This window comes from Tenrec ecaudatus, chromosome 4 (assembly GCF_050624435.1).
Source record: "Tenrec ecaudatus isolate mTenEca1 chromosome 4, mTenEca1.hap1, whole genome shotgun sequence".
Lineage (NCBI taxonomy): Eukaryota > Metazoa > Chordata > Mammalia > Afrosoricida > Tenrecidae > Tenrec > Tenrec ecaudatus.
In genome coordinates, this window is record NC_134533.1 from 136,844,176 (window position 1) to 136,988,354 (window position 144,179).

At 40.6% G+C, this 144,179-nt stretch overlaps 2 protein-coding genes and 2 non-coding genes across 6 annotated transcripts; 2 read left to right on the forward strand and 2 right to left on the reverse strand.

Moving 5' to 3' along the window:
• The first annotated feature begins 30,040 nt into the window (after positions 1-30,040).
• Positions 30,041-30,143, forward strand: LOC142447501 (U6 spliceosomal RNA). The gene has a single exon (XR_012784199.1). It is a non-coding gene; the product is annotated as a U6 spliceosomal RNA (small nuclear RNA).
• Positions 30,144-49,459: 19,316 nt separating this feature from the next.
• On the reverse strand, positions 49,460-107,466 carry U2SURP (U2 snRNP associated SURP domain containing). Of its 2 annotated transcripts, none has more exons than XM_075546798.1 (28): positions 107,361-107,466; positions 101,038-101,082; positions 99,162-99,293; positions 97,900-97,998; positions 95,459-95,573; positions 94,901-95,034; positions 93,241-93,308; positions 92,605-92,699; positions 92,496-92,528; positions 92,319-92,401; positions 91,362-91,527; positions 90,959-91,170; positions 89,996-90,039; positions 86,936-87,040; positions 86,243-86,309; positions 86,001-86,164; positions 84,778-84,940; positions 83,107-83,186; positions 82,276-82,363; positions 80,759-80,881; positions 79,024-79,180; positions 78,178-78,273; positions 70,056-70,122; positions 65,347-65,506; positions 59,549-59,659; positions 53,445-53,563; positions 51,897-52,073; positions 49,460-50,706 (listed from the first exon to the last, which is right to left on the reverse strand). In XM_075546798.1, exons 1-28 carry the CDS (start codon positions 107,403-107,405, stop codon positions 50,568-50,570), a joined length of 3,087 nt encoding a protein of 1,028 aa, XP_075402913.1. In that variant the 5' UTR covers positions 107,406-107,466; the 3' UTR covers positions 49,460-50,567. The 2 variants fall into 2 exon arrangements, with proteins under 2 accessions (XP_075402913.1, XP_075402911.1); XM_075546796.1 differs by having other exon boundaries at positions 92,493-92,528.
• LOC142447772 (U4atac minor spliceosomal RNA) lies at positions 81,732-81,855 on the forward strand. Its single transcript, XR_012784424.1, has one exon. It is a non-coding gene; the product is annotated as a U4atac minor spliceosomal RNA (small nuclear RNA).
• An 18,891-nt stretch (positions 107,467-126,357) lies between the features above and the next one.
• LOC142447124 (ubiquitin-conjugating enzyme E2 C-like) lies at positions 126,358-126,978 on the reverse strand. 2 transcript variants are annotated; one of them, XM_075548822.1, is made up of 2 exons: positions 126,836-126,963; positions 126,358-126,748 (listed from the first exon to the last, which is right to left on the reverse strand). In XM_075548822.1, exons 1-2 carry the CDS (start codon positions 126,961-126,963, stop codon positions 126,424-126,426), a joined length of 453 nt encoding a protein of 150 aa, XP_075404937.1. In that variant the 3' UTR covers positions 126,358-126,423. The 2 variants fall into 2 exon arrangements, with proteins under 2 accessions (XP_075404937.1, XP_075404938.1); XM_075548823.1 differs by having other exon boundaries at positions 126,358-126,978.
• Between the last annotated feature and the right edge of the window lie 17,201 nt (positions 126,979-144,179).

A 144,179-nucleotide genomic window follows, 5' to 3' on the forward strand; every position in this document is an offset into this window, starting at 1 on the left:
TAAGGCCTGATTTGTTGCAGATGGGGAACTGGTTTTGCCACCACCACCACAACAATGCACTTGCTCACATCGCAGTGTGCCAGTTTTCGGCAAAAACAGAATGCCTCTCTTGCCCCACACACCTTATTCCCCCTTGTGCAACTTCTTTTTGTTTCCACACATGAAGAGGGGCATGAAAGATCAGCAATTTGAAGACATAGAAGAGATCAAGAAAAAATAAAGGAGGTGCTATCAGTAACCAGACAGATGAGTTTGAAAATGTTTCCAAGAATGGAATCGCAGATTTGATAAATGTATTAAGTGTAATGGAGAGTACTTTGAGAGTGATAAGGTTGTTTTGTAAAAGAAAAAAAAACTTAAATACATAGCTTTGAAAAAATCCGCTTTGGGAGGTATCCCCTCATATGACTTTACCATTTATTATGCATCTCTAGCAAAAATAGTTTAATTTCACCTTTCTTTGAACTTTGTATGAATAAAACGAGATTCCCTACTTAGTACTGCAGAAGATAGGCCTGGCAATCTACTTCCAATAAGATCACAGCCAAGAAAACCCTATAGAGTTGTTCTACCATGCACCTCTGGGGTCACCATGAGTCAGAATTGGATCAATGGCAAATGAAAGCAACAGGAATGAAATAATATTCTAGGTCTTACCACTTTTACGCAATACTGCCTCTACAATGTTCTTCTTTTTACCCCAGTTCATTTACCACTTCCATTGCTGTTTTGCATTTCTTTGTTTGATGATCAAGTTCTGTTTAATGCTTTTTGCTATGTGGGGTTTTATAGCCAACATTGCAATGCACACCTGTGTCTCCTGGTACCCTCTCCGCCAGTTCTCAAGTTAGTAAATCTTTGTGTGAAATTACTGTTGTGATAGGTTTGTGTCAAATTGGCTACATCTGTAAGAAGATATGGGTCTAGCATCTCAATCAGGTCACAACTGGATGTTGTCTCTTTGGGGATGTGATCTATTTGATATATCTTTAAGAGACACAGTGAAGAACTAACCCCCTCACTCTCCTTCCTGTTGGCCTAATCTCTCGTCTGGCTTCCTAGGACTTGGGCTAGTGACCACTATGTGACCTGGTGACCCTTGAGATGTCCTCAGCCTGTCCTGTTCCCTGACTTGGAGTCACTCTGTCTCCACCAGCCTATGGTCTTCCCACCTCCTGCTTCGTTTTCCTGGTTCTTTGGTCAGCAGCTGTGTGAGTCAGAAGCTAGGTTAGCATCTGACCCACAAACAGGAGTTGGACTAGGCTGGCTTGCTCTGGAGCTAGGTGGGTTGCTTTCTTGCTACAAATTTCTTTCTTGTATATATGAGTGTCCTGATTTTGTTTATTTCGAAACCCCAGCCATGGGATGTGCACACTTTCAATTTTACTAAATAAATATTTTTCGAAGAAGTAATAATTTAAATTTTTCATGGCAATGTATGAGATTTCCTTCCTCACCAACAATCAGTACTGCACACTTTTTAAAAAGTCTTAGGCAATTTGGTGGAGTGGAGTGATATTGTTTCACCTTTCACATTAAGGTTTATAATTTCAAACAAATCAATCTTTTTGTTTAGTATGAGACAAGTGTCCATATTAATTTCCTAAGCCTTCATATCAAAATATGACAAATTGGATGGTTTATGAGAAAAACCATTTATTGTCTCACAATTCTAGAGTCTAGAATTTGAATTAACATGTCAGCAGGGCCATCCTTCCTCCAAGTCTTCATCTTGCCTCTCTTAGCTTATGGTAATCACTATTGTTCATTGGCTTGTAGATGTATCTCCATATGGTTGCCCTTCCTATATCCATCTCTCCGTGTCTCTGCTCATTTATAAGGCACCATAGAGCTTGAATTAGAACACATCCTACTCCAGTAAGACTTTATATTAAGTAACATATTCTAAGACCCCATTTCCCCATTTCCAAGCAGAGTCACATTCACAAGTACTAGGGGATAGGACTTCAACTTATCTATCAGGAGAATATAATTCAACCCATAAAAGTATGTAATATTATCTTTCTCCATATGGACATACAATTGTCCAAGCATCATTTATCTTGGTCCCTCCCTTTTAGAACACCCATTTTCTCACTACTGAGTTCAGAAATGTGTGAGTCTATAAATGGGGTACCTGGTATGTTGTAGTCTGTGGTCTATTTGCCGCTGCACCAATATCATACCACCTTTATGCCATATCTAGAGACCTACAAGAGTAAGTCTTCCTACTTGTTCTACTTTAAGTTTCTCTTGGTTGTGTGCATTATGTATAGAGCGGCTTTGTAAGGCAGAGCACATGTTCATCTAAATAATGCACTTTGTCATTATTAGAACATTCTTAAGCATTTTGATAGGTCACAGCAAGTGTCCCTTGGGAAAGGTGATTGATACCAACATACACTCTCACAACCAGATTGTGACAAGATTTTCGATGGAAAAGGACTATAAATATGCTTTTTAGGCTTAATATGGAAAGAAATGTAAGTATAATGTCAACCTCCTACCTTTAGTTGATACTCAAAAGTATAAGCTGAACATGTGTCTTATTAGTTTGGGGGGCATTTGGGTGAATAAATGTGTCAAGCCCAATGGAAAACCAAATGCATTTTCCCTTATTATTGAACTTCATGTTTGATACCATGTGAATCTGGGTTTTTCAAATAATTGGCTATAAGTTATTTTGAAGAGAAGCTTCAGGTGCATTTATAAGTAAAAATCAAAACAAAACTTTTAAAATATTTTTTAGAGTTATAACAGTTAATCACAAAAGCAAATTGTATTGTAAAGGGGTGTGTTAGTCTGGGTACTTTAGAGAAACAAAACCACAGAAACGCATATGCATAAGAGAGAGTTTTGAATAAAGTGTAAGTGCACATCAAGAAAACATCCCAACCCGGTGCTGCACAAGCCCACAAATCCAACACTAGCCCATTTGGCCAACAACAATCCACAAAGTTCTCCTCCATCTCACAAAACACATGCATTGATGCCGACTGCAGAAGGAAAGCACAGTCAGTGAATGTGTAAACATCTCAGCGCTGGCAGGGGTCTCCACACGGCTGCTCCAGCACCCAGGGCTGCATCAGGGTAGGTCCATGCAGCTTCTCCTCAGCGATGTCTTGCAGGAAGTGAGCCTTGCCAGCTAAAGCAAGGAACTGGCTAAGGCAGCTACACCCTGGTCCAACCATCAGAAAGCAAGAGACCCAAGAGCTCGAAAGGCGAGGCTCACCGAGCCATTATCCCTCTGCCCTTCAATTGATACCACATGTATTTATAGGCCAGGTTGGCACAATCAACTAACTACCTCAGGGGTCAACACCAAAGTAAATTGGCATAATAGAGTCCACAAAGTTCTACATCCTACTTTGGTGAATAGCAAAACTGGAGTCTTAAAAGATCATGTGCAGCTATTGATCTCTCCCTGTTCAGAGCAAAAGAAAAAAAAATAGAATGAAGAAAATCAAAGACACCTGGAAACAATTCAATGTAGTACTGGACCATGCGAACATTAGCTTCCCCAGCCCTGAGACCAGAATGGCATGGGGGCTGGTAATGGCTACCGTTATCAACTGCTCTGAAAGAGATCACAATTGAAGGTCCTGAACAGAGTGGAAGACAAGGGTGGAACAAAACTCAAAATCATGAAAGAGGCCGGGTTTACTGCTCAGGTAGAGCCTGGTGAATCTCTGAGACAGTGGCCCTTTGTCACCTGCACGTCTAGAAGTGAACTCCTTCTGATCTTCCGCCAAAGGAAAGCCAAGCCGGTAAGGGTAACGGTAACACCAGTAAGTGTGCACACCTCTGAATAACTCACTATTTCAGATCTAAAGGGCAGCACTTACCCAAGAACAAAGTTCAGGGTTGTAAAAAGAGGATGAATGGAACAGGAAACACAGGGAAGAAGTGGAAAAAATTATGGTACATGCAGGGATTGCAATCAGTGATGTGAAGCAAAATGAATTGTTGAATGTAAACCTGATCATTTACTCTATAAGCCTTCACCTGGTTCATAATAAAATATTTTTAAAAGCAAATTGTATGTCTTTATAGTTTACACAAGTATTTCAAAGGCATTCTTGGGGTTCTTGGTGCATGGAGCTTGCTAGCATCGTTTGCAATGCTCATGAACCACAGTTGGGAATATTTACAGTGACGTTAATAAAAATAGCGTGAGAAAGCTGTTGAGTGGGCTGGAGCCAGAGCTTCCTGTTGAGAGACGCTGTTTTCAGTTGCACAGCGATAAACAGTTGGGAGGCTCGACTCTCAGGGTCAGTGAAACCTCCAGAGTCAGCCAAGCTAATATGACTGATGGACTCTTATTACGCATAAGTAATCCTAAGCCAAACCCGAGTTTGAAAACCAACCAGTGACTCCATAAACCATGTAGTTCATGACCAGCCATCACCAAAAAGAGTGATTCAGTCCACAAGATAAAAATGGTAATAATGTTTATTTACAAAAAATGCACTGCTGCTTCTACCCCATAGGGAACTCGCCCCACAGGACAGGAATTCACAGATAGAATTCATATTGTACTAAGGAGACCCTGAATGGAGCCACTAAAGGTTAATGAAGCGCAGAACCAACATTAGAGCCTAAATGTGCGTACACTCCTTCTTCACTCATTCATTCAATAAATATTTGTTCAGCACGGTCCCTAAGCAAAGCACTCCTGCTAACTTTGTGAGCAACGTGCACAAAGCTACAGAGAATGTTCAAACTGATTTCTTCCCTAGTAGTTACATTGCCCATGAAATCGGGTCTTTTTCTTTGAGAAGCCTTACCACTCATGGCATGTGGGGTGATTTTCAGTGGACTGAGAAATGAATTTCAATTTCAGCTTGGGTTAATATATCTTTAATACTTTCCAGCCCTTGCTAATCTTCCTCCTGTTCTTTTCTACTTTTCTAAACGATATTATCTAACTAGAATCTAACCACTTCTTTTTATTTTACTACATTAATTTTGGGAGCTCCTTCTGAACCTGATGATGTTTTCCATGTATAGTGGTGTCATGTAATTTTTATGTAAAATAAACATAGGCCAGGTCTTGACCAGTGTAGTAAGTGGTAGCCCCAGGTGGCAAAAAGAGTGGACACAGCAGAGGAAGGAGTGGGGTTTGGAAAGCCCAACCGATGGGAGCACTCACATAGCTCTGCAAGGGACTCTTATCTGCCTCTCAGCTCTCTCCATGGCTCAAGCATGACACACAAAAAGAGTGTGCTGCCTCTGCTAGTCGTCATGACAGAAACCTCCCCAGAGCCGTGTTTAACCTGGCTTTCTATGGGGAGAGACTGCCACTGGAATATGGGCATTCCAAAGGAAGGACATGACTGTGACTGCCCAAGGGTCAAGGTGTGTGCTGTAGGTGTCCTGCGTCTCTCCAAATAGAGTACGGATCACAATCAGTTGGAAGGCTGGTGTAGCCCACTGGGCTTTCAGCATCCACACTTGGAAGATGAGGGTTTGGTGCTCAGGTAAACTCACCGTCATTGAGTGGCATCTGACTCACAGCAACCCTCTAAGTACAGGCTAGAAGTGCCACTGTGGGTTTCCAAGACTAGCTCTTTACCAGAGTAGAAAGCCCTGACTTCCTCCCTCAGAAGGGGTGGTGGTTTTGAACGGCTGACCTTGAGGTTAGCAACCTGAGATAATTAAGGTTTATTGTGCCAACAAGGCCGGTATACACACTGGTATCAATTGAAGGGCGGAGAGATAAATGGCTCAGTGAGCCTCGCCTTTCTAGTTCTCAGGTCTCTTGTTTTGTGATGGCGTACCAGGGTGCAGTTGCCTTAGCCAGTTCCCTGCTTCAGCTAGCAAGGCTCACTTCCTGCAAAACATCCCTGAGAAGCTGTATGGACCTACCCCAATGCAGCCCTGTGTGCTGGAGCAGCCGTGTGGAGACCCGTGCCAGCGCTGAGATGCTTACACACTCACTGATTCACTTTCCTCTTGCAGTTGGCGTCATTACGTGTGCTTTGTGAGACAGAAGAGGATTTTGTAGATTGGTGTCAGACATATGGGTTAATGTTGGACTTGTGGTGTTGGACAACACTGGGTTGGGATGTTTTCTTGATGTGCACTTACCCTTTATATAAAATTCTCTCATACATGAGTTTCTGTGGATTTGTTTCCCTACTTTACCCCACACAGGCAACCAGTGAGTGTTCTAGCACCAGGGTAAGGGTGGTTAAACATCACTTTGAGAAGGTCCCTGAACTGATCTACTCTGCGAGTCTAGAGAATCACTGTAGAGCTGCAGGTCAGAAAGTCCCTCACAGAGTCAGCTTTCCTTTTATGAACTTGAAACACAACCAGACAGCTGCCAGCTTCCTCAACTCTGTTGCGGTTGGTGACCAAACTCAGATTCAGTACCTAACGCCCTTTCAGAATCCCGGGGTGGAGTTGACCATGGACACACTCAGCTGCTAATCAAAAGGCCTGATCATCTACTTCGGAAAAATCAACCATTGGAAAGTGGAATTGAGTTCCCCTTTGCAATACATCTGAGTACCAGGAATTGGACTCAGCACTGTGGTAACTGGTTGTTTGTTTGGTTTGCTTTATTTTTAATGTGTCGCTCTCATTTCTCATGAAGCTAACAAGCATCTTTGCTACCAATTAGGTCATTTTTATGGGACTATCTGGAAGGAGAATACTTGGATGTGGGCAGATGGAGAGATAAGAACTTTTCTGAGTTGTCTTTTGGGGTTTTCTATCCAAGCCTAATACAATACCCACGCCTCAGCAGGGCTCCTTCAACAGGAGTAGGAAACTGGGAAACTAGGGTACTAAAATTTGCTGGGCCTATTATGTATGGGTGAAATTAGCACCACATTTCCAGTCTTCCATCCTCTGTGGTGGGAGCGTATACGGACTAGCATCTGCCAATTACTTTGGTTGTGCAGGTGGAGTACGTTCTCTGCCTTCGGAAAGCAAAACTCAGTGGAGTGAGGGGCTGTGCAGGGAAATAAGGATGGTAGAACCCAAAAGAGCCATGGGAGCAGAGGAAATGTGAACCCCAATTGCATACAATGTGCATTCAGCGCTTCGCCTTTAACTTCCAGATGGATAGTATTCTGTTAGGGGACTCTTGTGTGGGCTTCTTAGAAGGATGTGGAAGACTGCTGACCCAGGCTGGGACTATGGGCAAACTGTGGACACATCTGCAGCACTAAGCACTTATTTCTCAGGGTTTCCACCAGAACATAAGTGGGCCATTGCCTACTTAAGTGACATGGGAGTCTCACAAGGACCATAAATACCTAAGTGAATCATCAACATGGCCTGCCAAGTCCAGCTGTTTGAAGCAACAATGTCATTCGGCCTAAACACACCAAATGGCACCAGCTCCCTTGGGTGCTTCTCCAACCTGGCATTCCAGGCCTTAGAGAGAGAGATTGGCACCCCAAGGCTCTGACCAGGTGACACCAGGGGAAAAAACTGCTCCAAATATGTGATGATGTTTTGGCCTCCATTATTGTGGTCAGAATTAAATCAGCCTGGGATCACAGCTTCCAAAGCAGTGCCTTGCATATTAATTGAGAGGAATTCATTTCAACTATAGAGCTGGGACTTGTTTCCATCCTTCCCAATGGCACTCCCACCTCACTGGCACCGCCATATTGTCAAGCACAGCACCGAGAGGCCATCGTTATGGTGATGCTCACCAGACCTGCCTTTTCTGGGCCCAGACTCAGTCATCTGACATGACTGGTGTAATGCCTGAACTGAAGTGGCAGGTCTGGAAACCCAGTCTCATGTGTTCCAGTCAGAGGAGATAATGGGGAAATCCAAGCAAACAAAATAGCAACCTCCTTGTCATTAAAATAACGGTGGGAAATAAGCCTGGATGAACCCAGAGAGTTTTCACAAAAATCAAAGCTGATACAATCTCAGTATGATAAATTCCTAATTTCTAAATTGGAAATTTCATCATCAGTTGAAAGCTGATGGTGCCCGGCTATCAAAAGCTGGGGTCTTAAAGGCTTGAAGGTAAACAAGTGGCCATCTTGCTCAGAAGCAACAAAGTCCACATGGAAGAAGTACACCAGCCTGTGTGATCAAGAGGTGTCAAAGGGATCAGGCATCAAGTATCAAAGAACAAAAATCATATCATTGTGAATGAGGGAAAGTGCAGATTTGGGACTCAAGACCCATCTGTAGGCAATTGGACATCCCCTTACAGAACGGTGGTAGGGAGGAGACGAGCCAGTCAGGGTGCTGTGTAACAATGATGAAACATATGACTCTCCTCTGGTTATTAAATGCTTCCTCCCCCCACTATCATGATCCCAATTCTACCTTACAAATCTGGCTAGACCACAGGATGTACACTGTTACAGATAGGAACTGGAAACACAGGGAATCCAGGGTGGATGATCCCTTCAGGACTAGTGGTCAGAGTAGCGATACCGGGAGGGTGGAGGGAAGGTGGGGTAGAAAGGGGGAACTGATTACAAGGATCTACATATAGCCTCCTCCCTGGGGGGTAGACAACAGAAAAGTGGGTGAAGGTAGACATTGAACAGTGTAAGATATGAAAAAATAATAATAATTTATAAATTATCAAGGGTTCATGAGGGAGGAGGTCACGTGGAGGGGGGAAAACTGAGGAGCTGATACCAAGGGCTCAAGTAGAAAGCAAATGTTTTGAGAACGATGATGGCAACAAATGTACAAATGTGCTTGACACAATGGATGGATTGTGATAAGAGTTGTATGAGCCCCCAATAAAATGATTTTTTAAATCAAAACTGATACAATCTCAGTATGATAAATTCCTAATTTCTTATGCTGTTTGGAAATTTCATCAAGTCAATTAGGTCGTGAAACAAGATGACAAGCAGGTCACTGGTTGAAGAGGAAGAAAACAACGTAGTTCTGTCAGAAGGCACAGGATTTAGAAACTTGCTGAATTGGAATTTGACCTGTGGCATTAAAATGAAGACTGTCTCCCCCCAATAAAGCTAAGTGAGGCACAGCTTTGCAGAGTAGATTTCTTGGTGCAATCAGCTGTGTCCTGACCATGAGATCTTGCGTAAAAGTAGAAAGTGAGCAAGGCAAAGAAAAAGAAGCAGTTCAACAAATCAACAAAACACTTTGGGTTCTGGAAATGGATGTGGCAGAAAGGGTGCCGGCACCCAACGGGTTGCTCCTTTGAAATACACAGCACCCCCACGTCTTACTTCAGGACTGAGAAAAGAGAAACCTGGTGAATGACAAGGAGACATCGTTGGAAAACTAATGAGACATTACACTGGGAGCCAAAATTGCACCCAACTTTTCAGCATGTCGCTAGGCAAGATCTGAGCCAGAGTATAAAGAGCTGACATAAAACCCCTGGGATTTAGAACTGAGGTTCTGAGACAGCAGCTGAAAGGGGCGGGGAGACAACCCGCAGCGGTCAGAAGTGCAGAATGAAATAGTCTAGGTTGTAAAGTTGCTCTCTTTCGCCCCCTACTGCCCCTGTTGGATTTTAAATCTTGTGGTTGTCAAAACAAGGTGTGTATGAAATTGTACATCCCACTCCATTCACCATAGAAATTAAACACACAGGCATGATGGCACCTGTGGAAAATCGCTGCCTGCACATAATAGCGTGCCTGTGAATAACAAGAATCAAGCTGCCCTGGAGGGAGTGGCTTTTGTGTGTGACAGCGTATCCCATGAGTCTCGAACATGCCCGGAGCGCTCCTCCTCCTTTCTTCTGAAAGAGCTGATGTCACACTGCGTTCTGTGCTACAACAGAAATTAAATTCTATTATAAATACACATATGTTCCCATTTCTATTCAATCAAGCACTGCTGCCATTTCTACGGTTTGGGGTAAATATGGAAATTAAGCGTGGTAGATTACTTTGGGGGAAATATATAAGCATTATTTTCTTTACCTTTGTGCTCAGAACAGGCCCTAGGAGAGTGTCCTGTGCAAGGCTCTGGTGCAGAGAGCGAGTGGCCTTAAGGACCCAGCCTGTGCCTGCTCAGCAGCCCAGAGCCTCCACTAGCCCCTGGGATGCTTTGTAACAGAATCAGAGGGAGAAGTAGGCCACCCATGGCCCCACTCTCCTGAGCACTTGGGATCTTGTTGCCATGCAGATTCTAATGCAAAAGGTCAGGAGAGGCCTGGGAATCTGCATCTTGACAAGCTCCAGGTGACTCTAAATCAGCCAATCCACTGACCACTCTGAGTAGCCAGGCCCAGTGGACATCAAGGCAAGGAAACACTCAGGAACTCTGACCGTGACAGGGGCCCCATCCTGGGAGAAAGCACAGGCCCACAAACTCTCCCAGCTGGTTGATTCCAGAAACTGCTGTGGTGTAACCAAGAGAGCTCGTCAACAGTGGGGCTTTCCAATGTGTGCCCCACCCCCAGCGGAGCAGCAACAGCATCTCCTCGGAGCTCGGAGCTCGTAAGAAGTACTCCTTCTGGGGTCCCAGTCCAGACCCAGCGACGCAGAAACGCTGGGTGTAGCGCCAGGAACCCGAGTTTGAACAAGTTCTCCAGGTGATTCAGACACACAGGACAAGCTGGGAAAGCACGTGCCTTCCAGCAGCGGCTCTCACCTTGGCTGCACATTAGGAGCTGGAAAACTTTAAACTACTGGTTTTTGAGGTTCTCCTTGAGTGAGACCACTGGTCTGCACAAATTATCAACCCTTCCTCCCATACAGCACAAGAACTGGGAGGCCATACTGTTTCTCAGTAGTATTTGTCTTGCAAACCACCTTGCCCAGGCACTTTCCCTTCCCCAACTCTCTCTATCTCTCCACCCCACCACAAGAAGTGTACCTGGTTGGTAATGAGGTGGGGGAGGATGGGAAGAAAGAGGTACTTAGGAGTGTTTCTCCTTAACCTTTTCAACAGAAGGGGTATCTGTGTATCGATTCACCTGTTTATTTAGGGTCCCAGGTAGACCCCATAGTTGTTAAGACTATAACAAAATTATCTTGGAAACCATATGAGGGTAAAAGCATAAAAGACTCACAGGAGGTCTGCAATGGGTTCCCCTGCCCGTTTACTAAACCAAAGATGTGGTTTTGCACCTAGACTGCCTCCTTGTGTCCTCCTCTCTGCTAACCAGCAAACCCTTCTCCATCTTCCTATCCTACAAGCCTGGACCCAAATCCTCCATTCTCTCAACCCATGCAAGAAAGCCCTCATACACCAACCTCCAAGTGGCGCCTACAGACAAAAGTGGTAAAGAAAAGTGGTAGAGCAGCTTTCTTTCTCGCAGGCCCTGGAATTTCCCTTTTATTTGTTTCATCTTCTCCTAAGGGGACCAAACACTAGACTCACTCCCACTGAGTCCATTCTCAGCCACCCTGTGGAGCAGATTAGAACTTCCCCCGGAGGGTTTCCAAAGCTATAAATCTTTAGATCTTAAAGTACAACTAGATCTTTAGATTTAGAAGTATTTGGAGGAGTCTAGAGCTTTAGACTCACATCTTTCTCCTGAGGTGCCAATAGTTCAAACCTCCAACCTTTCAGTTCACAGCCAAGTGCTTTAACCATTGATCCAACAGAGCTCACTTCCTAAACAGACAAACAAAACAAAACTAATCCCACTGCCATAGTTGAGAAGAGGCCTTGAATCCTGGGCTTCACCTGAGGAGAGGCAGAAATGACCATTTACAGAGCACTCACCCAGGGCCTAGCCCCGTGTATTTCCTCTATGCACTTCAAGGCTTGTCGTACCCGTGTTATTAGGTATCATTATTGTCCTTGTATTTCAGGTGGGACAAATGAAGCTCAAAGAGATCACATACTGTTGTAAGGGAGAAAAGAGATCCCAAATTCAAATATAAACTATCGGACATGTTTATTAAGTTTAAAACAGGATAAAGACGATTCATCTGGATGAGGGCACAAAGTCAAAATGGCATCCAAAGGTTTACAAGACAGAGCCACTTCACATGAGAGTACCAGGGGAGCTGTCACAAAGCATGACTGGTGCCACATCAATACGTCACAATCCCAGGGGATAATGACTGGGGCCTGGACATTATTCTAGCTAGAAATGCTTACAAGATTGGTTCCGGGGCTCTCTAATCAAGGCAGTCATGGAGTGGCTCATGACTATATGACCCTACTACCCCAATTTCCACCAAGGACCTATCTAAGGCAAGTCCCTGAGAAAAAGGCTGGCCTCCTAGGGCTAGCTAGGCAGGTGGTAACTATTTGTTTTTAAACACACTCTGCCAAGTGGTAAAGCTGATCTATGGTCAAAAAGAATTCAGTTCAGGCTGAACCTATGTGGGGGCTCAAAATTTTAAAAATGGATTTAGGGCTTCCACTGATAAGACATTGCCTTCTGCAAGCCTCGGGCCCAGATTGTAAACTCTAAGACAATAGCATGGCTGAGAACACAGAACTCAGTCCAGCTCCAAACTCTGTACATGATGCACATACCCTCTTTTTTTTAATTAATAAATCTTTTTACTGGGGCTCATACAACTCTTATCACAATCCATACATACATCAGTTGAGCAAAGCACCCTTATACATTCACTGCACTCGTCATTCTCAAAATTCACCTTCCACTTGGGTTCCTGGAATCAGCTATTTCCCTTTTTTTCCCCCTCACCCTCCCTCCCCATTCCCCCCTTCCCCCTGGTCCCTTAATAGTTTATAAATAATTATTATATCTTATCTTACACTGCCCGGTGTCTCCCCTCACCCGCCCTCCCATCGCCCATCTCCCAGAGAGGAGGTCACACATAGATCTCCAAGAGCGGTTCTCTTTCTACACCCCCTTCCCACCCGGTGTCGCCACTCCCACCGCTGGTGTTGAGACTCGTCCGCCCTAGATTCCCTGTCTCCAGATCCCTACTGCACCGCTGTATATCCTCTGGTCTAACCAGGTCCACAAGGTAGAATTGGGGTCATAATAATTGGGCGGGAGAAGGCGTTCAGGAACTAGAGGAAGGTTTTGAGTTTCATTGTTGCTATACTGAACCCTGAGTGACTCATCTCCTCCCCACTACCCCTCTGGAAGGGATGTCCAGCTGTCTACAGATGGGCATTGGGTCCCCATCACGCACTCCCCTTCATTCACGGTGATGTGATTCCCAACCCCCTCCACCCCACCCCCGTCATTGTTGAGACCTGGTCTCCTCTGCCCTTCAGGATTACCCATGTTGGTGTGCTGCTTCCGTGTGGGCTTTGTTGCTTCTGGGCTACATGGCCACTTGTTTGCTTTCAAGCCTTTAAGTCCCCAGACACTATATCTCTCAGTAGCTGGGCACCATTAGCCTTCTTCACCACACTTGCTTATGCGCACCTTCGTCTTCAGCGATTACGTGAGGAAGGTGATCACACAATGATTGTTTTTGTTCCTTGGTGTCTGCTACCTGGTCCATTCAACACCTTGTATTCGCTTAGGCCATGTGCTTCTTCTCTGTGGGCTATGTTGCTTCTGAGCTAGATGGCCGCTTGTTTGCCTTCAAGCCTGCACATACCCTATTTCTAAATTTCAAAGAACCTAGTTCTTTCTGTCAGTAAGGAGTGTTTTCCAACTGTCAGTCTTTTTTCCCAGATACTGTGATAACTGTGGTAGGGTCACACTGGGGACACTGGGGCTTCACAGTGGACATCCCTTCTGTACTTTAAACAGAATTCTATTACTGCAAGGCCGGATGGAGGTCTCATGGAGTTTCTAAGAAAATAATGTTACCTCTGCTTCCTTATGACACTTGATTTGGGTGACTGGTTGCTTATTTTAAAAGCATTTCAGGTTGTGAACTAAAACATGGGTGATAAGTTTTCTCCAACCTTTTAAAAAGTTGTATTGCAAAGGACACTAAGGTCCTCTATCCAGACTAATTAGGGCCAGATGGAAGAGGGTTCTCAAAAGTCTAGTGAGAGGAGGGCAGCTATCTTTGTGAGCTGACCCAATGAGAACTGTCCTCTAGTCACCCAGCTATAGGTGGTGATAGGGGATAGGACCCTTTTAGGGAGAACAGGTTTGCTCTGAGAAGAAATCCCTGCAAACTGGAGCTCCAGATTGGAGTAAGACACAGTGATCAGAGCAAGGCAAACCCAAACTTCAAACCCCATTAATTGTGTTCCTATCTCATTAATCATGGGAAGCTGGGAAAGAAAGTCAAAGGATAGTAAAATCATGTTCAAAACTCATAAAAACCATTTTTTACCCAAGGATACAAAATTACTTTTCACTTTTGTTAAGAGACATTTTGGCATGGAGAAGTAAAAAGAGATAACAGAGGCTAGGTCTCTTGTTTTGATCAGTTTTACTCCAAGGATTCCTTTCCTAGAAGCTATTCATCTCGATGTTCTTTGGCATGAGAAGCACAGCAAGTTGCAAGTCAGACCATCAGAAGGGTGGACATTTTGTTGTTTTTGCTGGCTGCTATCAAGTCAGCTCTGAATCATAGAGACCTAACTGAACAACTGAACAAAGTATTCCAAATCCTGCACCATCCTCACAATTGTGTTTGAGTCTACTGTTGCAGTCAATGTGATTCAAGGGTCTTTCTCTTTTTCTCTGACCTTCTACTTTAAAGGTATGATGTTTTCTTTTGGGTCAATTTATAGTTGGTTTGCCTACTTATGTAAGATAGGCATAGGAAGAAAGCCCAAGGAGAACACAGCAGGACCAATGGTCCCGGGGGACCTGGGGTTAATGATAAGGGTGGCAGGGAAAGGGTGCAGGAACAGGCAGCAGCGCTATAGACAGGGGAACAACTAAGGAATTAGAGTCAACAACAAGAAGAAGACAGAGATCCTGAGGGTGTCAGAACAACAGCAAACTAGCTAAGAGGAAGTTCTGAGGCAGAAATAAGGGAAACGTGATGATGGGGCAGGAGGAAGGTAAAAGGAAACAGAGGAAGAATGTAGGAAGCAAAGCAATGGCTAGAGGTATAAGCATAGGTGTGTACATATGTAAATACATTAATCCACAAAAATAGAGTATTGGCCTATGTACATACTGTGGTAGTAGATGGACTTCAGGTATCTGCTCATACCCTCCCTCAATACAGGAACACTTTGTTCTAACAAGTCAGCATTCTGAGATGCTCACCCTTCCGACACAGTCGCTGAAGACAAATAGGTGCATAAGAAAATGTGGTAAAGAATGCAGATGGTGCCCGGCTATTAAAAGATATAGCAACTGGGGTCTTAAAGGCTTGAAGTTAAACAAGTGGCCATTCAGCAGAGAAGCAACAGCCCACATGGAAGAAGCACACTGTTGGTGCGATCATGAAGAGTCATTGGGACCAGGTAATAGGCATCTGAAGACACATAACAAAAAAACAAACAAAAACATATTGTTGAGAACGAAGGGGGGTGGGGGGAGCAGTGACCCAAAGCCCATTTGTAGACAATGGAACAATTCCTCCACAGAGGGGCCACAGGGAAGGGGTGAGTCAACCACGGTGCAGTAAAACATTGATGAAAAATACAATATTCCTCTGGTTCCTTGAGACTTCCTCACCCCCCACTATCATGACCACAGTACTGCTTCTCAATTCAGAGTAGACTGGAACATGTACACAGGTATAAAAAAGAGATGGTGGTTCATGACACACAAAATCCAAGAATAGGAGTGGGAATAATGATACCAGAAGTGTAGGGAGAGAGAGGGAGAGATGAAGGAAGAAAGGGGGAACTGATTGCAATGATTTACACATAACCATACACCCCTCTCCAGGCGGAAGAACAACATGGGGGAAGGGAGACAGCAGTCAGTGTTGAAGATATGAAAATAATAATTTATAATCTACCAAGGGGGTATGAGAATGGGGTGGGGGGAATGAGGAGCTGATACCAAGGGCTCAATATAAAGGAAATGTCTAGAAATGAATGAAGGCAGCATATGTACAAACATGTCTGATGGAATCAATGTATGAATTGTAACAAGAGATGTAAGAGTCCCCAATAAATTTTTTTTAACATTTTATTAGGGGCTCATACAACTCTTATCATAGTCCATACATATACATACATCAATTGTATAAAGCACATCTGTACATTCTTTGCCCTAATCATTTTCCTTTTTTTTCTCTTCTTTTTTTACATTTTATTAGGGGCTCATACAACTCTTATCACAATCCATACATGTACATGCATCAGTTGTATAAAGCACATCCATACATTTCCTGCCCCAATCATTCTCAAAGCATTTGCTCTCCACTTTTTAAAGAGAGAGAAGCAGATACCAGGGGCTCAAGTAGAAAGAAAATGTTTTGAAAATGATGATGGCAACAAATATACAAATGTACTTGACATAATGGATGGATGTATTGTGATAAGAGTTGGACAAACCCCCAATAAAATGATTTTTTTTAAAAGTATGATGTCCTTCTTCAGGTACTGGTCTATCCTGATAAACTGTCCAAAATACAGGAGACAAGTCTTGCCATGCTCGATTCTAAGTTTATTTCCTCCAAGAGAGATTTGTTTGTCTCTGTAGTAATCCAGGGTACTTTCCATATTCATCAACACAATAATTCAAATGCACCCATTCCTTGCTGTTGTTGTTAGGTGCCATTGAGCTGGTTCCGACTCCCAGCAACCCTGTATTAGAGCCTGTTATTGCAGCCACTGTGCCAATCCGTCTTGCTGCAGGTCTTCCTCTTTTTCATTGCTCCCTTACTTTGTCAAGAATGATGTTCTTTCTAGGGACTGATGTTCTTTCTCTCCTGGCATTTTCAAAGAGCAAGTCTCACCATCTTTGTATCTAAGGAGAATTCTCACTGTACTACTTTCCAGACAGATAAGTTTGTTCCTTTGGTAGTCTATGGTACTTTTACTATTCTTCACTAGCATCACAATTCAAATGCATTGATTCTTCAGGCTTCCTTCCTTATTCAATGTCCAACTTTCACGTGCATATGAGGCAATTAAAGATGCCAAGGCTTGGGTCAGGTGCACCGTAGTCCTCAAAGAAACCCCATGCTTTTCAACATTTAAGGAGGTCTTGTGCAGCAGATTTACCCAATGCAGCACATTTCTTGATCTCTTCCTACTACTGCTTGGTTGTGGATCCAAGCAAGACAATGTCCTTGGCGACTTCAAGCTTTTCTCCATTTATCATGATGTTACCTACTGGCCCAATTGTGAGAATTCGGTTTTTCTTTACATTGTTATATTCCATATTGAAAGCTACCAACTCTGGTGTTCATCAGCAAGTGGTTAATGAATAAAATTGTGTTGATGGGATTTCCTTGAAGGTGGATAGATATAATCCTATCATAGACAAAATTATACTTCAAGATAGAGCTTGAAATATCCTTTTTGATCATGAATGTCACACCAGTCCTGTTGGTTGTGCCATTCCTGGCATAGTAAACCATAAGACGTTCTGATTCAAAATGGCCCAAACGAGTCCATTTCAGCTCACTAATGCCTAGGATATCAGTCTTTATGTGGTCCAGTGCACTTTGATGGGTTCTAAATGTCCTAGATTCATACTTCCTACATTCCAACTTTAATTATTACTAGATGTTTACAGCTGTTTCTGCTCATTTTGATTTGTGCCTCATCAGCAAATGAAGGTCCCAAAAGTTTTGCTCCACCCCCACCATTATGGTCAACTCTACCTTGAAAAGGCAGCTTGTCCTCGGTCATATTTTGAGTGCCTTCCAACCTAAGCTGGCAACCCTCTAGAACAGAGTAGAACTGCCCCTCTGGGTTTCCGAGACTGTAAATCTTTACAGGAGTAGAAAGTCTCATTTTTCTCCTGCAAAGCATTTGGTAGTTTTGAACTGCCACCCTTGCAGCTAGCAGCCCAAAGAGTGATTAACTATGCCATAGCATAGGGGGTCTCTATGCATCAGAATTAACTCACTGGCAGTGAGGCTGATTCTTTTAGTCCAACCTGAAGGGCTCATCTTCCAACATTATATGTAACAGTGTTCTGCTGCTATTCATAAGGCAGGTAATTCCTCCAAAGTGGACAGCCTATTCCTTCTTCATAGCTGGCTTGGAAGCTCTACTGAAGTCTGTGTACCTTCGGGACCCAGCTGGCATTTGAAATCCCAGTGACAAAGCTTCCAGCATCACAGCAACACACAAGCCACCACAGTACAACACACTGACCGACAAGTGGTGGGATGATTACAGTGTGTCTGCCAAATCACTGAGAATCATATAAGCTAGCCAAGTTGACACATAACCATGTATGTGTTGATAACATTTAGGTTGTTTCTGCCTTTTTGCTATTGTGAATAGTGCTGCAATGAACACTGGTGTAAAAGTTTTTGTTTACAATATGTTTGGGTTTTTAACTAGGATTGCTGGGTCTTATTGTACAGTTTACATTCCCATCAGTAATGGATGAGGATTCCTATTTTTCAACATCTTCAACAATGTGTCCTTTTCTACTTTTAAATCTTAGTCATTTGTGATATTCCTGCTCAGAGAAGCCAATGAACAGAGGGGATGATAGAGCTAGCCCCACCACGAGACATAAGGTCCCTCACTGACTTATAGTGCTACGAGGTACAACTCTGGAGACTCGGTGCAGGAATTGTGCCGGTCTGACCCCACCACACCTGGGCGAAACACTAAAGGCATGCAACAGAGCAGCAAGGGGAGCAAAGCAATGAAATCCCTGGGGAATACCAAAATAGACTTTGAGGTCAGGGTGTGGCACCCCATTAGACTATACTGAAAAACACTCCTAAAGGATAAGCAAGCAGACCTGGAACTATTTATAGGCTTTCCCTTCTTTTGTTGTTTTTCTGTTTTCTTTTATCGCTTTGTTTTTCTCTGTCTTATTTTTATTATTATTGTCTCTGCATATCTATCTAGATAAAGCTAGGAGGGATAAATAATCCGGAGGAGAAAACAATGGGACCAACAGTTCTGGGGGGACATGGGAGAGGGGGAGGAAGGGGAAAGGAAGGCGGGTGTCAACCAACCCAGGGACAAAGGAACAAGTGATCTAAAATTGGTTAACCCAGCATTCTGTGATGCTCACCTTCCCAACACAATTGCTGAAGACAAAATGTGTGCATAAGCAAATGTGGTGAAGAAAGGTGGTTGTGTCCAGCTATCCAAAGATACAGCATCTGGGATCTTAATGGCTTGAAGATAAACAAGCAGCATCTAGTTGAGAAGCAACAAAGCCCACATGGAAGAAGCACACCAGCCTGTGTGATCATGAGGTGTTGATGGGATCAGATATCAGGGATCAAAGACCCAGAACAAAAACCATATCAATGTGAATAAGGGGGAGTGTGGAGTGAAGACCCAAAGCCCATCTGTAGACAATTGGACATCCCCTTAAGGAAGAGTCACAAGGAAGAGACTGGCCAGTCAGGGGACAGTATAGCACCAATGAAACATACAACTTCCCTCTAGTTCTTTAATGCTTCCTACATCGCCCCCATCCCCTCTATCATGACCCCAATTCTACCTTACAAATCCCACTAGACCAGAACATGTACACTGGTGCAGATAAGAGCTGTAACACAGGGAATCCAAAATAGATAAACCCCTCAGGACCAACAGGAGAGGAAGGGGAAGGTGGGGGAGAAAGGGGAGCTGATCACAATGATCTACATATAACCCCCTCCCAAGGAGACAGATAACAGAAAAGTGGGTGAAGGGAGAGATCAGTGTTAGACATGAAAAAATAATAATTTATAAATTATCAAAGGTTCATGAGGGAGGGAGGGTGAAGGACGGGAAAAATGAGAAGCTGATACCAAGGGCTCACATAGAAAGAAAATGTTTTGAAAATGATGACAACATATGTACAAATGTGCTTGACACAATGAATGGATGTATGGATGTAAGAGCTATATGAGCCCCTAATAAAATGATTTTTTTAAAGTTCATGGAAAATAGAATCAAAAGATGACAACATATGTATAAATATGCTTGATACAATCAATGAATGGAATGCTGTAAGAGTCCCCAATAAAATTATTTTTAAAATAAATGAATAAATCTTGGTCGTCTGAATAGGCACAGAGTGGTATCTCATTGTGGTTTTGCTTTGCCTCTCCCTAATGGGTCAGCTACTAACAACACAGTTGGCAGTTCAAACACACTTGGTGACTTTACGTTAAGACCACCTGGCCATCTGCTCCCAAAATAACTACAACCTGGAAAACTCTATGGGGAAGTTATGCTCTGTCACCAAGGTGTCACTCATTTTGAGTCAAAATTGACTTGACAGCGCGTAACAACTTAACAGTAATGACTAATAATGCCAAGCTTCTTTCCATGTGCATACTACTGGCTATTTGTATAACTGCTTTGGTGAAATATCTGTTCAAGATCTTTGCCCATTTTATTGTTTGGTTGTTTGTCTCTTTGTTATTAAATCGAGTTTTGTGTGTGTATAACTTAAATGGCTCTCATCACCCATCTGAAGATTGTAGATTAAATCTTTGATGAACTGAAATGTCATTTAAAAAAAATTTTTTTTTTACATTTTATTAGGGGCTCATACAACTCTTATCACAATCCACACATATACATACATCAATTGTATAAAGCGTATCCATACATTCTTTAATCACTCTCAAAGCATTTGCTATCCACTTAAGCCCTCTGCATCAGGTCCTCTTTTTTTTCCCCCTCCCTCCCCGCTCCTCCCTCCCTCATGAGCCCTTGATAATCCACAGATTGTTATTTTGTCATATCTTGCCCTACCCGGAGTCTCCCTTGCCCCACTTCTCTGCCATCCATCTCCCAGGGAGGAGGTCACATGTGGATCCTTTTAATCAGTTCCCCCTTTCCAACCCACTCACCCTCCACTCTCTCAGCCTCGCCCCTCACACCCCTGGTCCTGAAGGTATCGTCCACCCTGGATTCCCTGTGCCTCCAGCTCCCATATGCACCAGTGTACAATCTCTGCCCTATTCAGTCCTGCAAGGTAGAATTCGGATCATGGTATTTGGGGGGAGGAAGCATCCAGGATCTGGGGGAAAGCTATGTTCTTCGTCGGTACTACATCACACCCTGACTGACCCATCTCCTCTCCTAAACCCCTCTGTGAGGGGATCTCCAGTGTTCGACACTTGGGCCTTGGGTCTCCACTCTGCACTTCCCCCTTCATTCACTATGGTATATATATATATATATATATATATATATATATATATATACACACACACACACACACACACACACACATATTCTTTTTTTTTTTGCATGATGCCTTATACCTGGTCCCTTTGGCACCTCGTGATCACACCAGCTGGTGTGCTTCTTCCATGTGGGCTTTATTGCTTCTGAGCTACATGGTCGCTTGTTCACCTTCAAGCCTTTAAGACCCCAGACACTATCTCTTTCGACAGCCGGGCACCATCAGCTTTCCTCGCCACATTATTTCTCTATTTTGCTGCTCATGATCCAAGAGTCAACACTTTCATCCATCTATTAACAAATTTCTTTTTAAAGTCCACTGTTCATGTATTGTAACCCAAGCACACCCCACCTAGGCAATTCTAGTCTACTGGCTCTCCTGCTGTTCTTTAAATAGGTCGACCTAATTCCCATCTTAGGACTTCTGTACTTGGTATTGCATCTGCAAGCAATGCTTATCCCCTTTGTCCCCCATAAACCCCACCTCCATTTTCACTTGGTGGCCTCTTCATTATTTTCAAGCAACTCCTCTTCAATTAAAAGGAGATGGTTCCAGTCAATCTGTCAGTGATCAGTTGTGTTTCCTGCATGATACTGCCATTCTCTAAAACAATAGTGCGCACGTGTGTGTGTGTGTTTGTATGTGTGTGTGTGTGTGTGTACTCAGGTGCATACTGTGTGCCTCCCATTCTACAGGATGGGGCAGGCTTGTCTCGTTCACTCATACATTCTGCAGAATTAGATCTGAGCCTGGCACCAAATAGGTGCTTAATAAACAAAAACCAAGCCATCTTAATATTCCTGGGAAAAGCTCAACCTTGTTACAATGTATGATTTTTTCCTAATCAATGAGATGTACTGTTGATATTTTATTTAATCAGTGAAAGGGCTTATAAATTTATTTTGAAATGTCCCAGTAGCTTTGATTCCTTTAGAGTGAATGAGGGAGTATTGCCTCATTATCATTTCTCCAAAAGAATGGTGTATAAAATAGAAACAACCTGGATCCTAAATCCTTGCCAGCACTCTCCTTAAGCTCCCTCAGGGCCTGTTCTTTTTCTTACAGGAAGTTTCTCAGCTACAGCTCAGTCCCCAAACAACCCTACAACTACTTAGGCAGTTTCTTTTGAGGCAGTTATGACAAGGTCTCCCCTGCCCGGGAGGGACCCCGTGGAACTTTGCCTTTCCATCTAAGCTTTTTAATTAAGTAGTATTGTTGTGTATGGAGGTTCCTGGGTTATACAATTGAGTCGTAAGTGTTCACTGTATTATGTATAAATACATACAATAAGAAGGGGCCACCCCCTTGGATTAATGATAATGGAGTATCTTAAAATCAAGGATTATAAGAATACAATTCTGGGCACTCAGCATTATGGAAAATGCACAATTGTTGAAAATATGAGTGATAGAATCTCTTAATGTCCAGGGACAGGCATCTTGGTGACCAGAAGGTGAAACTCCTGGGCCCCTGGTGGCACTGACAGGCCTGCAAGGGGACTGTCCAAATAACCCAGACTGTGTCTCCTCTCAACTCAGGCTCTAAACATAGGTTCAAAATGATTTTTTGAAAAAAAGGAGGAAAAAAAATACCTAGGTCCTTGAAGGTCTCTTTGGCATGGTCTACAGGAGGGTGTAGAATATTAGGTCTCCTCTCTGCATAGGCTTCCTTGAAAGCCACAGCAAGGCGGCTTCAACAACAAATTACTTTGCACAGAACAGACAGCAGAGAGGAGAGGGACTGATGGGCCATCCTGGGAAAACTCTGAATTGCAGTGCACTATATACTGTGAGCTGAAATGACAGACAACCCTGTGCTACAGCTGGAAATTCTGAAAATGAAATGTGACTAATTATCTGTCTGGGTCATTAGTATGCTGAAAGACTAAACAGATTAAAAGGAAAGGAAACTCAGAAAAGATGCAAGCAGAAAAGCATTATCAAGTTTTTCGATGCCGTTAGCCATACTGAAGTTGGAATTAAGACATTTGCAGAAAAGGGTAGAGATGCCAGAACCTGGAAATCTACCCAGCTGAGCAAGCACTCACTGCTGCCAAATCCAGTAAAGTGTTACAAAATTGCAATAAAACTGCTTATATGCAAACAATTGTTTTTGAAAGAGTAGTTCCATCACACAACTGTGATTCCTGCACTTTCTGGGTAAGCACAAAGCCAGAGTCTAAATTAAGACCATTAAAAATGTTTGGGGTCCTCCCCCCTTAGAATCATGCTGAATGCATGAACAGTAGAAAAATGAAAACTCGCCTACCTGATCCTTGGTCTAGAAAATAGGACACTCTAGTCTTGATTTTTGCTCTAATTTTCAGAGATGTATTCTCTACGATCTCCCTCAACTTCTACCCTACCACACATCCACACTCACACACATTCACACAAAAAACCAACCAGCAAAAATACAAGGAAAAATTTTAAAGAGGGACTTCCTGCAAGATGGCGATGTAGTGACACATACCAGAGGGACTCCGCAGAATTCAGCCCAGGAGAGGTGCTTAGAGGGAAATTCAATGCTGCTGGAATGCAGGAGGAGCATCATAAAGATAAGTAGGCACAAACCCACAGGGTTTTGAGGGGCTGGGGGCTTTGGGCTTACCTCAGTGGAGGCCAGCTGGGGCTTGACCTTGGCCCAGCCACTGTCTGCCAGAGCCGGGACCACCTGGAGCCTGTAGGGCAGCTTGGTCTCAACAGCCACAGTTTGCCACCATCCGCCTCGGGGCAGGGACTACACCCTTGCGTCTCTTCTCTGTCCCCCACTCGGTTTTAGAAGGCTGCCCAGGCTGCCTTTTCTCAACTCAGCCACAGCTTCTCAACTCAGCCACAGCTTGCGGCTAGGCTGCTGTCTCAGAGCAGGGACTAAACCCTTGCAGCTCCACTGACAGGGATCTGGACTCAGCTACATTGTTGTTTTGTTTCCATCTCTTCCCTATATCCCCCCTCCTCTGCCTCCCACAGACTCAGCGGGCTTGCTTTTTAACTTTTTTCCCTCCTCTTTGCCTCTTTCTTGGTCTCTCCCACTCTACTGCTAGCCTCCAGACCACTCACCTTAGCCTAGGGCATTTACACCTGTGCCACACCCAGCTAAGTGAGCTCCACCCTGGGTAGTATCCCACCAGGGGACACTCTGGCTGAACTTCTTACTGGGGAATTCCTGCCTGTGTGCCTGGGGCCATAAGGCAGCTCAGCCAACTCTCCTCAATGCTGGGGCAGGAACCTCTGCCCAACCTCAGCAACACCAAAGCAGGCAACCCTTCTGGGTCACTCCCCTGAGAGGGAAGCCACAGGAGGATAAAGTGGTGGGTTAATTCCACAGTGAAATAAACTGTAGGCAGTTCAAAGAAGCACTCCTACAAGTCTCCCAGAGAGAGCCAGTGCTCTTTGACTCCCAGGAAAACGGCACCTGTCTCCTCTAAAACAACACAATGCAAACAGCCATCAGCCCCAATGACCTCAATGAAAAAATGGTAGAAACAGAAGGCAATGCCAGAAGATGTCGTGAACATAATGACATGCGTAGAGGAAGCAAACATTGAGCTGCCACAGAAAGAACTTTTCAGAATGCTACTTGGAGTCATAGAGGATATGAGGGAAACAATACAGAAAAATGATGAAATGATAGAAGAGGTAAAAGCCATAAATCAAAGGGAAATACAGGAGCTTAGGGAGGAGATAACAAAAACCAGTAGCACACTCACGGACCTCAAGAAGCGACTGGAGGAATCAGAGAACCACATCAGTGACTTGGAGGACAGCCAGGCAGACTTTAACAAACACAAACAAAAATCTAATAAGATCATCAGAGAAGCTGAAAAAACTTTACAGCTATGTCTGCTGCTATGAAGCAGAACATTAGAATTATTGGGTACCAGAGGAAGACACAACAAAGAAGTCATCAGCAACAATAGTGAGAGAATTCTTGGAGGAAAGTTTCCCCAGCTTAGTGAATGAAAACCAGGCAACCATTCAGGAGGCTGAAAGAACCCCAGCAAGACGGGACCCCAAGAAGAAGTCACCAAGGCACATAATAGTTAAACTATCCAACTTTGAGGAAAAGGAGAAAATCATGAGCTGCTAGGGAAAAACAAGCAATCACATATAAAGGTTCCCAAATAAGAATGTGTTCAGACCTATCAGCAGAAACTATGAAGAAGAGGAGAGAGTAGAGTAACATATTCTAAAAATTGAAGGAAAACAATGCAAACCCAAGAATACTCTACCCAGCAAAACTATTGACCAAGATAGATGGAGAAGTAATAGTCTTCCCAGACAAGGAAAAACTCAAAGAATGTGTTAGAAGAAACCCAGCCCTACAAAAGATCCTTGCCGACCCAGTATAGGCAGAAGAACAACACTCACCAAGCATAAATAAGAGACCACCACATAGAACAACCTCACCCAGAGGGCAAAAAAGAAAAAACAGATTTCAAGATAGCATTGACTTAAATATAGAAAGACTTGAAAGGCTGCTGAGTTAAGCTTTATAAAAAAATTTTTTAAAGCAAAAGGGGCGAGCTAGGAGTCAAAGGGCATTCATGGAGGTCTAGACAAAGACATGTACATGCATATATATATAGGAGGATGGGGAAATAGATCTATGTGTCTATATTTATAGGTCAAGTATTAAGGTGGCGGAAGGACCTTGGGCCTCTACTCAAACACTCCCTCAATGCATGAATACCTTCTTTTATTAAATTGGAACTCTATGATGCTCACTCTCCCGACACAACGGCTGGAGCCAAAGTGGGTGAACAAGTAAATGTGGTGAAGAAAGCTGATGGTGCCCGGCTATCAAAAGAGATAGTGACTGGGGTCTTAAAGGCTTGAAGATAAACAAGCGGCCATCTAGCTCAGAAGCAACAAAGTCCACATGGAAGAACACACCAGCCTGTGTGATCGAGTGGTCCCAAAGGGATCAGTTACCAGGCATCAAAGAACAAAAAATCATATCATTGGCTGCACACCTCCATGATAGAATCGCTGAAGACAAACGGGTGCATAAGCAAATGTGAAGAAAGCTGATGCTGATGGTGCCTGGCTATCAAAAGAGATAGTGTCTGGGGTCTTAAAGGCTTGAAGGTGATCAAGCGGCCATCTAGCTCAGAAGCAAAAAAGCCCACATGGAAGAAGCACACCGGCCAGTGTGATCACGAGGTGCCAAGGGACCAGGTATAGGCATCATGCAAAAAAAAAGATGTGTGTGTATGTATGTGTATATATGTGTATATGTATATATGTATGTGTATATATGTATATATATACCATATTAAATGAAGGGGGAAGTGCAGAGTGGAGACCCAAGGCCCAAGTGTCGGCCAATGGAGATCCCCTCATAGAGGGGTTTAGGAGAGGAGATGGGTCAGTCAGGGTGTGAGGTAGTACCGATGAAGAACACAGCTTTCCCCCAGATCCTGGATGCTTCCTCCCCCCAAATACCATGATCCAAATTCTACCTTGCAGGGCTGGATAGGACAGAGGCTGTACACTGGTACATATGAGGGCTGGAGGTACAGGGAATCCAGGGTGGATGATACCTTCAGGACCAAGGGTGTGAGGGACGATGCTGGGAGAGTGGAGGGTGAGTGGGTTGGAAAGGGGGAACTGATTGCAAGGATCCACATGTGACCTCTTCCCTGGGAGAGGGACAGCAGAGAAGGGGGAAAGGGAGACTCCGGATAGGGCAAGATATGACAAAATAACGATGTATAAATTACCAAGGGCACATGACGGAGGGGGGAAAGGGGAGGGAGAGGGAAAAAAAAGAGGACCTGATGCCAGGGGCTGAAGTGGAGAGCAAATGCCTTGAGAATGATTGGGGCAGGGAATGTATGGATGTGCTTTATACAATTGATGTATGTATATGTATGGATGGTGATAAGAGTTGTATGAGTCCCTAATAAAATGTAAAAAAAGAAAAGAGGAGAAAAAATGATTAGGGCAAAGACTGTACAGATGTGCTTTATACAATTGATGTATGCATATGTATGAACTGTGATAAGAATTGTTAAAAAAAAAAAAGAAAAGCAAAAGGGGCATAGCGAAAAAGCTACAGTATACAAATATTCCTGGGCAGGGACCAGACCAACTACAGGAATATACCTGGTAGATAACTAAAATGGAGGTGGGGAAAGGAAAAAATAATAATAATAATAAAGAAAAGGGTAGCAGGGGCACAGGGCACTAACCCACCCAAGGGGAGGGTATTGTTTATATCTCCACAGGGAAAGAGGGACCAGACTTCAACCCAATTCTCCAAGACGTGAATGCAACATGCTGGCATGGAGTAGGGAACCAGTGGAGAGGTCTGGGGGGGCTGGTCCCAACTCCAACTACTAAGGGGACATCTGTCCCTCTCCTCAGAATAATTTATTTCAAAGGACGGCACTGAATCTACAGCTCCGGAAGAGGGACATATCTGATCAGAGCACCAGGAGCAGATGAAGGGGGGTGGGGAGGAGAGAGTGGAGCACATTATGGCCCACCAGGCCAGGAGGTCGATGTTCCCAAGTAGAACAGCCAGTCAACAGAGAGGACCACATGGCCGGCACCTCTAGGAGACATGACGTCCCTCACTGACCCATAGCCCTACAGGTGACAACGGAGACACAGTGAGGGAATTGCATCCGATCAGATCCCACCACACTGAGGTAAAACATTATGGGGTCCAACAGAACAGCAAGGGAATGGGGCAGCGAGGTTCCCAGGGAATGCTGAAGGTTTACTTTGGGGCCAGGGCATGGTGCCCCAACAGACTGGACTGGAAAATACTCCTAAAGGCCAGCAAACAATACTGGAACTAACTACAAGTTTTTCTTTCTTGTTGTGTTTTGTTTTATGTTGTTTTTGTCATTGGTTGGTTGTTGTTTTGTTGTATACTGTTGTTTGGTTGTGCTCTGTCTTGTTTTTGTGCATGTTATTATCTCCTCAGGGCTGTCTAAATAAGATAGGCTGGATGAGCAATTGGAGGAGAAAACAATGGGACCAACAGTTCTGTGGAGACATGGGAGAAGGGGAGGTGGGAGGAAAGGTAGTGGTGTTAATAAACCTAGGGACAAGGAAACAACAAGTGATCCAAATTGGTGGTGAAGAGGGTGTGGAAGGCCTGGTTGGGCATGATCAAGGGTAATGTAACTAAGAGGAATTGCTGAAACCCAGGTGGTGACTGAGCATGATAGTGGGACAGGAGGGAAGTCAAAGGAAATAGAGGAAAGAGCTGGGAGGCAAAGGGCATTTATAGAGGTCTAGATAAAGACATGTACATATAAAAATATATTTATACATGAGGATGGGGAAATAGATCTATGTGCATATATTTATAAGGTTAGTGTTAAGGTAGCAGAGGGACATTGGACCTCCACTCAAGTACTCCCTCAATGCAAGAACACTTTCTTCTATTAAGTTGGCATTCTATGATGCTCACCTTCCCGACACAACCGCTGAATACAAAGTGGGTGAATAACTAAATGTGGTGCAGAAAGCTGATGGTGCCCGGCTATCAAAAGATATAGCGTCTGGGGTCTTAAAGGCTTGAAGGTAAACAAGCGGTCATCTGGCTCAGAAGCAATAAAGCCCACATGGAAGAAGCATACCAGCCTGTGTGACCACAAGGTGCTAAAGGAATTATCAGGCATCAAAGAACAACAGCAACAAAACCATCATTTTGTGCTCACCTCCCTGATATGACCGCTGAAGACAAATGGGTGCATAAGCAAATGTGGCAAAGAAAGTTGATAGTGCGCAGCTATCAAAAGATACAGTGTCTTGGGTCTTGTCTTAAAGGCTTGAAGGTAAACAAGTGGCCATCTAGCTCAGAAGCAACAAAGCCCACATGGAAGAAGCACACCAAGCCTGTGTGATCACAAGGTGTCAAGGGATCAGGTATCATCAGAACAAAAAATCTTACCATAGTGAATGAGCAGGGAAGTGCAGAGTAGAGACCCAAAACCCTTTTGTAGGCCACTGGACAACCCCTTACAGAAGGGTCTTGGGGAGGAGACGAGACAGTCAGGGTGCAATGTAGCAACAATGAAAAATACAACTTTCCTCTAGTCTCTAAATTCTTCCTCCCCCCCACTCCCACTGTCATGATCCGAATTCTACCTTGCAAGTCTGGCTAGACCAGAGGATGTACACTGGTACAGATAGGAACTGGAAACACAAGGAAGCCAGGGCGGATGATCCCCTCAGGACCAGTGGTGTGAGTGGTGATACTGGGAAGGCATAAGGAGGGTGGGTTGGAAAGGGGGAACCTATTTCAAGGATCTACATGTGACCTCCTCCCTGGGGGACAGACAACAGAAAAGTGGGGGAAGGGAAATGTGGGACAGAGCAATATATGACAAAATAATAATTTATAAATTATCAAGGGTTTATGAGGGAAGGGGGAGTGGGGAGGGAGGGAGGGGAAAAATGAGGACCCGATGCTAGGGGCTTGGGTGGAGAGCAAAAGTTTTGAGAATGATGAGGGTAACAAATGTGCTTTACACAATTGATGTATATATAGATTGTGATAAGAGTTGTACGAGTCCCCAGTAAAATGATTTAAAAAAAAAAAAAAGCTGATACCAAGGGCTCAAATGGAAATGGAATGATGGCAACATGTGTACAAATAGGCTAAAAAAATAAAAAATTTAAGCAGACCAAGTTACCCAAAACACTTATTTAGGTTGCTATACATTTTCTTTCCTAAAAATAATGCAAAATAGTGATTTTTTTAAAAAACTGGGTTACGACAGACTCATATTGGGAATCGGCGGCGTTTGATTCCATTGCCAGAGGAAATCAGTGTGGATGGAGAGACACAGCTGCCATCAGGGCTGCTGTAGACCCACACATTTCTCCAGGTGACTAGACCAAATTACCTCACCCAGCTATAGATCCTGCCAAAGTTTCTGACCCAGTAAGTTCATATCTGGTCATAAGTTTTAAAAGAATTTCTTTAAGAATGAAAACATAGTGTTTGCTTTGGCAGCATGGATGCTAAAATTGGAACGATACAGAGAATATTAGCATGGCCCCTCCGCAAGGATGACACACTAATTCGTGAAGCATTCCATAATAAAATAGGGGGGAAAAGAATGAAACATAGCATTATGCATAGTGATGTTCATCACTGCATGATTTATAATAGGGAAAAAAGGTGGGGAAAGCCCATAGCTTAATAGTTTCTTTAAACAGAAAAAAGCTCAATAGTTTCTACAGGGTGGAATCATGAAAAGCCTACTCCAGCAGATGCTCCCTTGTTGGAATCTGAGACCCTTAGCCGAAGGGCAAGGAGGCTCGAAAAGATGTCCCGCATTTCTTCTGTGCATTCTGGGCCCCAGGGCTCTGCACAGCCCAGCACTGGGGCCTCCTGCCCTACGGCTTCCTCCTCCTGGCTTTCCACGGCAGTTAATTCTCTGAGCCTCCACAGTCATTCATTCACTATCCTTCCGATTAACGCAGTCACAGGTGGTTCGTGTTGATTGTACCAAAGGACCATGGCACATATAACCATCCCGTTACCTAATCAGAAATTCAAGTTGCCCCATCACAGTGCAAGTGTTCCTCAAAGCATGTTCAGTGGAACTTAGCTTTCTAAAAGGTCTGTTTCAGAAATACAACATAATGTATCCTACCTCAGGGAAACATAGTACACACTAAAGATTTTGAGAGTGCTACTATAATATAGCCTAGTGTTTTCTAATTTAATTGAACACAAAACTTTCACTTTCAAGGTATACCTTTAGTGAAAGAGAAACTAGAAATTCCTATTTTAACTGCTCTTGCTTTAGACTTTCCCCTGACACTGAAACGTTCCCTCCTCCCAGGGTTCCAGCCAATGATTGGCCCTGTGCCTGAAATCCCCTGCCACTCCTGAACACAGATAACCCCACCTTCTGCTTCCATAACAGTGCTTGCGACCTTTAAAAGCTGCTCTCACTCCTTGCTCCTGGTTCAGATCTTTATTTGGGGAGTTCGTCTGGATGGCTAAATAAATCCTCTTTAAATCTCTCTGAGAGTGCCACCTGGTCATACCTGTGCTGGACAATTGCGTAACAACAGAACTAGTGAGATGCATGAAGATCAATACTCTAGGCTCCAGTGAAATGAAAAGAGCTGGTATTGGTCATTTTGAATAGAGAATCATAAGGTTTACTATGCCGGGAATGTATTTACCATCACAAAGAGTATTGGAAGATCTGTCTTGAGGTACAGAGCTATCTGTGATAGGTCAATATCCTACAAACTCTTGCTGACATCAAACTGATGCCAATTCAGCTCTATGGGAGAAAAATGGGGCTTTTTACTCCTGAGTCTTGGAAACTCACAGGTACAGTTCTACCTTGTCCTATAGGGTCACTATGAATACTCCTGAAAGGAAATCAATTCACACAATGATTATTCAAGTTTATGCGCTAACCACTAAAGTCAGTGATTAAGAAATTGAAGGCTCCTACCGACTTCTTCAATCTAAAATTGATTTTTTTAAATGCCATCAAGATGCACTGATTCTGACCATTGGAATTCAAGAGTTGGAAATGAAGAGAAAGAATCCATAGTTGGAAAATACCGTTTTAGTGATCAAAATGAAGATGGAGATGACATATTAGAATTTTGCAAGACCAAGAACTTAATTTTCTTCATTGAAAATACCCTTTTAGTTGCGTAGAAAAGAGGTATAGCTGTAGCCCAGGTGGGGACGGAGCATGGTAGTGAGGCAGGAGGAAAGTCAAGGGAGATGGAGGAAGGAGCTGGGGAGTCAAGGGGCATTCATGGAGGTCTAGACAAAGACATGTACATGCAAATATATATATGAGGATAGGGAAATAGATCTATGTGTCTATATAGGTGTAATATTAAGGTGGCGGAAGGACCTTGGGCCTCTACTCAAACACTCCCTCAATGCATGAATACATTCTTTTATTAAATTGGCACTCTACAATGCTCACTCTCCTGACACAACTGCTGAAGCCAAAGTGGGTGAACAAGTAAATGTGGTGAAGAAAGCTGACGGTGCCCGGCTATCAAAAGAGATAGTGACTGGGGTCTTAAAGGCTTGAAGATAAACAAGCGGCCATCTAGCTCAGAAGCAACAAAGCCCACATGGAAGAACACACCAACCTGTGTGATCGCGTGGTCCCGAAGGGATCAGTTATCAGGCATCAAAGAACAAAAAATCATCATATCATTGGCTGCACACCTCCATGATACGATCGCCAAAGACAAACGGGTGCATAAGCAAATGTGGCGAAGAAAGCTGATGGTGCCCGGCTATCAAAAGAGATAGTGTCTAGGGTCTTAAAGGCTTGAAGGTGAACAAGCGGCCATCTAGCTCAGAAGCAATAAAGCCCACAAGGAAGAAGCACACCAGCCGGTGCGATCACGAGGTGCCAAAGGGACCAGGTATAAGGCATCATGCAAAAAAAAAAAAAAAAGAATATATATATACCATAGTGAATGAAGGGGGAAGTGCAGTGTGGAGATCCAAGGCCCAAATGTCGACCACTGGAGATCCCCTCAGAGAGGGGTTTAGGAGAGGAGATGGGACAGTCAGGGGGGAAAAAAAGAGGACCTGATGCGGAGGGCTTAAGTGGAGAGCAAATGCTTTGAGTGATTAGGGCAGGGAATGTATGGATGTGCTTTACACAATTGATGTATGTATATGTGTGGATTGTGATGAGTTGTATGAGCCCCTAATAAAATGTAAAAAAAAGAAAAAAAAAGAAAATGATTAGGGCAAAGAATGTTCAGATGTGCTTTATACAATTGATGTATGTATATGTATGAATTGTGATAAGAGCTGTATGAGTCCCTAAAAAAATGTTTTAAAAAAATAAGAAAATACCCTTTTAGACAACACTGGAGAAACAGTGTGGGAATTGCACCCAATCTGACCCCTCCACACTGAGACGAAACACTAAAGGTGTGCAACAGAACAGCAAGGGGAACAGAGCAATGACGTTCCCAGATAATACCCAAAATAGACTTTGGGACCAGGGTAAGCACCCAACCAGACTCGACCGGAAAACATTCCTAAAGGTCAAGAAACAGACCTTGAACTATTTACAGGCTTTAATGTTTTTTGTTCTCGTTGGGATTTTGTTGTTGTTGTTGTTTTGCTCTGTCTTGCTTTTTGTGCATGTTATTATCTCTGCAGGTCTATCTAGATAAGATAGAGATAATGTAGAGGAGAAAACAACGGGTATGAGAGTTCTGGAGGGATAGGGGAGAGGGAAAGGCAGGGGAAAGAAAGTGGGTGTTAACAAACCCAGGGATAAGGGAACAACAAGTGATCCAAAATCGATGGTGAGGAGAGTGTAGGAGGCCTGGAAGGGTGTGACCAAGGGCAATATAACCAAGAGGAATTACTGAAACCCAAATGAAGGCTGAAAATGCTAGTGGGACAAGAGTAAAGTAAAAGGAAATAGAGAACATAACTAAGAGGCAAAGGGCATTTATAGAGGTCTGAATAAAGGCATGCACATATGTAAATATACTTATATATGATAGGGAAATAGATCTATGCGTATATATTCATAGGTTTAGTATTAAGGTAACAGATGGACATTGGGCCTCTACTCAAGTACTCCCTCCATTCAAGAACATTTTGTTCTATTAAACTCGCATTCCAAGATGCTCACCTTCCCAACACAATCACTGAAGACAAAGTGGGTGCATAAGCAAATATGGTGAAGAAAACTGATGGTGGCCAGCGATCAAAAGATATAGTGTCCAGGGTCTTAAAGGCTTCAAGATAAACAAGCGGCCATCTAGTTGAGAAGCAACAAAGCCACATGGAAGAAGCACACCAGCCTGTGTGATCACGAGGTGTCAATAGGATCAGGTATCAGGCATCAAAGAACAAAAAATTTTATCATTGTGAATGAAGGGGAGTGCGGAGTGGAGACCCAAAGCCCATCTGCAGGCAACTTATGGAAGGGTCATGGGGAGGAGACGAGCCAGTCAGGGTGCAGTGTAGCATCGATGAAACACATAACTTCCCTCTAGTTCTTTAATGCTTCCTCCCCTGCTACTATCCTGACCCCAGTTCTACCTTACAAATCCAGCTAGACCAGAGGATATACACTTGTACAGATAGGAAATGGAAACACAGGAAATCCAGGGCAGATAAACCCTTCAAGACCAGTAAGAGTAGCAATACCAGGAGGAGGTATGAGAGTAGCGATACCAGGGGAACGTTGGGGAGTCATGAGAGTACTAGGAGGAGGTATGAGAGTAGCGATACCAGGGGAAGGTGGGGAGACAAGGGAGAACTGATCACAAGGATCTACAAATAACCTCCTCCCTGGGGGGCGGAAAACAGAAAAGTGGATGAAGGGCGACATCAGACGGTGTAAGACATGACAAAATAATAATAATTTATAAATGATCAAGGGTTTGTGGAGAGAGGGTGGGCAGGGAGGGGGAAAATACAAGGAGCTGATACCAAGGGTTCAAGTGGAAAGAAAATGTTTTGAGAAGGATGGCAAAAAATGCACAAATGTTCTTGACACAATGCATGTATGTATGGATTGTTATAAAAGTTGTATGAGCCCCCAATAAGATGATTTTTTTTAAGAATTAAAAAAGAAAAAAAGGAAATACCTTCTTATAGCAACATGAATGGCAACTATACCTATGGACATCACCAGATGGAATACACAGGAATCAAAAAGATGTCATCTGTGGGAAGAAACCATGGAAAAGCTCAATATCATCAGCCAAACCTAGGCCAAAGCCAACTGTATAACAGACTACCAATAGTTCATCTACAAGTTCAGATTAAAGCTGAACAAAATTAAACTGAGTCATAAAGTGACCAGATTTTAACACTGGTAAAGCGGGACACCAGCGGGACACCATTGATAAAACTCATATCCTGGTGAAATAGCCACATGGCAGCGGAAAACCGTATACCCTAGCTTGTCGTGCATTCTTTCCAAAAATCGGGACGTTTTTTAAATGCCGTAGGACACGGGAACATTGTTAAAAATTGGGACTCTCCTGCCAAAACCGGGACATCTGGTCACCTTATCATAAGAGCCATAATGACAAAACAAAATAGATGAGTTGTGGAGTGACATCCATGAAGAAAAAAAAGAAGAAAAGGTCATCGCAGAGGCAGACAGGAAAAGGTCAAAGAGGGTGTCAAAGGCCAGACTGGTTATCAAAAGAGCCTCTGAACCTTAGTCTACTTGGTAGCTAAAAATGATTGGAAGAAATAATAAAGTAAAAAGTTTAAGAGAAAATTTAAAAAGCAGCATGAGAAGGCAAAGTAAAGAATTCTAACAAAATATGTAAAGACATGAAGTTAGAAAACCAAAAGGCAAAAATGCATTCAGCATACCTTAAGCTAAAACCGAAAAGTTTCAAGCCTCGACTTACAATATTGAAGGATTTTATGGGCAAAATACTGTCTCTGTTACCACATTAATAACAGAATATGAACAGAATAGAGTCCTTGAATCAAAAAGAATTGCTTGACATTCAATCATTTCAAGAAATAGTTTAAGATCAAGACCAATGACATAGGGGAGGGGGGAAGAACCAATGATATTGATGAAAGGACAAGTTATACTGAAGGCATTACACTACTGAAAAATAAGGCTCTAGGAACGGACAGAATATCAAATGAAATGTTTCAATGAACTGATGCCGTACTGGACACACTCACTAATCTATGCCAAGAAATTTGAAAGAAAGCTACTTAGTCAATTAACTGCAAAAGAACCATATTTCTACTCACTTCAAAGAAAGGTGACCCAAGGAGTACAGGAATTATTGAACAATATCATTAATATCAGCTGCAAGTAGCATTTTACTGAGTATAATTCAAATTCAGTTGTAGCAGTACATCAGCTGGGAAGAGAATATGGAACAATAGGCATCATTGCTGGTGTCAGATGGATGCTGGCTGAAAGCAGTTTCAGAATGGTAAACTTGTTTATCATTGACTGTGAAAAAGCATTCGATTGTGTGAATCGTAACTATGGATAACATTCGGAAGAATGGAAATTTCCAAACACTTCATTGTGCTCAATGAAACCTGTACAAGATGTAGTCCTTTGGACAGAAAAGATACCGTATATACTCGTGTATAAGCCTTTTTGCAGGACGTTTTTCAGCACAAAAAATGTGTTGAAAAACTGGGGTTCGGCTTATACTCGGGTCAGTGGCATGAATGGATGTCATCTGGTCAAGCCCAACTAACAAAAGGAGGAAATCTCATGAAGCCTGACATAAAGTCAATAGCAAAATGAGTTCAAGATACATGGGAAGACATTCCAGAAGACATGGTGACATACCTTCCAGAAATGTAGTATTAGTGTATGAAAATGACAGCAGTGGTGATGACAGCAATCTCAGTGAGGGCAACGTCTATGATGACCTCACACCAGCTGAAGCTCTGCATTGGGATACGGATGATGATGAATTCAGTTTTGAAGGATTTTAACTCTTTACATTTTAGCTTGGTTGCTGATGGAGCTTAGGGAATAGTACTCTTAAGGTATCATTGTTGATACCTTATTGTTTTTGTTGAACCTATTTTCCACTTACTGTGCTGGTTTACTAATGTTAAATGACATCCTTTAAGTTTTTTATTTAAAATAAATATTTAAATACATTACCTCACTGATGTCTCAATTTTTAGTAATTTTATTTTCATTTGTTTTGATTATTGAAACTCACCAATAGCTTCAGCATTTTCCACCCTAGGCTTATACTCGAGTCAATCAGTTTCTCTGGTTTCCCAGGTAATAATTAGGTACCTTGGCTTATACTCGGGTTGGATTATGTTTGAGTATATATGGTAGTTTAAAATCAAGAAAAGTGTGTGTCAGGGTTGTATCTTTTCATCAAATTTATTCAATCTCTTTGCTGAGGAAATAATCTTAGAAGCTGGAGTCCATGAAGCAGAAAGTGGCAACAAGATTGGAGGAAGACTCATTACCAACCTGTGGTCTGCAGATAAAATCCAACTTGCTGAAATCCCAAAGGCCTTGAAGCACTTCCTGATGAAGATCAGAGATTAGAGCCTTCAGTCTATATTACAACTCAAATTCCCACAACTAGACCAACAGACAACAGCATGATAAACAGACATGATTGAAATCAAAAGATATATTGCATTGGGCACTCTGCTGCACAAGATCTATTTAAAGTATTAAAGAGCAAAGATAGCACTTACAGGACTAAAGTGTGCCTGACCAAAGGCATGGGATTTTCAGATGCATGTCAAAATTGGACAATGAGTAAGGAAGACCAGTATAATCAGTGCATTTTAATTATGGAATTGGAAAAGAATACTAAAAGTACCATGGACTGCCAGAAGGACAAACAAATCTCTGTTCGAAGAAATACAACTAGAATGTTCCTTAGAATTAGGACGGAGAGACCTTACCTCTGTGCTTTGGACATTAACTGGACATACCAGTTACCTGGAGGACATTATGCTTGGTAGAGGGCCAGTAAAAAGAGGAAGCCCCTTAATGAAATGGATTGACACAGTGCCTGCCACAAAGGGATTAAGCTGAACAATAATTGTGGAGATGGCACAAGACTTGACAGTGTTTTTCCTGTTGTACACAGGATTGCTGAGAGTCAGAGGGGATTCAGTAGCACCTAAGTAGAACCAATGTATATAACTCAATGTTGGTGTGTGACCTGATTACAAGTAGTATGGAGATATAATTTCCTCAAGTACCAGTGGAAGAACAACAGGAGTGCTTTGTCTTAATCATCTAGTGGTTAGACACATTTAAGAGAGGCCACTTGGGGTTAATCTTGGTGGAGGCTGTGGAGAGAGGTAGGAAAAAAAATTACAAGATTCAAAGAAACAATGAAGAAATGCTGATTTACATGGATTAGGGAGCTACGATGCACTTTGGACAATGCTAATTTACCCATACCACCCCCGTCCATCCCGTCTTCACAGCCAAAAATCTCTTAACTGATTTCCTTGGTTCTCTTCAACACACGATGTACAGTGGTGACCAACGGTCCTTTCACAATAGGTCAGCCACTACCTAACCTTCACGCATCACATATCTACTTGTTTCACTGCACTTGGGCCACACTGCTTTCCGTTCCTCAACACACCAACATTGTTCTTTTTGGAAAATATTCACACTTGCACCTCTCACTCAGGTGCCACTGATTCGCATGGCCAGCTCTATTGTATTACTAAGGACTCAGGTCAAATGTTATTGCCAGTGAGGCCTTCCTTGGCCACGCTACAGGTCCCCCACCCCTTCATTTTCTACCACACACCCCTATTTGACATCTGTCACATTTTCAGAGTCTGCCATCTGCAAGTGCATTGTTCAATGTGTCTGATTCCTCCGATCAGTACCTAATTCCACATTCATCACTCTATCTCCAGTGCCTAGAATTGGGCCTGGTGCATAGCAGACGCTGACCTTGTTCATACATCCTGCAGTTGGCAACTCATGAAGCTGGCAAGAATAGGGGCGCAAATTGCTTGGAATAAGGACTTTAACCAAAGCCACACAGCTGAAAATTAGAGTTCACTCTTTGCAAAGGTTAAAGGTTGGAGGGAATCTTCAAGTTTTTGGAGTCCAGGTGTTAAATATGGTGGGCCAAGTCTCAAGAGGTTCTATAGGCAAAGTGTTGAATGATACGATTAGCCTCAAAAGAAGATGGAAAAAATAGAGTCGCCATACTATCCAACTATTTCAAGAGGTCAATTAAGATTCAAATCCAATAGTGCTGAAGGAAGAATCTAAGCTGCACTGAAGGCATTAGCCAAAACAAGGCTCCGGGATTGATGGACTGCCAACGGAAATGTCTCAACAAGCTGATAAAATACTGGAAGCACTCATTCATCTATGTCAAGTAATTTGGAAGACAGCTACCTGGCCAACCAACTGGAAGAGATGCTTGTTTGTGTTCATTCCAAAGAAAGATGACTCGACAGAATGTGCAAACTATAGAGAAATATCATTAATATCACATGCAAGTAAAATTTTGCTGATGATCATTCAATAACAGTAGCAGCTGTACATGACAGTGAGCTGCCAGAAATTCAGACCAGATTCAGAAGTTTGTAGAGCAATATTGATGATGATTCTTGGCTGAAAGCAACAAACACCAGAAAAATACTGACTATGCAAAGGCTGTGTGGATCATAACAAATCATGGCTAGCCTAGAGAAGAATGGGAATTCTAGAACATTTAAATGTGTTCATGTGGGACTTGTACATGGATCAAGAGGCAGCTGTGCAAACAAAATTTTTAAAGGTGTGTGTCAGAGTTGTGCCTTTCACCATATTTATTCAATCTGTATGCTGAGTAAAATCATTAGAGAAGCTGGATTATATGAATAAAAATGAGGCATCAGAGTCAGAGGAAGGCTTATTAAAAGCTGCAATAGGCAAATGACACAACCTTGCTTACTGAACGTGAGGATAAGAAGCATTTACTGATGAAGTTCAAGGATCTGAGTCGTCAATATGGATTACAACTTAAAGTAAAGAAAACCAAAATCCCTTCAAATGGACCAGTAGGTAACACCATGATAAATGGAGAAAAGATTAAAGTTGTCGAGGACCTCGTCATTTGAATCCAGTCAACACTCATGGGAGCAGCAGTCTAGAAAGCAAGTGACTACCTCAGACACACTCGTAACCTGAGGACCGAAGTTGGAAAATACACCGTGTCTGAGGAAGCAGAAGACAGCTGTACCAAGATGGGTGAACTGTTAGTAGGTAGACAAACACGGTCTTGCTACATCAATGCCCTATATGCTGTATTAAGTATGTATTATTCCAGCAAATCCCTGACATTCTCAGTGATAACTGTGAAATTTCCCTAACAGCCCCCTTTGTAAAAATAGTGTATAGCCACAAAACGATTGATTTGGTACAAATGAATAATTCAGGTACTGTGATATGGCGTTAGCCTTCTTCAGCCCAATATCACTCTCTCAACAAAGCTTTAAAAAAATTAATACCAAGAGCTAATCAAATACAGTATTAATGGAGGATTGTTATGTACCAGGGGGGATGATCAATAAGACTCTACAATAAATCAATAAGGCCGTCTGAGAGCGCCAAAGGCAGATAAAAAAAAAAACAACCCATAGATCCAGGATTGGGTTTTGGGCTCGCACTAAATCCTAGCTCCAACTTAAGAACAATTAGTTCTTACATCATGGCCTTGCTGGACACTCACCCTCAGGAATGGAACGTGGGTGCTGTAGCAAAATGGGGTGAAGAAAGTAGATGGTGCCCGGCTATCAGATAAAAGTGTTTTGGAAAAAAAAGTGTTTTGGGGTCTTAAATGCTTGTCTCCAAACAAGAAGCCATCTAAGTGAGATGTCAACCAAGTCCACATAGAAGCACACCATCATCCATCACTGAAGGATCGTAAATCATATAATCTGAAGCCAGAAGGAATAGTATCATAGCCTCAATTGCGAGAATCGAGTGTGCAGAAGGCGTTGAATGACAGTGGAAGCCCAAGAGATACATTTGTGGGAACTACATAGGAAATGAGCCTCCAGTGATTTCCCTCTCTCCATAATAGAAGGATTGGAGGAAAGTGTTTACTAAACAGAATGTACTGGAGGGATGATTATAGAAGAGCAAAGGGAAATACCTGACGTGAACAGGTAAATCCTTGTCAGTTGATTCCCACTCTGATGCACGCTGTACCTGATCTGGTTTTCACCATTTTCTGTATATTTTTGTTTTCTGTTTGTTTATATCTGGGTTTACCTCAGATGTATTGTCATTGGGGATCACTCTATTGAATGTTATTTTTTTCTGTTTTTCCATATACGAAACCCAGGAATGATGAGCCTATAGGGATGGCAAATAGAACAAGAGGGTGGTGGGTGGGCGGGTAAAGGGAGCTGATGCCAAGGAGTCCAGGAAGGAAAAGAATGATTGGGAACTGACTGTGGTGTTAATAACAATACTGCTTGAAGTGACTGCTTTGTAATACAAGTAAATCTGCTTGCACAAGATCTTTTTAAAATCCCGAAAAGCCATGATATTTTCAATCACCTCATATGCATGTGAAAGCTGGACACTGAAGAAAGACCAAAGATGAACTGATGTATTTAATCAATTGCTTGTGAAGAATATTAAAAATACCATGGACTGCCAAGAGAATAAACAAGTCTGTCTTGGAAGTATAGCCAGAATGCTCCTTAGAGACAAGGATAGAGAGACTCTGGTTTCACATACTTTGGACACGTTACCAGGAAAGATCAGTCCTTGGAAAAGGACTCGGTGCTTGGTAAAGCAGAAGGGCAGTGACAACAGGAAGACCCTCAAGAAGAGACAGACATATGGGCTGCAGTCACGGGTTCAAACATAACAATCGTGAGGATGGCACCAAGCCAGGCAGTGTTTCCAGTTCTGCAGTGCGTAGGGTCACTATGGGTCAGAACTGACTTGCTGGTGCCTAACAATGGTTTTCCAAAGGAGGGTTTAGCTTCTAAGAACACTCTGCCTCATCAAATCTTGTGGGAGCTACTCTAGTTGATTAAAGATGACCAAGGTCAGGAATTCATCTAGGAAGCGCATATTCCACACAAAATACACAAAAGGTTCAAAGGAAAAATCTTTACGGCGTTCACACCTAAAAATCCAAGTTCTATAAGAACATATGACAATATTAATAGATCATATACCAATATAGATCAGTACTTTTAATTCCAGTGTGAAAGGTTATGCTGAGAATGACAAATTGGAGAGGAAGGATGGCACATTCAATGAAAAGATGATTTCAAGATTTTCCCTGAAGTACAATATTGGCAATGATAGGATAAGATCCACCGTTTCTTGACCTTTTGGCTAGGATCAAGTGTAGGACAGGACAATATCCATATACCTACAAAGGCAACCAAGTAATGGGACTGTTATTCATATTTATGCATCAAGTTCTAATGCTAAAGTTGAATATTCTTACCAATTACTTCAGCCTGAAATTGATCAAATGTGTAATTATGATACATTGATAATTTCTAACAATTATAACACAAAAACTGGAAACAAAAGAAGGGTAAGCAGTTAGAAAATATGGACTTGGTGACAGAAATGAAGCTGAATATCACAATAGAATTTTGCAAGACCAATGATTTCTTCATTGCAAATACCTTTTGTCAACAACATAGATGACAACTATACCAAGAAATGTGATGACAGCTACCTAATGGAAGATTTCCATACTTGTGTCTACTCCAAAGACAAAGGTGATTAACACAATGTGGACATTTTTGAACCATTATCGTTAATAGCACACACAAGTAGCATTTTGCTAAACCTAACTCAAAAACGATTGCAACAGTACATCAACAGCTGCCAAACAATCAAGCTGGTTTCAGAAGAGAGTATGGAAGAAGGGATATCACTGTTTACATCATAGAGATCTTGGGAGAAAGCCCAGAATATCAGAACGATGCTTACATGTATCTTATTAAAAACATTCAACCGTGTGGATCATAACAAACTATGCATAACTTTGGGAAGAATGAGAAATATAAAACTTAGTTCTGCTCAAGCAAAACCTGTACACAGAACGAGAGACTACCACTTGAACAGCACTCGGAGATATTGCGTTTGAACAAAGCATCTGAACAGAACACAAAGAGGTATACCCCAGGATTGTATCTTTTCACCATACGGATCACATTTGTATGCTAAGCCCACTATCCAAAAAGCTGGAGTACACAATGAGGAAAAATAAGGTATCAGAATTGAAAGGAAACTCATTTATAACCTGCAATAAGCAAATGAGTCTTGAGGAAAACAAAAAAAGATTTGAAACTTACTGATGAAGATTATGGATTACGCCTCAGCATTAAAAAAAAAATCTTCCCTGAGCCACTAAAAAAAAAACAAAACTTCACAAATGGATCAATAAGCAAACATGATAAATATACAATAAAAATATCCAAATTGTTGCGATTGCATTTCGCCTGGATCCACAATCAATGCTTATGGCAGTGGCAGTCAGGAAATCAGTGCCCTACGTTGGGCAAAGGTGCTGCAAAAGGCCTTTTAGAGTTGAAAAGCAAAGCTGTCACTTTGAAAGACTAAGATGCACTTGACCCATTCATGGTATTTTCAATTACTTCATATGCATGGGAAAGCTGGATAATGAATATGACCAGAAGAGCTAATGTCTTTGAACTATAGTGACGGCAAACAATATTAATTTTGCCATGGACTGCCACATGACCAAATATGGGTTGGAGGACGTACAACCAGCATGCTCCTTTAAAGCGATGATGGCAAGACTTCATTTCACATGAGTTTCAGAAAGTTTGTAGAAAAATTACTTTTTATTCACTTCACCCACCTTTCTGAAGTCCCCTCCTCCTTTGAGCAGTTGGTAGGGGGGTAAGTGGAAGAGGAAACCCTCAACTAGATAAACTGAAACAGTGACAGTAACGCTGGGCTCAACAATTAGGAGAATGGCAGGACTGAGCAGTACTTGCGTCTGTTGTACACAGCGTCACGAATAGTTGCAACGGCCTACGTGTTTAAGTAACACATGAGAATCATCCTTACTGAGAATTATACCATATATACTTGAGGATAAGCCGACCCGAGTATCAGCCGAGGCACCTAATTTTACCACAAACTTTACCATAAAAAAATGTGGAAAAACTCGGTTATACTCAATTGTGTACAGTACGTGCCATGACAAGTTATCATAAAGATTATAAAATATGCTGTTCGAGAACTTCGCTACAACAAACCTAGATGCTCTTGAGATCTGTAAGTTATCCCAATTGGGATTGCAGCCTCAGAACTAAACGCAGGCAGAGCAATTCCCTATCTTAACTGTCATACTTTGCCCATTCTTCACTTTACTGGTGGCTTCATTCCATACCACACCAAAGAAAAGACACCAGGTCTTATTACAAAACATGTGCATATTAATATCTAGGGAATTTTTCTAAAGTTTTATGTCAGTCAAGAGAAAAGATTAATTGTGAAAGGTTCAAATATCAATTTCTATTTTCACGTGTGTCTACTATGTGTAGGCTTTCCTGGCACACATTGAGCACCAGCATTTTAAATACCTGATGAGTGGTGTCTGCTTTGTGGCACTTCCACATGCAGACATAGGATGTGGCAGAGTTAACATGCAGGTCTCTCTGGAAAAATATTCTTAAAAGTTAAGATAGGACATATTAGGGGAGTGCACTCTGTAAAACATGTTAATGACACGTAATACATTTAACTTTAGTGTTTAAATCCACATTCGCTAAATGTTACTGCAAATGGAGCATACAAAGAAATGTAGAGCACCCAGTTTTTTGACTGCTTGCTGTGCATCAGGCTTGAAGTTTGCTTTTCCTGAAAATGAATGACTTGACAGAACTTTTAAGATGCTAGAATGGGCAAAAGCCATCGTTTCAAAATGCTTGTAATAACTGCTCACACCCAGAAGCTACTGCAGTGCAAAGGGGAAGACGCTGAACCCAAAAATATCATCTAGAAATACCAGTCTAGTGAAGTGCCTATTCTCTCCAATTTCAATGTTCCAGCTAACCAGAGGACCAAATAGTGCATCTAATCAAAGTTTTGCTCTTCCAAATTCCTACTTGTGCAGCTGTGAGAACTCCAAAGAGCTTTACAAATGTCCTCAGGACATTACTACAAGGCCATTATTTCTGAGTCGGATTTAAAATGTATTTTCCTTTCCAAATTCTGTGTTATTTCAACTCTCTACATTAAATAGCTGTAGTTTCAGATGACATTTTTCACTCCTGCATAATCTGAAAATACAAAGCATAACTTCCAAAAGACACAAAATACATGAATTCAATTTCACTCAAAATTACTAACCTTTTTGAGTGGATATTGTTCAGCCCACTCATTTTGTGAAAATTGCATATTCTTCTCAGTCTGTTAATTTGTATAGCTTAGTGGTTTGTTTTTTTAACTTTTGACCTTGGACAAATTCAGAGCGTTTCATGTATTTGATACTATTCTCCATTTTCTCTCCATGGACACCCGATTTCAGCTGTTTTTACATTTAGATTTTCTTTTACAGGCTTCTTTTTAGAAACTTTGGTTAGTGGAATCTATGAAAAAGGCTACCTTTCATAATCTACTTAATAAAAATATTGTTTCTCAAAGGAGATTGGGAATTGTCACCTATGAGATTGGGATAAATTAAGAGGTTATTAATTGTGTAATAAATATACTAATGCATCTCTATGCTTATAACACTGTCAATAAGGAAAACACAAACCAAGTATTAGAATCTTTGTCAAGGCCCCAACACCGTGGACTATGGTGTTATTATACATTGTCCAATTACATCATATTTCAATAAGGTTGAATCAACATTTAATGTTCAGAACCACTATAACTATGTATTAGTGATTCACATTGACTTCATTCTTACAACTGTATAAGGTAATCACTACCCCGTTTCACTGGCGAGAAATTAGATTCTTGAAAGATCAGTTACTGAGAGTCCGAACACAATACCATAACCCATGCCCATCCTCTTCCTGAATGCTCTGCTACACCTCATTTTAAGAGTTATTTATTCTAAAATAGTTTAGTCTTCTCTTTTCTAAGCAGGAAAAATAACTTAAAAAACTTTAAGTTTGATGCTTTGGGGTCTTTGCCCCCTTTATAGTGTGCAAAATATCTAAACCAAACATTGATTTTATTCTATGCCCCTAAATTTTGTTTCAAACTTTGACCCAACTGGAAAAAAAAAGTGTGGGGGGAAAATGAGTATGTTCATTAAAAATGTTAACACTACAATTTCCAAATCTCATCTTGTTTTTCCCTTATTTTGCACCCCATGTTATGAAATGTTCATATGAAATTACCTCTTACTTACACTTTAAAGAAGACATGGAGCCCAGGAAGTAGGAAATAAGTAGAGAACTTCAATGAGGTGGAGGAGTAGATGATATACAAACCTGATGTTACATTATGCTTTCTTTTAAAGTTTTACTTAAAAAAAATGTTAACACACACCATTTGAAAAAATCCTTTTCAAATAACATAGAGAAAGATAGATGCTTCGAAGAAAACAGTAAGCTTGAAAAAGGAACCTATGGATTATTTTTGTGATAATGGTATTAAACGCAGGTTAATAGGTACATGGATGTTTGACTAGTCTTTTGCCAATGTGGGTAATTTTCATTAAGAGTAAAATAACAATTTAATGAAAATGATGATCTTTCATGAACATATCTGAAATGAAAACTGTAGTTTTAGCTATGAACAAATGTAGCTTGCATCTCAGTGATGTTGCTTGGGAGAAAGGGTATGAAAACCAGACATGGTATGCTGAGCTGGCATTAGAAAAATTACCATATAGAGACAATTACCATAAAGAGCCTTCAGTTTGCTATGAAAACAACATATTTTTATTAAAGTAATTAAGAGTGAAAAACAACAAAAGGGAAATTCCACAACCTTTGTTTGCAACTATATAATCTTTATGTAGAAAAATTATAAAGTGACATCTGGTCTGGAAAGCAGCTCCACAATAAACTTAACCCTTTCATCAAAAGAAACCAAATCATAGAATTCGTTCACCTGAAAGAAATTGTCTTGCTGTCGAATATTTCAGCTGATTTCAATTACATTATACTCATTTCCGATATATTCTTTCCTGCTATTTCAAAGCATCAGAGCGATAATGTACAAGAGCATGTTGAAGTAAAAGGAGAAAACACAAAACTCTAAGCACAATTACACATGAAAATGAAGTAGGGCGTTTTATCTATAGATCTACAAAACTATATAAATAACTAATTACACATATAGTTCATTTACATAGACGATCCATGAGGTGGTACTGAGTAAACACTGAGGCATTGACTTTTCAACCACAGAACACGGCTCACTGGGAACAGCAGCACATTCCCACCTTTTCGTCTAGCGTCACAGCACTTCCCCTGGGATTTGTGTTTGTGTGTTACCTAAGTTGTGGGAAGCTAAGAACAGAAATAAAGAAAAGAGTACAATGGAGCAAACACCCCCTAAAATCTAGTCTAAAACATGCACGCGAAACATTGAGAACAAACACTGTGTAGATGCGAGATTTTTATATAGTCACACGTTCCTTTAAACATCAAACGTATCTGTACGGGATTTTCTGTACTTTTACATTAAAATGTAGCAGAAAGGGGGGGAGGGCAGGGCCGGGCTAAAGGAGAGCAGATATCAAGTGCAAGAAGAATGTTTTGGAATTGATGGTGCAGCAATTGTACAATCATGCTTGATCTAATTGGACTAGGGATAGTTATAATTATCTGTAAGAGCTCCCAATAAAATGGAGAGAAATGTAACAGAAGAGCAAAACAAAATACAACAACATAGCTCTTATATCTTAAATGTCTTAAAGGGATAGTCTTAGGAAAGTGGTACACTTCTTTTTTAAAAAACAAGTTTCTCTGTTAAAGAGATCACACGGCAAGGCCATCGGGGTAGGTTTCGTCACTTTGGCGAGACAGGGATTTGCTTTTATTCACTAACAACAATAATGATAAACTACCATCATTGATATATACTTCTTTAAAATGCACACCATTGTGGAGGCAAATATAGACACTAATTTTATGAAACCTAAACTTGATCATGATCAGAATGCTTTATAAATACTTTCTGGTACTTAACCACCTTAAAAGTTTTGGGGTAAATTATAGAAGTCATAAGCAAGTATTTCCTTTCACGTAAAACTTTTTAATCGGCATAAAAAGTTTTAAGGGTAAGCACATGGGAATGGTCTACAATAAAGAAAAATTAGGTCAGAGTACAGTAATTTTCTGCAAACTTTAGCAGAAAAGCCAAGAACATTCTGAACCAAGTAAAAGCACACTTTGGGTCAGGGTTTTCATCTCTAACTTCTCAACATGCTTCAAATCAGAAATCTCTTCACTTACTAGCAGTTATCAAGAAAACAGAGTGCCAAAAAAAAGAGATTCACTAACACGATCCCCTTTAATCAGCAGGACCCTCTTGGGTAAGAAAGACTACCATTTATATTCTTTCTCTCATCTGTAGTTGGAAGAGGATCTAGGAATGGTACTGATGGTAAGGAATCCCTATGTAAAAATGTTGGGCTGGAGGGGAAAGGGCCTAAGATGCTCCCTCTACGAGGAATACGCAGAGGATTTCTGCTCGTGTGTAGCTGTGGTAGAAGACAGTAAGGCTTTATATTGGAGAGCTGGAACAAGGTACTTCCTGTAACTAAATCATGGCGATGAACATTTTCGTGAACTTTTGGAACTTTGTTACAGTGTTCTTTATATTAGAATCAGGTGAAAATGCAATTTCAAAAGCATGGCACAAGAGGAGTTAGACTCGACCACACACAATGGATTCTGTTGTTTTCCACAATGGCAGCATTTTCTGACCCCATTAAACTCTATTGTGTGTCCACGGGGGAAATAAACATACATTAACTCTAGGTATTCTCTCACGAAGTTAAATTGGAAATAAACTATTTACTAATACCATTTGGAATCCAAGAGAGAAAAATTCAAGGTAATCTAACAGATATATTAATAGACTTCAAAGAAAATATATTCTATCAGGCTTAAGCAAGCTGCGCCACCAAATAGGAGTATACCTGAAGCCGAATAGAAATAAGTGCCAAATTACACCCCAATAGGAAAAATATAAGTTAGCACCCCAAACTTACCCAAGAGTTCCTAATGCTTCTCCCAGATATTTCCCAAGATGGGCGAGAAATAAAGCATCCTTTGAAATTTGACTGACAAAATTTGTCAATTTGTCCAATTATTTCTAATCCTGTACTAGACACCAGTAAATGATGGAATGCCCAAATCACCAACAACTCCTCCTATTGCTATATTTCAAGGAAAGATATAGATTATTTAAATTTTCATTCTCCTAGGCAGTGAACCAAAAAAGATAAACGTGTTGCTTTATAAATGGTTGGATTTACACATATTTAAAAGTTAGCACCAAATGTTCACATTTAATTAATCTCAGCAACTATTAGAAATTAATCTTTTCTTAAAAATGGAAAAAAGAAAAAAATATAGGCGAATGATGGGAAAATTACTCAAGCAACATTTTCACGTTGGTGAGACCTATTAAGCAAATCAATCTGATCAGCTAACTGCAAAAGCCATCACGGCCCAGTTTGGCGGCAGTGTGTGCAGTTAGTATCGCAGAGCTCGGCGGAAAGAGCAAATACCTAAAGCATGGGAACAGGATTCATTCTGTGACCAGGCAAGAGTGAAGAAAGCAAATCAAAACTAACTCGGCCTAAATCAAAGCTATCTATTATAAAACAGTGTTCTACAGTCTCTATTAGGGGAGAGGAAAAATAAAAACAAACATATAAAAACACTACGCAATTAAGTGCCTAAATGAAAAATTGAAAGCAAAATTCACAAATAGTAGTGTCAGTTCAAGTCTACAGAACCCTTTATTACATTTTATTTGTAAGTAAAACCAAGAGTACAAACTTTATTTCTCACCCCACATTATTTTTATTCCCATTATATAATCAACTTCAACTTCACCCTGAATCAAAAGACAACTGTATGCTCCATTTTCTGCAAACCATTATACTTCAAATATCACTTAACATTTTAACTAAAACTGAATCCTTTAATACACTAGGATAGTTTAACAGGGTTAAAGAGGCAACCACCATTCAAGAAAACCTCTATGGCCAAATCTTAAGAAAGTCTCTTTTATATAAATAAGTGTCTTTCATGATAGAAGATAAAATCAAGTTTTCCCTAAAAATTAGTTTTTTCTCAAAATATGGGTTTGGTGTATTGAAATAATAGTTTCTTTATAAGGCATTCCATGAACAAAAAGCACCATGTCCAATATCCACCTGTCCTCTGATTTCTGGGCACTAATATTAGCCAGTGAAGAGAATTTGAATGAAGAGAGGGGTTGGCAAACCTACAAGGGGAATCTCAAGTTCCTTAATTTTGATAGTCATCTTGGTAAGTATAGAAGTTTAGCTACAGGAGCACTGGAGTTGGTAAAGTGCATTGTGTAAAAGAAACACAACAGTAGTCCCACACTCACTCAGAACTCTTAAGAGATCTGCTGTCACCAGTGGGGCAAAAAAACAACATTATAGTTTTCTGTTCAGATTTTATTTGAAATCTAATTCCAATTTTCAAAGCTACAAAAGGAGGGGAAGACATCTGTATTACTTTTCTAAGTCACAACATCCTGAAACAAAATACTACCGCCAGCAGATCCAGTATACACATTTCTGATGAAATTCTTTAACACAGTAAAAATTTTACCTTGAGAAACAGCCACAACGAAAGTAATTTGTACAATATAAAACAATGACGATTCTAAAGATGCAGTTGCTCGTGAGTTTACACATGCATTCGCAAACAAACAAACAAAAAACCCCAGGAATGCTCTTTCATTTGTTTTTTTGTTTGTTTTGTTTTTGTTAAAAACAGACTGTTCAGGCACAAAACAAAACCGCGTTTCCAATAAGTGACAGCATCTTAAAAATATGTGAACGCTATGTCAGTGTTTGTTTTTCTTTGACTTTTTATGAGACCTGTGTGGAGACCGGGACTGGGATCTGGATTTCTTCCCTGATTTTTTAGGGGATCTAGACCGAGATCGCCTAGACCTCTTAGGTGTCCTTGAACCAGATGGTGACCTGAGAAAACAAACAAAAAGCAAAAGGCCATTTATTGAATTATTCATATGATCACCACTGATTAGCCTTCAACTATCAAAAATGATATTAACAGAGAAAATCAAAAGGCAGTAAAACAAGTGAGACTAAAGTGTATTGTCTATTGAACATGCACACGTGTGTACTTTTACTTTATACTTACTATGAAGGCAGATTTCTGAGCCTTACTACTGATAGAGTGAATTATAATCACGAGAAACAACACCTGGGATTTAATAAGCTCCCCAAGTGATGGATAACACTCCCAAGTTTCAACCTCTAATCAACAAAAGTTCCAAGTTGACATCTAAATTCATTCACAAAATTTAAAAAGATACAGTAGCTTTGCAGTCTAACTTCTTGAGGATTAAAAAGTTAAAACTCTCTTAATACCATTCAAAGGTCTCATGGACAGCAGTGTTTTGTTACGTGCTGTTCATAAAGATTATCTCTTCAAAAACATGAATTTTTCCTGCCACCTATTCGGTTCCATCTCAGAGCGAGCCTGTGAGACAAAGTAGAACTTTCTCCTTTTGGGACTGGGCTCGGGCTGTTGCCCCTGTGGTTAGCAGCCCAACATGCAACCCATTAACTGAAATAGCAAGTGCCATTTAGAAAATGAGGACGTTATTGTCGATTTGATCCAAAAAGAACGCTTCTGTATAAGGCGATTTTAGCATTCAGGATAATTACTTGATAGCAGACACATAAAACATTTCTGAAACATTTTTTTGGAACTACAAGGGAGAGGATATATAAAATACTGTTACATACTGAAGAGGAGGTATTTACTTCCACAAAGCTCTGCCCATGATTGTTGTGGAGGGAACAACTCATGGTCTTTCAATTTTAGAACAAAGAATAATCTATGGGAACTACAGATCAAAATGAAAAGTAAAGCAGCTAGGCCTGTGTTTCACAGGAAACATGATGTGATGCTAAGAATTCTTGGCTGGTCTTTTTACTTCCTGTTGGAAGCCTTCTTAGGCTTAATCATAAAAGAAAGTTGGCAGTGGGAGGGGGTGATAATAGAGAGGGACAGTATGAAACAAAAGTATCTCTCTTTGGTTTTTCAATGGTTGAAAGTGACTGCCAACCAAATTATTTTCAAAAGCTAGTAGAATGACAAGAAGACTGACATCTGAGACATTACAAAGACGGCGTATATTTACCTTTTGGCCTTTTTGCTCACATCTCTGGGAGAATCTTTGTGAGATGACCTAGACCGTGAGCTCTCTTTGTGAGACCTTTCAGAACGCTCGGATCGCTCTGATTTTGGTGAGGGGGATTTCACTCGCCTGCCACTGCTACTGCGAGATGGGCTGGGGGATGCACTGTGTCGCCTTTTCCTATGGAACAAAGCCCCCGCCCCAACAATCCATTAAGTCAGCAAAGGTTCAAGATTCACTTTTCTTTCCTAAATTAGCCACTAAGTCCTGCTAGTTTATACAAACTTTGTTTTCATTAACTTTATTGTTACTTTCATTTACATTCAAGTGTTTCATACCATGAACAAACAAGTCTTTATTTAAATCTTTGGATTAGATAATTGTACAAGGGAACTTTAAAAAGTTCATGTAAAAACATAATTAAAAATAGAATATTTCCTACAAACTTAATGAAGCTCCTCAAATTATAAAATAACTTTTTGGTTTTGATATTTTTTAAATTATTGTGGTTATGAAGGCAAGTTTGGTTTAGCAAATGACCATTAAAGTATTTAAGGATAGCATGAATGAAGGGAGACAGCAGACAGTATAAAATATGAAAATAAAATAATTTATAAATGTATCAAAGGTTCACAAGGTTAGTATAGTGGGGGAGGGAAAAGAAAAAAGGAGCTGATACCATGGGCTCAAGTTGAAAGAAAATGTTTTGGAAATGAGGGTAACATATGTACAAATGTGCTTGGTACAATTGATGTATGGATTGTTTTAAAGTATTTAGAGGTAATAAAAATACATTCACAAGTTATTAAAATGGCACAGAAAGAGGAAGAAAGGGAATGTTTTAACATTTAGGTAAAAGATATCTAAAAACTGTATTGCTCTTTACCATCTCTGTAAATCTCAAGTTATGCAGAAATTTAAAAAATTAAAAGAAAAAAATGTGACAAGTTTACCAGTTAGTAATGCTGTCAAATGAGACTAATTCATAGACAGTACGTACACAGATTTGATCTTTGGATTATATAACTAAATCCGAATTTTTATCATTTGCAATCACTTGGTTTTTGTTGAACACTCAACTGTTAAAGCTAATTCTCTTTCTAAATTAGAAATCAGCATTATGAAAGACAAAATAGAAACCGGAAGAGAAAAACTTGTGGTTAGAAGAAATACTTAGATGTGAGGAGGAGGTCCCTACATCCCCTTCCAAGACAAGACTGGAAGAGCGAAGTGTGAGCGCACAGACTGGAACCAATGCTTATATTGGAGGCAACAAGAAAGATCCATCACCTAAAGCTGTACCTGAAATCTCACAAGAAATGTTTTTTGTTTTTTAAAGTGCTAACTAACTACCCCATATCTCAGCTAATTCTGCCTCCTGCAGGCAGGAATAACTATTTTGCTCATGGATAAATATTTTGCCAACTCGTTGGCATCAATCATAAAAATACCCACCCCCTGCCCCCACGCGCGTGCACACGCACACACACACGCACGCACACGCACACACGCGCACGCACACACACACGCACACACCATTTCACACTGTACCTTTCCTTCCTCGTTGGAGTACACTCATCTTTTTCTTTCTTATCTTTGGATCGAGATTCCAATTTTTCCTTATCCTTCTTGTCTCGCTCTCGTTCTCTTTCTAATTCCTTCTCTTTTTCCTGTTATATTTTTTAAGGAAGAAAATTCTTAATTATTTGAAATACAACAATCTGTTAATTTCAAAATATTTTCTCTTCCAGAGAACTATTTCTTTAAATTATTACTTATAGTAGGATATCATTTTTTACATTATCATTTTTTAAAAGTCTGTCTTCCTAGAAAAGCTAGTCATTTTTTCTACTTAATGAAAAGTAAAGAAAGCAATGATAACAGCAGAACATTCACCGAGTGCTTATTATGAACCAAGCAACACACCACACAACTTTCCACATATTGCTTCATACAATCCTACATAATATGCTTAGGAGTAGTAAGTACTTTCATTCTCATTGAGATGTGGTTGGAAAATATACTCCTGGTCACACTGCAAGTGGGGAAGTCAGGATTTGTACCTTAGCTCTAGAGCCAGAAACCGTTAGCACTGCCTACAGTGCCACTCTGCCCGCCTCAACAATTAGCAAAATTAAACAATCCCCAAGCTTGCACCAAGCTCATGCCTCTGGCTCCACTTTCAGACACACAATAGAGACGTATAAAGAGAAAACATCAGAAAGGCATATACTCCTGAATGGAATCCAATCATCCTAGACTATGGGGGCAGCATTTGTTCACAAATAAATCGCCGAAGACAGGAGGGGCAGGAAAATGGGAGAACTCAAACAGGAAACCCAGGGCAGAAACAGGGTAAGTGCTGCAATGATGCCAACAATGCCATGTGACACACTGTTGAACAGAGAACTAGTGTGGTTAGTAAATTTCCCTCCAAACGACAGTAACAAAAACCAAAGCAAAACTGAAAAACAAAGAAAAAAACACACAGGTGGTCCCAAATTATGAATGAGATGTTCCTGTGTCTTCACGGTGAATTTGTAAGTTAGCATGGAAACGGTGCATGTGATTCTTACTTATGTTTGCTAAGATTTGCGGGCGCATTACAAGTTGAGATTGACTTGGTGGCAGTGGGTTTTGGTTTTAGGTTAAGAAAGGTATGAAAGTCTTTTGAATGAATTAAAAGGTGCACATGCAGCAAGTGAGGAGGAGTTGGTTCAGTCTGTTCAAAGTGAAGCCAATTTTACATAAACATTCTCTGGGGGCCCTCGGTAATGCACTGACCTTTCCAGCACTGACTACAATAAAATATAAGGAGTGATTTTCATTTTAATAAGTTGTTATAACCAAAGATTTGTTTTAAATGGTTTAAAATACACAATAATGTATCACGAAGCTCTAATGAGACACAAGTAACAACTATACTGGCAATTTAAAATCCCAACTTATGAAAATATACACTGACTTCATGGCTATAGGACTACAGAACTACAAAAACGCATTTGCTCGACAGAGGCTGCAATTGTCAGTTGCCATTTAAAGTTCTGACTTTTACGGATAACTATTTTTAAGAGATAGCTACTGTGAACTTTACTGATAGAAATTTAATTTTTTTATGGCCTACATGGAGTTCCTAGGTAGTGCAAAGAATTAATGCATCTGGCAACTAACAGAGATTAGAAGTCTTTCCAGAGGTACCTCAGAAGAAAGGTCTGATGACCTACTTACCAAAAACTAGCCGCTGAAAGCCCTACTCAATTCTGCTCTGCCCTATGTATCAGAATCGACTCAAAGGCAAATCTTTTACTCATCAAATGATCTACTGTGCATCATGAAAGACAATAACTGACTCTTCTCCTATTTGAGGAGTGGGGGAACCAATTCATTGTCGTTTACCCCTCAATGTAACAGCTCTTCCCACTGTCTCCCTAGCTTCTCAGTTTTAACTTGCCCATCTACCTGCTCCTTCTTCCTTCTGAACTTTGTTGGGCAAATGCAGCTCTTTTGGTTTTCTATGCTTGATTGTTCTCTGGAATACCTGGCCCCCTAATGTTACAATTTTAATCACGGAAAGGAAGAAGTCTAACATAGTAAAACATTATGGGTCTGTTTCACTTTAGGAGCTACACATTAACTCCTGGGGATAGGATTGGTTCCAGGCTCTAAGGCAGGCGTCCTCAGACTATGGCCTGTGGGCCACATGCAGCCCGCCGAGGGCATTTATCAGGCCCGCCGGGTGTTTCTGCCCTGTTTTGTTTTTTTACTTCAAAATAAGATGTGTGCAAAGGAATTTGTTCATAGTGTTTTTGTTTGTTTTAATGATAGTCCGGCCCTCCAATGGGTCTGAGGGACCATGAAGTGGCCCTGTTTAAAGTTTGAGGACCCCTGCTCTAAGGGTTTACATCTTGGTGTTTACACTAGTCTGTAGCAGATCAGTAAGTCTGTTCTTTTTTAGGATTGTGAATTTTGTTCCATGTTGTTTGCTCCTACTCTCCCAATCACAGCGGTCAGTAGTGCTACCTAGATACCATCCAGTGTATTTGATTTTCTTTACAAGTCTTGGTTCTTGATAAGAAGACCGATCAATAATTGTATATTGGATGGCTCTAAATTTTAAAAAGGAAAAAGACCTATACCAGAAGTCAGCAAAGTTTCACTCTAAAGATCCAAGTAGTAATTGTTTCGTCACCATTCAACTCTACCATCGTAGCACGAATGGAATGGGCAAGGCTGCGGTCCATCCAAGAAAGCTTCAGTTACACAATCAGACAAGAGCCACCGTTTGCTGGCTCCTGGCAGGCACCCCCTCCCCAATTTCACTCACGGAAAGTAAGGAGACTAACATGGCAAAACATGTATGACTTGTTTTGAGACTGCTTCCACCAGTATTAGTAATTTGTCCAGATACAGTCAACCTTCCATGGAGATCTCAAACCTGCTACCGCCATCCTCACAATTGCTCTGATGTTGGAAGCCAATGTTGTGATCATCAATGCACCTTGTGTCAAGGGCCTTCCTCTTTTCACTGCCCCTGTACTTTGCCAAGCATATCCTTCTCCAGGGACAGGTCTCTCCCGGCATGTACAAAGTAGGTGAGACCAAGTCTATCTTTTATTCTAAGGAGTGTTCTGGCTGTACTTCTTCCAAGACAGAGTTGTTTTGTTTTTTGGGCAGTCCACGATACTTCCAACATTTTTCACCAGCAATGTAATTCAAAAGCACTGACTCAGCTTGTCTTCTTTATTCAATGCCCAACTTTCATATGCGTATGAGGCCAACAGTAAATAGCAGGGCTTGGGTCAGGTGCACCTTAGTCCTCAATGAAAACAGCCTTGTGTTTGACACTTTAAAGAAGTCTTGTGCAGATTTACCTAATAAAATATTTAATTTGATCTTTTGGCTGCTGCTTCCATAAGTACTAATTGTCTGTGGATCCAAGCAAGGCAAAACCCTTGACAACTTGAATCTTTCTCCATTTATCATGATGTTTATCTATTAGGCCAGATGTGAAAATTTTGGTTTTCCTTACATTTAGCTATAATCCTCAATAGTAAAGGATGTGATCCTTGATCTTTATCAACAAGTGCTTCTCATTCTCATGTTCAACAAACGATGTTGTGTCATCTACTGTGGTTGGTAATAACCCTCCCTCTAATCTACACACCATATTCTGCTCAGCAGAGTGAAAAGTATGTTGAGAGGATGTAAACCTGATACATGCCTTTCCAGATTTTAAACCCTGCCGTATTCCCTTGTCCTATTGCACAGCAGCCCCTAGAGTCACATACAGGTGCCTCACGAGACAATTAAGGGTTCTAGAATTTTCACTCTTCTCTAAGCTAAGCAGGTCTTTATGATACAGTTGAATGCCTTTGTATAGTCCAAACACAAGCAATCATCTTTGTTACTCAGCCAAGATCAGATGTTAACAATGAATAATATTCCTTGTCTTGAATCTCACCTGCATCTCTAGCAGCTCCCTGTCAATGGACTCCTGCAACCTTTGTGGGATTTATCTTCAGCAATTCTGCTTGCATGTGTTATCAATACTGTTCTATAATGAGCACTCTCTTAGGTTAGCTTTCTTTAGTTGGGCACAAATATGGACCTCTTCCAGTGAGTTGGCCAAATGACTATATTTCAAATTTCTAGGCATAGAGAAGTGAATGCTTCTAGTGCTTTATCAGTTTGTTGAAATACTTTAATTGCTAGTCCATCAATTTCTGGAGCCTTGTTTTTGGCTAATGGCTTCAGTGTACCTTCAACTTCTTTCTCAGTATCATTGGGTATCATCTAGTTCTGTTACACTGACTGTCTTTCTGCCATCTTCTCTTGATGCTTTCTGCATCAGTCAATATTTTGCCCATAGAATCTTTTAATATTATAACTCAAGGCATGAAATTTTTTTAGTTCTTTTCAGCTTAAGATATATTAACTGTTTAAGATATATTAACTGTATTCTTCCTGTCAGTTTTCTAACTCTAGGTCTTTGCACATTTCATTATAATGTTTTACTTTGTTTTCGCAAGCTGCCCTTTGAATTTTGTTAGGTTCTTTGACTTCGTTTCTTTCATGTGCCTTAACTCCTTTCTGATTAAGAGCAAGTTTCAGAGTCTCTTCTGACATCCACTTTGATCTTTTCCTCCTTTCATGTCTTTTTAGTGAGCTTTTGCTTTCTTCATGCATGACGTGCTTTGATGCCATCCCACAGCTCATGAGGACTTCTACCGTTAGTGTTCAACGTGACAAATCTGTTCTTAAGACGGTCTCAAAATCCAAGTCGGATGGTCAAGCTCCTTTGGTTTCTGTGAACTTGCTTTAGTTTTCTTCAGCTTCCACATGACCTTACATATAAACAATCGATGGGATGTCCCACAGTCCGCGACTGGTCCCACTTGAGATGCTGATGGCGAGCTTCTTCGTTATCTCTTCCCATAGATGGTCAGCTTCATTTCTCTGCATCCTTCTGGAGAAGTCTACATGTATAGCTTACCTATTGTGTTGTTGAGAAAAAGATAAATGCAATGAAGACACTGGCCTCACAAAATTCTATCATGCAATCTCCAGCTTCATCTCTAGCACCATGGCCATACTTTCAAACTACTGTTCGTTCTTATTTCCTTTTTTTTTTTTTTTTGCATTCCAAGCACCAATAATTATCCATGCATCTTGGTTGCATGTTTGATCGATTTCATACTGAAAATATTGGCAGAATTCTTCAATTTCTTCCTCACTAGCTTTAGTGGTTGATGCATAAAGTTGAGTAACAGTTGTATTGACTAGATTTCCTTAATGGGGATAGACACCCTGTCACAGCACTGTACTTCTAGATCTCAAAACGTCATTTTAACTCTGACTGCAACACAAGTCCTCTTGAGTGTGCCATTCCCAGCACAGCAAACGAGATTTTCTGATTGAAAATAGACGACAGCGGACCATTTCAGCTCAATGAAGCCTAAAACGTCCATCTTTGTGTGTTGTATTTCCTTTCTTAACAACTTCCAATTTCCCCTAGATTCATATTTTGTACATTCCAAGTTTGAATTATTAATGAGGTTTGCAGCTCGATTTTCTTATTTTGTCATGCCCAGTCCCAAAGGGTTTACTCCTGCAGGCTTTACTATATCCATGTCATTCTGGTCAACTCTACTTTGAGAAGGCAGTTCTGACACTATCTCTGACAAGGCTCTGCTTCTAATCGTGAGCTTTTCGGTAGGTGACAATGTTTTGATGCTATCCATAGCTTTCCAGTGGCTAATTTCTCTTTAGTGGACAGCCTAGTTCTTCTTCAGTCTGTTCTAGTCTGGAATCTCCAAGGAAACTTCTTCATGTTGGATAACCTGCTGGCATCTGATATACCAGTGATATAATCTGGCATTACAGCAACACACAAGCCCCTACAGAACAATAAACTGACAAACTGTCACACAATAAAATAGTATGCTGCTATCATCATAGGGCTCCTTTTTCCAAGTTAAACTACTTTTAATAATATCTCATTTCAAATGCTCCTAAGTATATGTCAACAGTAAGCACTTAGACATCAAGCACTACCATGTGAATTCCACTCTTACTAGAGGACAGACATCAATACTGCAGGCATTTAAGCAAGTAATTTTTCAAATTATTTACTATACAGTATACTTATTCCTTACTCGTTGGAGAAGTTTGTCTCTGTAATGTTCTACTTGCTCCTGAAAGCTCTGGCCTGGTTTTTTAGGTCTTTTGCCAGATTCCAATTCATCTTGAAACTTCATAACTTTGAGCTGTAAAATAAGTATCGTCATCATTATAACAACAAAGAAAGTCACATTAAACCCTGCTTTAAAGCAAAAAACCCTTTCTTTAAGAATATGTGTGTAAAGTCGAAGAACCTAAATACAAAGCAGTACCTGATGAGAATCCTCAGTAAAACCATCAACAACAAAAAAACTCCTGTATTGGGCACCCACTTATTTGACATGAGAACTATGCAGAACTCAAGTGATTGTGTGTGAACCCACATGCTCTCTGTACAAATGTCTACAACAGTTCAAAAACCATGACCAGTCAAAATAAAGTTCTCCAAATTAGAAAGACAAGATTGCTAACAGCATGTTATTAGGGAGTTTTAAAAGCCAGAAAAAGGAAAGAAGATAAATAGCTTCATTAATTAAGGTAGCACTCTGACCCCAGCCCGCGTAGGATCAAGCACACGGCCGAAATCTGAAGGGTTCACTGTGCAGCAGTATTTTACATGCAGGGCTGTGAGGTTCTCAAGTTTCTTCTTTCAAAACTCCGAGTCTTTTCATTTCTGCTTATAAACAAATACTTTTATAAAAGATAGTGAGATTTCAGGGTGAGGGAGAAAAACCATAATTTCCCACTGTGTGAAGCCTCTCATGACCAAGCTGACCCTCTTCTATAGAGCATGTATTTGTAGAGAATCAGCTTAAGAATTAAGCATCAGAGAGTCAAACAATAAATCTGAATGTTACTTGAGGAAAGGACACATTTTTAACAGGAGCATCCTTTAAAATGAAATCCCTAGCTATAGTTTCTGCTGATACGGTCTGATGCGGGCCATTCAACTCAAGCAGCAACAGTTTCCTGGCACTCTGGATCAAGGAGTCAAGTTAGCATCTTCCCACACGACTGTTCAGTTTTCACTGGAGCCAGGGCAAATGGGATCTTTCTCAAACAACACAGAACACACTCTACCTGGCTTCCTGCCTTACTGCTCCGCTTCTTCAATCTCTTTCATAAGATTGATCATGGAAAAGGAGAGCACCAGGCTAATTAGTGCTTGCTCTCTGAAAAATTAGTGCTCTCTTGTACTGTAAGATCATATAGGTAAAATTTTTCTAAGTACCTTGAGAGGAATGTTAACATTTTAAAATGCTAATCCAGTGATTTTTGTTAATCCATGCTGGCACTCTGATAGGACACACATGCAATAGTGTTTATCATCGTGTGCTGTCACGCTGATTTCATTTCACGATGACCCCAGTGTGTAACAAAACTAGTCACTAATTTAGAATGTCATTCTTCATTTAATGACTCCTAAGTAGAAGAATTAGTATTCATCCTTTTCTAAATATACATTCCTATTTAGGGGCAGAAAAGATGTGGGAGGAAAAAGAAAACCTAATCCACTGCAATAAAAGTCATGAGTTCAAAATTGTCACCAAATGTGGAACTTTATCTTGCATGACCAAATCTCTCAGAATAAATAAAGGGGGGCAGATTATATAGACAAAGCCAATCTACATTTCATAATTAGAGTCCAGTCCCAGTAAGTTGTAAGAGGTAGGTAATTTGAGAGTAGAAGCAATTACTGAATATGATGTGCCGACATCAGCTTATGAAAGAACACATGCTTTATGGGAAGGTATACATAGGAGGTCATTATGAGCACGCATGTAATATACACACAGAACAAACACCATCAGGTTCATTACAATGAGCCAAGTAGACAACATAAAACTAAGTTAGTTGGTTTTCTTCTTTTAGTCCCTGGCCCCTCAAAAGTCATTTGAAAGTGAATGAACAGTCTGCTTTTGGATTTATTAAGGAATTATTTCAATTATCAAGAAAGTAATTTTTATGGAGCTCAGTCTTTGCTTTTCCTCCAACATTTCCATCAACTCAGTAAGATAGGCAGGAGCGCTGAGAGTTGAGGAAGCTTGAAAGGGGCTCAAAGATGAATGCGGTTCGCTGACAAAGGAGGTTAAGTAAAAAAGCACTGCTATAAACCATAGAAATCTTTGTTAAATCAAACAAAACTGTGAAGCTCCTTATCGTCAACATATCCTCCTCTCCATCTGGGACTGCATACTGCTGGTGGTGTTTCCAGCTCTCAAACCCTTCCTAGAATTCTGTACTCAATTTACATGCATCGAAATGGCAGTTGGGGAAGCAAAGATCTCAAATGTTCCTGGAGTTTGGGGAGCAAAAGTCTGAAAGGGTGAAATCTGGCCTACAGGATGGAATAGAGTAAGGTTTCCCAGTGAAATCCTCACATGACAGCCCTTGTTAAGCTAGAAGAACGAGTAGCTGCATGGCTGGAATGGAAGAGTCTCGGGCACAACTTTCCTGGTCTTTTCTCATCAGAGCAGCCCCCAATTTCTTAAAACTTTGTAATATGCTCCCGGCCATCCTACCAAGAAGAATCTGCCTCAAACTGCAGATCCCCTCAGAATCCAGTTGTGACTAGACCCTTTTTCGGGAAGGCACCATACAAGATGTGTTGGGATGCCAACCACAGGTCAACAATGTTGAAACCACTAGACACTCAGGAGAAAAAAAAGAGACAGCTTTCTACTCACATAAAGATTTACAGTCTTTGAAACCCACATGCAGTTCTACTCTGTCCTGTAGGATCACTGTGCCGTCATCAGTATGATGCCACTGTTCGTTTTTGTAACAAGAATAAGTGCATTACTGTGAAAACTTGTCTGTAGCCACCTAGTTACCTCAGAGACGTGTTTACATATGCTTTGTTTGGTAAACTCACCCATGCACAGACTGGGACCCTAGTTGCAATACGTTTTTACTGGTCCCAGTACAGACAGCATCCTGTTCCCTTACAAACTAAATAAAGATGTTGGTTTTGCTTTTCCTGAGACAAAATGACTATCAAAATATGATTGACAAGTATAAAACTTAAAGAAAAACTTTTTAAAAATCTAAGCCTAAATAACTGCAAATAAAATATGTGTTTTGGTTAATCCTTCAGCGTCTCACTAATCTGTTTTCCATTTTTTACAAGTATTTTAATGGACAGAAACATAGGTATTACAAACATGTTTCCACATCTCTGAGAAAAAGGTACTTTATGGTGTTTATTTGAGAAACAATTAACTTTTCAGTCACATTGTCAAGGGGTGATTCCAATGAATGTTTAATTACTATGACTATGCCTCAGGTTAAAAAAAATGACTTGCCCCGACACAACGGCTGGAGCCAAAGTGTGTGAACAAGTAAATGTGGTGAAGAAAGCTGATGGTGCCCGGCTATCAAAAGAGATAGTGACTGGGGTCTTAAAGGCTTGAAGATAAACAAGCGGCCATCTAGCTCAGAAGCAACAAAGTCCACATGGAAGAACACACCAGCCTGAGTGAGCGAGTGGTCCCAAAGGGATCAGTTACCAGGCATCAAAGAACAAAAAATCATATCATTGACTGCACACCTCCATGATAGGATCGCTGAAGACAAATGGGTGCATAAGCAAATGTGGTGAAGAAAACTGATGGTGCCCGGCTATCAAAAGAGATAGTGTCTGGGGTCTTAAAGGCTTGAAGGTGAACAAGCGGCCATCTAGCTCAGAAGCAAATAAGCCCACATGGAAGAAGCACACCGGCCAGTGCGATCACGAGGTGCCCAAGAGACCAGGTATAAGGCATCATGCAAAAAAAAAAAAAGATATAAGTGTGTGTATGTATGTGTATACATGTGTATATGTATATATGCATGTATATATATGTATATATATATCATATTAAATGAAGGGGGAAGTGCAGAGTGGAGACCCAAGGCCCAAGTGTTGACCAATGGAGATCCCCTCATAGAGGGGTTTAGGAGAGGAGATGGGTTAATTAGGGTGTGAGGTAGTATCGATGAAGAACACAGCTTTCCCCCGGATCCTGGATGCTTCCTCCCCCCAACTACCATGATCCGAATTCTACCTTGCAGGGCTGGATAGGACAGAGGCTGTACACTGGTGCATATGAGGGTTGGAGGTACAGGGAATCCAGGGTGGATGATACCTTCAGGACCAAGGGTGTGAGGGACGATGCTGGGAGAGTGGAGGGTGAGTGGGTTGGAAAGGGGGAACTGATTACAAGGATCCACATGTGACCTCTTCCCTGGGAGAGGGACAGCAGAGAAGGGGGGAAGGGAGACTCCGGATAGGGCAAGATATGACAAAACAACGATGTATAAATTACCAAGGGCATATGAGGGAGGGGGGAAGGGGGAGGGAGGAGGGGAAAAAAAAGAGGACCTGATGCAAGGGGCTTAAGTGGAGAGCAAATGCCTTGAGAATGATTGGGGCAGGGAATGTATGGATATGCTTTATACAATTGATGTATGTATATGTATGGATTGTGGTAAGAGTTGTATGAGTCCCTAATAAAATGTAAAAGAAGAAAAGAGAAAAAAATGATTAGGGCAAAGACTGTACAGATGTGCTTTATACAATTGATGTATGTATATATATGAACTGTGAAAAGAATTGTATGAGCCCCAATAAATTGTTAAAATTAAAAAAAAAAATGACTTGCCCTACTTATAGTTTATTCTGCCCGCATACAGTTAAAACAGAGTGCTTTCGCTACTAGCGTTAACAAGCTTTTGACGGGTTAATAGCTGAGGAAAGGTAAGAAAGCACTTGCACCAGCCCAAGAGTACCGCTATTGTTTCCGTATTGCTCTCCGTTACCGGGATGTTCTAACATCAGGGAGGGCTCCCATTGGAAACAGTTTCCCTCTATTTCTGAATAGCCTTTGGTGAACAAGTTCAATTAAGAGGAAAGGGGGCAGGAGCTTGCTTGAGATAGTTTGGGCTCTATTAGTCCTCCAGCCCTGTTCTTTATACCAGGCCTCATCTCACTCTCCAACCACAAAGGAAAATGGTATTTTAAATAAGCCTGTATTTTACTGCATTTACAAAACTAGAATGTGCCAGAAAGTAATTTTACCTTCTCCTAGGACAGATCCAAACCTCCAATGTCTCACTCAGCAGCCAAGCCAGTCAACTGTGTTCAACACTCAGGGGCTGGCTCCACTGATCATACTGAATATTTACAGACAATCCATTCATTAGAACCAGTTTTACTACTTCAAAATAGACTTATGCAGTCTCAACTTTCATTAGTGACATACTCGAGAATCTCTAATGTGCGTGGAGTGACTCCAATGAACAGAAAACAGACAAGGTCCTTTTTCCATATGGAAATCACAGCATTACAGGTAAAGCAGATGGTACCTTCAAACATATGTGAGCGAGCGAGTGTCTCCATTACATAACACATGTAAAATAACAGATGAACTAGGAGACTTTCAAGGAAGGGATGCTTGAGAATGAAAGGCCTGCAGTGTGAGTCAGACTTCACACTCACTAGCCATGAAGGTTTTCAGGCACTGGTAAAGAAGTTCCTGGTAGTGTGAGCGGTTGAACACACGACTACGAACTAAAATGCTGGCAGTCAGCACCCACCCAGAAGGATCTCAGAAGACAAGTTTGGGAGGCAGTCTGCTTCCTATAGGTCATAGCCTTGGAAACCCCAAGGAACTTATCTACTCTGCAAGCAAGATGGAACGGTCACAAGTTGGAATCGACTGACAGCAACTAACAAAAGGCAGAGGGAGGGAATGGCATATGCAGGAAGGTAAGATGCCAAACAGGAGCCAGAATTGGTGGTGGAAATGAAAGACGTCCAGGAATGCAAGTGAAATGTCACTGCAATACTAACCTCAATTTCCCGGAGTTTAGCTCGCTTTTCCTCGCTCATTTCAGAGTACTTAGAGAACTTAGACTCTGTCATTTCTTCTTTAATGGGATTTAAGTACAAATGATGCTCTTCAGATTTGGAACTTTGAGTATCATCTTCATCTTCACTTTCCTCTTCTTGGCTTTGGGAATAAGCACAACATATTTGATGTCAAGGCAGCAAAAAGAAGTGCTAAGGTCTTATATTCTAGATACTTTACTTTTCATGGCCGTAATGTGAGACCGAAGAAGATGAGCACTTATTTTACAAGATATTTTATCAAATCTTACTTTTTGAGTAACTTTGCAAGACTTCTTAGGAGAGCAAACGTTCTGAGAATGATGAGAGCAACGAATGTACAAATTGCTTTATACAATGGATGTATGTACGGATTGTGGTAAGAGTTGTATGAGCCCCTAATAAAATTATTTTTAAAATTAAAAAAGCCTTGTTTGCCCTGCAAAAAAAAAAAGGCTGAGCTTCTATACAGTGATTTCATAAAGGCTAAATTTAAGAAGCCAAATAATGGCCATCCCTTCAGCAGAGCCTATCAGCTAGGAAAGACTTTCCTTTGGATCACAGATTACTATGACGTGATCAATGCCACATATAAAACACTTATCTGATTAGTATTTAAGTCTAGAATAAAGCAGGGATAGAAACGATAAACATTTGCACTACTAGTATTTGTGTTGCTCTGACTATAAATTTTTATTAGTTCTAGGTCAGGCAAAAAGAAAATAAAAAGCATAGTGGCTGCCATGGAAGTCCCTTGGAATCCAAGAGGAAAATATTCCCTTGTGCTTCAGAAACACTGTACTGGAAACAGAAAAGCAGGCAGGCAGCTATGTATCCAAGCTCAGACGAGTTATTACAGCATTAACAAAATGGTCTTAAAGTGCAAAGAATGAGGATATGCTGGGACTGAACTGTGTGTGCCTATTTGGTGTTGGCAAATAAGCCTGGGCAAAGTGAAAGATATCCATGAGCAAATATGCTTACACATGTTTGTGTATGCTAGACAAAATTACTTCCTAACAATACAAATCATAACACTAGCATTACTGGCAAATACAAAAAAGCATACCCCCTTTTCTTTAATATATTTGGTTAATAAATACATCTGACCCTATGAATTCCTTTAGTAGACATTTAAGATTACTCATATTACTATAAAGTATTTCCACATAACCAAATTCTTTCAAAACAGCAATCAGTGTTAAAAAAAATAGGGTAAATACATATTCTGGAAGTAAGTTTTAAGCTAGGCAGATAAAACAAGGTGCTAGAAACAGAGTAAGATAGAACTAGAGAAGACTAAGCTACTAGATTTTGAATTTCTCATAAAGATGTCCTTTCAAGAACATTATTAAAATGCTTTTACAAACTTCATACTCAGAGGCTCACAATCATTTATACCACATATAGTTACAAGTCAATACCACACTTTGGTGGGGAAGAAAATCATCCACACCAACCTTGAAAAGAATAATGAAAACACTGTCCTTTATAAATTAAGTTTTTTAAATTACTATATCTCACTCATCTGTCAGAAATTTCCTAAATGTAGTTTTTTAGTTAAATGTTAAAAACACATTTCTTCCTGGTTCATAAAATTCTTCAAGTGTTTAAGATACTTTTAAGGGGCTAAAGTATGTATACAAAGAGAGCTTCAAAAAGTTGGGGTGGGGAAATTAAAAGCTGGATAAAATTTTCCCAAGAACTTTCAAAGCTCCCTCATACATATTTATGTGTTTTTGTAAATAAGGACATTTACAGAGTTATTCTGGAATAAGGACCTGAAGTCATTAATTAAACTGTTATCTATACGATGAAAACTACTTAACTAGTTCCAGCCGTTTGTATTTCCATTTTTTTAAAAACTTCAAATACACCCCTAATTCTTATACATTTATTTGAATGACTTTCAATCAGAGATAAATCTGAGAGCACATAATTATATGGATTGACATGAAACATACCTACTAACAAATGAGTGGAAACTACCAATAGTCTTTTCAATATGTAATTTGTTTCAGTTATTCATATTTACATTTGCATAGAATAAATCTACAAAGCTAAGCGTCCAAGATCAGATGGGTTTTTTAAAATGCTTTAAATAAGTGGTATTTTAATAATTAGAAATATATCAGGAAGCTTCAAAAAGTTCAATTTAAAAAAAAACAGAATTAGAAGACTAGAACTTTTCCAAGAGCCTCTTGAAGCGTCCTTGTATTTTATGGTCCCTATTACAATTCTTCAAGGCTTATTAAGCAATCCGCTCAGGCTTTACCTAGTTAACAATTCTAAAAACAAATTGCCTCACAGTTGCTTCTTGAAAGAAATGGAAATTCAAAGCTCCAAAACCATACAGGTTCATTCCAGAGAAACGTTAGTACTTTGGACATTTTGTCCACAGTGTTAGTGGTGCTTTAAAAAAAAAAAATCAGTTTGCCAGGGATGCAAAAATCTTGTCAGTGTAACAAGCCACTCTGTATAAAAGGCATTTTAGATCTAGCCACTAGAGTAGTAGTGGGGCATAAGAAAATTCTAAACATCAGTATGTTCTAAGTGAGGTATTTTGCCTTTATTTTACATGATATCTCTACATGAGTGGCAAATTCAGCGATACAATTTCATTCCAAACAAAACTTCAAGGGAGCACAGGACTTGTATGTTAATTTACATAAACACAGCAGTGGCTTTATTTTTCTAGTATCATCATTACTGAATTACGTGGAGCTTTTTCTTTTTTTCCCCTTTTTCTTTCGTTCCGTCTGGGCCACTTCTTTTCAGCACCATTACCTATCCATGTTTAAAGTTCAAATTCCTTCTTTTAACAAATCAACTTTATGTTGATATAGTTTCTCTAGAGTTCTTAAATATTAAAGGTTATTTCTGGTGACTATGCCTCACTCCTCACTATATCAATGCACTGATTATCCCATGTCAAATATTCAAATACCTTTATACTCAACATTAATCATAAAATAAAATTTGTTCAAGAAAATGTTGCAAAGTCAACTAAATATTGAAAGTTCTACAACGGAAATTTATAAGTAATGTTTTCCACCCTTCCTTTCCCCTAATTATATAATAATAAAAGTAATTCTAAATTGGTGACAGATGTTAATGACAAGCTCGTGGACCTAAAATTTTGAGGGGGGATGAAACCCACCACCACCACCACCACCATTGGGGGAGGGGAGGGAGGCGCAAGGAGGGAGAAAAGGATGGGACATTCCTTTAAAGCAAATTGAAATGACCTGTTCCCAATTCCTAAACAGTCTCAGAGAAGCCACATCTACATTTTACAAACTTGCTAATCACTGCTAACTTGTTCCAATCAAACCAACACCTCTGGAAAGACATGTTTGTTGTCAGGTTTTCCTCATCCGGGCACACAGGAGCTCCACAAACCATGCATCAACACATTTCCTCAACACTGTGAATGCTGGTGATGACCACTCTTCTAAAATCCACAAAAATACCCACACTGCACAGGGATGAAATTCAGACATTTCACTTTGTTCATTCTTTCATTTGAAAATAAAAGAAAACCGGTAGGTATCTACATCTCTGGAGATAAAGAGAAATGGGTTTTGTGCTCTTGACACCATCTCCTTTCCATTTGAAAAACTAACTGACTTTGCAAGGATTTTCCTAGTGTCAGTACTTATTACAAACTACCAATATCCCAGAAAAAAAATTAAATAAAAAAAACCAAAAACAAAACTACCAATACAAACTTGCAAGAAAATATAGAAACAGAAATTCCTGAAATCACTCAGTGCTAAATGCAAAAACAATTTTTGGAGAATTATAATAAAGCAAAACTATAATTTCTCTCAGTGCTAAATGCAAAAACAATTTTTGGAGAATTATAATAAAGCAAAACTATAATTTCTCTACACCGAGTTCAAACCTTCAAGAAGAGTCCAAGGCTGTCTGCACCTGTGAAGAGTTCCTCTCAGAAACCTGTTCTACGCTCTCTATAAGGCCACTAGGAGTCAGCACCAACTTGAGAGCAGGGGATTTTTCTCTTATTATTAATTCATCCACCAAGACTTTTACATATAAATAATGGAAGAGTCTTAATACAATTATTTTTCTTAGTAATATACACTCCAAAAGAAAACGAGCAAAATCTTCCCACATCTTAAAAATCACCTTCATAGTGTTCAAAACAATATTTGATGACAGAGATTTGAAACACTTGCAGTTAATCAATTGGAAACTACAGAGTGAGAACGCATACCCTAGCACAGTGGTTCTTAACCTTCCTAATGCCGAGACCCTTTAATACAGTTCCTCATGTTATGGTGATTCCCCCACCCCCACACACATTAAATTATTTTCAATGCTACTTCATAACTGTGATTTTGCTACTGTTACGACTTGGGCGACCCCTGTGAAAGGGTCGTTTGACCCCCAAAGGAGTCACAAATCACAGGTTGAGAACCCCTGCCCTAGGATTTAAAATAAACTCAAAAGTAAGGTGAAATCAGGTGCACCAAGACTAGCAACCAAGAGCTCTTTATTCACTGAGAAAATAATGGGGAACTAAAACTGATCCTCTTACAAGGTTTTATAAAGAGTGAAGTTTTCCACTTCACAATTATTTCACCCATACCCCTTAATGAGAGTTTATGTAAACAAAGAGTTAAGTACATTGAAGCCTAGATTCTTACTTTTGATTTTCTTCTTCTTCTGATTCTTCATGCTGGTCAAATAACTCCCACTTAGAAGTTGTTACAGCTGAATGAAAGGGAAAAAGGGATGTAATTCCATAAGCTAAATTAGCATTTTTATAATAGCATAGAAGCAGCTGCTTCAAAGTGAATGTTTATATTATAGGTTTATCTACATATATCTTTCTTTCATTAGATATTTCTGTCTGCTATAAAAATCTACTTTTTTCACACCTATACTATTATTCAAATGCCATAAAGTGCCAAATAAAATTATCTTCCTCGCTTCTGTGCTAGCTGAAAAGTTTTATGTAATTGCAAGCTCTATAAACATTAACAATTATAGGTTATAAACATAGGATACTTGCCCAAATAAGCAAGCTATCTGAGGTGGTGACGTATGCTTGATCTAGTAAGTCAGACACATGAGAGTCAAAGCTTGGCTACCCTAAAAATAACCTCTAAGTAGATTTCCAAATAGGTATGTACTTCTCTAGAGTACAGTTTAGACCAAAATGCCTTATGGTTTCTAGCAATTTCCGCTTACTCATGTAAACAACCAAACTGAAAGCTGTAAAAAAATTATAACAGGTTCTGGGAGATGGACATATCTGATCAGAGCACACGGGAGCAGAGGAAGGGGGAGGAGAGAGTGGAGCACAACCTGGCCAACCAGGCCATGAGGATGGTGTTCCTGACTAGAGCAGCCAGTCCACAGAGAGAACATGGCTAGCCCCACTATGAAACATGATGCCCCTAAGTTACCAACAGTGATACAGGGGACAGCACCGGAGACACAGTGTACGAACTGCACCTGACCTGATCCCACCACACCGAGGCAAAGCACTGGGGGAGTGCAGCGGAACAGCAAGGGAATGGAGTGGCAAGGTCCCCAGGGAATGCTGAAAGTGGACTTTGGGGCCAGGGCGTGGTGCCCCAACAGACTGGACTGGAAAACGCTCCTAAGGGCCAACAAATGATCCTTGAACTGACTGCAAACTCTTCTTTCTTGATATGTTTGTTTTGTTCTTTGTCAGTGGTTTGTTGTTGTTGTTTTGTTTTCTGGTTGTATACTGTTGCTTTGTTTTCCTCTGTCTAGTTTTCGTGCATGTTAGTGACTCCACAGGTCTGTCTGAATAGGAAAGGCTGGATGAACTATCTGGAGGAAAAACAACGGGACCGACAGTTCTGGGGGGACTTGGGGTGGGGGGGTAGGGGGGGTAAGGAAGTGGTGTTAACAAACCCAGGGACAAGGGAAAAACATAGGACCCCAAATGGAAGAGAAGGGGGAGTGGCAGGCCTGGTGGGAAATGATCAAGGGTAAGGTTGCTTAGAGAAGAGGTATACTCTAGCCCAGGTGGCGATGAAGCATGGTAGTAGGGCAGGAGGAAAGTCAAGGGAGATGGAGGAAAGAGCTAGGAGTCAAAGGGCATTCATGGAGGTCTAGACAAAGACATGTACATGCAAATATATATAGGAGGATGGGGAAATAGATCTATGTGTCTATATTTATAGGTCAAGTATTAAGGTGGCGGAAGGACCTTGGGCCTCTACTCAAACACTCCCTCAATGCATGAATACCTTCTTTCATTAAATTGGAACTCTATGATGCTCACTCTCCCGACACAACGGCTGGAGCCAAAGTGGGTGAACAAGTAAATGTGGTGAAGAAAGCTGATGGTGCCCGGCTATCAAAAGAGATAGTGACTGGGGTCTTAAAGGCTTGAAGATAAACAAGCGGCCATCTAGCTCAGAAGCAACAAAGTCCACATGGAAGAACACACCAGCCCGTGTGATCGAGTGCTCCCAAAGGGATCAGTTACAAGGCATCAAAGAACAAAAAATCATATCATTGACTGCACACCTCCATGATAGGATCGCTGAAGACAAGCGGCCATCTAGCTCAGAAGCAAATAAGCCCACATGGAAGAAGCACACCGGCCAGTGCGATCACGAGGTGCCCAAGGGACCAGGTATAAGGCATCATGCAAAAAAAAAAAAAAAGATATAAGTGTGTGTATGTATGTGTATATATATATATCATATTAAATGAAGGGGGAAGTGCAGAGTGGAGACCCAAGGCCCAAGTGTCGACCAATGGAAATCCCCTCATACAGGGGTTTAGGAGAGGAGATGGGTTAATTAGGGTGTGAGGTAGTATCGATGAAGAACACAGCTTTCCCCCAGATCTTGGATGCTTCCTCCCCCCAACTACCATGATCCGAATTCTACCTTGCAGGCCTGGATAGGACAGAGGCTGTACACTGGTGCATATGAGGGTTGGAGGTACAGGGAATCCAGGGTGGATGATACCTTCAGGACCAAGAGTGTGAGGGACGATGCTGGGAGAGTGGAGGGTGAGTGGGTTGGAAAGGGGGAACTGATTACAAGGATCCACATGTGACCTCTTCCCTGGGAGAGGGACAGCAGAGAAGGGGGGAAGGGAGACTCCGGATAGGGCAAGATATGACAAAATAACGATGTATAAATTACCAAGGGCATATGAGGGAGGGGGGAATGGGGAGGGAGGGGGGAATGGGGAGGGAGGGCGGGGGAAAAAGAGGACCTGATGCAAGGGGCTGAAGTGGAGAGCAAATGCCTTGAGAATGATTGGGGCAGGGAATGTATGGATGTGCTTTATACAATTGATGTATGTATATGTATGGATTGTGGTAAGAGTTGTATGAGTCTCTAATAAAATGTAAAAGAAGAAAAGAGAAAAAAATGATTAGGGCAAAGACTGTACAGATGTGCTTTATACAACTGATGTATGTATATGTATGAACTGTAAAAAGAATTGTATGAACCCCAATAAATTGTTAAAATAAATTAATTAATTAATTAATTTTAAAAATGCGGTGAAGAAAGTTGATGGTGCCAGGCTATCAAAAGAGATAGTGTCTGGGGTCTTAAAGGCTTAAAGATAAACAAGCGGCCATCGAGCTCAGAAGCAACAAAGCCCACATGGAAGAACACACCAACCTGTGTGATCACAAGGTCCCGAACAGATCAGTTATCAGGCATCAAAGAACAAAAAATCATATAATTGGCTGCACACCTCCATGATACGATCGCCAAAGACAATCGGGTGCATAAGCAAATGTGGCGAAGAAAGCTGATGGTGCCCGGCTATCAAAAGAGGTAGTGTCTGGGGTCTTAAAGGCTTGAAGATGAACAAGCGGCCATCTAGCTCAGAAGCAACAAAGCCCACATGGAAGAAGCACACCAGCCTGTGCCATCACGAGGTGCTAAAGAGACCAGGTTTAAGACATCATGCAAAAAAATATATGTGTGTGTATATATATATACATACATACATATATATATGTATACACATACACACACACCATAGTGAATGAAGGGGAAAGTGCAGAGTGGAGACCCAAAGCCCATTTGTCGGCCACTGGAGATCCCCTCACACAGGGGTTTAGGAGAGGAGATGGGTCAGTCAGGATGCGATGTATTTCCGATGAAGAACACAGCTTTCCCCCAGATCCTGTATGCTTCCTCCCCCCAACTACCATGATCCGAATTCTACCTTGCAGGACTGGATAGGGCAGAGGTTGTACACTGGTACATATGAGGGCTGGAGGCACAGGGAATCCAGGGTGGATGATACCTTCAGGACCAGAGGTGTGAGGGGCGATGCTGGGAGAGTAGAGGGTGAGTGGGTTGGAAAGGGGGAACCCATTACAAGAATCCACACGTGACCTCCTCCCTGGGAGATGGACGGCAGAGAAGGGGGGGGGGGCGAGGGAGAGTCCCGATAAGGCAAGATATGACAAAATAACAATGTATAAATTACCAAGGGCTCATGAGGGAGGGGGGAGCGGGGAGGGAGGGGAAATAAAAAAGAGGACCTGATTCAAAGGGCCTAAGTTGAGAGCAAATGCTTTGAAATTGATTAGGGCAAAGAATGTACAGATGTGCTTTATACAATTGATGTATGTATACGTATGGATTGTGATAAAAGTTGTATGCGCCCCTAATAAAATGAAAAATAAAGAAAAAAAATTAAAACAGCCAGAATAAAGTTTAGTCACCAGATACAAAATATAACAAATCAAGTTCTTAAAGGTTCAAACATGTTATAAAATATGGGAGGGAAACACAAAAAAATCAGTTCAATCATTATTTACAGACAACATGATTTTGTACATTGAAAATCCCCAAATCTCCCCAACAGGATTAGAGAGCGATAGAGGAATATGGAAGAGATGAAAGATCAAAAACAGAGTCTGTTGGTTTACTATATATACCATGAAAAACTGAAAGAACTAGGAATATATTTAACCAAAAAAAAAAAAAAGACTTAAACAAGGAAAACTACAAGACCCTACTACAGAAAACCAGAAGGTACCTCCACAAATGAAAGAACAACCTATGCTCCTGGATTAGAAGATTCAATACAGTAAAAATGTCAATCTTAACCAAGGCACTTTATAAGTTTAATGCTATCCCGATTCAAATACCAACAGCCTTCTTCAAAGAATTGAAAAAACTATCAATTTCATATGGAGAGGGAAAAAGCCCAAAATTAGCAGAGAACTCCTTAAGAAGAATGGCAAAGTCAGAGGGCTCACTTTTACCTGACTTTAACAACCTACTACACAGCCACAGTGGTCACAACAGCGTGCTACTGGCAAAATGACTGCTACTCAGACCAATGGAAAAACAACAGAAAACACAGAAATAAAACTATCAGCATACATACAACTGATCTTCAACAAGGGCCCCAAAAGCATCAAATGGGAGATGGATGCCCTCTTTCACAAGTGGTGCAGGAAACAATGGATATCCACATGTAGAAAAGTGAAACATGTTTACCTCACCCCATGCACAAGAACAAATTCAAGGTGGATCACAGAACTAGAAGTAAACCCCCAAACTATCAGGACCATCAATGAAGGAATCGGGACAAACCTAAAAACCTTGGCCATAGGTTAACTGCAATAGGGAAGGGTACACACTGGTGAACCTGCAATCAACAAGTGGGGTTTACTAAGGATAAAACAACTGTGTGCTTCGAAAGACTTCACCAAGAGGCAACCCAGACTAGGGGAGGATTTTTAGCAGTAACAGAACAAAGGTTTGATTACTAAAATCTACCATACCCTCCCGGCCTGCAAAAAGAGGAAACCATTCATCCTCTGAGAAAGTGGGCAAAGGAACTGAAAAGTTTCACTAGGGAGGACACCGGTGTGGCCAATAACCATGAGAAAATGCTCCCAATCATTAGCCATTAGAGAAATGAAAATTAAAACAACCATGAGATACCATCTAACACCCTTGAGGTGAGCCCAAAGGAGAAAATCAGAGAACAACAAATGTTGGGTGGGATGTGGCGAGACAGAAACTCTCCTCCACTGCTGGTGGTTGCGTAGACATGTAGAGACTCTGTGGAAAGCCATCTGGTGATATTTAAAGAAAATGGCAAGTTGTCTACCTTATAACCCAGCTATCCTTATATAGGACATACACCCAGAAGAGTTAAGAAGTAAAATACAACCAGTTGTCTGCACTCCAATGTTTATTGCGGCACAATTCACAATCGCAAAGAGTTGGAAACAAATTCCCGTCAATAGACAAGTAGATTAGTAAATCCTGACACATACACACAATGGAATACTATGTCACTAAAAAGCACTGACGATCACATGAAACAACTCGTTTCATGGTGAGAGTTGGGAGGAAATTATGCTAAGCAAAGTCTACCAATCAATCACAAAAGGACAAGTACAACATGAGTCCTCTGAGATAAATATAATCAGCACAGTGGATATAGAAGAAAAGCCACTTATTTCACAATATATGGCTTGAGATACAGGCAGTCAGGTGGAGGTCAGACTAAACTCAAGGAGGCACACATTAATCCAACACAAAGAAGAGGAAAGGGGGTGAAGGGGGAGGGAGAAAAGGGTGTGCACATCAAAGTGAGATGATGGCATGAGGAGCAGAGCACTAACCCACCCAGGAGGAGAGTACTGGTTATGTCTCCACAGAATTGGCAGCGTGCATACAGACCACACCACAGCGCACCAAACCATGAGGGCAATGTAACCACGTGGAGGAAGAAATGAAAAGACTGGGCTACAGGGCTGGTCCCAACCAGAGTCAAACTGACCCCCTCCTTAAAAGCATGTGCAACAGAGAGCAATACTAAGCCTACAGGTTGGGGAGGGGCCGACATACCACACTCAAAGGGAAGCAAACCATGAAGGAAAAAGAGAAAAGAACAGTTAGTCTAGCTCCCACAGTGGCACACCAAACCAGGAGGACGTCCCTGCACAGAGCTGCTAAGGCACAGAAAGGGTGTAGGGCAAACAAGAGCTCATGTCATGTTATTCCCTTACTGGAGCCTACTGCAACAGAGGACAATACTGGGACACATGGTGGGGAGGTAGTATGGTCTAAACTCCCCCCCCCCCCAACACACACACACCCAAGCAGGGAAAACCAAGAAGGGAGCATAACAGATCGGCAACTGGAGCAAAGCAAAGCTACAACACCCCTACAGAGGCCCCCAAATAGACTTCCGGCTAGGAGGGGCAGCTCCTGGAACTCCCCCAGGACCAGTGGGGAGGTATCATAAAGATCAGCGGACAGACCTGGAATTATATGATTTGTCTCTTGTCTTTTTTTCCTGTCTTTTTTCAATCTTTTGTTTTCTTTTTGTCTGGTCTATGCCACTGCTGGTTTGCCTAATTATATAAGACAGGCATAGAAGCAAGCTTGAGGAGAAAGCAACGGGTCAGACAGTCCCAGAGGGATTTGGAGGAGAAGGTGGCAGGGGAAGGGTGCAGTGAGCAAACACCACAGACAGGTGAACAACTAGAGAATTAAAATCAACAAAGAGGATGGCGAGATCCTGCAGGTGTTGGAGCTACAGCAATCTAGCTGAGAGGAAGTACTAAGAGGCAGAAGAAGGGTGAGCATGATAGTGGGGCAGGAGGAAAGGAAAAGTAAACAGAGGAAAGAGCTAGGAAGCAAAGCTATGGATAGAGGTATACGCATAGGTATGTACATATGTAAATACATTAATGCATAAAAGAGGTATTGGCCTACTTACATATAATTATATGGCAATATACTGAAGCAGTAGACAGTCTTCGGGCCTCTGCTCATACCCTCAATACAAAAACACTTTTTTCTAACAAACTAGTATTCTTTGATGCTCACTCTCCCAGCACAATTGCTGAAGAAAAAAATGAGTGCATAAGCAAATGTGCTGACAAAAACATATGGTGTCCTGCTATCAAGAGATAGCGTCTGGGGTCTTAAAGACTTGATGTTAAACAAACGGCCATTCGGCAGAGAAGCAACAAGCCGGCATGGAAGAAGCACGCCAGCCAGTGCGATCATGAAGAGTCATTGGGACCAGGTAACAGGCATCAGAAGACTCATAACAAACAAAAAAAACATATCATTGAGAACGAGGGTGGTTGGAGCAGAGTTCTAAGTCCATCTGTAAACAATGGAACATCCCTCCAGAGGGGCCACAGGGAAGGAATGAGTCAACCAGGGAGCAGTAAAACACCAATGAAACACACAATATTCCTGTTTCCTTGAGGCTTCCCCACCCCCCACCATCATGGTCCCAGTGCTGCCTCTCACTTCAAATTAGACTGGAGCATGTACATACACAGATACAGACAAGAGATCAGAGCTCACTACACATGGAATCCAGGAACAGGAATGGGAATAGCCATACCAGAAGGGGCAACGAGGAGGGGAGAAAAAGGGAACCAATTCCAATGATCGACACATAACCACACATAACCAGCCCTCCAGGTGAAAGAACAACAGAAACCATAGGGGCAGGGAGATAGTGGTCAGTGTGAGATATGAAAATAATAATAATTTATAATTTTATCATGAGGTCACGAGGGGGATGAGATGAGATGAGAGGGAAAAAAGTAGAGCTGATACCAGAGTCAAGAATGTCGAGGAAAAAATGGGAACATATGTACAAATATGCTTGATACAAGTGACTATGGATTGTACTGAGCTGTAAACACGCCAATTAAATTAAAAAGCACCCCCAATTTAATTTAAAATTAATTTAATTTATTCTTAAGTATTTGATTCTGAATCTCATTATTCATTTTACTTTTACACTCACCCTGTGCTTCCAATTCCGATTCATCAACAGCTTCCCACTTGGATGGGGCAACTTTAAATATAGGCTCATTTTTCTTTGAATCTTCAGTCACGTCCACTATTGGGGAAAGGTGCAACATTAACTTTGACTATTAGAGGTTGACCCAAAGCAATGGGTTCTCTAGTATCAGTGATAATTACTTAAAAGTAATGTAAAATAAGGCCATGCATGGACTAATAATGAAAATATAAAGAAAAAGTATGACTAATTCAATTCTATGCATCTTAAATCCAATTTCAAGATTTTATCGACTCAGAAAATATAGATTATTAATATTCTAAACACTGGATATGTTGAGAAAGTTAAACTATTTTAAGCTTATACTGCCCACTATTTTAATACATAATTCAAATGTACATAAGATTGTATATACTTATTTCCAAATATCATTTCAGGCAGTTAGTAAAACTGAGTTACCTAGAAAATAATTAAAAAAAACAGAACTGATAAAACCAGGCCCTGGAATAGTAAATTTAACTAACCATAATATTTAGCTCATAGTATCCTGATAATTAAGCAACAAAAAAAAAAAAAGAGAGAGAGAGAAACTTGTAAGTAAATGAGGCAACTACCCCAACACAAAAAAATTATCAAAAAGAAAAAAATTTTTCTTGGGACTTTCATACATAAGCATATTACTGGATAGTTGAAATATTAACAATAAAAGAAAAACCATCAGTGACTTGCTATCTTCTTAATCAGAAAGTATAACCTTCCATATCATCGTGTGTGGAGATTAAGTTCTGATAATCAAACTTAGTAAACAAACTTACTATTAGATATAATCAGTTTGAAACTTGAACTTACAAGGTACTCCATCAAGATCATCATCAAGAGTCTTTATAGGAACTCCATCAAGATCATCAATGGGTGTAGTATCAATAGGAATTCCATCCACATCTTCAAGAGGTGCACCATCTAGTTCTTCCTCAATGGGGGCACCATCTAGATCATCTGGTACATCCTACAGAAATGCACATTACGGTAACATTTTCCTCTGCTTGCTAAAGTCATATTGCTACAGTATTAATTTGTAATCCAACAGAAGCTGACCAATTGAATGAATGCCTACCATTATTCTCAAGAACAATGTGAAAACAAATATATTTTATCATCTACAGAGCCATAATTCATGCATTTATTTCATCAATTGTTTTACCCTGTGCTTACTGGTGCCAGATAACCTTAGAGGTACTGAAGATTCAATGAGCATACACTAGTTTGGTCCTTTTTGTCATCAAGACCTTAGTATAGTTTTACTTTTGTAGGAAGAGGCAAGCATATAACAGAAACTAAGATACTACTACAACCAACAGGCATATCATACTATGAAACAGGGTTCCCCTAGAAAGGTTAGAGAGGGTCCTGTGTTCTCAGCAAAAATCTGAAGGACCCCAGGTAAAAGGACGTTCCAGAATGAGGAATGAACATGTCAAAATGCTGATGCCAAGAGGGAGCATGGAACATTTCAGAAACTACTGTAAGGACAATGTGACTGGGACAGGAGTAAAAGAATACAGCCAAGGACACTGATCACCATATAAATGAACTCTACAACAAAAACAATGGAAGCGACTGACACATTTTGAGCAATAGGAACAAAATCAGACTTCACCCACAAAATAAAAATAGCATTTATTATAGTAAGAGTGGACTGGAAGTGAACAAAAGTAGAGACCGAGAGACCAATTATGAGGTTCTTGCATGAGTGACCAAAAGAATGATCGCGAACCTAGGGCGGCAGAAGCAGAGGTGGACAAGACTGATTCCCAAGTGTTTAGCAGTAGAATGGTAATGAAGAAAATCTACCATTGTGGTCCATCTTGTCATGCTTATAATTAACACAGCCAAAAAAGTGTTGTCAATTCAGACACATAGTGGCCTTGCAAAACAGGGTAGGATTGCACCATGGGATTTACAAGGCTGTCGTTTTCCTGATGGTCTGACACATCTTTCTCCTGCAAAGTAGCTGGTGGGTTGGAATGACCAACCTATCAGTTAGCAACCACCACCTCACCTCATTTTCTATTAAAATAAAAAAATCCCTCACTGCCATGAAGTGAATCCCAACTTACAGCGACTCTATCTGACAAGAGTAGAACTGCCTCTGCGGGTTTCCCACACTGTAACTCTTTTTGGGAGTAGAAGGCCTCGCCTTTCTTCTAAAATGCAGCTGATGGTTTCAGTTGCAACCCAATGCCACCTGCGCTCCATCTTTATTTATAGGACTTTCTTTACCAAAACAAAATTGGGATACACCTACGCACTATACATATATATAATGGCTCTTACTTCTTTTCCTGTTCTACTTGCTCTCTCTTACGGGGCCTTCACAAAGTTCATGAAAAAAATTCCATTACCTTCCCATTCCATTTTCACACCAACTTTATGAAGCCTTCTCTAGCAGCAACAAAAATTCACTCTTTAGTGGTAAGCAGGAAATATTTTTCATAAACAAGGATTACTCACATCTGTAACATACCACATCTCTAGTGTGTCCAACAAATAAATTTTTAAAAACAACCAAACACTGTATACCCACCTCCGTTTCCTTTTCTTCAATAATATTTACAAGCCCTAAGAAAATATTTTGCAGTTTGATCAAAAATGGTTCTGGATAAATAGCCCAATCTTCCCATGCTCTGAAGCAGGTCATTACCCTTTGCTAAGATATAAAAAAATAAACAAGAGACAAATTATTATTATAGGGCAGTATGTGTTAAACATAAGTTCATGAGAAATCCCATCATAATTTCTTCTATTTTAAATTGATATCCTTTATAACATTAGGTTAAAAATCACTACAACTTTTTAAAAATGTTACCTTCCAATTAAAAAAAAAGTGGTGATCATAAAAAATAAGTGTTTTATAAAATAAGTATATTTTAATAAACTAAAAGATAACAAAATACTTTATAAGTGGGAAGACTAACTCTTACATCACTACTGGAATCATTAAGTTAAAGTCTAAGAGATTGTATTATAGAGAATTCTGAAAGTGAGAAAACAAAATTAGCCAAATTTTGAATCTCTATGATCCAAGAATTACTATCCCCTATTCTGGCGAATTCTGTTAGACCTTCCTTTGATTTTCAGTACATGAAGTCAAATGGTCTAAATGATGGGAGCCAATGGGAATCTTCTCAGGATAAATTATTTTCCTAACATAAAGTCATCTTCCTATAAATGCATAATTACTTGTTCAGGAAGCTATCTTATTTGGCTTTCCTTAATGTTGGTCTATAACTTAAGAGATTAAAAGTGACCAAGTCTACTTTCTAAACCAAAAATTAAAATGTATCTTCTTTAATCCAGCCAAATCAATACCATTACAAAAAAAACAATCTTCTGAATGCAATTTGTGAAAAAGTACTAATATTTAATGCCAAAAAAAACCCCAACCAAACTCACTGCTATTGAGTTGATACAAGCTCACAGCAACCTTATAAGACAAAGTAGAACTGCCCCTATAAGTTTCCGAGGTAGTGATTGTTTACAGAGTAAACCCTATCCCAATCACCCCTTTCTTGGGGTTGCACTACTAACCAATGAATGCACAGTGAGGGTAGTACTGCTACCACCTACGCAACACACTCACAGTAGCTACAGCTGTTTTATTTTTATGCAATTTTGGGGGGATGGGGAGTCCTATCCTCCTCCTGCAGAGTGGCTGGTGGTTTTGAACTGCTGACCTTAGAATTGGTGGCCCAACTTGTAACCACACCAGGGCACCTACTACTTAATAATTGCATATTATGCAATTACAATATAGCACACCAAAAAAAGTACTACTAAATACTACTACTAATAAAAGCACACCTAAAAAAAGAACACTAATCAGTATACTTCCAAATTTCATAATTTATGACAGACAGTAAAGATAAAATTAATGGCAGTAGAATTTTAAAGCTATGTCTTTCTAAAATATCCAAGTTTAAAGTACCATCATATACACTTGCATTATGTATTTTTCCAGCTCTCCAATGAGCTCCACCCTCAATTATTGCACTGTTTTCCCTATCATTTTAAAACATAAACACAACAATAATTTCCACATACCTTAAAGTTTTCAGACTGCAAATGGCCTTGAATTGTACGATAGGTAGCATTGAGGTCTGAAAATATCTGGCATAACTTTGTTTCAAAACTGAAATTCAAATAGCATACTCTTTAAAAGCAATGTGTTGAACAGTCCCACACCCGTTTAACGTGCTAGCCAATGAAGACCCTCAAACTTGAAAGTATTTATAAAAATAATTTTTGTAAAAATCAATAAATTTCAAACTACAGCTGAATTGCTTTAGCTCTATTATTCAGAATTTTTCTCCTGCCAAATCTTGAGTTCTGCTGTTTTATAAAATTTAAAGCAACTTACCCAAGAAAAAGAAACTAAAGGTAAAGTTAAAGTGCTAAGACTAGGTCCAAGTCTCCAAATTGCCTTTTAGAACACTAGACATTAATCTCCCTGAGGCTTACTTATATATTGTGCATAAAAGGAGAACCAAGTTACAGTTAGCATACTAATTACAATATAGCAACATAAATCCTTATAAGAGACTACAGATCCTATCATTTTAGATCATTAGTTTCTTCCCTGTGTTTGTCATTATTTCTACCACTTAATTGTTACAAAAGTAAACATACAATCTAAATGAAATTATTTCTTAATTTCATCTCTTTGTTTCATTCTAGAAACCGACAAGAAATGAAAACTTTCAAATAGTTTTAATAATTTAGCTTAGATTACCTAGTTCAATGGATACAATCAAATCGTACAAACAATGAAGAAATTCAAATGATATTATGGGAGAAAGGTGTCTATTAACAAAACAACCCTGTTTCTGAATTCCTTATCTTCTATTTCAGGAATAGTTTAACTCATATACTTACAATTTTCTATAATAGGAAGCATTGGCAACTTTGGCTGAGGAGTTGTATAAAACATCAGAAACCAAATATAACCTGGCAATCTGTAATTGAGAAATGATACAAAGCACATTAAAAATTGTAGCATACTTGAACTACACAGCATTAACCAAATTTACACAAAGCACCTACACTAAGATATTTATACTTTTATTCATTATTGTCAAATATTGGAAGCCACTAAGATGTCCTTTAACAAGTGAAGGGATAAGCAAACTGGCACATCCATGCAATGGCGTATTATGCAGCAACAAAATCAAATTAGCTATCAAGTGACAAAAAGACAGAGGTGCTTTAAATGCATACCACTAAGTAAAAGAAGCAACATGGGATGTGATTCTAACTATATGAAATTCTGGAAAAGACAGTGGTTGCCAGGGAGTCAGGGAGATGAACAGGGGAGCACAAAGCATCTTAAGCACAGTGCAACTAGTCTGTACAGTACCCGAGTGGTAGCTACAAGATATTAAGAGACTTGTCAAACCCACAGAACTGCACAACAGAGTAAATCTGAATGTAAACTATTGGCGTTAATTAATAATAGCATCGTCAGTATCAGGCTCATCGATTGTAATAAATGTTCCACACTAACTCAAAATGTTAAGAAAAATAGTGAGGGGGTTAGGCTGATGTTTATAATGGGAACTCTGTCCTTTATTTTCTGTAGCCCTAAAACTACCCTTGGAAAAAAAAAACTCTTTTAAAAATCATTAGTCACTATCTAGAAAAGTTCTGTAGTATCATTTCTTGGAATCAGGGGCAGAAATCTGCTTTTCTGCACTTTATAATTACAGCTGTGGTAAAGTGAAGTTACGGTTTTCTCCCCATGTTTCTGTAACTCCCACCTAATGACAGGGTGCGAGCACTGTGGTATTCTACGCACATAGAATACCAAGGGAGGGGGACTGTCAGTTTTAGCTGCCATTGCCTACATTGAGATCAGAGGCCAAGGTAAGGAAGGAGACCGTGCAACTGAACAAAGAAGCAGGTTGACTTCTGGGTCCAGAGAGGCAGAGGCCAAGGGACCACATGGCCGAGAGGCTGAGAATTAGAGAGAAACTTGGTTTATGGCTGAGGAGAAGTGTTGCTGGGGACCAATGACTCTATCCTTAATATTTTCTGTTCCGGCTTGTAGTAAATCTGTTAAAGTCCCTAATACACTTCTTTAATGAAAAGCATCGTCTGTGAGTTCTGTGCATCCACTGCATTGAGTTAATCAAACTGTGCAGAAACGCAGTGTCGTAAGAGGTATGGTGAGTGACAGAACCAAGCAGAGAAAGAGAGTGGAGGCAGTCTGACAGCTGCCTCATTCCAACAGGCATGGTGAAGAGATGGACTTCTACTGCAACACAGTAGATACGACTTGACACAAACCTGACACAAGCACTAATTATAAAAGTAAGAAAATACATCACCACAACCATGATAAAAATTTTAACTCAGACACTTCAACTTGTTGATAAATGGTAAAACAATAAACATAAATGTTTCTCAGGTAGAAGGAAAATAAGACCACACAAGAAAATTTGCTACCAATCAAGTTCTTCAAGCAAAAATGCAAATCACTTCCAATACAAAAAGAATCCACCAACCGTTTCATCTTTAATCATTCATAAAGAAAAATTATTCTCATACCTTTTTAGGAAGGGGTGTCTTTAAGATGGACAATGACTCCGTAATGCAATCCACTATTTCTTCAGCAGCTTCGGCATTATTTAGACAGAAAACCATCGCGTCCCCAATATCATTCTTCCTTGGAGTTAGTCCTCGTAAGATTTCTTCTAATTTATCCCTCTGTCTGAATACAATTATTTAAACTTGGCATCAGTTTCTCCCAAACTATATTTTAGACTCCACAGAGGATATGAATAAACCCTTTCTAAAAAGATCTACAAATAGTCACATGAAATAAATTAAACACATGAAAAAATTTTGGATGTTTTTCTCACCACCCTGACACGAAAAAAAATCTACTGGCTGGTCAACTACCACATAGAAATTCCCTATTAGAAAGAGTAGGGGGAAAATCCAAAATCACAAAAAAAGGGCCAGGTTTACTGGTCTGACAGAGCCTAGTGGAAACTCAAGACTATAGGCCTTAGACATCCTTTAAGCATAGAACTGAACTGACAGGAAGTGACCAGCTCTCAGCCAGCCAACAGACAAATGTCTAAGGTGAACAATGACACTTGCAAAGCACCCGCTCCACAAAATACTCAACCAAGGAGGATTGCTTTGGCTCAAGGACGGCGCTCAGAGCAAAAAGGCAGGAAAGGAAGACTGGAGTCAAGAAGTACAGCCACAGGTGGGATGAGAGGTGGCGTCATATTGTAAGGTTTGCAATCAATTATATGAAAGAAAATGTTATGGCTTGTTAAATGGAAAACTGACTTGCTCTCTAAACCAATTAACAATAATAAGTGTTTTGTTTTATTTTTAAAAGATCACTACTTTTAGCAGTAAGGAGAAGTTCATGGTCAACTGCAGTTTTACTTTGCCAAGATGCTTGCTTAAAATTATATGACAGGATGAACAATGTTATCAGTTTTAAAATTTTAAGTGGAAAAGGAAAACATCCCTAGAAAGACTAATTTTTCTTTTAATCATTTTACTGAGGGCTCTTATAGCTCTTATCACAATCCATGAATTCATCCATTGTGTCAAGCACATTTGTACATGTGTTGCCATCATCATTTTCAAAACATTTTCTTTGATGAGCCCTTGGTATCAGCTTATTTCTCCCCCTCCCCATCCTCTCATGAACCCTTGATAAATATAAATAATTTTTTCATGAAAAACCGCAGTTTTATGTCAGGGACTTCTCTGAATACATCATAGAAAGGGGGTTAAAAACTTACTCTTCCTTGAGTGCTCCCTTTTTACTAGGTTCCTCCACAGATGCTTCCGTCTCTTGCTCTTCGGACATCCCATGCAAGTATGGATTTAATGGTGGTGGTCTCCAAAAAGATCCATTTTTGAACATACGAAAATCTTCTGTTCTCCACTTAATTGGAGAATCTCCCTAATCAAAGTCCAGAAAATTACTAAAAAGGTCTATCAAATCAGAGTCAAAATTAACAAAGTAATTGATTTTACTTGCCTGCAGAATAGAATAAAGCTTCCACCTATAATAAACATGAGCTGGAGTCTGGTTTTCAAATAAGAACCTAAAACAAAAGAGACCATATTAAACTAAACATCCCATTCTTTAATAACGAGCTTTCCTGAAGTAAATTTAAACAAGAGAATTTTGCCTTTCTTCTAAATAAAACAGAAAATGAGGCTCCCAAGAGAAATCCATACCCACTACTGCTGGTCCTGCCTCCACCCCAGGCCCTCAGTGACTGACTCTAACGCTCTGAAAGACATCACACACACTGCTGTGAGCCTTACAATCAATTGTGAGCAAGACTGTTGGATCTGTGTGTCTGGCAATGATTTTTCTCAAACCTCAACTTCAAAGTGGTGTTTCTACACTACTTAAATTAAAAAATATTATAACTTCTTAGACACCATTCAGAAGATAAGCATTTTTCTTTAAACTTCATTTGGTTTCAAATATCTCCTAAGAGGTAAGTATAACGAAAAGGTTTTTCCCTTCTAAACAATGATGAAAGCATTGCATGTAACTCACTGATTACGAACAGATCTTATGGAAGATCAACCCGAACAGTTTTTAGTCTAATTAAAGTGCTTTCATATTATAACAGAAAGAACCCCACACATTATATGGCATTTTCTTTAGAGATATTTTTTAATCTCAGAGAATTAAAAGTAGTTTTAACATGCACACCTGAACATAGGGTTGTTGATTTCTCTGTTCATAATCATAGCTTCAAACATTGGCCCTTCACGAACAACAAACTCTATCATCCGATGTATCAGGGCGAGTAAATTCCTACAACAACAACACAGTTAAAGAAAATGGATTCAGACCTACCACTATGTAAAACTACAATTGACCTAAATTACTATCATTGTGCGGGAAACCATTATTTTGCTGACTAATAAAGAATTTTAAACAGCAAAGTAACCTGGAGCACGTGTTAAAGCCTTGTGCATGAAGAGGGTGGTGCAGTGGGGACAAGGAATGGGAAGGAAAGGGAGGCTGCGAAACCACAACATAGCCTGATGGTAACAAAGATTTACTGTTCTAAATGGTTGTTTTCCAAATGCAAAACATTAAATTATGAATTACAACTAATTGGAAAGCAATAAATATATAAAATCAGTCCCTTATAGCTTACATGTTATCATAGCCATCTAAAAGCTTATACACTGTTTGTTTTAAAAGAAAAGATTTCTTAAACAAGCAGTTCTGTGGTGGTAATGAAATGTTACAACCATGTCTACAACTTATAAAACTGCAGAACTGTTGAACATGTTTAAGGCCTGATTTAATTTAAAAAATCCATCTCATGCCTGTTATTTTAGTCCACGTATACCAGATAGAGTTTTGATTGAATCTGACCTTTAATGAGGCAACATCCCTTTGGATCACACTTCCAACTAGTTCATACAATTCATGAAATGTACAATCCAGTCTATGTACTAATTATGAATCAATGAAGTAATGATAGTGGCAAAGCCTTAAATGCAATCTACTCTGTCCAAAAATACTCCCCATTTTCCATAACAACTACTTTCTAATTATTCAGCCAAAAACAAACATTTCTAGTCTGTAATCATTTTATTGGCTGGGCTCACAGGAAGTCTTGGATTTTTAAAATCTGAAGCTGGGTTCAACAATCATGTGATACCTCATTAGACTCCAAACACACTTTTCGACAGATTTTGTTACTAGGCAAAAATGCCCGCTGTTAGCTGCTTTTGATTTCTTATTTCCCCAGTCCCCCAGCAGAGCTGGCAACTAAGTGGGAAGAGCAAAAGGCTATTGGCTCCTGGTACAAGGCACACACCAAATCACACCTTTGCATTCCCAGCTCAAATCAAGTTCATAGAACTGCTAAAATATACAGTTATAGAACAAAACATTTTTCATTTGGCTGTATAATGCCCTGCTTCAGAGTACATAAATAATAATTTTATCTTATGGTGGTTGTAGTTATTTTCTCCATTTTCAAACAAACCTACTTAAAAGTGGACACTAGACTCTCTACATAGTGAACAAGTTAATTTAAACTTAAAGGTCATAAATTATGGCCATTAATATCTTTACTAAAGGAAAGCTACACAGCTAACTCTATTACTTCAACATCAAGATGTCAAAAGATGAAGTTATCTCTTCATTTTAACCTAAAAATGATTCTTCTTTTACAGAAGTATTAAATGCTCTGCAAACATGCAGTTCTTGATATCCCAATAATATAGTCTCAACTTCTACATAATTAATAACATTATTTAGAAGATGATGTAAGATAATGATTAGGTTCCCAGGTTCCTACTAATGAGTCAAATTAAAGCTAAGGGGAATTTTATGTGATTATCATAATAGATGAAACCAATTACTAGATAAGCAAATGCTATCCATCCAGAAACGTGTGGGAATTAAATCAAAAGCAACTTGACATCAGCATTAAAGATAGATGAAAAATGGTTTAGCTAGTTTAAAATAAAGAATTTATACTAATGGTGAGTCAAGATTTTACAGTAAAATGTATATTCAAAACTAAAATTTATTTATAAATAAGCTGAGTCACATGTAAAACTAATGCTGGATATATCCTTTTTGAATGCTGTAAAAATATTGTCCAATGACTGAATTATCAGTTGGAAAAAAAACACCACTAGTTTTAAATAGGCTTGTAACTTATCTATTTTTAGAAACATAAATTTTTAAAAGCTTTAAAATGACTTATTTAAAATCAGAATCTGACAATTAGTTGTCACTGAATTGAATTTAAAATTATTAAATTCATAATCACACTCCTTTCCCCTAAATATTGTGTTTAATTTCTTACTTTAAAAAAACAGTGGCTGTTTTATATCAGAATTAAACAGTGTAGTACAAAAAGGTGATATATTTTAAAGTGCATTTATTTTAAAATGATAAACTTATTCTGGGCAACAAAAAAAAGTCTCTCAAGTTATAATAAAACCACATTTATTGGAGTTGATCGTACCAATGTCTGGTCAAAAACTGTATACTTTCCCAATTCATCCCATGATGTTTTCCTGGTCCCCCGCTGCCGCAGACAGTTCAGCTGGTGTTGCTCACCAAGGCCAATGTCAAAGAGAATTTGGTCGTCTTTTGTGTTCATTTATTACTCAACCAATGTTGTGTTCTTGTGTTTGGGAAAAGGTCTAGCTTGACTGAGCAAGAGTATACCTAGAGGAATTCTTCTGCATGTTAAAAAATTTTTAAAAGAAAATTTTAAAAAAGCCCACATGTCTTTGTCACTGGGAAAATAATGTTTGCAGGATGTCCAGTGTTCATGAAAATTATCAAACTTTCTTCTTCATGTCAATTAGGACAAAAACAAAGCTGTGTCTTCAGTAAGGGAAGCTGACAGGGTAACTGTTCATTATTCAAAACCAAGAAAAACTAACAGGTTGGGACAAACTGCAGCACTATCTAGAATTAAAATACATTTAACACACCTATCTCCCCATCAGAAGTCTATTAATTGAATAGAAATTCCACATTAAATCTATTAAATACATTCTAATGCTAAAGGTATAAAATTCTCTACATTGTCAAAAATAAAAACAAAAAGCTTATGACGAAGCTGCAGAGCATAATAGTTTGTTCAATTTCACTTTCCCCCCAAAAAGTACTGGGAAGAAACCATTGCTCAGTCAAGATATTCCCTTTTCCTCAACACCACTTATTTTAATTCAGAAGGGGATATTGTCTATATTTAGATCAGTAATAATAAAGAAAAACATGTACCTTTCTGTTGGGATAACCACTTTGACTATGGCTTGCGACAGAGTCTGTATATGAAGTCACATCAGATAATAAACATAGAATATGTGAGTATTGTTAACAAGTAACAAGCAAAAATATACATATGCATTGAAAATACTACACATCTAATCACAAGTTTTGCAGGCAATCACTGCACTTGAAGTAATTATACACTAAGCAATTACATAAATGCAGATGGAGGTGTTCAGTGAACAATAAATGTTCACCAAATGCAAAGAATCAGAACATTCCTGACAGAATGCACATCAATGCACTGAAATAGGTACTACACTGAGAATTATCAGATAAAGATTTTAAGTTGTGAAATAATTAACTGTTTGTCTCTCACCACACAGTTCTCTACTTTGTTCCCAAGCCTTTAAAACCAGCCCTGTCATTTTAAGTGTAATTAATTCATAACAGAACCAACAAAGTCTTGCAACTTGAAATTAAGTTGGCTTTATGTTTAATGAAAAGAAAATACCTTTGTTCTTACTACAGTAGGTAGCTATTTAAAAATTTTTTTAAAAACCCACAGGCTCTGAAATACTCTAATACCTCAGATCTTGAGCACTTAGCTAACTGTCACGGGAACAATTCAACTATTTAGGAAATGTTCCTAATTGAGAAGTCACTTAACCAAATATAATCACTTTCTCAGAACAAAGTACATTTAGATATTGCACTTAAGCAAACCTGGATACAACAGTGAAGGAAAAACAAACAAACAAAAACCTTAGCAAGTGGTCAAAAAAGGAATGGTAGCCACAAATAAGATTCAATATAGGGATTCCATGGGCTAAGGCAGGGAACACATCTAGTTAAATCCTTCATAAGAGTTGTCAAACAATTACACACGTATTTCCTATGAAATTGTTGAAAAGAAATACTACCAGACTTAGTATTTACAATAAGAAGCAGCCCTATGTACATTTATTTAATTACCTTCTCAAAATCCTCCTTGTTTTTAGGTGGCGGTAACATGGGAGCATTGGGGTTCTTTAATCGCTCTCTAGGCTGCGCATTAAAAGGCAGTCCTGACGGGGGTGGGGGAAGGGTGTGTTCCATCAAGGACGGTGGAATGTAAATTGGATGTGGAGGAATAGGCACAGCTTTACCCCAACCTAATTTCATTTCAAAAGACATAATCATCTTTCCTGCAATAAAGAAAACAAAGGTCACTTTGACAACCCTGCAAAAGAAAATTTTTGAATGTTTGGTAAAAGAATTTTCATTTTCAGTCTTAGCATTTCTTATCCATTCCCTCCCACCCCCGCCCCGCCAAAATTGTACAAGCTTTCCAGACCCAAATTTTGTCTGAATTCTATACATCGCTCAAAGTTCTTACCATTTAAGTTTTTTAAAGCTCTTTCGGCATCTCTTCTATTCATAAAGGCCACAAAGCCACAGTTTCTCTCTCTTGCTCGTTCTTCGTCAGTTCTGGGCCACATAATTTTGACACTGGCTAATGGTCCAAATCTTCCAAATTCCTGGCAAAGCATTTCTTCATTCATCTGTAAGACGGTATTAGAGAATTTTTTGTATGTAAAAAGAAAAACAAAATTATGCCCACAGAAAGCAAAAAAAAAACTTTTGCAAATTGAAACAAACCAAAAAATAACTATGTATTAAATAGCTTCAACTTTCTATTCAAGTACTAAGAACTACACAAGCTTTTAAAAAAAAATCCTATCCTTATAACAATTGTTTTACTTTGAGAGTGACCAAGGTTGGGAAGGTTGGAAAAAACAAAACTTCATTTCTCCTTTGCCTTTCTACTTTTCTGCTTTCAAGATTCTAGGTCTGTCTAATAAATAAGCTGTTCTACAGCCGTGGATGGTTTAGTGATTTAGTAGCCATATCAGACAGGATTGGCTGGCACATTTAATTCAAAAAGACAATGTGCTAGTGAAAGAAAAAAAGGAATCTGGTCACTTTTTATTTTCAAGCGCCCAACTCCCAGCATAATCCAAAAGAGAAAATCTATAAAGAGTAAATATGCAAAAATCTATATATATTTTTTCAGAGAATATTATATACAACATAGCCTGATTTCATAAACACAATTAAAACAAAATAAGCATTTAAAAAAGCACTGCAAATTCAGAGTCGATAAATAAGAAGAAGAAGATTTTAAGAAACTGTAGCAAGATAATTTGGCCCATACCCATTTAGGATGAAGTTGGTTAAATAATTTTAGAAGCTATGTATTTCCACTAACTCTCGTTTTTTATAATTGACTGATAAAGCAGTTTTCTTCCAAAAGTAAGTATTGCCCAAACCTCATTATTTTTTCTAATACTACCTGTGGATTAATGTTTCCAAGGTATAAATTAGTGGTGCTTGGGTCTCCTACATCATGTGAGCCAGGTGCATAATCATCAAGAACTAGAATAAAAATCAGGGGGGAAAAATTATAACCTGCAAACTTAAAGTCTGGACAATTGTTGTAAATTAAGAAAGCAAAAAACTGTATTACCACCAGATGATCTATTTCTTCTTGAAGGCGCATCCACTTTAAAAGGACAAGAAAACATTACTTAGTCTCTGGAACAATTAATCACAAATACAAATATTAAAATGTCACTTACTAGAACGACGCTGACCATCAGAATCTGACTGAGGTGGTTCAAATCGACTTAATCTGCCTTTTGTCTTATGTCTTTCATCACGCTCTTCTTGAATTCTGTTGAAAATATTGGAAATCACTGACAGGGAACCACACCTGCTATTTTGCATACAGTAAAAAAAGAACTGATCCAGCTACTTCCCTCAAATAACCTGAAATGTGAGTAATCAAATGCCAGTATTAACAACATCCTACGGAACCCTCAACTATAACACAGCAAAAAGTAAATTCCTCATGTATCATATTAAAATGAAATAGAAAGCCAATTTTTAAAGCAACAAAGAAATTTGTATTAAAACTACAATATTTATTAGTTGGCCTCATCTGCCCAGTGAGTACATGGTTTCCAATGCCAACACAGGACTCCGGACAACAGATAAATTAACTGAATTGAATCATAATGCTAACAACCTAGGAGCTGAATTTTGAAGGTTAATTCCGCTTCAAAACATATCCAACAAAGTACCACTATCCTATCTAAAAGAACCTTATGTCAAACTGGTTAGTAATACCTGATCAATCACCACACGACATTCTTTATACCTGCATCTCCATCAGCTCATGCATACGGTAGTGCTCTCCACCCTATAAAACTTACTGTTTTAATTCTTCTTTGAAGAGTTCCAAATTGCTTTTTTTCTTTTCTTTCTCCCCTTTCTTCAGTGGCTAAAGGATATGACAGTTATACATTGCACAAAACAGTTCAATAATTAAATCACAAAAGTGGTCTTATTTTAGTGCGATTTTTACGTTCTCATTTTTTTTTTAGTTTTTTTTTATGTTCTCATTCTTAAGGGAAAATAAATGTCTACTATCACTAAGCTTTCCTTTCTGCCTCTCCAAAATAACAACGGATACTATCTTCAAAATGACAATTAGCAATGTTCAAGTGAAGGATCCAGTCAGGCATCCCTCAAAGCCTGTAATACTTAGATCCTAAATAGCCTGTGGGTCTGTCTGTGTGTGAACAAAGTTAATAACCATCAAGTAACTGAAATGCCATGGAAGTGAACAACTACCAAAATTATACACTCTTCAAAAGCAATCACTTTAAAATGATAGGAGTTCTGGAAAATCTTTCGACTCCCTCTTAGAAACGTTTTTCAGAGTTCCAGAACAATTCCATGGGGCCAAGAAAACGTGTACAGGAAAGTTTACAGCAGCATTACACTCAACATGCCACGTGCAGAAACCGCCAAATGGCCATCCAAGCATGACTCAATAAACCAAAATACACTAACTTAATAAAATAGACACGAATCTACTAGAAGAGAGAATGAAGTTACGCTGACCTGGACGACCCCTGCAGACAGGACGCTAAGGGAAAGGTGTCAGATAAAACCTCTGCGTGCCGTATGGCTTCAAAAGCATGAAGTCACAGGGAAGAAAGGTAAGCGAGGCTGCCCAGGGACTAGATAGGGAATGCCTCTACTGATCAGAGAGTTTCTTTCTAGGTTGATGGAAATATTCTAAAATTGCCTAGTGGTGATTATTGCACAACTCTGTATTCATTAATATTCCTCTTTAATTGCACACTTTTAAAAGGTGAATTTTATGGAATGAGAATTTTAACTCAATAATACTTATTTTAAACATTATTTCAGAGATATTTTAAAAGCCTTATTAAAACACAAGAAGACGGATCTCATTATTCAATATAATTTCATGTATTCACTAAATTTGGCGCTAAAAGATTTGGACTTATATTACTTACCATCTCCTTAAAAACTTCACCTTGAGGGTGAATAAAATCTTTCTAATCCTGAGACTATGTAAAAAAAAAACCAAAATGCCACTAATTCTGTTAATTCCAAGTAAATTCCTAAAATGTTCTAGGCAACAGAGACATTGATGTGACATATATACATAGTCTGAATAGTTCAGCTTAGATTGTTTTAAAAAATCCATCATTTTAAACGTAATTCAAGAATTAAGTCAATTTTTCACTTTAATTGAAAGTCCAACTAGTAAATAAGAATTACATATGAAGATATACAAACTCAGCCAACAGAAACATACCATAAATATAATCACAGCACAGCAAGGTGAGTACAGTAACAATAAATGTTCTGCTCAAAGAATATGAAAACAATATGAACAAATGTGCCTTATTCAAATTGTCACATAAGTAGACTACTGAGTTAGAAAGCATAAAAGCTCAACCACTACTTACAAAAACTAAAAAGCCAAAGTCTAGCTCACAGTTGAAGTACTGAAAGTGCTATTGGCAGCAGCTTCTCTGAATTCAAAGGACTTACAGGCTTTTTGGTTTCTATCACAAGAAGAGATGGTGGTCGTTCATTGGATGACTGACTTGGAGGATTTTTTTGATCTGCAAATCTTGAAGATGGTTTATAAATTTTACCTCTTTTTTCATCCGTTTCATGTTCCTCTGAAATTTAAAATATTAAGTTTCAAAACAAATTTCACATCATTTGGATTTTATTTACCATTTTTACATCAAAATAAAAAACTTTAGTATTCAGATTTGTCACTGATAAAAATATAAAGTTAATATTACTGTCATTCCTTAAAAAACATCAATTTAATCACTTAGAGTAACATTATAAAACATGTGAAATTTTAGTAAATGCACTGCAGTCTCTACACCTGAAAGGTACAAAATATTCTTCAATGTTATCTGGCTCCAACTTCTCACTAACCAACTCTGGACATTTATTTTGCCAATACACATCACAACTAGGGAGCACTAATGGGAAATGGGAAACCCTGAAGCAGTCACATTCTTTCATCCTATCTAGCAACAGTCAATCAAGGAATATGACCTGCTCAAGGATTACAATATTCACACTTACCTTTAGCTGCATTCACAACACCACCTCGTACAAATGTTTTCACTTTATTACCATCACTTCCTTCAAAAGCAGCAAGAAATTCCTCATAGATCTCAGCAGCTGCCTTTTCATCCTCCTAACGTACATCAAAACACTAATGGTTAATAAATAATATAAAAATTCTCCCTGATAATGACAATTTGTGAATGATGAAGGGTTCATGAGGTAGGAGGGAGTGGGGAGGGAGGAGGAAAATGAGCAGCTGATATTAAGGGCTAAGTGGAAGGCAAATGTTTTGAGAATGATGATGGCAACAAATGTACATATGCGCTTGACACAATGGATAGTGATAAGAATTGTACAAGCCCCCAATAAAATGATTTTTTTTAATTCTCCCTGAACATAGGGTTAAATTTATCAATGAATAATACAATCTTCCCTCTCTGGGGAAAGTAGCCCTAAATAAGTAGTGAGATCGTTAATAGAGCCATATTCCAAGCCCACTGCCCAAAGTGAATTCTGACTTACCGCAGTCCTATGCAGGGTTTCTGAGGCTATAAATCTTTAACAGTAATAGGAAACCTCATCTTTTTCCTAAGGAACAGCTGGTGGACTTGAATTGCCAGCCTTGTGGTTGGCAGTTCAATGTTTACCCCACAGTACAGCTAAGGCTCCTAGAATTCTTAGTTGATATTAAATATTAACTTTCAAACTAATAGAAGTTTTACTACTTTGCTGGCAATTAGTGCAACGAGAAAAAGATCCACTAGTTTTATGTGGACATGTAAATTTGCTTAATGATTCAAATGCTAAATTATCTGAGTACTGACAATAAGATATGCTATTCTATTAATGCTTATAGAATTTCCAAGGCATGTTAAGAAAGGTGTATGCTTCAAACTCTCCGAGATAAGAGTACTACATTACTACTCCAGTCTCTAAATTTCTGCTCTAGGTAGATGGTATTTATTGTTTGAAAAAGCTCAGAGCAAAAGACATAAAAAAATTTTTTTAAAAAGCTCAGAGCATTATCATTTTCAATTATGAATATTCTAAGCATCCTCAAAACATGTATGAATAGAAAGGTCAACAGCACAAAACAGGTAATCCACATACAAATATAATGGTGGTGTGTGCTGCCCAAAATGAGCCCCCCGTGCAGCAGAAGTGCCCCACAGGTTTTCCAGGCGTCATCTGCACAGGAGCGGCCCAGGTCTTTCTCCTCCAGAGCTCCTGTGAGCCAGCAGCCCAGTGCTTAGCCACCCCACCAACAGGGTTCCTGACTAACTGCGACAGCCCGTACAGCCAATACAAAGGTTTTCAAAAATGTTGGGCAGAGGATAGCCATTAGAGGGAAAGAAGGAATGCATCAATGTACTCCTCCACGTGACGTCTATCAGGGTACATGGCAAATACATGAAATGTAATTTTTTTGAAAAGTGAAATCACAAATACTAGCAGAAAACATGGAAAAATTCCTTTAAAGTTTAGGAATAGAGAAAAGAAATGAACTGGAAAACCAGAAACTTTTATAAGGAAAGCTGTCACATTTTATTACCTAAGAATAAATCATTTTCTCATGGAAAAAACAACTAAACACAATTGGCAAACTGGAGAAATTTGTGTACCACTTTGTAGACAAGGTGTAAATACACTTAATATAGACTAACTTACAAGGAAAAAAAGGCAGACAGTTCACAGAAACAAAGTCTGCTCAATCTTGCTTAAATGGAAAATGCAGAAGAAAAACTACCCCAAAAATCTTTTCGTTCAGCAAATTGGGACATGTAAGGAAAACAATCAATTATATATTGCTAGTTAGAAATTCAAGTTATTCTGCCCATCACAAGAGCAAGCTGAGTGTCTAGCAAATCCACCTTATGTATTTTCCAATAGTAATGTCACTTATGGAAACATTTTCCAAAGACACAGTAGAAAAAAAATCACAAAACAGAAAAACTATACATAACACTATTCTTTGCACGATTTACAATGGCAGAAAACCAGGCACAAATTTCTCAATAGCATTTCAGTTGAAAACTGTAACGATTATATACCTGTCCATACAGCTATTTAAAAATAAAATGAGGAAATTTTCTATCTTCTGCTACATAATACTCTGAATATAACTTTAGGTTAAAAAAAAAAGGCAAGGCCAAGAAGTGTCCTTTTAATAGCATGCTTTTGCTAACCTAAGAAAGGGGACAGGGATACGTTATGTGCTCTTATTTGCAAAAAGGGCAGAACAGGTTGGGGGCAGAACCTGCTACACAGAGGGGAGGAGAAGAAACAAGATGAATCCTCGAAGATACTCCTATTACCAATCTGACTTGGCAATGGAAGATGAAGATGCTCTGGAGGTCAGGAAACGTTGGGAAACCTTTCTCTACGCTAAACACTGACTGCTTCCTTAGACACACTCCTTTCCTTACGCATAATTCAAAAGACATTTTAGACATTACCTTTTTCTTTAATTCTTCTTGTTCTTTCTTACTTAATGTTCGCTTGGCTGTACTCATTTTCCCAATACTGAACGCTTTCAGTTTGTTTTCTAGAAGAGGCTATACAAAGAAAGAAAAAGCATACATTTACATATACAATGCTAACTATAACTTAAACACTTCACATGATTACAAAGTCTTAAGAATAGGTGGCTTGTTTTAAATTTATCAGTAGTACCCACGGGTAAGTTTTGATAAAATTACTCATTAAGGAGTGTCTATTTGTTTTTTAACATAAAATCAAACAGAGAGGAAGATACCAAATCGTACAACTCATACAACCCATTTGTTGGCTGTAAGAGTTTAGTACAGGTGGTTCTGAGTAAAAAAATACAGTGCAAGAAAAGAGAACCTCAGATAGATAGACATTTTCAGCGTCCCAAAACAGGAATCCACCATTCCAGGTACCATAAATGGCATATTTACATTTAGAATTCAGTAAATTAATTCATTCACTATAAATAATACCTATGATTATGAGCATATGAACTTAATTTTCTTCATTAAGAATGTATCATCCATTGTATTTTAGGTTTCAGTCTACCTGGGCCTATACAGATTAATTATGAATATAAGAAAATAGTAGTTTCATGAATTCTTCCATTTAACCTAGAAGTAATTTTCCTGTAGAATATCGCCTGAGAAAATTATCTACAGACCTACAGGTGTTCAGTTTGTTATTCAGTCAGTCACGTAAGTGTCATTATGATTCTTTTCTTTAAACGTTTTCTAGGGGCTCATACAACTCTTATCCCAATCCATGCATACATCAATTGTGTAAAGCACTCTTCTTGTACATTCACTGCCCTCATCATTTTCAAAGCATTTGCTCTCCACTTATACCGTTATGATTCCTGTCTAGAAACTTTAAAGAGAAATGTTTGCTAAATATAACCTAACCTAAAATATAAATGTGTAATTGAAATCTTACAATTGAAATTGAAAACTGATTTTCCCCCTACACGGTAAATTACAAATTTAAGCTTTGTCAATCCCTTTGTAATTAAATGGCCTTTCTACAGAGGCTCTCTGTGACTACTCACTATGTTTTAATCATCTATGTATTTCCAGTTACAAATATGTAACTGATCATCAATCATTCACATCCAAAACCTCTTGTTTTTTTAAGTAAAAATTTTAAATGAAATATATTTCACATACATGCTAAAACACTTTACATGTTTTATCATTAACGCTATATTATACTCTTTATCAAAACTTACTCTTGAGAGGTTCTGATGGGGAGAATCACAAAGATTTTCACGGTTACTTTCACTCCTATAATTATGTTTTCGTGGGCTCTTTGGTCGTGTCCGAGATGGCACATCACTATCTGAGGGTCCCGATGAATCCATCTTCAGAAAAAATATAATTTATTCTTAGAAAGGTCAATATATAGTACTGAAAGCTAAAAGTAACTCAAATGTCCAAATGATGACATTATACCCTACCAAAATTCACATTGCTTAGTATAAGCTCTGATCTCATCAGAAAGGTCACATACAGAGGTAGTTTTCAATAATTCTGATTTGTATTTGAAAGTTCTAAGTTTACTGCTAACAACAAATAATTTTCCTTGAAATTTAACAAATACATTTCTACATTTTCAAGAAAAATGTCTACCACATACTTAAGTCTGAGACTAGCCAGTTTGTGGGTCAGCCTTTCTCTCAAGTTAACATAGTACTTCATGGGAGGAGAAAAAAATCAGCCAGTTCATTTTTCAATTCAAACAATCACACAGATATTGTCCCCTAAGCACAAACATCATACTTTACTGAATGTGGAGCCCTGGTGGCGTAGTGGTTACAAGTTGGGCTGCTAACTACAAGATCAGCAGCTTGAAGTGACCAGCAGCTTCACAGGAGAATGAGGCTTTCTACTCCCATAGTTACGGATTCCGAAATTCACAGGGGCCATTCTACTTTGTTCTATAGTAGCGACGAGTCAGAATTGGCTTGGTGGCATTGAGTTATGCATTAACGTAATTTCACCACAAAAATTTAAGAGACCCAAACACAAGGTCAACACGGAAATAATACTGTTAATAAAATTTTTATCGCTTCATCAAGAACATTCAAGCGAGTGTGTTTTCTCTGTGCCTAATAGTGAAGTACCCCGGCAGTGTAATGGTTATGCTACAATATGGTACACAATATGGCATGGTTGGCAGTTTGAAACCAGCAGCTTCTCAGGAGAAAGACTGAGCTTTCTATTCCCATGAAGTCACAGTCGGGGAAACCAACGGGGGGTCACTATGAATCAGCAGTTATGATTCAGTCCATAAACTCTTTTATAGCTTTGATTTTTCTTAAAAGTTTAATTTAAAAACTCAGCTCTTCAAGCTAGCTCATCTTCGCACAAAGTTTTGGGTACCCATTAAGTCAAATGCTTGCTGAGGCCAAAGTGCTCACTGAGAACTGAAATCGCTGAACCATGTGAAGAGCCCAACATTGGTAGCTAGTGCATCAATGATGATAGGTGGTCTTCTTCCACCAATCTCTGGACTCATGGCTCACTTTGTGTCTTCCTGACCTACCGTAAAGCACTTAATCCATCTAAAAACTGATGTTTTCAGCGGGGCAGCATTCCTATACACTTGTTCCAAGTTTCAGTTATTTAGGAAGATGTCCCTTTGAATTTTGTTAAAACTATTATTAGCATTGACTGCAAACTAATTTTTGGTGGCACAGAAAGTATCCCTTTTTTTGACGGCACTGTAACAAAACCAAGGCAAGGATATTACTGTGAGAACTTGTCGTTGGGCACCCACTGATTACAGACATGTTTAAATATGTTTTATTCAGGGAAAAAAACACAACTGTCCATACATGAATTATAACAGGGGCAATACTTCTTGACTTGCCCTCGTACAAAATTATGTAAGCATAATAAAAATATGGAAATATAGATACTAGGTTTTTAACAGTCACAGGGGACCTGCAAGAAAAACATTAAAAAAGAGAGTGCCTAGCAAAATAGTGAAAGAAAAAAGGCCTATAATCACATTAAGTTATCAAGCAAAATCATAGGTGTAGGGAATATACAAAAAGAGAAATTAAATTTCAAAGACAAAGACAGATTCCATTTTATACTCACATGTGCATCTGAAGATCCAGATGAGTGAACATCTGATGACCTTGTCTGCAATATTAAAAAAAGAAAGTCAGTATTTAAATGATCAGAAAATGTCTATACTAACAAAATAAAGTCCTCACATTAGTCTTTCCAATCTTGTAAGAATTTCTTCCCAGTTAATAAAATTAAACAAAACAATCTGATCAAATAGAAGTTCAAGTCAATTCTTTAAAATTCCAAATGCATATATTCCAAACATGATCTACACTAGTGGATTGTAACTAAGACACATTTATCTTTCCAGGTTAGAGACTAGAAACCTTACTACTGGTTTCAAAATAGAATTTTTGCAAAAAAACTTTTGTCAAGTCATAAGATACACAAGACACTGCCAGGAGCAAGCTCTCATAACACTGAAGGGGGTGGGGGGAGTGCTTTTCCTTTCTCCAACCAACCAACAAGCCAATTCTAGCGTAAGAAAACCCACACATAAATCCTTGCTACCTAATAGTTCTGAAGAAACGAATTCCTCAGAAATAGTTCAAGAAAAAGTTAATCCTACTGTCAAATTCCCCAACAGACTACCAGGTATAACTTGTTTTCGGGATCATTTCTGTGCCAATATGCCACAAGGACAGTATCCAAATAAAGGTACTTTGAAGGAATGTCAAGTATTACAATTTGATCTTATTTTTTTCCTTTTTGGTCTTCATTTCAAATTATGTATGACCTAACAGTAATTTGTTTCTTCACTATCCATCTAAGAAAAAAAGTCAAGCTGCAATGCTACTAAGTAAAACATACATAGTTCTCTATGAGATTTTTATTTAGAGGTCTAGGATTAAACGTTAGCATTCAGCTTTTTAATTTTTAACTTGAAGATACTACGTAGTGAGAGTTCACTTGTGTTCATTTATATTTGTGTGAAAAGCACAATAAAAAACCTTGGAATCACAAAGATCTCACCTGACTCTAGCTCCTAGTTCTAAATTCTAAACAAAATGCCTAAAACATTAATTTTCAAGAAAATGTTGACTATTCCTATATTATAGGAAGATTTCATATGGTCTGTACTGTATTGCCTTGCTATGTCTCAGCATAAGGCTTAGTATTACTTGTCAGATTTTCGTGAGTCACTCACTGTGCCTCCTCTGAGCTTCACTAACCCCTACCTCGTTCTTTCTGTCCATCTGTTTCCCATCTGTATTAACACGTCCCCATCATCCACTAGCTAACCATTTTTGAAAGCTAAAATGGTATAGGAGAAATTCTTTACAATATTTCAGTTTAACTCTGTGAAACAACATTTTGAAATTCATCCACTTAGAACTTAGTATTTAGAACTCAAGAGAATTTTTATTATATTGAGATGACTCCCAATTCTTGATCTGCATTGTGAAGTCACACTCTGCATATCTTAAACTTCCTCCTGGACATCTTGACCCAAATCCCTCTCAAATTAGCTCTTCATTTTAACCTTCTGATTTCTGGCATTGGGTTGCAACTCTCAATCCCTCCATCTAAAAGTAATACAATTATAAGAGAACTGGTTGTGGGGTCAGATTTCTTGGGTATGAAAGTAGATTTTAGCATTTACTATCTTTATAACCTTGGGCCTAGCTTCTTCATCTGTACACTAAACACATCCTGCCTCAGGATTGTGAAGAGCAACATCCAGTAGCAGCACTTAAGACTGTTCTTAGAATAGTCACTGGTCAACATGTGCAGCCAGCAGCGGCCAAGATCATTCTGGATGCTTGCCATCTATACCTTTATTCCCATTAGCAACTGTAGCCAGATCCCTTCCACCTCCTCTGGTAGCTCTTCCTCAGTGGCCTTTACCCCTTATACCAGTGGTTCTCAATCTGTGGGCCACGACCCCTTTGGGGGGGAGGGTCAAACAACCCTTCACAGAGGTCGCCCGATTCATAACAGTAGCAAAATTACAGTTATGAAGTAGCAACAAAAAAAAATATATGGTTGGGGGAACTGTATTAAAGGGTCACATTAGAAAGATTGAAACCACTGTCATATACACATAAACTAGTAATTCTTTATTCAAGCATTTATTAAGCAACTCTTATTGGTTGGTACTGTACCTGACAATGGAGATACAAAATAAAGACACCTCTGGTCCTTCTCACTGTCTTTGAGTCAACTCGTAACACCCCTACACAACAACTGCCCCTCTGGATAGAACTGCCCCTCTGGGTTTCCAAGAATCTAACTCTTTACAGGAGTAAAACGCCAATTTTTTCACCCATGTAGCAGTTCGTGGTTTTGAGCTGCTAACAGCCCAATGTGTAACCCGCTACACATTAGGGGCTAATCAAAGGGAAACAAGCAACACAAGGTGGCTTGCCCTAAGAAGAAAACTTAATGGGTCAGCAAATGTTAGGAAAAGCATTCTCAAGAGAAGCCCGCAGATGAAATTTTTAAGCAATCTTCAATATCTAACTGTACCACTACAATAATCTCCAAACCAGTTCTCGTTTCCAAATCCTTCCAAACTGGTAATCCCAAAATATCCTTTCTTAAAAGACTTTCCTGGCTCCAGTTTTCTTCCACAACTGGCACCACTTTAACTTTCCAATCTCATTTTATTCCTCAGAAGCCCTGGTGGCACAGTAGTTCCAAGCTGGACTGCACTTCTCAGTTGACAGATCGAAACCACCAGAGGCTCCAAGGGGGGAAGACAGTGCTTTATACTCGTTATTAAACCGTTACAGTCTCAGAAACTCACAAGGCAGTTCTACCCTGCCCTATAGGGTCGCTGAGTTGGCTTTGGCTTGATGACAGTGAGGTTGAGTTTTCTTTTATTCCTCATGTGTGATTTACCCTATGAACTGGCTAAACCAAATCATGTACAAATCCATTTTCCAGAACTTTGCTTCATCTCATAACTATGTCTCATACTGCTGTGACTGAAAGGCTGACAGTTCAACACTCCAGTCTTGCTCTGGCGAGAGAAAAGACCTAACAACCAGTGCCCAGAAATATTCCAGCTGAAGAAACCTTGCAGGGAGCTAGTTCTACCCTGTCCTATACGGCCCGAGTCAAAACGGACTCAATGGCAAATAACTCAAATTCCGCTATTCTCTTAAAGCCACTTCTCTGCTCTATTAAAACAAGTGTTACTTGTTTCCCTAACTCATAGACCACTGATTTCTTTGTTGAAATCCAGTCAGAAGGAAATGTAGAGGTTATTTAATTTAATTTCTTTTTATGATTAAGAGATATTACCGTATGTGATTTTGACTACTGTCAGTGGCAAAAAAATTTACATTTTACATTTTAAATGGCTTCCTTAATATCTATATACATAACACATAAGAACTGCTGAAGTAGAATTAACATAAAACAAACTAACTGTTCACTTCGTCTGTATTGTAGAACAATTAATCAATCCACTCCTCTACTCTTCCCACATCAAAGAACAGAGATCAAACTGGAATCCTAGTGGCACAGTGAGGATACACATTGTGCTGCTAACCTAACCCTCAGGTCAGCAGTTCAGACTCAGCAGGCACCCTGAGGGGGTGGGGGGGTGGCTATACCTGTAAAGAATTACCACCTCTGAAACCCACAGGGGCCATTCTACCCTGTCCTATAGGGTTGCTGTGAGTTGGAATACTCATGGCAGTTTGGTTTGGGTTTAGTATTGTAGTATTAGTCATAATGATCTTTAATGTCCTCCAATAAATTCTGGGTTACTGTGTTCCAAATAAAGCAACAGTTTAAATGTCATTATGATAGCTGAAAAGAGTATTTTTCTCAGTATTAAAACTTTTCCAGACATTTATTTCCTCTAAGGACAAAATAGAGGGGCAAAAGAGCTAATATTTCTTACATGTTATAAACACTAGCTTGTTCATTCCTTTTACCAACTCTGCTTTTTAAAAAAAAGGTAATTTCTATATACCATATTACAAAATAGAAGACTGAGGCTCAAGAGTTTAAGCAAAATTACAAATCTATCTAGGTACCAAGTCAAAATTTGAATTTGACTGTCCATTATCTAAATCTGTAATCTTTTCAATGTGTCATATCTCCATATTAATGAAGGGGTCCAGACAGTGCAATGGGAGCCTAGCTACAAACTGAAGTCAGCAGTTCAAATACTCCAGCATCTCTGCTGAAGATTTAGCAGTCTATGGCAGTTCTACATTATCTACAGGAACCCTAAATTGAAGCCAGCAGTTTAAAACCTCTCCAAGGTGAAAGAGGCTTTCTGCTTTCATAAAGAGTCACAGCCTCAGAAACCCACAGGCAGTTCTATCCCGCCCTACAGGTCACCAGGATTCGGCATGAACTAGATGACAGTAAATTCTGCCTAGAGAATCACTGTGAGTCAGAATCAACTCAGCAGCACACACACCACCAATCAAAACTCACTGCCATCGATCGAACCAGTGCTGATTCATGGCGACCCCTGTGGGTTTTCAAGACTGTAACTACTGACAGGAGCAGAAAGCCCAGTCTTTCTCCCATAAAGCCATTGGCTGTTTCAAGCTGCCAACGCAATAGCAGCCCAACTCATAACCATTACACCACCAGCACAACCACTACTACTGTATTAATGGGGGGAAGATCGTGTCATCATTTGGGTCCTGAGATAAATGTCCTTTTACACATTTTAATGAACATGATAATCTTAAAGCAATGAACTGAAAACAGTACTGTAATGTTCAACAACTAATAAGGAAAAGCCACAAAATGAGGCCTAAACTCATACACTGAAATGTTTTTAATATAAAGCCTCAAGTAACATACTAATTACTTCAACAAAATTGTAAAACTTAGACATGAAAGATTAGTATGGATGTAGCTAGCTCTACTAAAAGCATCTGAAAAGCAAATGGGCCTGTTCAGGGGACAATCAAAAGAGTGAGGTACCCACATATTTCTCTCCCTCACATGGAAAGAGAAATGTGGTGTGAAGGGAAGAAAACAGACACTAGGTTTAAGCATTTATGAAATGCCACCAAAATTGCCCTTTTACTATAGTTTTTACATATAGAAAGGCTGACTGGTAAAAACCAAACTCACCTCCATTGAGTTAATTCCCACTCATAGGAGCCCTATAGGGCAGGGAAGAACTGCCCTGTGGGTTCACTCACAAAGCGGCTGGTGGTTTTGAACTACTGACTTTGTGATTAGCATCCCAAAAGGCTGCCCGTAGTAATTATGAACCAATTCTGAATATCACTCAACAAATGGCATAAAGATTCAGATGTATTAGAAACTGCGAAAGCAAGTATAAAACGGTTTTCTCTCAATTGTAAACGTGAGGCAAAGCTTGCGCCATCCTACCATAAACTTGTTAATCGATCTATAATTTTATACTCGAGTCTCTTTTATATATAAAACTCCCCAGAACTTTTAAGAGTATATATAGATTCTTGAATAAGCATCAAAATGCTATGCTTAACTACTCCGTAGCAGTAAATACCTAAGCAAAAGTGTATGTGTGTGTATACATACACACACACACACACATCTGTCGATATGGCAACACGATCACGAACGATAAACTACCCTGCAGCTCGTAGCTTTCACAAGACATGCATATGTTCCCATAAAAACCAAAAGCAATTCGCTGGCCAGAGGTGACTTCCAAGTGTACGGAAGTCCTCCTTTCAGGGGAACACTCACGCAGCGGTGGAATTTAAAAAGCCGGCCAGGCCCACAGCCCCCGGGCGGACTCGGACTCGCCCCTTGCCTTACTTCCTCTACAATGAGGTAAAGACCACGTGTGGAGTGGAGCGTGAACCTTGGCGGCGCAGCACTGCAAAGGCAGGCGCTCCCACGCCTGCACCTCCCTCCCACCCGCGTCCCTCCAGTATCAGCCCTCCGTCCGCAACTGGCGGTCCCGGCGGTTATTTATTCCCTGGAAGGCAGGCGGATAACCGAGGCAGGCCCAAAGCAGGTGAGCTCGAACGCCGAAGGAAGCGAAGCGCGGGCACAAGCTCCAGGAAGCGGTTCCCGCCTCTGCCGTGCACGGTCCCGGACGCCCCGGAATCCAAAGGCTGAGGCACCCAAGGCGTTTTCACGGCTTTCGGACCACACTCGGAGTCCTGATTTGGCCCCAGTGCCAAGCGCGGGCCGCACTCCTCACGCCCCCACCTCGGGGCCCGCCAGCCTCGAGCCGAACGCAGGCTGAGACTAAAGGAAGACAGCAGGCCTCTCAACCTGCGCACCACGGTGCAGCGGCGTCCCGGCCTCCCACGGGGACCCGAACGCACGCCCCCAACCCGTTCGCCTCCCCAGTGACCAGACGGGTCTGTAGGCCCGCACATGACGGCCAAAGACCCACTGACTTCCGAGATCTTCAAAGAAATTACCTTTGAACTGGCCTTCTGAGAACCGCCTGGCGTTTTGTCCGCCATCTTGAGCTTAGCCCCTCCTTCCGCGGCGGCGAGAGTCGAGCGCCGAACGAGCAGATCCCCGCGGAGCCCGCCAGAGGCCCCGGCGAGGTTGAGCAGTCGATTGACGAGACACGGAGTCCGGGCGGGCAGGCGGGCCACGCCGCGTGACTGCTGGCGCCAGTGCTCCCCCAGCGCAGCCCGCGCTCCTCCGTCCGTGTTCTGGAGGCTTCCGTGACCGTGCGGGGGGTTGCGTTGTCGCTCTAAGTAGAGAATGTCCTGGTGCTTCGGGCCCGGCTGAGAGCTCACGCTGCTTTCCAGGCCGGCTCGGGAGCAGGGGGCTGCTCTTTTCCAAGGAGAAACTGCTCAACGCGCGGAGCGCTCGCTTCAACTCAGAAAACTGGAACTGCGGCCAACTGCGAGTCTGGCGCCCGGTGAACAAAGACCCGGTTCGCGCCTCCTGGGGGCTTAGGGACAGGCACACTTGGAATCTGTTCACGTTACTGGGAAGTCGCCCGTGCTGAGATGGAGTTGGACCTGGGAACCCCAGAAGCGGGGCACTAGACCCAGTTTTGGAATGCAACGGTGCTCTTCCCCCATACACAGACTGCAAGGCGTCTGCAAAATGGACACGGTGCGAAATAACGAAAGAGTATTCCAAACCTAGCACACCTGTACATTTTCTGTCGTTTGAAATTATATTTTGCTGTTCGTTAAGATTTTATTCGCATAGGTGGAGAGCGCCATGCATTTGTAGGTGCTTGAGCCCTCCCACAGGAGCCCTGGTGGTGTGGTTACTCGCTGGATGCCTAACAGCGAGGTAAGTAGTTCAACGCCACCAGCTGCATCGTGGGAGAAAGCCAGGCTTTTCTACTCCCTTCGCGAGTTACGCTCTCAAGTGGAAGCCTACCTTGCCTTTTAAGGTCTCTTGAGTCAGAATTGAATCTATAACAGTTTGCTTAAGCCCTCCCAATTCCAACTCAGACCCTATAGGACACCGTAGAACATTGTTTACCTTCTTAAATGCTGGAATTTCAGAACGCAGGGAAAACTCGAAGGACGGCCAAAGCAGGAAAAGCATTTGAAATAAAAATCTTCTGGCAGTTCAAAGAAAGTGAATCAGTACAGCCCATTTTGCAGGGGACCACAAGCAGTTGAGTTTTACTGGAGCAAAAAGGCCTGGCTGAACCTTCAGTGTGGTATAAATAGACTCTAGTCACTTAAGAATTTAATCTGTCCAAGTCAATAATTCATGTACTGTGGTTCGTAGCCAGCATACTCTTGTACAATCGCCTTTTCTCAACTGTTTAAATTATTTACCATTGACTGAAATAATGACACTATTAATAAAATGGCCTTATGCCCCAGGGAGATGATTGATAAAAATATTAATGATATCTCTAAGGTGAACCAGAGACATATAAACTACAGATCTATGAATGGATTTGGGGCTTTGACTTAATTCTAGTCCAAATCTAAGAACAATGAGTTGTTATAACTTGGCCCTACTTGATAATTGTCTTCATGAAGACCTCCCTGAAGATGCAAGTGATACAGCAAAATGTGCTGAAGAAACCACATGGTGCCTGGCAATCAGAAAGAAGTGTCTTCAGCCATCTAAGGGAAATGTCAACTAGGTCCACATGGAAGAAGCAGACCAGCCTGTGTGATCCAAGGACTATAAGTAATATAATCCAAATCTGAAGCAGGGAATGGTTTCAGAGCTTAAATCCTGAACATCTGGCTGGCAGAAGGCTAGAGATGACAGTGGAACGCCAAGATCCATTTGCAGGATCTGCACATAGAGTAAGCCTTCAGTGAATTCCCTCTGACCATAGTCCAGGCAGGTGAATAGCTGTGTTAACAGCCAGGGAATGTCCTAGAGACAATTATAGTAGATATATTTGAGTTAAAATGTAACATCTGATTCCATCCGGCTTTTGACACATTTAAAAGTTACATCAGTTAAAAAGGAGAAAAATTAAAGGGAATCCCCTCAGAACATAGATAGACCAAGACTGTGACTAAACTTGCTATCATTCAGAATGCACTGGAAAGTGGATTATCACAGATGCATTAGGTAAAAATGTAACACCTTATCATTTGATCTCCCTTTTGACCCATTTTGAAGCGGTTCTGGTTTTTAGTATTTTCTGTTACTTTTCAACTAGAATTTTTCTCTATTTTGTTATTGTTAGTTTTGTTTTGTTTTTTTTAATCATTTAATGGGGGCTTTTAACAGCTCTTAAAACATTCCACATAGCAATTGTACCAAGCCTTTTTGTATATATGTTACCATCATCATTTTCTAAATATTTACTTTCTATTTGATCCCTTGGTATCAGTTCCTTTAAATTGTTTTCCTATCTTACACCAACCACTGTCTTCCTTCACCCACGTTTGTTGTTCATCCCCCGTAGAGGGGATGAGAGATTAGGTGTCTGTCATTGCAAACAATTGTTGTTAGCTTTTTGATTCTTTGTTTTTTGTTTTTCAGTATATTAAATCCAGGATGGGTAAATCTATATTGATAGTAACTGCATTAATAGTTTCTAGGGGGGGTGGCAAGGGAAGTTGGCGGGGAAATGAGGTGATAACAAGGAATACCAAAAAAAAAAAAAAAGGAAATGTTCCAAAATTGATTATGGTAATAATTATACAACCCTTCTTGATATGATTAAACTATTGAATTGTAGGATATGTGAGTTATGTCCCAATAAAACTTTAAAAAAAAAAAAAGGTCTGGCCAGAGAGGTGGATAGGAACAAGTCCACACAATAGTCCTATATTGGGAATTAGAATTCTATAGTGAGGACAAAGTATGGCCCTCAATAAAGCTATATAGGACTGTGATAAGGTCTGATTTTTATTTCAAAAGTTTGCTCTGAGGACAGCATAAGACTGATTAAGTCAAGAAAACTGTCTTAAAATAGTAGGGCCAGTGATTCCTCATTCATTCACTCAAAAAAAATTTTGAGCCTCCTTTTGTAGACAAAACTGCAGTGTTACAGGGCTTACAGAGACATAATAATGCACTTATTTATATTTAAAGCTTAATAAAAACTCAGCTAACATAATACTCAGTGGTAAATGAATGGAAGCTTTCCCCCAAGATAGGCAACAAGATAGGGATAACCTGCTCTCACCACTGCTATTCAATGTTGTAGTGGAAGTTCTAGGCAAAGCAATTAGGCAAGAAAAAGAAATATAAGGCATCCCAATTAGAAAAGATAAAGCTATATTCACATAGTGTATCTACAAAAATGAAGAGTCTAGGTGACACTGTGTATAAAGAGAGCTAACTGCAAGGTAACTGCTCCAAGGGAGAAAAGTGGAGCTATCGGCTCCCTTAAATATGGACAGCCAAAAAAAAAAAAGATGGACAGCCTCGGAAACCTTATATAGAGTCACTTTGATTCCATGGCAGAAAGTTCTGGTTTTTTTACATATTAAAAAATATAGAGAGAGAGCAGTCTGAGGGGCCAGCCCCAATCCCAACAACGGGGACAGCCCTGCTCCCTGCAGAACAATTCACTTCAGAGGACAGCACTGAAACTACAGCTCAGGGAGAGGGTTATGTCTGATCAAAGCACATGGGAGCAAATGAAGGGGGAGGAAGAGAGTGGAACACATCCTGGCCCACCCAAGCCCTGAGAACAGTATTCCTGCTCAGAGCAGCAAATGCACAGGGAGGACCATATGGTCAGCCCCACTATGAGACATAACATCCCTCACTAACCCATAGCCCTACGGGGACAACACTGGAGACACAGTGCAGGAATTGCACCCAATTTGATCCAATCACACTGAGGTGAAACACTGCAGGTGTGCAACAGAACAGCAAGAGGAGCAGAACAACGAAGTCCCCAGGGAAAACCAAAAATAGACTTTGGAGTCAGGGCATGGCACTCCATCAGACTTGACCAGAAAACACTCCTAAAGGTCAACAAACAGACCTTGAACTATTTATAAGCTTTAAATATTTTTGTTGTTTTGTTGCTTTGTTTTGCTCTGTCTTGTTTTTTGTACATATTATTATCTCTGCAGGTCTATTTAGATAAAATAGGTGGGATAAAAAATCTGGAGGAGTAAACAACAGGACTGACGGTTCCTGGGGACATGGGACAGGGGCAGGCAGGGAAAAGGAAGTTGGTGTTAACAAACCCAGGGACAAGGGAACAACAAGTGATCCAAAATCGGGAGGAGGGTGTAGGAGTTCTGGTAGGGCTTGATCAAGGGCAATGTAACCGAGAGGAATTACTGAAACCCAAATGAAGACAGCATGATAGAGGGACAAGAGGAAAGTAAAAGGAGATAGAGGAAAGAGCTAGGAGGCAAAGGGCATTTATAGATGTCTGAATAAAGGCATGTACATATATAAATATTTTTATATGAGGATGGGGAAATAGATCTATGTACACATATGCATAGGTTTAGTAGTAAGGTAGCAAATGAACATTGGGCCTCCACTCAAGTACTCCCTCAATGCAAGAACACTTTCTTCTTTTAAACTGGCATTCCATGATGCTCACCTTCCCGACACAATTGCTGAAGACAAAGCGGGTACATAAGCAAATGTGATTAAGAAAGATGATGGTGCCCAGCTATCAAAAGATATAGCATCTGGGGTGTAAAGGCTTGAAGATAAACAAGCAGCCATCTAGCTGAGAAGCAACAAAGCCACATGGAAGAAGCACACCAGCCTCTATGATCATGAGATGTCAATAGGATCAGGCATCATCAGAACAAAAGATTATAACATTGTGAGTGAGAGGGAGTGCAGAGTGGAGACCCAAATCCCATCTGTAGGCAACTGAACATGAACATCCTCTTACAGAATGGTCACGGGGAGAAGACAAGCCAGTCAGGGTGCAGTATAGCACTGATGAAACATACAACTTTCCTCTAGTTCTTCAAAGCTTTCCCTCACCACCCTACCCCACCCCCACTATCATGATCCCAATTCTGTCTTACAAATCCAGCTAGACCAGAGCATGTACACTGGGACAGATTCAGAGCTGCAAACAGGGAGACATCAAACACTGTAAGAAATGGAAAAAATGATTTATAAATTATCAACGTTGAGGGGGGCAGGGAAGGTGGGGAAGGGAGGGGAAAAAATGAGAAGCTGATACCAAGAGCTCAAGTAGAAAGAAAATGTTTTGTGAATGATGATGGCAACAAATGTACTTGACGCAATGGATGGATAAGAGTTGTATAAGCCCCCAATAAAATGATCTATTAAAAAATACTTCAAAAGGCTCCACAAGAGTTAATAAACTAATTTAGCAAAATTGCAAGGTACAAGATCAATATTCAAAAATCATCTGGGTGGTTGATAATTATAACATGGTTCTGTAAGAAAGACTGCTAATTTTTTGAAGTATAATTGAAGTCTAAATAGGTAAAGCACTGTGATGAATTCACTTGCTCTCAACTGATTCGGAGGAAAATACTTTAGGTCAGTGGTTCTCAAGCTTCCTAATGCCATGACCCTTTCATACAGTTCCTCATGTTGTGGTGACCCCCAACCATAAAATTATTTTCGTTGCTACTTCATAACTGTAATTTTGCTGCTGTTATGACTCATAATGTAAATATCAGATGTGCAGGATATATTTTCATTGTTATGAACATAATTAAACATAATGAGAGCATAGTGATTAATCACAAAACAATATGTAATTATGTATTGTGAAATATTTATGTGCTTTCCGATGGTCTAAGGTGACCCCTGTGATTGAGACCCCACAGATTGAGAACCACTGCTTTAGCTAAATGAATGGGTAGGTAGATAAGAGAGCAAATGACAAAGAGCTCATATCTAAATGCTAATAGCAGATGAATCTGTCTAAAGGGATTGTGGAGTTATGTTTATTCTTGTACGTTTTGTGTAAGTTTAAACTATTTCTTCCCCCAAAAAGTAAAAAAGATGAATGAAACAATAATAAACAGAGGAGGAATACGACTGAGTTTTGACATCAGGAATCGAAAGTGCAGAGGTATCTTTTAGGCATCTGCTAAAAGGGAAACAGACATTTGGGAATTTACTAAAGGCCAAACTGCAAGATGAAAGAGGAATAGGAATGAGAGACAAAGTTTCACTGGGTTCCTATTACCTCAGCACTGAACAATCTGAAAAGGAATTCCATTTACAACATCATATAACAGAACAAGATTCCTAGGAATAAATTTAACCAAGGATATGCTTGTATCCTGAAAACTATGGAGCATTGCTAAAGAAACCAAAGGATACCGAAATAAATGAAAATACACCCTCTGTTTATGAATTGAAGGCTTTGTATGGTTCAGATGGTAGTATTGCTTAAAGCAAGATGCAGATTCAACACGATCCCCACCAGACTTCCAACAGTCTATGCAGAAATGAAAAAGCTGGTCCGTAAATTCATATGGAATTTCTAGGGCCACCAAATAGGCAAAAGTATCTTGAAAAAGAAGTATATTTCTCAATTTTTAAACACTGAAAAGCTATAGTCATTGAAGGCATAATACTGGCAAAAGGCTAAAAACAAAACCCACTGCCATTGAATTGCTTTTGTCATGTAGTGACCCTATGGAACACAATAGAACCAAATTAATAAAAATGGTCAGTGAAAAACTATAAAACTCATAAAAGAAAACAAGGGGATAAATCTTTAGGATCCTCCTATTCATTAATTGATCTTAGATACATCACCAAAAGTACAAGCATTTGTAGGGGTCTGACCTTTGTGAATTGTGGGATTATAAAGAGACTCTTCCCCACCTTTGTCTCCCCCAAAGATATCCCAAACAATACAGGCTATTTGCCAGCATATGGTAAGATGTTTAGAGACATCCTCCCTGCAGGCAGTCAGTTGCCAGACTACTGTAAAGTTAAGCTGGGATCCTGAGTCCAGGATCCGTCCATCTTGTCACGTGTATCCTCAATCCCTCCCCTTCCTATTGTGTGTATTTCCCTAGATTTCCCTCCTCTCGTTGCTGTATAACCCTTCCTGTGACGTAATTACTGGTAACTAATGGGCTTGCACGCCCCTGATGATATATAAGCCTTTATTAGCAATAAAGGTTCTCTCCTCAGCTCTTCCCATCCTCTCTCCCCCAGTCCTCGCTCCCCTGTTCCTTTCCACTTGTCCTCCTTGCCCTCCCCCCACTCTCCTCCCCTCCATCTCTCATCTCCACGTGGACCACCAAGCAGGGCTAAGGTGAGCATGCTACTATGAAATGTGTCTAACTTCATTATTTCAATCTCTTCTCTCATGCTCTCTTACTTTATTATAATCTTTATGTATCTTAACCATACAACTGTGCCTATCAAACCTGCGATTACTTGCGGGGTATGGCCTCTTCCCCACAAGCATTTACCAAAGAAAAAATATACATCAATTGAACTTGATCAAAATAAAAATTTTGTGCATGAAGGGACATTACGCAAATGAAAAAAGGTATTACTCAAAAAATGTATAGAATAGGAGAGTATGTTAGACAGGATTTTCTAGAAAAACAAAACCAGGACACTAATGATTTTATATATAGTTATAGGTATATATATATAACAAATAAAAGTAATCTATAGAGCAGTACAAATGGCTCAGTGCAACTCACTTCCACGAGACAGCTAATACACTGGCAGTCCTTCACATCTTGAGGGCTGCCGGGTGCAAGTCAAGGAAGCAGACAGCTGATTCCTCTCTAGAGCAATTCAGGCTATCTGGCCACAGACAGCAAACAGCAAGGCAGGTCACCAATAACCATCCCGATCACAGGGTCCGACATCTCAAGCGATGTATACTCCAGTAGCATGGCAAAGCAGGTCTTGAAGGAACCTCAAACCACAGCAACACAGTCCACGGGTTAGGTGTCCCAAGGTAGTGTAGCTTGCAAATTGAGGCAGAGAACAAGCTAAGGCAGCCGCACACTGGTCCGATCAAAGAGCAAGAGATAAGAAAGGCAAGGTTTGCTGAGCCATTTATATCTCTGTGTTAGGCTGAGTTTTACAGAGAAACAATATGTACGAGAAAGAACTTTATATCAAGAAAGCATTTTATGTCAAGTCCATAGGTCTGATGCTATCCAGAAGCTCTCAGACTCTGGTAGTTATTGCTCAGACACAGACATGTGGGGTAGAATCATAGGGACCCAAGAAATAAGTTAGCACATCACCAATTCTCAGGGATGGCAGCACACATGGTCCACCCTTGGAGGGAGCCAGATGCAGATCCAAGCAAGCAGGAATTGGCAGCGAAAAAGAGAAAAGTCTTCAGGATCCCTCTAATAAAAAGCCATATCCCCAAGGAGGCATCATCAGACTTTGACCTGATTGAAAGGTTGGAGTCCATTCCTACCTCCACAACCTTCCAATTGACATAAAATCTCACTATCACTATGTCCATGGGCTACTCCCTAAAACCTGACTGTGTTATCTGGCATGACAAAATGAACTTTTTACTTGTGATTACGTCAAGCATCTTGGTATGAGGAGATTGTTGTGGATAGTCCTGTGGGCCCAATGAAATCCCAAGGATCTTAGTAAGAGGCAAGTAGTAGAACTAGAGTTAGAGAAATGACATGAAGACAGAATCCAAGGCCCAAGAAAAAGTCTGAAGATGGACCATTGAAAAGATGGGGAAGTTATCTGGGCTATTTTGGAGCTTGGTTCAGCGAGTTTTAATGGAAGATTTGGCAATGAGAAGGGTGTGGTATGAATTAGGGGGGTAACTTGTGCCTCGGGTTCTGACTGACCAGGACGAAGAGTGAGTGGAAACATGATGTGCTTTGAAAGAACAGCTTTGACGTGACCCACACTGTTCCCAAGGTCATCACTGGTGACAAGGCATGGTGCTATTCTTATGACCCAAAAGAAAACATCAATCAAATCAGTGGAAGATGACATCATCACCTCACCCCCCAAAAACTCCTCAAGTGAAATAAAAGATCAAGACATTGTTCATTTGTTTTTTGATGTGAGGGAGACAGTGCATTTGGAATTCGTTCCACCAGTGAAGACTCCAGTTTTCTATTCAGAGGTCTTAAAAAGATTACATAACTGTGCAAAAAAACAGGCCTAATTTGTGGCAGACGGGGGACTGGTTTGCCACCACGACAATGCACCTGCTCATGCAGCCATCTCAGTGCGCCATTTTTTGGCAAAAAACCAGCATGCTTCTCTTGCCCCATGCGCCTTACTCACCTGACCTCACTCCGTGTGACTTCTTTTTGTTTCCTCAAATGAAGAGGGACATGAAAGGGCCGTGATTTGACCATATAGATGAGGTGAAGAAGAAAGCCACACGAGGAAGTTACTGTCAGCCACAGCAGATGAGTTTGAAAAATGTTTCTAAGAATGGAATCACAGATTTGACAAACGTATTAAGTGTAATGGAGAGCACTTTGAAGGTGATAAGGTTTGATAAAAATGAAATTAAATACATAACTTTGAAAATCTGTTTTTTGGGGTGGGGGGTGTGCCCCCTCGTAAGTAGTAAATTCCAATGTCTATAAGCAGGCCAGTTGTGGTACATTTGTCCCTAGTAATGGCGAGTGATGAAAGGCTTGGCATGTAAACCTTCAGTCTTCTACCTAGAAGGTCACTCCCATTAGAGTGTAACCCAGTGTTTGCAAAATTTTTCATTTTCCACAAAATACTAGAAATCCTGAGTTCCACATAAAAACTCTTTAATGTTGACATGCTAGTTCAAATTTCAAAGACCCCAACACACACACTACACAAACATTAGGCAGAGAGAAAAAACAAACACCTCTGTGGGCTGCATCTAGCACTTCTTTTTAACCTGTGTTGACCACAGTTGCTGGGGGAATCTTTAAAAACGGATGACAGCTGTGGGGACAAGAGAACCAACACATCATAAAGAGAAAAATGCCATGGTTTTGGTGTGACTGCTAAAAAGTCAAACTAATTGCCATAAATTACACGGATTTCTTACTATTTATGTTTAGTCCTTTTGCAATAATAATTGTGAATCTAATGAAATCTTTCAGATCTTGAAGTTCCATTTAGGGGCAGTAGTAATACAGTGGCAGAATTCTTGCTGTCCCAGAGGAAAACCTAGCTTTGATTCCTGTCAATTCCGTGACGTGGTGAAGTGTCCACCACTTGTCTGTCAGTGGAGGTCTGTGTGTTGCTATAATGCCAAAGAGATTTCAGAGAGCTACCAGACTAAGATGGACTAGGGACCAAAGCCTGGCAATCTACTTTCAAAAAACCAGTCAATGAAAACCCTGTACACCACAGTGAGCTAATTATGTTGTGCACAAGGTCGCCAACTTAATAATAGCTAACATTAACAATACCAATAAATTTGGGTAGTTTTTATGCTATCTCAGTGTGTTAGACTGGGTTGTTGCTTGAGTGATAAGGCCAACTTTTCATAACCATGTTCCCACCAGCAATGTATGAGGGTTCCAATTACTTTCACATTCATGACAATATTTGTTATTTTCCCTTTTTAAAAAATAATTATCTTAATGGATGTGAAGTACATGTCATTTGCAGTTTTTTTAGTGACTAATGATATTGACCATCTTTTCACGTGTTACAGATTTGTATACTTTCTTTAGAAAAGGTCTATTCAAGTCCTATAACAATTTGGGGGTGTGGGGTTGTTCATCCTTTTGTTTTTGAACTACATGCGTTATTTGTGCATTCTGGGTAGTAAACCTTTATTCAATATATTATTTTAAAATATTCTCTTCCATGATAGGTAGGTTTATTGTGCCAACCTGGCCAATGAACACGTGGGATTAATTGAAGGGCAGAGAGATAAATGGCTCAGCAAGTCTTGCCTTTCTTATCTCTTGCTCTTTGATCGGACCAGTGTGTGGCTGCCTTAGCTTGTTCTCTGCCTCAATTTGCAAGCTACACTACCTTGGGACACCTAACCCGTGGACTGTGTTGCTGTGGTTTGAGGTTCCTTCAAGACCTGCTTTGCCACGCTACTGGGCTATACATCACTGGAGCTGGGGCTGTTCGACCCTGTGATCGGGATGGTTATTGGTGACCTGCCTTGCTGTTTGCTGTCTGTGGCAGGATTGCCTGAATTGCTCTAGAGAGGACTCAGCTGTCTGCTTCCTTGACTTGCACCGGTGGCCCTCAAGACTTGAAGGACTGCCAGTGTACTAGCTGTCTCATGGAAGTGAGTTGCACTGAGCCATTTGTACTGCGCTACAGATTAACTTTATTTCTTAATATATATAATATATTATATATACCTATAAATAGGTATATATAAAATATAGTCTATATACCGCTATATAAAATATATATATACACCTATAGAAATATAGATAATCATTAGTGTCCTGATTTGTTTTTCTGGAGAGCCCTGTCTAACATAGCCCCCAAGGGTATATTAGCACATGGCTTCTTTGCTTCTCAACCTGGGCCTTGCTCTCTGATTCTCTTGCCCCGCCTCTTGTCCCTGCTCCTGCTCTCTTGCCCTTGCTGTTACTCACTTGCTCCGGTTTTCGGTTACTCTCCTATCCCACTACTCTGATCACCCTCCACTCTGCTTCTTTGTTCTCCCTTCTAGTCTGGAAGAAATCTGAGGGTCTCATTTTCCAAATAAAGCCTGTTATCGATATTTGCTTTCCGTTCCAGGCTATAATTTCTATCAATGTGAATGTACTCAAGCGTACTTTACATCTGCCACAATAATCATTGCTAATCTTATCTTATGCTTATCTTATTTTAGCAATAGTCCTGAAAGAACAGTACCCTAACTGTGTAGAAATTACTATATCAAAAAAAGAACAAACGCTAGAATGGTTCAAATGGAGGACTGTGGAAATGCGTATTCTAAAGTGGATGTGTGTGTGCATGAGCGAGAGAGGGACTGAGCTATAGGACAACGGAAGGGTCCATGGAGGGTTAGAAGAACCAGCAAAGGACAACATCTCTTGGGAGCGCTTTCTTGCTGTATAGTCTGGCAGTCCAAAGATAAGGTTAACCTAGACCATCCATAGATAAAACCTCACTTAATCTGGGACCTGTCCTGCCTATGAGCATCCCAGGAGGACTGAGCTTGTGGGACAAGACTAGGTAATAGGCTGGTAGATAGTGCTGTTAAGAAAAAATGAATCAGCTATCTCCTTAGCAATTTCGTTTAAATGTTAATAACCGCAGCCCATGTATGGCATTGCTATCATGAGTCTATCAAAGAGCATGGTATACATCTTTATTTTTTTAAGTTTCTCTTTTTCTGCAAGTTGACCTTGAACAATTCATGTTTTGTTGATTCTGAAGCATCTTCTTAGTTATCTGGTGCTTCTATAATAAAAATAGCCCAACTCCATGGTTTTAAAGAATAAAAACTTATTTGCTCAGAGTTCAGGGTAATTCAGGGCACCCACTATATGGAGAAACCAAACTCACTGCCATTGAGTCACTGCTGACTCATGGTGACCCTAGAGCAGGGCAGAACTGCCCCTCTGGGTTGCTAAGACTGGAAGCCTTTATTGGAGTAGAAAGCCTCATCTTTCTCTTCAGGATCAGCCAATGGTTTGAACTGCCCAACCCAGCCACTATGCCACCAGGGAGCGATCTTCCTGCTACAGGGAGAGGTTCTCTCTGTTTCAGAAGTGATTAAAGGTAAGCACAACCTGTGCTGATATGATATCATTAACATTACAAAGACTCTATTCCCAAAGGGGATGATAGTCACAGGTGTTCATAACCAATCTCGATAGTGACCCTTGTTGACTCGAAGCCACTCTGTAGGGTGGAATAAAGCTGTCCCACCTGTTCCCAAGGTTGTGCGCTTTCCAGAAGCAGACTGTCAAGTCTTTTTCCATTGGAGCAGCTGCCATTTTGCCACCAGGACTTCAGGTACCAGGTAGCACATGTTGTGAGACTGCAATTCATAATAGGTATCTTTTCTGTTGCTATTGTACGTGGATACAGTTTTCTCCATTATTGATATACATTCTCAGTAATTACTGTTGTAACTACTATGCATTGATTTTGTGCCCACACTCTTTGTGGAATTATTTTATTAGGTGTACAACTGGGGTTGTTTTGTTTGTTTTTTTCTGTGTTGTTTCTTAGGTGATCTCATTGGGCTTTGAGGTATGCAAGCATATTGTAAACAATGACAAATTCACTTAAACCAGACACTTTTGGGTATCTGTTTCCTTTTTCTTGTGTAATTACATGAGCCAGTATCTCCAAAATAATGTTAAATAAGGATGTTGCAAATGAACGTCCTTGTCTGGTTCCTATTTTTTTTTTTTGGTTCCTATTTTCATAAGAATGCTTTCAGTGTTTTCATGAGGATACACTGACTTTCGGATTGTGAATGGAATTTTATGTTATTTTTCAGCTAATCATGAAACAGAAAATGCAGAATTTTAAATCCTCTGAAGATTCAGGGATCCTAATGATTCACCGATGAATGTCAGAGGTCAGTCACCTCTGTTTAAGAAACACTGTCACTGGGTCTGGTCGCAGAAACAAAGGGAGCAGCTCTGTGACCAGGGGAACGTTCTGATCTGTGTCCCTTAGTGAGAGAAGGGTGGTGGTGGTGGTGGTGGAGGGTATGTTATAGGGAGGACAGGTAGGAATCTGTGTCCATTTCCTACTGCTGCTGAAACAAATTGTCCCAAACGCAATAGTTTACCCCAGATGCCTTGTGATATCATTTCAGAGGTCAGACGTCTAAAGTGTGTGAGCAAGCTGCCTGCCTTTTGGAGGCTCCACAGGCGGATCCTTTTCCTTCCTCTCCTGCAGCCACAGGCCACCTACATTCTGGGCTCCTGGTCCATTCCTTCATCTTCAAATCCAGCAGCACTGCTTCTCTTCTTTTCTCCGGCCTTGGAGTCCATCTTCATGTCATCTATCTAACTCTAGTTCTGCTACTTGTCTCTTACTAAGATTCTTGGGATTTCATTGGGCCCGCAGGACTATCCACAGCAATCTCCTCTTACCAAGATGCTCGTTTTAGGGAGTGGCCCATGGACATAGTGATAGTGAGATTTTATGTCAATTGGAAGGTACCTGTGTGGAGGTAGGAATGGACTCCAACCTTTCAATCAGGTCAAAGTCTGATGATGCCTCCTTGGGGATATGGCTTTTTATTAGAGGGATTCTGAAGACTTTTCTCTTTTTCCCTGCCAATTCCTGCTTGCTCAGATCTGTATCTGCCTCCCTCCAGGGGTGGCCCATGTGTGCTGCCATCCCTGAGAATTGGTGATATGCTAACATATTCCTTGGGTCCCTATGATTCTGCCCCACAGGCCTCTGACTGCGCAATAACTACCAGAGTCTGAGAGCTTCTGGATAGCATCAGACCTGTGGACTTGATATGAAATGCTTTCTTGATATAAAGTTCTTTCTCATACATATTATGTTTTTCTGTAAAACTCAGCCTAACACAGACATCTTTAGGGTCCATTAGTCAGTCAACCACAGGTCTGAAAAGAATGTTCTTCTGGCACTCACTCACTCACTACTCACCACTCACTCACAACTCATTCACTCACTCACTCATCACTCACCACTCACTCACTCACTCACCACACACTCACTCACCCACCACTCACTCACTCTCTCTCACTCACCATTCACTGACTCATTCACCACTTACTCACTGACTCACTCAGCACTCATTTACTCACTGACTCACCACTCACTCACCATTCACTCACTCACTAACCACTCAATCACCACTTACTTACCACTCACTCACCACACACTCACTCATTCACTACACACCACTCACTCACTCAGAACTCACTCACTTGCCACTCATTCACTTAACACTCAATAATTTACCACTCACCCACTTACCACTCAATCAACATTCACTCACTCACTCACTCACTCACCACTCACTCATCATTGACTCACTCACAACTAACTCACTCACTCACTACTTAATCAACACTCATTCACTCACCACTCACTCACTTATAATTCACTCACCACTCAACCACTCAATTTTTTTAATTAAAAAGGTTTTTTGAAAAAATAACGTTCTTCTGTATGTTGCCCTTGCTTGACAGGGCATGGCTTTGATCCCACTATAAAATTGGCATGGGAATAGTTCTAATAAATACAGTTATGTCTACTAATTTTATTTCTAAAATTACTACTAGGAACTCCATGGGTGGGAGGTATACATCCAGTGAAGAGGAACGAGGGACTTGTCATTTTCCAGAGGAATAGTTTCACATTCATCATCAAAAAGAACATTTCAAGATTTATTTTGAAGTTAAATAGATATTATTGAGGTTCAATAATATCTATAGGTCTACAAAGAAGACCATTATTCATACTATTACTCAAATTTATGGAACAACCATTAAAGCCAATGATGAAGAAATTGAGAAATTTTACCAACTTCTTCTGTCTGAAATTGCTCAAACATGTTATCAAGATGCATTGATAATCACTGGTGATTGAAATGTAAAAGTTAGAAACAAAGAAGAAAGAATAGCAGTTGGAAAATATGGCCTTGGGGGATGTGCACAAAGCTGGAGATCCCGTGGTAGAATTTACCCAAAGCAACAGGGTCTTCATCGTAAATACCTCTTTCGACAATATAAGTGGCACCTGTACATGTGGACCTCACACAGGAATCAAATTGAGTCCATTTGTGGTGAGACAATGGAGAGGCCAACTGGTTGTTGGAAGCCCATGAAAGCCAAACTATGACCTTGAATATATTCCACCTGAATTCAGAGACAGTCTGAGAAACAGATTTGATGCATTTAACACTGATGACTGGAAACCTTATAAGTTGTCAGATGACATTAAGAGCATCATACATGATGAAAGCAAAAGATCATTAAAAAGATAGGAAAGAAAAGACCAAAGTTTATGTCAGAAAGTCTGTGACTTTAATCTTAAATGCAGAGTACCTAAAGCAAATAGAAGAATTTATGAAGTAAAATTGCTGAACATAAAACTTCTAATGACAATTCAAGTAGACAAAGTAGGTTACATAATGAAATACACAGAAATGTGTAGAGAGACCTACAATTAGAAAGCCGAACGGGAAGAACATATTCAGTGTTTCTCCAGTAGAAATCATTGGAAAAAATTCAAGCCCTGAAGTGAAATATTGAAGGATTCCATGGACAAAATATTGAACAATCTAAGAGGCATCTAAAGATGATGGAAGAAACATATAGAGTCACTAAATAAAAAACAATTAGTTGATATTCAACCATTTCAAGATGTAGCATATGATTAAGAACCAATGGCTCTGGAAGAAGATGTCTCAGCTGCACTGAAGGCATTAGCCAATAAAGAAAACCCTGGGAACTGGGATACTCATGGAAATGTTTCCACATATTGATGAGTAACTGGAATCACTCATTCGTCTATGCCTAGAAATTTGGCCAGGTCAGCCACCTGGCCAAGCAACTGGAAGAGAGCCATTATTTGTGCCCATTCTAAAGAAAGGTGACCCAACAGAATTAGAGAATTATCTAAAAATATAATTCATATCATGTGTTACACTGTTTTGCTTCTAGAGAAACAAAACCAATGACAGTCATAAATGTGAAGAATTTTATTTCAAGAAGTAATTTCATGTCAAGAAGGCAGCCCAGTCCAACTCAAGTCCATAGGTCTGATGTAAGCCTGGGCCCTCTTCTGGCTCACATAGTTCCAGGCCAATGACATTGAAAGGTAAAATGGGAAGCAAGGAGCTCACAGGCTGGGGAGTGCAGAATTGTATGGATGCAAGGTTGGTGGAAACATGGCAGGGTGCTGACAACCCCCGGTCTGGCTCCCAGGGTCGACAGTCCACATAAGACCACCCCAGGAGGCAGAGTCCTGGCAAGCAGAGAGGGTGAAGGGGCAGAGAGGGCAAGAAGTCCTCATAAAAAGGCCACACCTTCCAGAGGCGTCATCTGACTCTGGCCTGATTGACAAATTGGACTTCATCCCTACACAAGTACAAGTTGATGTAAAATCCCGGGCCACATAGGACATGCAAATAAAATTTTGCTAAAGATAATTCAAAAATGGTTGCAACAGTACACTGACAGGGCACTGTTAGAAATTTAGGTTGGATTCAGAGACAACATGGAACAAAGGGTATCACTGCTGATGTCAGATGGATCTTCACTGAAAATCTCTATTTTATTCTATTTTATTTTATTCTAGGGAACACCAAAAAGATGCTGTGACAGGTAGGTTTGTTGTGTCAACATGGCCAATGAACATGTGAGATTAGTTGAAGGGCAGAGAGATAAATTGTGGGAAACAGAAGGATTTCTCCCAAGTTGTCTCCCCCCAATATATGCCAAACCTAGCTGCGTGCATATGACTATACACCTGGAGGTCATCAGAAGTAGGTCAGGGTTATTTTCCCTAAGGGTTATCAGCCATCTAGACCAAACAGACACCACTGTTTATCCCACAACAAATAGGGCCCACTCCCTTCTGATAAGGATAGTAGTTGTCTGTTTCCTTGTAGGAGATGCCCGAGGTCAAACCCGCCCTAGGATGACCAAGGTTAGGCTGCCATCATGACTCTAGGGTCTGCCCATCTTGTCACATGTATAACCCTAGACCTTCCCATTCCTATGGGCACCCCCCTAGCTCATCCCCTTCCTGTCACGCTTGTGCCTATCATACATCCCCTTCCCACGATGTGTATGCCTATTGTACTGCCCCTTCCTGTGACAGTGGTGACCTGCAATTACGCCCCCCACTAAGATATAATGCTTGGTCAGCAATAAGTGGGATCCTCCAGCCTCATGCCCAGGGCTCCAGCCTCTGGTCCAGCTCTCCAACTTCCTGCCCGGTCCTTGAGCCTCCTGCCAGCTCTCTACCTCACCTCCCTTTGGCCCACTGTGTGCGGACCTGGCTGGTAAGATCATGGCCATCCAGGAGGTGAGCATGCTACTATGAAATGTGTCTGACTCCATTATTTGACTTTCTCTTCTATCTCTCATGCTCTAGATGACATATATATACATATATATATATATATATATATATATCAACCGTACAATTGTGCATACTGAACCGGTGATTAGTGGTGGGGGTCTGGCACCCCAACTCATGCCACAATAAATGCTTCTCCTCCTCTCTTGTACTTTGATCATCCGACCAGTGTGTGGTTGCCTTGCTTGTTCTGTGCCTCCATTTGCAAGCTACATTACGTGTGGGACACCTAATCCATGGACAGTGTCGCTGTCACTCAAAGTTACTTCAAGGCCTGCTTCGCCACACTACTGGAAGGTACATCTCTTGAGCTGGGGACTGTCGAACCCTGTCATCTGGCTGACTGTTGGTGACTTGCCTTGCCTTGCTGTTTGCTGTCTGTGGCTGGATAGCCTGAATTGTTCCATGGATGGCTACCCCGCAGCCCTTAAGACTGCTGATGTACTAGCTGTCTCATGGAAGTGAGTTACGCTGAGCCATTTTTACTACCTTATAGATTAATTAACTGTTTATTTCTTGTTATTTATCTATATAAATGTATATATAATTATTAGTGTCCTGGTTTTGTTTCTAGAGAACCGTAACACAGATGATTACCTGTGTTTTGTTGACCATGCAAAGGCATTGATTGTGTGGTCATAGTAAACTATGGATATCATTTAAAAAATGGTATTCCAGAACATTTAATTGTGTTCATACAGAACCTGTACATGGACCAAGAGGCAGTCATTTCAAAACAGAACAAGGGAATACTGCATGGTTTTAAAATCAGGAAAAGGCATATGCTCAGGATGTATCTTTTCACCATACGTAGTCAATCTATATGCTCAGCATGAGAGGGGGTACCCCCAAAAAAACGAATTTTTTTCCAAAGCTATGTATTTATATTTTTTAACAAAACAACCTTATCACCTTCAAAGTACTTTTCTTTTTTTCCCAACCCCAAATGTTATTTATTTAATACAATCATCACAGGGTGCAAATGGAGACTTAATTTAAAAAACAAACACAACAGAAATGACACCACAGCTTGAGATAAGAGTTCTTTCTACACAGACATCAAGGAGCAGGGTGGAGGGAGGACAGACAGCTACAGAAGAGAAGAGAACACAAGGACAGGGAAGGTCAGGGCTCTTGGCTGGAGACTTGCTTTGAGTAGGTTTCCTGCAGGTATTTCTTAAAGGCTGTGGGGTTTTTCCAGAGTTCCGCAGAATGTGTGTTCAAAGGGCTGTCGATGTTGGGCTCTCCCAGCAGGCTCTGGATGGAGAGGAGAATCGTCCTGACGTCATACAGGGCAGACCACTTGTCCTTCAGGATGTCCACGCAGATGCTACCCTGAGTGTCCACGTTGGGGCGGTAGCAGGGGGTGAGGAGCTTCACTGTGGGTGCATTGTAAGGGTAGCCACTGGGGAACTCCCGGGAGAGCTTATACCTCAGGTCTTCAGAGACAGGACCAGCTGCTCCGTGGATGGTCCCTATCCACTTGAAAAGGTTGTCTGATTCCGGGAAGGCAGAGATTCCTTTGTCGCCAGACATCAGGAGGGTCATCAGCTCCTGTTGTAGCCTCTTGCCCACGGAACCTCGGGCTGCGCCCCCGCTGGCCTCGGCTCCTTTCCGGGCGGCTACGGCACTGGCTGCGGCTGGGTTGCGGTTTTGGGAGGCCATTCGCCCGGTGTTGGCAGACGGGATCTCCGGAGACTGGAAGGCAACTGCCTCAAAGTACTTTTCATTACACTTAATACATTTGTGAAATCTGCAAATCCATTCTTGGAAATATTTTCCAAACTCGTCTGTTTGGGTGGCTGACAGCACCCCCTCATTTTTATGGTTGTCAAATCACTGTGCTTTCATGTCCCTCTGCATTCACGGAAACAAAAAGAAGTCGTACAGAGTGAGGTCAGGTGAGTCAGGTGTGTGGGGCAAGAGAGGCATGTTGTTGGGTTGTTTTTTTTGCCCAAAACTGGAGCCCTGAGTTGGCTGCATTAGCAGATACATTGTCATGGTGGCCAAACCAGTTCCTCATCGGCCACAAATCAGGCATTTTTTATTGCACACTGTTACACAGTCTTTTCAGAACCTCACATAGAAAGCTTGATTAACAGTCTAGCTGGTGGAATGTGTCTGGAAAAAGCATGGACGCCCTCCCCGCAGACTGAGTTTCCCAGAGACGGGCTAGTTCTGCGAACAGCTGCACCCTCTAAAAGCACAGACCGCCCATATCATTGTTCCTAGAACCAGACAGGCTGACCTGGTACAAGGAGCCATCAGTCATGCCGCCCCACTGAGCAAAACCGCACCTTCGTCACTGGAAAATACCTAACTCTCCAGAAGCTTCAGCGGGAGCGGGAGGCGGGCGGCGGGGGGAGGGGGGTATAAAAAAAACCCTCAAGTGCTCCCCTGGGGCACCTTCCACAGCTTCACTTTACTGTAGGCTGTTGAACCCGTCCGCTTGTCTCCAATAAAGCCTGCTTCTTAATCAGTTCTCGGCGAGTATGGTCCGTCTCTTCTCGTTTCGTGCCTCAGTTTACCTAACAGAATGGACTCCAAATATACCACAAGTCGACATTTTTGTCCTTTTGGGCAGTTTATGGAAGTCCAGAATGTAGTTTGTCATCAATTGACAGTTCACCTTCTTTGAAATGGAAAACCACTCGTACACTTGAGTTTTTCCCTTAGTGCTGTCCTTGTCAGCTGTGTTCCACAACAGTTTCTGTGGCATTTTTTTCTGAGAAGAAACAAAATTTCTCAACCGAACACTGTTCTTTTAAATCGACCATCACAAAAAAACTAGATTTGAGTGAAACTGCTTTATGAAAAAATTCACTGTGACCTGAGAACCTTCCCAAGCAACGCTGTTAGGCAGCTTAGCTTAGGGAATTGGGAAGTCCATTTACGCATGCCCAGGAGAGCCAGCAAAGGACAAAGCTGGATTTTCCCGCCAGTGGGTGGAGATGGGTGTTACACCTGGAGCAGCCCACCTGGGCCAGGTGACTGCAATTCAGCCAATGGGATCAACCTGGGGTCGTTCACCACGCCTCCCCTGGGAACCCTTGAAAAAGCAGGGACCCAGAGGGAGAGGGGCTTTGTTTGCTTGTGCGGTCTGGTCGTCTTCGTGGGAGGGGAGAGATCCTTGCGTGTCCCGGAGCAGTCTCTGCCAGGCCGCATGGTCAAAGCAATCCTATGGGTGCCGCGTAAAACCTGAAGCTTCTTTGAACTTTCATTAAATTCACTTGGACCACGAGCCCGGCTGTGGCGTGAAATCTTTGTCGCATGGAGCCAAGGACTCAGGTTGGAATTTAGGCCGGAGAGAGAGACCTTACAACGCCACTGGGTGCACTAACTCAGAGCAAGTTGCTCTATGTTTGCCTAGCAGGAAAGATGCACACTACAAAAGCTCTGCCTTGCAGAACTTTCCCATTTTTTTTGGTGGGGGGTGTACCCCCTGATATAATCTGAAATGCTGGACTCTCTGAAGAATGTGGTATTACGATAGGAGGAAGGCATCAATGGCCTGTGATGTGCAGGTGACACAGCCTTGCTTGCTGAGAGCAAGGTCGACTTGAAGCCCTTGCTGTTGAAATTCAAAGACAGCAGCCTTCAATATGTCTACTGCAACTCAGTAGAGAAAACCAGAATCTTCGCACATGGATCCACAGATAACATTATGACGAACTGAGAAAAAAATTGAAGTCAAAGATTTCATTTTTCTTCAATCTAAAATCAGTGCTCATGGAAGCACCAGTCAAGCCATCAAACATGTTGCATTGGGCAAAACCACTGCACGAGAGCTCTTTAAAGTGGTGAAGATCAAGGATGTCACTGTGAGGATTCCAGTGAGTGAGTTAGGTCAGATCAACTAGAGAAACAAATCCAGTGACCCTCAGATGTATAAGAGCAGATTTTTTTTTATCATGAAGCACTTATATATTAAGAAAGTGTCGCAGCCCAGTCCAACTCAAGTCCATAAGCATATGTTCTTCTTCAGCCTCCATGCAGTCATATGAAATATGCAGAATACAGGAAGGTCACGGACTAGTGGGTGCAGTTAGGTGGATCCAAGGTTGGTGGAAACATGTCGCGGCTCAGGCAGTGCTCAGGGTCAGTAGCAGAGAGAAGGGGAGGTTTCCAGTACCCTCTCTATGAGAAGGTCATGTCCACAGGGAGCACCATCAGGCTGTGGCCTGATTGACAGGTTGGCTACTACCCGTACACTTTCATATATCAAGTTGACTTAAATTTATCTAACTCTCACAGTGAACCTGACCCAAACCATGGTATTTTCAATGACCTTATATGCTTGTGAAAACTGGACAATGAAGACCGCAGAATTGATGCATTTGAATTAATGTGTTGGCAAAGAGTATTAAAAGTACTAGAAGAACAAACAAATCTTTTTTGGGAAGAAGTAGAGGCAAAATACTCTTTTAAAATAAGGGGTGGCAAGACTTCATTTCACGTACTTCAGACATGTTCTCAGGAGGGACGAGACCTTGGGAAAGGACAGCATGCTTGATAGTGTTGGGGCAGGGGTGGGGAGCAGGGCAGAGAGAGAGATAGCTGGACACAGTGGCTGGGACAGTGGGGCCAACCAGGACAATAACTGGTAGGCTGGTGCAGGACTAGCCCGTGCTTCCCTCTTCTGTAGCCTGGGTGGCGATGAGCCGTGCCAGCCCCGTGGGCTCTCAGCTCCACAACCACCGCACTTGATGGCGACCTCCGCACAATACCGTCCCATGGGAAGAAGATTCTCACTAAGTTCATTTGAAACAGTCTGAAGTCTTCCATCACACACAGATTTTGAAATAATCTGAATCGCTTATCCTTGATTAAAAAAAAAAAAGGGGGGGGGGTGGCGGAGAGGTGCCATTCCAGAACTTATGTCATATACCATTTTTACCACATGGTGGAGCTGTTACTATTTTGACAAAGTGGTAAACAAAAACACACCATCCTTTGTGTGTCCTGTGAATGCACCAGAACTTCTCTGACTGATTCCACATTCATTGTTATAATTTAAAATATCTCTAATAGACTACCATTGCCAACCAAGTTTTTTTCTTTTTTTAAGTGATGGAGCTGATGCTGGGAAACACGCCATGGCCAAAAATAACAGAGAAAGGGAAACTAAGTGTGATAAAACCTTGGTACGTTGTGCTGTTAATTTAGGAGAGAACAGTATGTAAAATATGAGGGAAGAACCCAACCTAACTGAAAACCAAACTCGCCGCTATCAAGCTGATTCTGACTCTGTTCCCAATGGGTTTCAAAACAAAATTCTTCTCAGGAGTAGAAAGCCCCCCTGACCCCCACAGAGCAGCCGGCGGGTGTGATCGGCAGATCTTTCCATTAGCAGCACAACAGGCAGCCGTCGGGGCTCGAAAATATATTCTCAAACTCACTGTCATCCAGTCAATTCCTGTTCATAGCAGCCCTATAGGACAAGGTAGAACTACCCACTGTGGTTTCTGAAACTGTAACTTAAAAAAAAAAACTATTTCATTGGTAAATAATCCACACATCATACAGTTCAATAGTTCAATCATATCAAGGGCACACTCATCACCACAATCCATTTCAGAACGTTTCCTTCTTGCCTGTACTCCTTGTGATTAGCTCGCCGTTCTCCCCACGATCTCCTTTCTCGTACTCCCAGGAACCCAGTCACCCAGTTCCTCTTTCCATAGATTCACCCCTACTGGTATTGGGTATTGCACATACCAAAACCATGCAAAAACAAAGAAAGAAAAAAGTCGGCAACAATACACAATAAAATAGAAAAACTTCAGCCAACCTCCCACACCGGAAAATATTAAAATCTAGGACAATTTAAAAATGAGTCAAAAGAGAGCTCAAATGATAAGGTGGTAGCATTTAACCTGACTGCACCTGCCATAATCCACTCCCTAATGCACTCTGCAGGACAGTAAGGCTGTTCACATCTCTGGTCCGTGTTTAGGGGGGTTTGCTAGAGGCTTAATCCACGTGTATTTCCCCTTCACCTTAAAAAAAAACTGATACAAGCTTTAAATGGGTCAAAAGGGGGATCAAATAAGATATTACATTTTAACCCAATTATATCAACTGTAATCATCTCTACAATACTCTGATAACAAGTCTATTCACATCACGACTGATCCGAGGGAGAGGCTGTAACGCAATGGGAGTAGAAGGCTTCATTTGGCTCCCACAGAGCTGCAGATGGTTTCCAAATGCCGGCTTGGGAGTTAGCAGCCTAACATGTAGCCACTCTGTGACCAGGCTCCTTCTTTAAAATACTAGCAATGATAGTAAATCTTAGGTCTCCTTCCTCTGTCGGCAGGCTTGCTCTGCTGAGAACAGTGGAATGGTGCCTCCAGGAAGGCAGAGGTTCTGGTGAATCCCAGCACTTCTCACCATGCCTGCTGCACACTCAGTGGTGGGTTACCCAATAAGCCTGGGAAACTCGGGCTTACTTGTGCTTGCTTTCTCATTTGGAGTGAACAATTTCACATCGTCCCACCTCTTTGAGTATTTGGCTTCTAGATCTGGCTGGCCTCTTTCCCTCTCCCCATCTCACAGCACCGCGTCCTACAGCACCAAAGCCGCTTTCGAACTGTGCATCGCTAACTGGGACAGAGTGCACAGCAAGCAAGGGGAGCATGGGTTTGCTTGTGAAGACTAGTAACTAGACACAAGTAAATCCATGCTTACCCTGCTTCCGGAGCAATCGCTACCCACCCACACCGCCCCCCTCCCAGAGTAGGACAAACAATACATGTTTGTTGACTAATAAGTGAATATGAAGAATAGGGGTAACCTTAATATGCCCACCTCATTTTTTGCCCATACTCCAAGACTAAGAAACATTTCTGATACCAAACCCTCAGGAGTTGGTTACTGACTAGGCTGGCGCTTGGCTGATCTAACCAGCTGCCAGGGCAAAATGCCACACATCACAGTGGCCAGAGGCATGCCCTGGGGACAGGGGTAACAGTTTCAGGAGTGGCAGTGGGTGGGTCACCACAACAAACCGTCAGTGTCTCAATCAAAAGAACAATGATCTTGCCAGTGTTTTGGAGGTGGTGCTGTGATTGATAAGATACGCTTTTTGTCGGAGTATTCTTGAATGTCATAGTTAGTTGTCAGTGTGAATCCATGGTCCATAGCTGCTCCTATCCCACTGTGGAGACAGAGACACGGTGCTTGGGGCTCCTCACGCGTGTCGTCATTGAGAACGTGAGAAGAGGAAGGTGGGGGCGGGTGGGAACCTGGAAGTCAATGACTGGGAAGAAGAAATGATGCACACTGAAACTGTCAGAGGACCAAGACATTTCCCTTTGTGCCACAAGGCAACCCAGGAAGCATCCAGCAGCTGTTTTCAGCCTCAACTCCATGTACAAACTAATTATTGAAGCACTAGAATGACTTACTCGGTCGGAGCAGACTGTGTGGGACAGAGAAGAACTGCTGCCCCTCTGGGTTTTGGAGGCTGTAACTCTTTTATAAGAGTAGAAAGCCCTGTCTTTCTTCCTCCGAGCAGCTGGTGGTTTCAAACTGCTGACCTTTTGGTTCGCAGTCCAATATGTAACCACTATGACACCAGGGCTCCCTATGAGTCAGAATCTTGAAGGCAGTGAGTTAGAATGGTTTGTAAGTGGGACAGTCTAAATAAGTATTCCCCATAAAAAGGACACAAAAACTGACTGATGTTAGAAAGAATTCCACAAATTGCAGGGGTGTTGTGTCCTTGGGGAATGTAAATGGTTAGAATGCTTTTGGACTATCTGGGCTGCAAGGCTTCTTCTACCCCAACACCCCCATCTCTCTAATGCTTGGAGCAGCAGCAGAACAGACAGAAAGGACTCAGGCTGTAAACGGGCTGCAGTGCTCATTAATGCCGGCCCTCCAGAGGAAGTTGAAAGGAATCTGATCTAGAAACTGTTGAATGTTGTTCAGAGTTACACAGCCCTCCGGGGACTAATGTTATCTTAGCTCATAGTGACGGAAGCCAGGACAGACATTCAGGCACCAAAAAGCCCTAAATGTCTACAGTCCAGAGCACCTCTACAGACAGAGTAGAGTTATTCTTAGTGGTGCCTGTAAACCCGTATTAAAGCCGATAGCTTCATCTTTCTCCCGAGGACCGCACTGAAGCCCAGACACAGGGGCCCATTCATATTTGCATGTCATAATAGGAAATGCCCCACTAAAACCAGATCAAACTAGACAAATACTGCACAAAGGCTTAGATTTTGTGTTACTAAAAATTCACGGCTTTGCAGGAGGGCACTGAGTTTCAGTTAATGATGGTGGAATAATTTGGAAATGGGTAGTGGTGATAATTGTCCAACATGACGAACATAATCAATATCATTGAATTATGCATGTAAAAATGGTTAATTGATAAATATTTTTACCACAGAAAAATAATTCAAAAAATGAATGATGTCAGTTTGTCTATCTCATTAAAACTCACTGTCATTACGTCAGTGTAGTGGCTACATGTTGGGCTGTGATCTGCATGGTTGACAGTTCGAAACCACCAGAAGCTCCACAGGAGAAAGACTCGGCTTTCCACTCCTGTGAGCAGTTACAGTCTCAGAAACCCACGGGGGGGGGGGGGGGCTTGCTGTGAATCAGCCTGGGCTCGATGGCAGTGAGTGTGGCTTTCAATACAGAATATGACACACACAAAATATCTGAAGATTCAAGCAGCACTAGAAATTATTTCCCCCTCTTTTTAAAAAAAATTGCAAGAATACTTAATACAACAGCCTTCAGTTACTTGTTAGCCCAGGAATTTTGGAAGTTTAGGAACACTTATTTTTCAAAACTTTCTGTCACTCCAAGGGAAAAATCAATGTTCTAATATTGAAAGTGTTTTTTCTTTGGTGAACAAAAAGAAACATGGAACATACCAAGCTCAATAAGAAACTCATGAGAGTGTATTAGTTTTCTCATGTGGTCAAAATCTACTGACAAATCTACTGGCTTTGGAAAAAAGAAATGGATGATGTTATAGTTCTGTGCATAAGTGCTACCTGAGCCTTAATGGTTGAAGGAAGGTGGCAATTGAGTACATCTGGTGCACAGGCCTCTTTCAAGTAGTGGAAAGCACGGCTGTTATCCTCCAAAGGTCTCCAGCCTACTCTAAGTCCAACTCACTGCCATTGAATCAATGCTGACTCATAGCGATCCCTGTGGGTCTGAGACTGTAATGATTTAAGGGAGTAGAAAAACCAGTTTATCTTCCGAGGAGCTGCTGGTGGTTTTGAACTGCCAACCATACAGATCTCAAGCCAATGCATAACCATTACACCACCAGGGCTCCTTCTGAACCCAACTACCATGCTATTCTGGTTTGAGTCACTCATCACTATGGAGCAATGGCTTACTGGTTACGCGTTGAGCTGCGACTTACCCCCCAAGGTCGACCAGGTGCTCCTGGGCCGAGGAAGCAGGTGGGCTTTCTACTCCCGTCCAGAGTGACAACATTTAACAACAGTTAACAACATTTAACAACAGTTAACAACATTTTTTCCTGGAAATACCACTGTAGAATACACAATTAAAGAGCAAAACTGAACTTTACTGTTACTACTTTCAAAAAATTACCAAGAAATCTTTAGATAAAATCTTTCTGGACCTCAATACAGAAGATGACAAGCATACAATAATGTCTGAAGATTCGACCAGCATTAAAAAATTAAAACTCTTGATGTGGCGTGTGCTATAAATTCAGTTATCTCAGGAAAGTACCCCAAAAGGGTACCAAATATAAAAAATGCAAAGAAAAATCCATATATCTAAATCTAAACAGACCTATGGATGGAACCCACCGGGAGTTCTATAGGGGGAGATGAGGCGATCTGCTTCCAGGAAAACGTACAGCCTCGGGAGCCTTGTGGTGTATGACCTACTCTTCCCTATAAGGTTGCTATGAGTCAGAAGGGACTAGACTGTGGGTTGAGTTTAGGGTATGTGGGGCAGGTTCAGAGAAAGGTGGGTGGGGTGGGCTGAAATGTTATGCCTCTGTCAGAAGAATGAAGGAAATGTTTATGTACTAACTTGGAACATAGTCCAAGAAACATAAGTGCATGACAAAAGCAAGGTATGGAAGTGTGTGTGTGTGTTACAGCATCTAAAGGTATATGTCTCTCACTGCCATTAAGTTGATGCTCACTCAATTGGCAACCTATATGTAGGTTTCAGAGACAGTGACTGTTTATAGTAATAGAAAGCCTCATATTTTTCTGATGGAGTGGCTGATGGTTTTGAATTGCCGAAATTTTGGATAGCACCCTGTGGTAGTTACATAATCTGTTGTCAATTGTGATTTAGGAGTGAAGGAGTGGCGTTTAGCCTGTCAATCACGTCGCAGCTTGATGACCTCATTTGGAACTACTAAAGAGATAAATCGCTTGCTGTCAGCGAACACACAAGCCCTGGAAGCTGGAGGAACCACATGGAGACCCCTGGCAACAGTGAGATGCTTACGCTGCCACTGGATCCATAAGACTTTCCACCCACTGGCCTGTGACCTTCCTGCATTCGGCATTATTGTATAGCTATGTTGTGGGAAACAGAAGGATTTCTCCAAAGTTGTCTCCCCCAAATATATGCCAAATTTAGCTGCTACGAATGACTATATACTTGGAGGTCATCAGGAGTACATCAGGGGTTATTTTCCCTAAAGGTTATCAGCCATCTAGAGCAAGCAGTCACCACTGTTTAACGTACAATAAGTAGGGTCCACTCCCTTCTGATAAGGATAGCAGTTGTCTGTTTCCTTGTAGGAGACCCCAGAGAGGTCAAGCCCACCCAAGGGTGACCAAGGTTAGGCCGCCATCATGAATCTAGGGTCTGCCTATCTTGTCACATGTATAACCCTAGACCTTCCCATTCCTATGGGCACACCCTTAGCTCATCCCCTTCCTGTCACACTTATGACTATCATACATCCCCTTCCCACGATGTGTATGCCTATTGTATTGCCTCTTCCTGTGACGTGTGGTTACCTGTGATCATGGCCCCCTAAAGAGATATAACCCTTGGTTAACAATAAAGGGGCTCTCTCCTGCTCTTGCTCCCGGGCTCTCCCCACGAGGACCACCAAGCGGGGCTGAGGTAAGCATACTGCCATGAGTTGTGTCTGACTCCATTAATTCAATCTCTCTTCTAACTCTCATGCTCTCTATGACTTTACTATAATCTTTACTTATTATTGCTGTATAATTGCACCTACCAGACCTGTGATGATTTTTTGGGGGGCCCTCTACTCCCTGTGCTATGTGAGTCTAAAGAGGAATTTATGGACTAGTATTGGGCATAAGGGCTAATATCTGATTTATGGACTTGATCTGGACTGGGCTGGAAAGTTTTCTCAATATATAATTGCTCTTGTATATAAAGCTCTTTCTTATACATGTATGAGTGTCTATGAATTTGTTTCTCTAGTCTACCTGGACTAACAGCCCAACTCGTAACCACTGTGCCATTAGATATTTGCTGTTGTTGTTAGGTGCCATCGAGTCAGTTCCAACCCACACAGATCTTATGCACAACACCAGAAAACACTGTCCTCTCCCACATAATCCTCACAATTACTTGAGCCCGTGTTGCAGCCACGGCGTCAACCATCCCCTTGAGGGCCTTGCTGCCCCTTTACCAAACATGAAGTCCTGTAGGCAGATTCAAAGATGGTTCCCAGTGATTCCTGCCTGGTATTCACATGCCCTTTGTAATTTCTTCCTCTTGAGTGAGGACTCAATGAAGCAACTTGCTTTTAATAAATTACCACTACCAGTTGCCATGGGAGGAACCCTGGGGTGTAGTGGTTATGCCTTGAGCTGTGATCTGTAAGGTCAGCAGTTGGAAACACCAACAGCTCCAAGGGAGAAAGACTGGGCTTTCTACTCCCTTAAACCATACAGTCTCAGACACCCACAGGGCGTGGCTGTGAGTCAGCATTGACTTAATGGCAGTGAGTTTGGTTTGGAGTTTAGTTGGCATGCGTTGACAATTCATGGCAGTCCAGGTTTGTTAGCACAGAACCGAGCTTCAAAGGGTTTTCTGTGGCTTATCCCAGGCACCTCTGGATGGCCTTGGGCCTCCAACCTTTTGTTAGCAGCCAAGTGTTTACACCATGCAGGTTTATCTTTGTGATGATTTGAATACAGTAGGTTACAATAACACTTGGGCTTCCCACCTTATTGAGAGTTGTTCTCTGAAGAGGCCCATGCTGGAAGAAACTGACAGCAGCCTTCAGTCCAACTGCCTGTGAGGATCTGAGTCCTGCCAGCGACTGCTTGAGGGAGCTTGCCTTTTGAAACTGTTTCTGCAATCAGCCTTTAGAAATCTGCAGCTCTAGCCGGTCCTTTGATTAATGTACAGTCTTGTGAGACACCCATAGCCAAAGGACCCAGCTACATTATACCTGGATTCCCAACTGTTAGGTAGCTAGCATCAGGAATGGGATGTCCATTGACGCATGCCCAGGAGAGCCAGCATAGGACAAAGCTGGATCTTCCCGCAGGTGGGCGTGGATGGGCGTTACACCTGGAGCAGCCCACCTGGGCCAGGTGATTGCAATTCAGCCAATGGGAGCGACCTGGGGGTCGTTCACCACGCCTCCCCTGAGAACCCTTGAAAAGGCAGGGGCAGTAAGGGAGAGGGGTCTTGTCTGGTCGTCTTCGTGGGAGGAAATTTGGGAGAGAGAGATCCTTGCGTGACCCTGAGCAACCTCTGCCAGGCCGCATGGTCAAAGGAATCCTATGGGTGCAGCGTAAAACCTGAAGCTTCTTTTAACTCTCATTAAATACACTTGGATCATGAGCCCGGCTTCGGCGTGAAATCTTTCTCGTGCTGAGTCAAGGACTGAGGTTGCAATTTAGCCCAGGAGAGAGAGACCTTACACAACCACAGGAGCAGTGAAATAATAAATGCAAGTGGTTTGAATTTTTAGGGGATGTTTGTTACACAGAGGGAGGCAAATAATGTTGTTAGATGCTTTAAAGTTGGTTCTAACTCACAGTGACCTGATACACAACAGAAACACAGCCCGGTGCCGCTCCAGCCCCATGGTTGCAATGTTTGAAGCCATTATTGCCGCCACCCTGACAATCCGTCTCCTCACGGGTTTTCCTCTTTCTTGCTGACCCTCTACCAAGCAGATTGTTGTCCACCAGGGACTGGTCCTTCTTGATAACATACCCAAAGTATGTGAGATGAAGACTCACCATCTTCGACTCTCAGGAGCATCCTGACAGCCCTTCCTCTAAGACAGATTTGTTTGTTTTTCTGGCAGTCCATGATACATTTGATATACCATAACTAATATAACATGTATGCTTATTTGTGTATACACATAATATAATTGTTTAAAATCTGGCAACTGTACTTGCTACTGGAGAGGGAAATTTCGGTTTCTGGGGATCGGCATGGAGTTGTAACAGAATTTAAATTCTGAGCACCCCATTTGCAGCAGGATGACAGTGAAAGCACAAAATCCATTTGGTTAATTCCCTCAGGGATTAAGCCTCTACTGCATTCCCTGGGAGGTAAGCAGTCTTGCCTTCAGGCACAGTGCATTACGGCCACCCTTCTCCAGCTGGACCAGGGAGAGGCAATCCCCCTAGGTGTGTCCTTCATAAGGATCACCATACTTCTGTCCTGCCCCTTCCTGCCTTCTGACTTACTTTTGGACATGTGCTAAACTTTTGGGGCTGCTAACCTCAAGGTCAGCAGTTTGAAGCACCAGCCTCTCCTCCGGAGAAAGACGGGATTCCCTACTACCATAAAGAGGTACAGACTCCGAAACTCCCAAAGACAGTTCTACCCTGTTCTCTAGGGTGACTACGAGTTATCATGGCCTCAATGGCAGTGAGTTTGGAGCTTTTGGATGACCTTTTGGTCTCATATGGTTGACTATTCCTGATTTGAGAAATGTCACATAAATATGCTGATGTGTCTCCTGGCTCGTGCTTTTTAAAAATCCTTAAATTTAGAACTTTCACTCTGATTTTTTTTTTTTTCACTCTGATTTTTTAAAATAAGAATTAGGGAAAGAAAAATTTGAAAAAAATTCTTTAACCACTAGAGGGCACACTGTATTTGTTTAATCCAGCAAATGTGTATTTCCGTAGAATGCTAAAATATAAGAGAGATGCAGATTTTTTCTATGAAAATATTTAGAAAAATATATAATTTTATGTGCTTAAGCATAAAAATGATAGAGAAGATATTAAAATTCTAGGAGCCTAAATATTGGTGAATCTGTGTACTGTACATGATTTCCTCAGGCTCCTTGTCCATAATGTCGTACAGGGAGTCAGCCTTGTCAGTAGAGTCTCCAAGAGAGTAATCGGAGAGAGAAACAGAATGTCTCTCGCCAACAAGGAGGAAATACTGGAGTTTCCAGAATCCTCGGGAGAAGTCCATGCCCACACAGGGGCCTCATTAGCTATATCCTGATTGACAGGCTATCCTGATTGACACCCCTACACTCTTAATCTTCAAACTGACACCAGATTATGTCTCTACTACAGACCACCCCTTGTCAATTTTACACTTTAACATAACTCTTTAGCCATATGTAATTTTCAAACAAACAATAATAAAATCATATCTAATAGGATACAACTAATAGGATGCAACTAAAATGCATACAATTAAAAATGTGCCACCCTTATTTAAACAGAACATTCTATAAGTGAATAAAACAAAAATATCATATGCTTAACAATTGCAGTTAAGTAACACCTACACCTTAATCCTATACTACTATGAATATATTCCCCCACCTATGAAAGTTTGTAAGCCAACCACTTCATGCCTTTATCCCCTCAATTCTGGGTATCCAATTTCTATACTGTCCACTTACATCAACCCAGTGCTCTGAGGAGACAATCGTTCTTTGATGTGAAGAATCTTCATTCCAGTTGGAACCTTGTGAAATATGCATCCATAAGCAAAGTCAAATCAGGACAGGCCATCCATAAAGTCTGCCTCAATATGCACCCATTCACGGGCTCAAATATCTTCTCTTCATCTGGTTGGGTTCTGGCCAACCCAATGTGGTTGCCTCACTTTGCCTCACTAGGGTGCCCATTGGTCTCCTTGCCTTTAGACCATGGACCCATCACAAATTCTCAACAACTTTAGCCCCCTTGGGCTAGGTAACTTCAGACCAGTCAACTCACTCTTGTCTTCTCCTCTAGTTCCTGTAAATCAGGTCCATGGGTTTCAGTTGCCAAACTCAACCCATCTCTATTGCTGCTTTTCTCCTACATCCATGTAACAAGTGGATCCAGGTGGTCACCTAGCAAGCATTTCAGCTTGCCCACAGGCTCCCTTTAATGTTCAGTGCCAGAGAGGAATTTTCTTCATGGTTCCAAATTATTTCCAGCTTCTAACAAAAACTACTAGTTCAAACTTCAAATTCCAAAGAAATCCTTTTTTCCTTCAATCTGTCAACAACTGCCCCTTAGACGAGACTCTTCAAAAGCAAACATCCTGAGTACTCCAAAGCACTGGTGGGACTTATCTTTTCCTAGCCTTCTTTGCAGGCGTGTACTAAACCAGCGGTTCTCAACCTGTGGGTTGTGACCCCTTTGAGGATCAAATGACACTTTACAGGGATTGTCTGATTTATACCAGTAGCAAAATTACAGTAACAAAATAAATTTCAATAGCAATGAAAATAATTTTATGACTGGGGAGTCACCACAACATGAGGAACTATATTAAAGGGTCATGGCATTAGGAAAGTTGAGAACCATGTCTTAACCTATTTAAGGATCCAATTTTAATGGCTGAAGATAAGTGGGCTTAAGAAGGTTGAATTGCATAGTGTTGAGTATTAAATATGAATTTGTAGGAAGGTTGAATTCTATAGTGTTAACTATTAGATATGACTTTGTAAGAAGGTTGAATTATATAGTGTCGACTATTAAATATAAATTTGTAGCAAGTTCTCTATGTTCACACTTCCCAATGAACATTTCTATCAATCATTATAACAATAATAAGCAGAAGAAACCAGTATAAGCAACTTACAATGATATACTAAACTCAAATCTTCAAAGGGTCAAGTTCAGTCCTTATTTAGCTTATCTTAATCCTTATCTAAACTATTCTATTGATAGAAAAATATGGGATCAGGTCTCTGAGAGCATCAAACCAGAGCCAGACTTTCTGTCAGCCATTTTTTACATTCTTAGCCATTTTCCTGAAGCAGCACGGTTTCTGAGAAATTCAAATGGTGATTCTACCCGAGTTCAAAATATACATTAATCTTATTCATTTTCATGATTTCAAACAAAGATAACAACCAAACAAAATAATTAAAACTTTACTTTCCTATATTCTTTCCAGAAAACAACCCAGTAAACTTCATGGACATATCTGACCTCTGATAGCCAAAGAAAAAACACTACCATGAGGGAGAGATCAAACAAACATCCGTTCTTCATCCTTATGATTTGTTTCTCTAGTACCCCACTCCCAAGGTACCCTATGTCTTAGTCCAGGTAGACTAGAGAAATTTGTAACTATTCATATGTGTACAAAAGAGAACTTTATTTACAAGAGCAATTGAATATTGAGGAAATGTCTCAGCCCAGTCCAGATCAAGTCCATAAGTCCAATAGTAGTCCATATGGCCAATACCAATCTATGAAGTCCTCTTCAGGCTCATACAACACATGCAATGACGCCGAATGCAGGGAGATCACAGGCCAGTGGGTGGAAGGTCGTGTGGATCTGGTGGCAGTGTAAGGCTCTCAGTGCTGGAAGGGGTCTCCACGTGGCTCCTCAGGCCCGTTGTCTATATTGTACAGGGAATCAACCTTGTCAGTGGAGAGTTTCCAAGGAGTGAGTCCAGAGAGTTTCCCGCCTCCAAAGAAGAAATACCGGAGTTCCCAGAATCCTCAGGAGAAGGCCAGGCCCACACTGGGACCTCATTGACTATATCCTGATTGACAGGCTAGACTCCACCCTTACACTCTTAATTCTCAAATTAACACCAGATTATGTAACTACCACACCCCTCACCTTGCCCACACAGTTTGTCATTTTAAAGATGACTTTATTTTTTTAGAGTAGTTACAGTTTACATAAAACACAGTTCCCACATCCTCCTTTCCCCTCTGGCACAAGTTTTCCCTATTATTTCCTTATTATTATTTCCCTATTACTACAGTTTGCAGTAGTAGTATATATTTGTTACAGGTAATATACTACTATTAACTAAAACCCAGGGTTTACAGCAGGGTTAGAGTCTAAAACACTAAGAATGCTAAAGGAGAATGTCGAGCGACGTGAGTTTGCACTCAGTGCTGAGAGAAATGAAAATGGCAGTCTTTGGAAGGCATTCTGGGAGGTTTTCACAAAATTAAGTATAGGTTTGGCTGTCACAGGCTGAGGCATTTTCCCAAGTGGATTGAACACTTAGGTTTACCCAAGGCTTGCATGTGAACATTGACAGTAGATTTACTCATAATTGCTCAAATTATGGAACTGTGCTCTTTAGGATTTTCAGTCACTGTTATTTGGAAGTAGATCACCAGCCCTTTCTACTGAGGCACCTCTGGGTGGAATTGAACCTTCAACTTGTCTGTTAGAAGACAGCATGTTAACTGTTCATTTCACCCAGGAACTCCAAGCCTGGGGAATCAAAGGTCCTTAATTATATCTTGTGAACAAAGGGCAAAGGGACCCTTGCTCTCCCTCTGTCTTTTTGTGCCACCATGTTTTCCTAGGTGATCATTTTGGCTCTAAATTCCTCCAGCTTTGCAATGGGTCACTGTGTTAGTCCAGGTGGACTAGAGAAACAAATTCATAGACACTCATGTGTTCAAGAAAGAGCTTTATATCAAAGAGCAATTGCATATTGGTTTTTGTCTTAAAGTGGCTAAATTGAATGTGATTAATGTGTATTTTGAGCTCAGGAGGCAAAAGCGTCGTTTGCATTTCTCAGAGACTGTGCAGCTTAGTGAAACTGGTTGGCAGAAGGTCAGAATGGCTGACAGGAAGTCTGGCTCAGGCTTGATGCAGTCAGAGGCCGAATCCCATATTTTATAGCAATAGACTAGTTTCGATAAGGACTTTATAAAAATAAAATATTTCTCCATTTTTTTAACCAGGAAATTTTAAGTAGAGGTAATTAATTCGATTAATGGGTACCAAATTGTGATGTTTGAATTTATCATTTTAGACCACAATTCAATGGGGATATTAATAAATTTGATTGCTTTTGCTAGAAAATGCATTAATCCTTTGGTTTAGTGTGTTGATAATGAACATGTTGTTCCACTCACTTTTAATGGGTTTACTTTGCTGACCAGCAGAGAGCCAAGAAAACACTTTTATGGATGCATACGTGCTACGAAGAGTAACTTGGTGCCATTGAGTCTATTCCGACTCATGGCATCCCAATGGAACTGCTGCCTAAGGTTTTCAAGGCTGTGACCATTAAGGAAGCTGACTGTCATGTCTTTCTCCCACAGAGCAGCTGCTGAGTTTGAACTGCGGACCTTTTGCTTAGTAGCCAAGTGCCCAACCATCTTTTGACCAGTGCCCCCCACTTTTTAAATCTTACACCCTCAGACTGTGACACATGGTGTTCTCAAATGTAATCTCATTTGCTTTTCTTTTACTCTTTTCTCTATAGGGCTTTCAAAGTTTTTAAACAGAAATCTGACACATGGTGCTCTTAAATTTTTAAACAGTATGGGTTATCCCAGGTACTAGGACTTCAAAAGACTTTAGCTTGCAGGTTTTAATTAAGATTATTTATTTTAGCAGTTACAGTGTTTTTCTGTTCTTTGTGAGTGAATAATTCAAAGTGACAAAATAATATGATGATCATATAATCATTCAGGTTATAGCCAGAGTTGCAATGT

Excerpts from the sequence above, each read along its gene's own strand:
- U2SURP (XM_075546796.1), bottom strand. The coding sequence starts at position 107,405 with ATGGCGGACAAAACGCCAGGCGGTTCTCAGAAGGCCAGTTCAAAG. Across the intron at positions 92,402-92,492 it reads AAGAAATAGATCATCTGGTG|TTCTTGATGATTATGCACCT; the intron begins GTAATACAGTTT and ends TTTTTATTCTAG. Across the intron at positions 70,123-78,177 it reads ATCGGAATTGGAAGCACAGG|CTGTAACAACTTCTAAGTGG; the intron begins GTGAGTGTAAAA and ends CCTTTCATTCAG.
- LOC142447124 (XM_075548823.1), bottom strand. The coding sequence starts at position 126,963 with ATGGCCTCCCAAAACCGCAACCCAGCCGCAGCCAGTGCCGTAGCCGCC.